The sequence below is a fragment of the Quercus robur genome, chromosome 8, assembly GCF_932294415.1.
Source record: "Quercus robur chromosome 8, dhQueRobu3.1, whole genome shotgun sequence".
NCBI lineage: Eukaryota > Viridiplantae > Streptophyta > Magnoliopsida > Fagales > Fagaceae > Quercus > Quercus robur.
The window spans coordinates 40,919,475-41,063,186 of record NC_065541.1 but is presented as its reverse complement, the minus strand read 5'-3'; the positions used below and the strand labels follow the sequence as shown (position 1 = coordinate 41,063,186).

General features: G+C 35.3%; 10 protein-coding genes and 1 long non-coding RNA gene across 34 annotated transcripts; 4 read left to right on the top strand and 7 right to left on the bottom strand.

The window, feature by feature from the left end:
* Positions 1-4,312: 4,312 nt before the first annotated feature.
* On the bottom strand, positions 4,313-7,586 carry LOC126695526 (pentatricopeptide repeat-containing protein At2g20710, mitochondrial-like). The gene is made up of 2 exons (XM_050392304.1): positions 7,221-7,586; positions 4,313-5,707 (listed from the first exon to the last, which is right to left on the bottom strand). The coding sequence occupies exons 1-2, from the start codon at positions 7,485-7,487 to the stop codon at positions 4,463-4,465; spliced, it is 1,512 nt and encodes a 503-aa protein (XP_050248261.1). The 5' UTR covers positions 7,488-7,586; the 3' UTR covers positions 4,313-4,462.
* Positions 7,587-8,627: 1,041 nt separating this feature from the next.
* On the bottom strand, positions 8,628-12,003 carry LOC126695525 (pentatricopeptide repeat-containing protein At2g20710, mitochondrial-like). Its single transcript, XM_050392303.1, has 3 exons — positions 11,594-12,003; positions 9,483-10,870; positions 8,628-9,075 (listed from the first exon to the last, which is right to left on the bottom strand). The coding sequence occupies exons 1-2, from the start codon at positions 11,888-11,890 to the stop codon at positions 9,638-9,640; spliced, it is 1,530 nt and encodes a 509-aa protein (XP_050248260.1). The 5' UTR covers positions 11,891-12,003; the 3' UTR covers positions 8,628-9,075; positions 9,483-9,637.
* Positions 12,004-16,771: 4,768 nt separating this feature from the next.
* On the top strand, positions 16,772-27,941 carry LOC126695528 (basic leucine zipper 10-like). 15 transcript variants are annotated; one of them, XM_050392310.1, is made up of 11 exons: positions 16,804-16,903; positions 19,139-19,190; positions 19,410-20,187; positions 21,913-22,221; positions 22,299-22,394; positions 23,234-23,265; positions 26,379-26,443; positions 26,902-26,959; positions 27,094-27,169; positions 27,261-27,386; positions 27,519-27,941. In XM_050392310.1, exons 5-11 carry the CDS (start codon positions 22,326-22,328, stop codon positions 27,729-27,731), a joined length of 639 nt encoding a protein of 212 aa, XP_050248267.1. In that variant the 5' UTR covers positions 16,804-16,903; positions 19,139-19,190; positions 19,410-20,187; positions 21,913-22,221; positions 22,299-22,325; the 3' UTR covers positions 27,732-27,941. The 15 variants fall into 15 exon arrangements, with proteins under 15 accessions (XP_050248266.1, XP_050248265.1, XP_050248267.1 ...); XM_050392309.1 differs by lacking the exon at positions 19,139-19,190 and having other exon boundaries at positions 16,772-16,903; XM_050392308.1 differs by having other exon boundaries at positions 16,798-16,903; positions 19,139-20,187.
* A 14,087-nt stretch (positions 27,942-42,028) lies between these two features.
* Positions 42,029-45,306, bottom strand: LOC126695523 (uncharacterized). The gene is made up of 4 exons (XM_050392300.1): positions 43,367-45,306; positions 42,973-43,212; positions 42,420-42,539; positions 42,029-42,326 (listed from the first exon to the last, which is right to left on the bottom strand). Exons 1-4 carry the CDS (start codon positions 44,504-44,506, stop codon positions 42,276-42,278), a joined length of 1,551 nt encoding a protein of 516 aa, XP_050248257.1. The 5' UTR covers positions 44,507-45,306; the 3' UTR covers positions 42,029-42,275.
* Positions 45,307-64,784: 19,478 nt separating this feature from the next.
* On the bottom strand, positions 64,785-70,505 carry LOC126695521 (uncharacterized). 5 transcript variants are annotated; one of them, XM_050392296.1, is made up of 5 exons: positions 70,169-70,500; positions 69,586-69,744; positions 68,543-68,761; positions 65,533-65,737; positions 64,785-64,976 (listed from the first exon to the last, which is right to left on the bottom strand). In XM_050392296.1, exons 1-5 carry the CDS (start codon positions 70,367-70,369, stop codon positions 64,912-64,914), a joined length of 849 nt encoding a protein of 282 aa, XP_050248253.1. In that variant the 5' UTR covers positions 70,370-70,500; the 3' UTR covers positions 64,785-64,911. The 5 variants fall into 5 exon arrangements, with proteins under 5 accessions (XP_050248253.1, XP_050248255.1, XP_050248254.1 ...); XM_050392298.1 differs by having other exon boundaries at positions 64,785-64,911; positions 70,169-70,498; XM_050392297.1 differs by lacking the exon at positions 64,785-64,976 and adding an exon at positions 65,174-65,279 and having other exon boundaries at positions 70,169-70,498.
* Positions 70,506-76,711: 6,206 nt separating this feature from the next.
* Positions 76,712-77,687, bottom strand: LOC126695522 (uncharacterized). Its single transcript, XR_007646038.1, has 2 exons — positions 77,071-77,687; positions 76,712-76,817 (listed from the first exon to the last, which is right to left on the bottom strand). It is a non-coding gene; the product is annotated as an uncharacterized LOC126695522 (long non-coding RNA).
* Positions 77,688-94,799: 17,112 nt separating this feature from the next.
* Positions 94,800-95,231, top strand: LOC126696294 (uncharacterized mitochondrial protein AtMg00860-like). The gene has a single exon (XM_050393059.1). The coding sequence runs from the start codon at positions 94,800-94,802 to the stop codon at positions 95,229-95,231; it is 432 nt and encodes a 143-aa protein (XP_050249016.1).
* A 12,981-nt stretch (positions 95,232-108,212) lies between these two features.
* On the top strand, positions 108,213-111,803 carry LOC126695520 (uncharacterized). Of its 3 annotated transcripts, XM_050392293.1 has the most exons (4): positions 108,234-108,595; positions 109,021-109,179; positions 110,005-110,223; positions 111,047-111,803. In XM_050392293.1, the coding sequence occupies exons 1-4, from the start codon at positions 108,395-108,397 to the stop codon at positions 111,059-111,061; spliced, it is 594 nt and encodes a 197-aa protein (XP_050248250.1). In that variant the 5' UTR covers positions 108,234-108,394; the 3' UTR covers positions 111,062-111,803. The 3 variants fall into 3 exon arrangements, with proteins under 3 accessions (XP_050248251.1, XP_050248249.1, XP_050248250.1); XM_050392292.1 differs by lacking the exon at positions 111,047-111,803 and having other exon boundaries at positions 108,231-108,595; positions 110,005-110,555; XM_050392294.1 differs by lacking the exons at positions 109,021-109,179; positions 111,047-111,803 and having other exon boundaries at positions 108,213-108,595; positions 110,005-110,555.
* Positions 111,804-121,287: 9,484 nt separating this feature from the next.
* On the bottom strand, positions 121,288-122,713 carry LOC126695519 (uncharacterized). Its single transcript, XM_050392291.1, has 2 exons — positions 121,853-122,713; positions 121,288-121,574 (listed from the first exon to the last, which is right to left on the bottom strand). The coding sequence occupies exons 1-2, from the start codon at positions 122,478-122,480 to the stop codon at positions 121,537-121,539; spliced, it is 666 nt and encodes a 221-aa protein (XP_050248248.1). The 5' UTR covers positions 122,481-122,713; the 3' UTR covers positions 121,288-121,536.
* A 3,745-nt stretch (positions 122,714-126,458) lies between these two features.
* Positions 126,459-135,073, top strand: LOC126695518 (probable anion transporter 5). Of its 4 annotated transcripts, none has more exons than XM_050392289.1 (2): positions 126,459-126,797; positions 133,342-135,073. In XM_050392289.1, the coding sequence occupies exon 2, from the start codon at positions 133,461-133,463 to the stop codon at positions 134,787-134,789; it is 1,329 nt and encodes a 442-aa protein (XP_050248246.1). In that variant the 5' UTR covers positions 126,459-126,797; positions 133,342-133,460; the 3' UTR covers positions 134,790-135,073. The 4 variants fall into 4 exon arrangements, 3 of the variants coding, with proteins under 3 accessions (XP_050248246.1, XP_050248247.1, XP_050248245.1); XM_050392290.1 differs by lacking the exon at positions 126,459-126,797 and adding an exon at positions 127,418-127,567; XR_007646037.1 differs by lacking the exons at positions 126,459-126,797; positions 133,342-135,073 and adding exons at positions 131,037-131,343; positions 131,643-131,897.
* A 3,984-nt stretch (positions 135,074-139,057) lies between these two features.
* On the bottom strand, positions 139,058-140,523 carry LOC126695514 (cationic peroxidase 2-like). The gene is made up of 3 exons (XM_050392284.1): positions 139,996-140,523; positions 139,729-139,891; positions 139,058-139,620 (listed from the first exon to the last, which is right to left on the bottom strand). Exons 1-3 carry the CDS (start codon positions 140,395-140,397, stop codon positions 139,199-139,201), a joined length of 987 nt encoding a protein of 328 aa, XP_050248241.1. The 5' UTR covers positions 140,398-140,523; the 3' UTR covers positions 139,058-139,198.
* Between the last annotated feature and the right edge of the window lie 3,189 nt (positions 140,524-143,712).

Sequence of the window (143,712 nt, the reverse complement as noted above, 5' to 3'; positions counted from 1 at the left end):
AGAATATGCAATTCAGTTGTTAGATTTTAAAAACATTAGCAATATTAATTTTTTAAAAGGAAGTTGTAGCATTAGGATAAAACCAAATTTGTAATCAAACTGTCATTTTAAAAATAAAAAAAAACTTGACAAGTGTTGAGAGGGAAATTGATGCCTCTAAATAATATTGGGAAGCCAAGCCGAAACTCAACTATGGGCTCTTGTGATGGTGTCCAAAGGCTTTCAGTGTAGTGATGAGCTTATCCAAGCAAGAAATAAAGGCTGCACTTAACAAAACAGCAACAAAAGCCCAATAAAAATACTTTACAATACTTAATTAGTATGTCAGTGGTCCCGTTCTAATAGTGCAAGGAAAATAAATTCTCCAACGGTAGGGATGAAATTTCACGGTCCAGAAAAATAAATTCTTCAGCGGTAAGGGTGAAATTACACTTAGAGTCCAGTAGTCAATGATTAAATAAATTTAGGAAAGTGTTCACTCTTGGAGGTCCTTGTGTGCCTCGGTCAGGAGAATTTATTGTACTTTTAGCCATCATTACATCAATGTGAGGGAAAAATTCTATTGTTACAAATACATTATATCCTTCAACAGTAAAACAAAAGATAAAAACTAAAGATTCCATGGGAAGAATAAATGGATTAATTGGCATGGTGTGAAGGGAGAGAGAGATCCCAACTTAGCGCAGCAAGTATTAAACTAAGATTTTGGAGAATATATGTACATAAGGCATGAATGGGGTAATGTGGGTTGTTTTGAGTGAGTGGGATGGAATTAATGCTGAGGTTAAGGCTTTAGTGAGTAGTGGACTATTTGTGACTGATTAGGGAGCATTTATGAGCTGTGGATGTGCAAAAGAGGAAAGGAATGTCTAAGCCTAGGTGAGTATGGGTTAAAGCGAATGAGTTCTGAGCTTAAGGAGAGATAAAACACAAGCAAAATGGCAAACAAATCAGAAGTTTTCAGAGGGAGTAGTTGTGTGTTTGTGGGTTGGGGTGCTTATGTTTTTATAGTGGAGTTTAGGGAAGCATTAATTAACAAGAATCCAAAAAACATAGGACTAATCAGAGGCAGGGAATTAGGTTTAATCATCCTAGGATTTGGCCAGAAGTAGGAGATTTACTTTTGGAGCTGCCTTGCTTCTTTGGGTAATATACCACATGGTGGGTTTCTGGCGTGTTTTGCATTAAATGTCAAGATCTCTGGAGCTGAGTTTAACCAATGGGATTAAGGAAAGTATCAAGAACGAATACTAGTACTATAACTAAGATTTGGACCCCAAAAAGTAGGATTCAACACCCCAAGCCAGGTGTCAAAGTCTTAGTCCACTTCAAGGAGTTCTGCTAGAGATCTCTTTATGCATTTCAAACCACATGTTCCTAATTTTTCCCTTTTAGGATTCATGGGTTTGGCACATGAACCATATCTTGAATGCTTTTGACATTTATAGCATCAATTTGTCGAGATTTGGATAACTTGGTTTCGGCCCCCCTTTCGCTGGAGGTATAGTCTTGAGGAAGATGATGGAGTTCCATCACCCATTAGATTTCAGCTAATATCACAACCTTTGGGCATTGTTCATGTCAGGTGGAGGGTGACAGAAAGCTGATGGGACAGCCCTTAGTTCATCCTCAAAGACTTGGTTCCCTTGTAAAGGCCTCCAGTTGTACCTTGGTCAAGGATGAACAATGGTTGGTTGTCCACTCTCAATCCTCTGCCTCTTGCTGGGGTTCTTTAGATTGGGCTTGCTTATGTGGGTTGGTCCCCTTGGGCTAGGTTGTGTGCATCCTACAAAATGGACATCAACAACACATGTTGCCATGGGGTTACATCCCTCATGGACTTTTATCATTAGTAAATATTTTTAGGTTTTCATAGATATTTGTAATAGGTCTTTGGGCAATGAGTTATAATATTTGAAATAATATGATAAGTTTCAAAATGCCTTTGTAAATAACATTTACTATGATGAATTCCATATCATAAGTAATGCTCAAGATTTCTAATAATCACATCATATTTTAAATGGTAAACTTGTGGGATTGAATATTTACCATGAGCTTTGAAGAGAGAGAGAGAGAGAGAGAGATATATATATATATATATATATATATATATTATGGATGTTGTGATGTAAATGATGACCATGTGTTTCATGGGTTTATACTATGAGAACATAATCTTCAAGATAACTTCCTATGAGCTTTTATAAAACAATTGCCATGGTTTTTGCCATAGTAATGTTTAAGAAATAATGTTCATCTTTTAAATGAAATAAACATGATATTTTTTGCCAAGCGTTAATAATCTTAGGCTTTTGATAAAATAGTGCCAACGTAAATTGGGCTTTCAATATTGCCAATGAGAACTGGGTTTTTGATATTGCCAATGGAAATTGAGCTTTTTGATAAATAATTTGCCATGGGTTTAAATCATGGGCTTTGATTATGGGATTGAATCTCATTGATTTAAATCATGAGCTTTGATTATGGGGTTGAATCCTATTGATAAGATAATATTGCCATGAATTTGAATCATGGGCTTTGATTATGGGGTTGAATCCCATTGATAACATAATATTGCCATGAATTTGAATCATGGGCTTTTTCCAAATATTACTAAGCATAAAAAATTATTGGGCTTTATAAAGAATGAGATTTCACCTTACTCTATAAATAATTTGGGCTTTACAAAAAATATTGGGTCTTATAGTGTTTTGCATTTGTAGCCCAATTTTGGGATGGAAAGGAGAACGGTTGTGAGCTAGCATAGCAATAGTAAAAAATATTTAGGTATGCCCAATAATTTGTTTGTGATGTTTGAAGAGAAATAAATAAGTGTTATTTAAATAATATTAGGTGTAAAAAAAAATTGTACCCCAACCCCAACAACAAATATGCTAATAAATTATAATATAATAAAAGAAATAACTTCTATTTTCGCATGCAGTCATTCTTTTAGTCCCGATCTTTTTGTTCAAATTCGTAAGAGCAAAGTTTTTATGCAATATGGATTGCAAGAATTTTTATGCAATCCACTACGTGCTAGTTAAAAAAACCGTCTACAAGTATTATTGAAGGGACAAAGTGTGTGTGTATATATAGATAAAATAATAAAGATTATAATAAAAAAGAAATATTTATGTTTAATATGGATAGCAAATGGAACTAACAATATTGATTTTTATAATTTGATTTTTGTACATAATGACAGACCTTAACAAAGTAAACAATGATACTCTTAGTAAAAGTATTGATCTTAAGTTAAGTTACAGTATTTGTGTTATAAGTATAATATAGAAAACGTTCAATATATGTTTTATACATTTAATTATTTTTTTTTTAAAAAGCATGTATTTTTTTGAATATTTTTGTTTCTTATGATAAATGGAATTTTTCTTTTTATTTATTTATTTTTAAATCATACATACATACAATATACGGTATAATAAATTTATTATACTATGTAAAATCCATGTGCCATACCTATACATAAACTGACTAATTTTATCAAGTTGCCAAATTATGACTGAATTTGCCAATTGGGGCATTCTAAATAAAATTAGCATAATAATAATTCTTCAACCAGTATTTCAAATATAAAGCCAAATATATATTTTTTAAAAAATATTATGCCGCAGAAGATGTTTATCGTTGTAGGCTTGTAGCTGAAATGCCACCAGTCCTGGTAGTCAGCTCGTATATAGGGTGCATCCCACCCAAGAATCATTATAGAAGGAAGGTGATGCAGCAAAATGTGCTCAATCCACTGCTATGTAGCCCTTAGTGTTGAAGACTTACAAGTTATAACTTCCTTTGAACAATTCCTTTTTGTGATAATGGAACATTTCTGTTGTCCTTGGAAATGCCCATTTTTTGTAGCGCTCAAAGTTTTCCCAATGAGACTTTCTTCTGCCCTTCTCTTTTATTTGTGCTTTTTATGATATTAACTGCTTTTTTTTTAATAAATTAGTATTTAATAAGACAATGAAAAAACCAAAAACAAAAAGAAGGATAGCTTTATAGTCAACCCATATAGAAGAAAAGTGGGGGGGAAAAAAGAGACTACACCAAGTAGCATTTAGCAATTAGCATTTAGAACTCGAATCTTGAAGATTAGGGCCATCTTCTTGACTGCTCATTAAATGAGAGCAATAAACCTTGTGGTGTTGCAGAAAGTGTTGGTTCTTATCCTGCTTGTAGTAATGAAATGACCAACAATCGAATTAGGATGATTTTTAGGTTAAGCGGGAACAATCCTAACTAGCATTGATCACTGTGACAACTACGAGAAGAAATATGAGGGGGAAGACTGTTTGCAAAACGCATAATTAGTAAAACTAACTAGAACCTAACGGATGTATTTGTTTGCTAAGTAAAGTGCTATAGATTAGACAATTAATAATTTGTGTTGGCAATCATTTGAATACTTCGCATAGCTTTACATATAACTCAGCTGCTGCCATCAGGCTTGGGATCCATTAGCCCCTTGAATCTCACCCTCCTGATCTTGATCATCCCCTTCCATCCGAACATCTGCTTTCATACTATCAAAGGCTCTGGAATCCGTATTTTCACTGTGAATATAATTTAGTAATCTTTCATAAATTCCAGTTGAGAAATGAACATGTTCTCTAAGTAACCTCAAGATCTCCTCTGCCACTTCCACCTCCCCATTCCCTTTCAAGTAGTCAAGACATGCAGCCAAAGTAAAACGGTTGGGCATCCATCCTGGCTGACTTGCCAAGATTGCTTTCTTCATTGTTTCCACTGCCTTTTCCATCTGACCATGTACATGATATCCAGTTGCAAGTCGACCCCATTTGGTTGATTCTGTCTCCTTCCCACACTCTATAAGCCTGTTCATATATGCTTCAGCCTTTTCAAGAAGACCCTTCTTGCAATAAGCAGAGATCAGCAGATGTGGAATCCGAGAGTCAAAGAATGTATTCTCAGATTCCCACTCTTCCAAGATCTTCTCAGCACCATCAATGTCATCTAGCTTCAGTAATGAGCTTATCATACAAAGATAGCCAGAGTTGTAGAATCTCCCCATATTTTTGTACAAATTCCAAATATGGTAAAGCCCGTCTTTATTTTGAATAGCAGTGTATTGAGTAAGGAAGATTTCATAAGCAATCTTCCTTGTTTTATTGCTAACGAGTTGCTCCGCTTTCTTCAGCATCTCCAGAGTCTTTTCATGTAGGCCAGCTTTCAAGTAGCCATTTGCTGCAACAACATAAGAATTCCAATCGATGGTGATTAGAGGATCAGCTTCCATCTTTGTAAGAAGCCTCTCCATTTCCTTGATGTCAGACATGGCTACATAAGCATTTAACCTGATATTAAATGTAAACATATCCCAATCAATGCCCTTCTCTTCCATCTCTTGCGTTAGAACGTGTAGTTTCTCAGTTTTACCCATCCGAGAATAGAGGTTTAACATAACGTTAAAAGACAGAGATGTGTTCAGAAAACCTAGCTCCCTCATTTTCTGCATGGTGGCCTCTGCTTTATCCAAAGATTTATTTTCTGCATAGCAATTTAAAAGAGCACCATATACCTGATAGACTCTTAAAGTGTTTGGGATGCTATCAAAATACTTCTCTGCTTCTTCTAGGCCATGAACTTTTGAGATCAAATCTAGTCGAATTGCAATTTCTCCAGGAGACAGATCATGGTGCCTTTGGTCACTGACCCATTCAAATATCTGACACAAAACAAGATTTGGGAGCATCAATATGAAGACTATGATCATATTATACCAAACTAAGATAATTTGAGTAGAAAATCACTTTCCTATACATTTTTTCTGCCAACTAACTTGTTCAACCATGGAAAAAAATAGCACACACAAAGGGGTGGCAAATGTTCATAATGGAAACCAATTTCCAATTAGCAATACTCAACTTATGAAATTTTTGTAAAATGACATTAACTTTGTGAAACTTTATTACTTATAAAAAAAAAAAAAAAAAAATGTCAGACTCACAGTGCCAAGTAGCAGAAATATGAGAGTAAATAATTGGAGAAGGAAAAACAGAGATCATGTCAGCAATCATTAAGTCAATGGTGGAAGTTAATAATGCGTCAGTATTTTAGTATAGGCATGTCTGGACATATAAAATAAGTTAGAGTTTAAGTCGTATAAGACCTGATAGATGTTATAAACCACAGTTTTTCCATCTGACTTTCTTTGTTCAGTTTTCTATAAGATGTTGCTTTTACATCAATGCATTATTTTCCAAGGTTAAGCGTTTTGCCAAATATCGCAATAAAGTCTACAATATGGCAATATCATCCAAACTTAACCCAACTATTTTAGGTTTTGTTACACTAATCCTTCTCTTAAATTAATTTAAGAGTTCTATATTTAGGGCCTGTTGAAATCAGGAAACCAACAAATGGCTCTCGTTTTATCTTCAACTTTTTAGATCATTAAACAGCTTTATATTAAAAAAAAATGCATAAAAAAAATATTGAAAATCTATTTCCAGTTAAATATATAAGTTTTTCATAATTAATGTAGGTGGTTACATAAAGCTTGGTAAAAATTTGCAATGGCAACAATGTGGTTATAGTAATAATGCTGCCGCTAGTGATGGTGCAAGTGATAGCAATTAGTGAAGATTGGCAGTAGTAGTAACTGAAAGCTAATGATAGTAACCACTTTTGAATTCCTTAAACCCATCAGTGTATTTGTGATTTTAACATAAACTCCTTCTGCATGCCACTTTGTTATCCCTTCTATCCAATATTCAAAAGACATAATTTCATGTTTCTTGATTTTCCCAGAATCTGGAAATTGTTTCACAAATCAACAGACCAAAAACATACCTATAAAACACATCCACCCGCATTATACAAACAATTCTAAAAGCCCAATAAATCTTTACTCAGTGAGCCTTAAAAATAAGTTTCATTTTCTTCATCCCATAAGTTATTTTTGATAAGTAAAAAACATGATGGAAACGCAGGTATTGAACCCCATACCTCTAGCTTATACTACACATACACAAATATAAAATACAAGTCAAAATTTTGGCTAATGGCTCCACTATCAAACATTCATTACTTCATTTACAACCCATCACCTATACATTTTGAACCAAATTCACATACCCATTTACAAAATACATAGTTATATACATATAGACAATCATACATACATTCACATGTATGTATTTATATAGAAAGAAATTTAGATTTGAGGGAAATGAAACCTGAAGAGCTTGTGAGTAGCGACGGAATTTGCGAAGTTGTTTGATCATCATTAAAATATCAGATTGTTGGACTTGTCGTCCTTCTTCGAGCCATTGGTCGATGACTCGAATGATCGAAACCTTAGGGTCTCCGGCCCGCGATACCCGACTGTACAGAGAGTCGATTGGGGGTGAAGGTCTTGCTAGGGTTCTTGTGGAGTAGAAGAACACACCCAAAACCCTTGAAATGCCATAGACACGCCATGGATTTGAGCTAAGAAGCTTCATTATTAGGACTTAGGAGTGAGTCCTTGAAACCTTTTACTGGGTTTGAGTCTTTGAGACAAGATGAAATTGAAAAACCCTTTTAACGTTTTAGTCAGGGTTTAAGGGATTTTTTTTTTTTTTTTTTTTGAGAGGTTAGGGTTTAAGGCTTTTTTAATGGGCTATTTTGGTGCAGCATGTGGATTTTTTTTTTACAAGGTAGAAATTCTACCTTAATGTAATCTAAATGTATATATGTATGTAACTCTCTTCTGGAGACTTGAATCCCGTCATTTATCTCTCCATACTCCACAAGTACTAATACTTGTGAAGTAATCATTGCACTAAGGGTCTGCAGTAGTGAAGCACATGGATTTTTAATTGGTTGGCATTTTGAAAATTTTTAATGAAATATCAAATGTTTCCCAATTGTTGACAAAATGAAAAAGTTTTGTCTAAGTTTAGCACATAATTCAAGAATTTTTTTGTAGAGCTTGATTTGGAACATATAAATGTTAATTTGTATATTTCTAAAATTTATGGACTTTAATGTGAGTTCCAGTTAGCTCAACTGGTAAATCTCTGTTGGTTAGATAAGAGATCTAGGGTTCAATCCCAAAAAAAAACAATTGGTTCACATAAAAGTAATTGTTTATCGCTTACCATTGACCACTTCAACAAGTTGTAACAAAAAATAGTGTAAAACTGAGATATAAAGTGAAGAAGTGGAAGCTTATCTTGTTTGCCTGATACTTTTGTGTGACTTGAATTGACTCATAAACCCAACCCTCTAATAAAGGATGTTATAGATGGACTATCACTCGAGCCCTCAATCCATATGCCTCTATATATGAGAAATAAGATTATTAAAATAGGGGATTTTTTTTTTTTTTTGGTCTTAAAAATGACATCTGTTTGATCTTGGTCCCATATTTTAAAAACTTTAAAATTTTAAAATGTAGCAAATTTCAATTTTGTCCCTCTTTTGATTTCTTGATCATAATAGAATGTTTAGACATCTTGTATGAAGGAATCAACTTTCATATTTTAAGGGGCAAAAAATGAAAGCAAAAGAGGTTTGAAAATTAAACAAAGGGATAAAATTGCTCCCTTTTTTTCAATTTAAAGGACTGAATCAGAACCTTTTAAATTAAGTAGCCAAGATTAAACAAGATCCCATATTTTAGGGGCCGATTTTTTATTTTTATAAATACATACACGTATATATGGTCTAACCAAACAAACAAGTTCAGGGAAGAAAAGCAAACAACCGCTTTAATTAGAATATCCAACTGAAATTCTGAAACTTTTGGTGTTTTCGTAAGAGAGCAGAGATCAGATAATTTTAAAGAGCATCTGCAAATCTAAATAAAAGTACTACTACTAGAAGATATACAATAGTATCAAGAATAATTGAGCAACATCAGCCTTGGCACTTGGCAGAGGTTTAATCTAAAGATAAAATATGGTCTTCATGGCTAGGGTTCAAGATTTTTCCTTCAATTTCAGCATCCTCTTTGTAAATGTTCTGTTCAGTCCTGTCCTAAACGAGCTCCCAGTTTGAATTTAGAGAGTAGAGACACCATCATCCAGTTCTCTATGGGAAAAACTCCTGTAGCATAAAAGCATAGGATGAGAACTCATCTATAAGCAGAGACCATGCTACAATACAGAACAAAGTTTTATGGTTTTATCATACATTGATGAAAGTTCAAGATACTAGGACTTGTCATGGATAATAAAGATCAGAGTAAATTACATTTTAAACCCTATAGTCTCAAAAGTAATAAATTAAATCCCGAGATTTGGCAAGGTGACAAATTAAACTTCAAGCACAACGAGATTCCACTTAAATGGGTAGAGGTTTTATTGTTACTTTTTGAAACCTCAGGGTTTAACATGTTACTTTTGAATCTATAGGATTTAATTTGTTACATCCCTGAACTATAGGGTTTAAAATGTAATTTTTCCCAAAGAGATTCAAAATCTATGAGATCAATTCCTCATCTCCCACCATACCTTTATGATTTCTTAGTGCAAATGAAAGATCCAGCCAACAAAAGGTCAAATGTAAAATGGCATCCAGAGTTGAATATTGATGGATCACAGTAAGTTCAAGGTCCCTTGAACCAGCTATAACCTTTTAGAGCTCACATTTATAGAGTTCCTCTAAGCTATAAACTTGGTTTTATTTCAAGGATCTTCTGTGTTTCATCATCAGTAGTAAAACCATCCAATTTCATCTGACTAAGAACCTCGGAAACTGATTTCCCACTTCCAACACAAGTCCTCAGCAATCTGTGATTTATCTCCCTGCTCAAAGGAACAAAGTTCTTTAATAATCTCAAGAATTCCTCCATTCCTTCAACATCACCTTGCTCTTCTAAGTAATTGAGACAGGCAGACAAAATGATGGGATTTGGTCTCCAACCTTGTCTTCCAACCAATAGTGCCTTCTTCAACATCTCAATTGCCTTAGGCATATTCTCATGTTCCATGTACCCCAAAGCTAACACATTCCAGGTACTAGCATAAGGTGTTCTTGCTTCCATATTCTTTTTTAAAACTGATTCTGCCTTATTGAAGAGACCCTTTCTGCAGTAAGCTGAAAGAAGGCTATTCAACACCCGAAAGTCATACACAGTGCATTGGGCTTCCCACTCCTCAAAAATCCTCTCAGCCCCCTCCAAATCATCCAGCTTTGCAAGAGATGAAATCATGCAGGCATATGATCCATCTATTTGTTTGGTTGATGGCTTGTACGTATTCCACACTCTGTAAAGCTCCTCCTTACGGCCAGTGTTTGTATAGAGCGTAAGAAGAAAGTCAAAGGCTGATTTCCTTCCCTGAAGGGGAATATTTCCCTCCATTTTCTTCAGCATTGCAAGAGCCTTTTCAATCATCCCAACTTTCAGATATCCACTTGCTGCCATGGAACACACTTTCCAGTTAACAGAAAAGTGCCTATCCTCCTCTATCCTCTTCAAAATCCTTTCCATTCCAGAAATGTCAGATGCTGCAATGTAAGCAGCCATTCGGTTTAGCATGGTATACTTATCTTGAGGTATTCCCTTCCTTTCCATCTCTTGCATCAACATGTCAATTTTATCATATTCTCCAGTTTGAGTGTAAAGGTTAATCATCATGTTGTAAGGAAAGGATGAGACTGCCATCTCCATCTCTTTCATTTTTTGCATAATGGATTCGGCTTTCTCAACAGATTTCTCTCGAACATAGCCACTGAGAAGAGCACCATACGCATTGACCGATTTTAGATTACTTGAAATATTATTAAAGTAATTTTCTGCATGCTCTAGTCCACGAACTCTGTGAATTAATTCCAACCTAACAGCAACATCTATTGGTGATAATGTGAAATATCTACGATCAGTCATCCACTGAGATATCTGGATTACAAAAAAAGAGAGAGAGAGAGAGAGAGAGAGAGGGAGAAATTAATTACTTCACATGTAGTCAACAATTAATTGAAACGTCATACAAATAATCAGAATTTTTTGGCAATACTTTAGTCTTCTCATATTGTTATGGTGCTGCATGAACCATTATATGACAGTAAATGGATCAAACAACAAAGGGGTAACAAAGAATTGAAATCAGATTATTCATTATTGTTAAAATAAATAAATAAATCCAGATTAGAATTGGGCAAAATTTGCAATCTTAAAGCCAGAAGTAGACCCTGAAGAATACCTAAGTTTCTCCATAGAATCAAATAGCAAGAATAACTCACATACCCAAAATGTTACAAATAATAAGATTGTATCGAATTTGAATAGACAATCATGGGGCAATGGAATACTTTGGAAATTACAAGTAACTCAAGGGGAAAAACAATTTTGAAAATGATTTCAGCCATATATACACAAGTTACATTATCAAATGGCAAAGTCCATCTAAAAACAAACAAAATTATTTGCAGAAACCAACTTAAGTACATACTGCTTTCATGAATAAATCAAGCACAAAAAAGAGTTAAAAGAACACAAAATTGAATAAATCGAACTGGGTATGAATAGATACTATGACATAACATTCAATGAAATAAAATCCAATATCCACATATAAGAAAAGGGAAAAAAAAGGAAGAAGAAATGGGTTTAGAGAGAGACCTCGAGAGCGTGATTGAAGCGCTTAAAGTCTTTCATGAGTCGCACCAGTGATCGGAGGTGTTGTTTTTGAACGGGTCGTCCCTCATTGACCCATTGTTCCAGCACTGGAACTACCGAGACTTTGGGATCTCGAATGACTTCAATGCGATCGTAGAGAGAACTGGAAGAAGAAGAAGAGGAGGAGGAGGAGGAAGGTGGGGCTAAGGTTTTAGTGGAGAAAAATGAAGCTAAAGTTAAAGGACTTGGAGGGTTCTGAGGCAGAGTGGGAATGATATTGTTCAGGCAGCGAAGCCTCATTTTCTCTGTGTGTGTGAGAGAGAGAGAGAGAGAATTATAGTCAGGGTTTAAGCGGAGGTCGGAGAGGTAAACAGAAACCCCTCACAACGAGGGTATATATTTTCATATTTGGAAAGTTCAAGCACGCTAGAGTATTCAAGTCAAAAAAATAAAAAAAAAAATAAAAAAAAAAAATAAAATGCTAAGCAGAATTTCTAAATTTTTGTACTATTTAAAGAATGAACAGTAACTTTTATCTTCTAACTACTCACTTTTTCAAATATACTTTTAACAGATTTTCTATCTCATTTAAATATTATTTCTTCATTCATTATTTATTATTTTTTTAGCAACTACATATCTTTCAACATTTTTTTATTCAACACCTAATTATTATAATAGGAAAAAAGCATTTGAAGAGTGAACAGTAGCTCATCAGCCTAATTATTATAATAGGAAAAAAGCATTTGAAGAGTGAATAGTAGCTCATCAGCTTAATTATTATAATAGGAAAAAAGCATTTGAAGAGTGAACAGTGGCTCATCAGACTTGATGAGCTACTGTTCATGAGCCAAAAAAAAAATTCTAGGAATAGAGAGCCCATTGGAGAGCTTTTTTTGGGTTTCACTCTCTATTATAGAGAGAATTTTGGATTTACATAGGTTATTGGAGATGCTCTTAGACTTTTTATAGTTTTTAGCACCTTAAACACAAAAAAAGCACCTACATCAAAGGTATGAGAGTTATTTATTTTTAGAGCATTCGCATCAGAAAATGTTATCCCATCTTATTTTACCATCTTAAAAAGTTACTTTATCAATTATACTATACCATTGTACAATACACTCGATATCCCAAAACTCTATTATTTTACCATTTTATTAAAATATTCTATTTTATTCTTCTTTTTTTTTTTTTTTACTATTTCTCTTTTCCTTTTCCTTTTCCTCTTTTTTCCCCTCAATCTCTAGCACTAGTTCAACACACAGAGCCACACACACACATAGACCCATGATACATCGATCAACCTATCCAAATCCATCACCACACACACGGAGCCACACACACACACACAAACACAAACCATCAACAGAGCCACATATACACAAACCATCAAACCAATCAAAGCTAACAATGACCACCACACCCACCACCTGAACCATGCCGCCAAAATAACCCACACCTCCAAAGAAACCCACCACCGATCCGCCACGATCTCCATCACAAACCCACTAGATCGAAGAGAGAGGCTAAGAGTTTGGGGTTGGAAAGACCCATCAGACCATGCCATGCCATGAAAGACCCATCAAACCATGCCGGGTGAGACAGTGGCCAACAACGGTTGAGGCTTGGGCGTCGCTGGGTGAGACGCGGCCTGGGCTTGGCATTACTGGGTGATGGTGGCCAACTGTGGCCTGAGGGAAAGCAAAGGGAGAGGGAGAAATCACTAAGAGAGAGCAAAGGGAGATGAAGAAATCTGAGAGAGAGAGAGAGAGAGAGAGAGCTGAGAGAGTGGGAGAGTCAGGGAGACAGAGTGGAGATAGAAAAAGAATAAAATAATATTTTTGGTTTTACAATAGTGCTACAGTGCGGTTTTACTTTTAGAATTGCACTGTAGCATTATTGTAATTTTTTTTTGCAATAGTTGGCTTTTACAAGTCCGGATGGAGGGGGTTTTTTGTGCTTAAATGGTAAAATAGACTAACATATGGCATATGGCATGCCGGGTGCAAATGCTCTTAACACCTCGCTATAGTAAACTATAGCCGCAGGTATGGGCTCATGTGAGTGAGATGTCTGGGTTTGCTAGGTTGTGTGGTTATGGGTTTGTTAGAGTTGTAGTAGTGGTTATGCATTGTGGGTTACAATGGTTGTGTGGATTTTAATGGGTTTGTAGTGGATTGTTGATTTCAACGATGACTAGTTTTTTTTTTTTCTTCTCCCAACTAGTGGTGGTAATGCAGTTGTGAGTTTGGGTTTGTGATTTGGTTGTGGTTTGGTTTTGAGTTTGTGATTTGGTTGTGATTTTGGTGGTTGGGGGTTACGATTGTAGGTGGTGATGACGATAGCAATGGTGGTTATGGCGATGGTTGAGTGGCTGGTTGTTAAGTGGGTTTCTTGGCTAGTGGGTTGTGATTGGTGGTAGTTGGTGTTTTTTTTTTTAGTGGTGGTGGTTGGTGGTGTGGGTTTGCTGGGTTGAGAAGAAAAAGGGTTGGGTTTATTGGTTGGCTTGTTTCAGAGAGAGAGAGAGAGAAAGAGATAGAGATGGAGATGGAGATGAAGAGAGAGGAAGAATAAAGAAAGAATATTTTAAATGAAGTGGTAAAAAATATGGAACATTTGATATTGGTATATTGTAAAGTAATGTGTTAAAATAAACAAAATAGCTTTTTAAGTTGCTAAAAGCTAAATTTTTTAGCACCACTATTGTAAATACTCTTATTCACTTAAAAACATTGTCGGGTGGTAGATTTGAATCAAATGCAGATCTTCTCCATTTCTACAAAATGGAGTGTAGATTGGTTTAAAAAACCAATACATGTCTTAAAATTTGTCGTGTCCTTTATAAGGCACTAACAAGAGACTTAATAGAGCAATGAGTTAAACCAAGGGATGGCAATTTTGCCCTGCCTCACCTTAATTTGCCTTCCCCACTTCGCCTTAAGTGGATTTTACATGCCCGACATAGGTGGTGGGGTGGGATTCTAGATGAGGGAATGGATTTAGACATTTTAGCCCCTTTTGGCTCTACCGTGCCTTAATAAGGATTATAATTATAAAATTTTCATACCCTAAATACCTACTATTTAAACAAACAAACTAATACTAGCTTATTTACATGCATGTATATTAATATTTTTGTTTTTTTAAACACCGATAAATATTTATTTAGTTTTTGCTTAAAATTAGTTTTGATTTGATGGGATAAATTTAGTTGAATTTCAAGTATATTTATATTAATGAAACAGATTTTATTGAAAAAATTGTAATAGTTGTGGGGCAAATTACTAAGAAGAATTTTATGGGGCAAGAAAATTTTCTCAGTCATACGAGGCAGGGTGGGGATGGGGTACGACAAAACCATGCGGGGTGGGAGTGAAAACCTCATTTTCTGGTCTCACCCCTCCCCATTGTCATCCCTATACGGGAGGTCTTGAAAAAATAGTGGAAAAACCACATTTGAAAATAAAATTTCCACTTTAATATTTTTGTAAATCCTTTTTATTTGGGGGGGGGGGGGGGGTGTTGGCCATTGAAGCATATCAAATCGAAAATTCATCCTATAAACTTTCTAATAACTCCTTACTCGAACCAATTGGTGGTAATTTGATTATAATTTAATTGAAATTAAATTATAATCACATGTCGCAAAACGGTTAAGGCTTTGATGTTTTTATGATATCTCATCCGTTTCAACTTTGATCTAGGCATGTGAACTGTTGTTTTGATTGGAAAATCATGATCTTTAATGAGCAAAATTCATCACGATCAAGCTGTCGAATTTTTGGACAAACTTTGACTAATCTTGTTTAGGGTTGGTCAAACTTAGCCAAAATAACAAATTTGGGATTTTAAACTCTTGAACCATCAAAATGATTTATCCAACATCCAACTAGGAAAATAAAATTATTTCATGAAATTTCTCATTTTTTTATGTCAGATCTTCTAGATTTCCTAGGGTATTCTATCAATAGATTTCCTTAAATCCTAACCACATTTTAATGATTTAATAGTTTAGATTCTACCATATCAGTATTTTACTAACAATATTCTTAAAATAATAAAATAATATTGTAAACAAAATAATTAAGGGTATGTTTGGTACACTATATGTAGATTACATTAGGAATAGTAATCTCTATTACTGTGAATAAAAAACATTGTAATGGAATAACTATTACTATTCATAAGTTTGGTTGTTACATATGGAAAACTTGTAAAAGATGATGTATAAGGAAACTTTATATTTTTGGAAATATATTAATTTTAAAACCTATTATATATACTAAAGAATAGCTATTACATCCATTTTAAAGAGGAATAGCTATTCTTTAATTTAAAGAATAATTATTCCAATGTAATAACTAATCTATGTAATAAAGATGTAACTAAATGACCGAATTGCTATTACACATGAATAACTATTCCATTACATGAGTTATTACAGCATACCAAACGTACCCTAAGATTATTGTTAGTAGAATGCTAATATATCAAAATTTAGACCATTAGATCATTAAAGAATGGTTAAGATTTAAGGAAATCTATTTGGTAGAATATCTTAAAAAATCTAGAAGATCTGAATCTAAAAAAAAAATAATAATTTTTGGCATTTTTGGGCTTAAAATTGGTATTTGGCATAGATTAGGCAAAATTTGGTACCAAGAGAAAGGCCATTACAATGTAGTATTTTATTCGATGAGAAATGATATGTTTACAACATTTTTACAACAAATTTTAAATAGTAGGTTGTTAATGGTTGTTATTGTTAGGGTAAAAAAGTAATCTTAGTGTTAGTTTCAAATTTGAACCAATAACAACTAACCACTTGTGATTTAATAAATAGTGTTCTCTCCTCTTACATTTATGATGGATTCTATCATGATTTTAATGAGTGAACCCTACTATATAAATACGAGATGAGAGAATACTATTTTTCGTGCTCCAGAGTAAATAAGATTTCAAATCTAATAAATAATATCAATAATTTATTGCAAAATTGTGGTAAAAATGTTGTGTAACTATTACCGTTGGTTTCTTTACATAGCTGTAACTTTTTTTTCTTCTTTACTTTAACAAAATGCGTGAATGTTGTTAAACATAAAAATTGCATCTTTTGTGCTTGACTCAATTAGGGTTGCTCATGTCCTTGACCTTGGGTACATGACACCCAGTCTCCGCCGCTCAAAAGCACCTCTTATTCATCGCTCCGCCGCTCAAAAGCACCTCTTATTCATCGCTCCGCCGCTCCACCGATCAAAACTATAACCCTTTCGCGGATGAACACAGAAAGATCTGCATTTTTTTTTGAGGGTTGGTCTTCCTTTTATTCCCTCACTTTGTTTTGTAAAAATTTGGAGTGTGTGTTGTAGATTAATGAGGTGGAACTCTTATATTTCAAATGGTTACTTTTGTTTTTTTGGTTTCCCTGAATGAATTTGATTATTAATGGGTGTTTTTGATTTTCTGGTTTTGTTTGATTATTACTGAGCTTGTTTTAGTTTAAAGATTATTTTGAAGTGATTTGGATATGATGGCAATAAAAGTAAAAGGTATGAGCAAGAAGATTATGTTGGTAGTAGTGGCAATGTGCAAAAAAACGAAGAGGGCCCTAGTCCTTGTTAAAGTTATAGCATTGTGACATTCGCAACCTCTTCTACAACAAAAAAAATGTTATGCTTTTGCTTATTTTATTATTTGCTTAATTAAGCGTAGCAACGGGTTGTATGAAAAAGGCGTGGGTTACATTCTAGTATGGAATGCTAATCTAGACTTCTCCCGACATTCTTATTTCAACATTTTGTCCGCTACCAATGTGCTTCCTGCATTGATCAAACCTACATGCTGATCCTTTCACTCTACTATGTTTGATAACTCTGTTTTGTTTTATAAATGTGGTGCTTGAGAACATTAAGGTGGTAATATTAGTTGGATTAGCTAATGGCCCAAGTGGGTAGCTGCACGTGCTGTTTTTTTTTGGCAAATTGCTACATTTCACATTTCCATGCATCTTATTTGCACATTTTTCTTGCGCTGATCAAGGAACTTTCCTGCATTGATCAAAGCCTTCATGCTGATCCAGTATTGCTTCTTCGTGCTCGACTCAATTAGGATTGCTTATGTCCTTGACCGTGGCTCTTCATAAGCAATTCAGCTAAGAAAAATCCTACATAAAAAGAAACATCTAGTTGACTCTTTTCTATCATAATAGCTTGTGAGTTGTGATGCATGCGTGCTCACATGTGTATGATATAACAGTCTTCAATAAAATAGAATCCAATATCACCCGTCACTGCCGGCACACCCAATCTCTGCCACTCAAAACCACCTCTTGACCATCGCTCCACCGGTCAAAACTACAACCCTTTCACAGACGAACACAGAAAGATCTGCATTTTTTGAGGGTTGGTCTTCCTTGTATTCCTTCAATTTGTTTTGTAAAAATTTGTAGTGTTGTAGATTAATGTGGTGGAATTCTTATATTTCAAATAGTTACTTTTTTTTTTTTTTTCCATGAATGAATTGTGTTTGATTATTAATGAGAGTATTGGATTTTCTGGTTTTGTTTGATTATTACTGTGCGTGTTTTAGTTTGAAGTGATTTGGATATGATGGCAATAAAGTAAAAGGTATGAGCAAGAAGATTATGTTGGTGGTAGTGACAATTTGCAAAAAAAGAAGAGGGCCCTAGTCCTTGTTAAAGTTATAGCATTGTGACATTCGCAACCTCTTCTACAACAAAAAAAATATTATGCTTTTGCTTAATTAAGCATAGCAACGGGTTGTAAGAAAAGGCGTGGGTTACATTCTAGTATGGAATGCTAATCTAGACTTCTCCCGACATTCTAATTTCAACATTTTGTCCGCTACCAATGTGCTTCCTGCATTGATCAAACCTTCATGCTGATCCTTTCACTGTACTATGTTTGTTAGCTCTGTTTTGTTTTTGTTTGTGTCTTAACAATTGCACATTTTTCTTGTGCTGATCAAGGAATTTTCCTGCATTGATCAAAACCTTCTTGCTGATCCTCTCACTGTATTATGTTTGTTAGCTCTGTTGCTTTTTGTTTCTCTGTAAGAACAATTTGTCCATTGTCAATGAAATTTTTGAGTTTTATGAATGGGGTGTGTGGAAACCTATTTGTTCTCCACTTTGATCAAATTACTAGATGAGATTTTGAAGTTCTTGTATGCAGCAACAATAAGGGGTAAAGATTTCTGAGGGCTTGGGTGCGTTTGTTTCCCTTCAGTTGATTAAGCTAATGGCAAGCCCATTTGGTAACTCTGCTTGAAATAAAACTTTTTCAAATTTCACCTTTTTCTTATTACAGCTTTTTCAAACAACCTTATTTAAAAAAACTGAAAATTAACTGTACCAAACAGGCACAATGTGGGTAGGGGATCAGCAACAGAATCAACCTACTCAACTTGGTTGATGGAATCCATGTGTTGATTTTGTGTGTTTATTTATTTCATTCATACTGGTTATCTTATTTTGGGATATTGGAAATGATGGTAGAAAATTTTCTCTTTTCCTTTTCTTTTCAGATAGAGCAATCTGTCTTGGAGAATGAGTTGGTGGAGGCTTAGGGTTCATTTGGTACATGTGTTTTAACACATGTTTTCAGTTTTTAAACAACATTACACGAATTTCCACACACTTCTTCACTCACACGTATTTCCAAAAAATATAAACAACGTTACTAAAACAATATTACCAAACAACACCTTAGTTTTTGATGTCAACACCATTGTATGAAATTCTAGTCTTGTTTAAGTGTCCTTCTAAATATTGCATCTTATAATACACTGATTGCAGGATATTGCAATAAGGCTCTTTTGACCTTTGCGATAAAGCTTAAAAACTCAATGGGGAAGAATGGGGTCCATCCGAATGTGGTTACATTTAACACACTCATCTATGGGTTTTGCAAGGAAGAAGAATTACATGAAGCTGGTAAGGTTTTCAATGAGATGAAAGCAGTGAATGTTTCTCCTAATACTGTGACCTACAATTCCTTGATAAATGGGTATAGCCAAGTGGGTAGCAGGGAGATGGGAGTAGGCTTGATGATGAGATGTTGAGGAGTCAAGTTAAGGCTGATATCTTGACTTATAATATATGCCTTGATTTTGGGACCATGCAAGGAGGGTAAGACATAGAAAGCAGTATATCTGGTTAAAGAACTTAATAAGGAGAACTTAGTACCAAATGCCTCGACCTTTTCTGCCCTTATTAGAAGTCAGTGTGTGAGGAAGAGCTCTGAGTGTGCCTTTCAGCTATATAAAAGCATGGTAAGGAGTGGTTGTCATCTGAATGAACAAACTTTCAAGATGTTGATATCAACCTTCTGCAAGAATGAGGATTTTGATGGAGCAGTTCAAGTCTTGAGGGAAATGATTGAGAGATCTATGACTCCTGATTCAGGCATCTTATCTGAAGTTTTTGTTGGACTTTGTCAGTGTGGAAAAAGTCAATTGGCAAAGATGTTATGCAATGAGATGGAAGCTAGACATCTTATTCCAGCAGGTTTTGAAAAATCTAAAACCATCAACTTTGGGGCTGAGAATGAGAACAAAGCATCTGGGGATAACTGGTAAGGCTGTATGTACTATATACCTGAACTTTACTTGTAATGTATGGGGTTGTGCGGTTTTCATTGCCTGACCTCTCCTTGTAACTTTTAATAATTAGCCTTTAGTTGTAAGTCTATTTTTACTATGACAGCAAAACTAAAGAAAGTTTTGCTTGTAAAAAGAAGTAACATACTTAAAAGTGTTTTGAGTCTTTTGAGTTTTGAAAAACCACTGTTTTGTTGGTAATCTCACCGTTTCAGGCATAATAAGGTGCAATTGTATACAGATTTCTTACTTTGAGCATGTAGCAGATTTTGTGCTCTGCTTCAAAGGTTATCGTTTCTTATTAACATTTTACTGAAGACTCTTAAGAGCCATTTTTTTCGACTGAATGGCACTTTAGTTGTATTTTGATATCAACCTGTTTGTTGATATGGATTTATCACATGTTTGCATTTAAACTTCGTGTTATCTGCTTGATCTTCTCTTCTTCTTTTTCATTTTCCTTTTATTTATTTATTTTCAATGAATTTGTAGTCTTCATACAACCAAATGGAAAGATGCAAAGCTGCCAAGCAGTTAACTTACACAAGTAGGATAGGCTGTAGGCACTCTACACTTTCTTCTAAACCAGCATACTGATGAGACAAGTGAGACAACCGCTCTCACTTGTTGATATTAACCACCAAAATTTGTTGGCATAACAACTCTCTGAACCATCAATGAAGTGAAGCGAAAAATATTAATAGTCATGTAAGCACATTCCATCCAAAGAAAATTTTAAATGTGTCTATATATATATATATATATTATTTTTTCATTTTTTGAGTTGTGAAATCTAATACAATTATAAGTAAAAGATGTATGATATTTCTTTTACTTGCTAAAAGGAAACAAAGTTGGCCTTGTACTTTATTAATTTAAGAAGTAACCATTACTCTCTAATAAAACTTATTTCACTGATCTCTATGTTGCTATTGTTAACAAATCAATAAGGGAGTGAAGTAAATCTAAGGAATGGTGAATTTTGAAATTGGGAGAGTTAAATGATAGAGCAAGCAAGACTTGTTGATTTGATTATGGGGGGTTTGGGAAAGAGCACTAAAAGATACACAAGAATAAATAAAAATGAAACCTGGAAAGAAACTAGAAACAAACAAAAACAAATCAAAGCAAAAGCCAAGGCTCAATAGTATGTATACTGACTGTTGAGCAATCATAAATAAATAATTAAAGAAATTGAAAGAATCAAATGAAGAAGGAGAAGCTGGGCATGGGGGATAAGAGTCAGAGCCTCCCCATGGATCCGAATCTGCCCCGATGGGACTGCCAGAACTGCCGCCACTCCCTCTGTGTTGTCGGCATTGATTCTTACGACAACAAGTTCTTTAACAACTACTTCTCTTGCTCCAGTAACCTATCAAATTTGATTTAAAAAAAAAAAATTAATTATAAATTTTCTTGCGGATTTTGATATGAGACCCTTTTGAGTAACTCAACTCAGTAGTCCCTTTTTTTCTTCTTCTTTAGTTTCTGTATTTTGAGTAATTATAGCATCTGGGTTTTGTAAAAAAATCAGCCTTATTCAAGCTACAATTTTTTTTTTGATTGATTATAGTATTTGTGTTACACATTATGGGAGATTAATATTATAGGATTTGCTTGCTTAATTTAATGATAAAAAGTGATATGATATGTTTGGTTGATAAGTATGGTATGTGGTTTTTTGCAATGAGGATGTGCAGGAATGCAGGGGTCTTCAATTCATGGGGTCAATTGTGTGATAGGTTCGACGCGTATGGACAACTCTTTTGTTGTGTTACCAAAGCAAAAACCCCAGCAGCAGCCACAAGCGATTCCTCCTCGTCCTCATGCTGGGGCTGGAGCTGTCCAGTCAGATATTAGCCAGCCTGGGAGACAATGTAAGAATCATTTCTGGGTTACCATCTCCTGAAGGATGATCCAATGTTCCTTTGCAGCCTCACAACTTGGAGTTCTACTTGACTATAACTGTGCTCAAACTTGCATTTGAGATTGCCCCAATTCAGACCCAGGTATACTAATTGCAGAGGAACTCGGATATAAAGTTTAATGTTGGTTTGAAAATCTGATTCCATGTTCATATTTACAGGTTGAGCAACCTTTATGTCTTGAATGCATGAGAGCGTTGTCTGACAGACTTGACAAGGAGGTTGAAGATGTGAATGGGGACATTGGAGCATATGAGGCATGTCTCACTACAACAAACTTGAGTTTTTTCAACATTTTTTTATCTACGGTTACTAAAAAATGTTAATAAAACCCCTAAGTTTCTACAGTTGTACTCAACTGTTGATCAAAATAAGGAAATTAACCTACTTATTTCCACAGTTGGCACAACTGTTGAAACAAGTGTCAAAAAAAATTAAATAAAAGTTTTATCCACAGGCTTGATGAATGTAGAAGATAAACTACATCTTTTATCTACGGTTGTCAGTGTTGAAAATTAGAAACACGGAACTTATATAAAGCTACAGAACAAATCAAAGTTTTATAGATAACTCTCACATTTTCTCATTTTCTCTCTAGTAGCTCAAATCTCTCTCACACAAAACTTAGAAATTTCAAACCCAATTTCATAGCTCTCAATCATGGAAATTTCGAAGCTCTAGGTCATGGCAATTGCATAGCTATTGGTTTCTCAATGCGGTGGCTGTGTCTCATCGTCACTCACAAAATCGAAGTCGAAGTCTTCTGTCAACTCCTCTACTCTTCGCCAACCTCATCTAATCTCCCCCAATTTTCTAGGGTTTCAAGCTTAATTGCCACTGCGAAACGAAGATCATTTTGCCTGATTTGTCTCGATTCTTCAATGGAGGAAAATTCGGTGTGTTTTCATGTTTTTTTTATAAATTGTAATGTTTGGTTCCTGGGAAAATTTTAGGGTGAATATTTAAATTTTCCCTCACTTCCTCTCTCTCCCCAAACCCCCAAGGTTCCCTCTCTCTCCCTCTCTACCTCTTCCTGTGTATATGCCTATATATAGGTTTTTGTATCTTTCTTAGATGGCTTTGTGTTTTGTTTCAGAGTCTACTACAAAGGATGATCAAGCTAATAAAGTAAGTTTCTTCTAATTTTTGTTCTTTGTTCCATAACTAATCCTAAGTTTCAATTATTCTTATTATTATTAATTGGAATTCTATAGCGTTCACTTATTTTCTGCCAAATTAATGATCATAGTAGTTTTTGTTGTTGTTAATTTATAGTGATTGGTTGATATTGGGGTGTGCTTTACGGCTTGTTTTTGTTCCCATCAAATGTGCTTTAATAATGAATTTTGTTAATTTTTATGAAATAATTCTTGAGATTGAATATGTAGATTAATTTTTATGAAATAATTCTTGAGATTGAATATGTAGAAGGACACGATGTTCTTAGTGAGGCTGATTTTCTTAAGGAGAAATTATAGGTGCTTACTCAGCAACTGGATCTAGTCCATTAATCACTTTGTTGGACATGCTTTTGCCTTTGATTTATGTGAAGTTAGTCAGCATCTTTTTAAAAGAATTTACCATAATTTGGTGGTAGACATGGTTGACCAGTTCTTCACTTCTGAGTGAGTATTGAATTTAGTGATGAAATTTATTGATCCACGCTGGTATCTAAAGACATTTGAGTGCTAATGCTATCATAAGTGCTACAACAATGTGATATGATGCTATGTTTGGAAGTAAAGGGGAGAAGAGTAGAGCGAAATGGTTACCCTCCATCTTGTTTAGATGTTTTTAAAATTAAGTAGGAGAAAAGGAATAATTAGTCATTCCTTTTGTTTTGATGTATTAAAAATTAGGATGGGAAAAAAAGGAAATGATTAAATATATTTAAATAGACAATTTTATCCCTATTTGAAAATGGACTTGTAAAGTTGGTATGATTAATATAATTAATTTGTTAGATTAAATAATTACATGCATCAGTACACTTTTATTAATATTTTTCATTACTGCTCCTATTTGCCATTAGCTCATTAACTTGTTTGCTTATGTACAACTTCTTACATTCAACATTTTTTAAGGTATAAATGTGCTTTTGCCGACTTTTATTAAAATGCTAATCTAACTCACATTCCAAAAAAAAAAAAAAAGGTTAAAAAAGAAGCCCTACAAAGGAATGCTTCCTTGTTACTGTAAGTTCATCTTGTTTCATTTAGTAGTTTTTAATCTGCAAAATTAGCTGCCTGTAGATGTTATTCTTGTACTTAAATTGGCATCCCTAAAATAGTAACATTAAGATGCAATTTCATGCTTACGGAATTACAATCTAAGGTTTCTTGTTGTTACATTGGATGAGCAGAAGTTATAATAACCTTAGCTTGCGATGGGCCGGCCAAACCACTTGTAGCTAGTGAAGACTGCCAATCTTATATTATTCCAACTAAAAAAAAGTTCCTTCCAACAATTAATTATTCAAATTAACAACTTCAAGATCAGAATGAAAGGAATATATTTTTTGATGGATTGATCCTCACAGTGCACACGTTCTAATTATAGCTTCTAAAGTTGTAGTACTTGGTGTTGTAACCGCTCTTCATCAACAAGACATCAGAACCATGCAAAGTGACCAAACCAATACAATATTCCGTAAGTTCAATACTTCGATTCTCACTGTTTGTCTCCTACTCCACATGGAATAATCTTCCATCACCCCATACGTACTTCTATAATACCCTTTCTCTCATAAAGCATTGCCCTTGATTGATATTCCACAAGTATCATGAAATTAAAATAATCTTTCTTACACAGTCAGTGGCGGAGCAGGAAGTTTTTTTCAGGAGCCAAATTATGTATAACAAAATTTTAAGTTAAAAAAATATATATATTTCATTACTTAAATTTGGCTCAATACAGTTGTGACACACTAACATACATTATTTTATGGTACAAAAATTGATCATCAATTAAATTTTATAGAAGTTTTTTTTTCTATATACACTGTTAGACAAGAACTTAATCATTTTTCATTTTGTCACTAAGTTTTGTATTGACAAGTTTTGTAGTTAAACATGCATATTTTGTAGTTATTGAAACAAAAAGAGTAAACTAATGCATTTTTTGGCCTCTTTAGAGGATTCAATGTCTTAAGTTTCAGTATTTAAGACAAATGATTAAGTAGTAGCTTCTCAATCTTAAACACTTTTATTAAAGCAATGCCTCCTGAAATTAAGAAAATAACTCAAACATCGCAAACCATTGTCAACCGACTATATTATATTCTTGTTTCTCAAAAAAAAAAAAAAAAAAACTATATTATATTCTTAAGACAGATTGATGGCGCCATGGAGTTACCGTAAGACAGATTTGGGTTTTTTATTTTTATTTTTTATACTGGGTATTAGGGATTTATTGAGGAAGATGGATTTGGGTTATATATATATTGTAAATAGGGATTTGTTTGGAGGAAAGGAATTTTGTATTTTTTTGGGTTTGTTGTACCAACTTTATTTTTTATTTTTTGAATTTTTCTGTACTAATTTATTAGTAATTGGAAGAGGAATAGGATAGATCTATTGTGTTGGGTATTATGCAATTATATTATCTAAAAAAAAAAATTCTTTTAAAATTTTATTTGTCTAATCTAATGTCGGTAAACTTGGCTAAATAATAATTTATTTTGTAAAACCAATATAAATATCAAATTAATTTTAGATAAAATATTCTTTTGTATGACACGTACGCCGGTGATTGCTATTTCCTTTTTCAATCAGTATTTGTGGGTGTGTTATTACGAATTGGAAGAGGAATCGGATAGATGTATTATTGTGTTGGGTATTACGCAATTATATTATCTTACAAATTAAGTTCTTTTTAAATTTTATTTGTCTAATTTAATGTTGGTAAACTTGGCTTAATAATAATATTTTTAAATTAAAAAAAAAACCAATATAAAATATTCTTTTGTATGACCCGTAAGGCAAGGCGGTGATTGGTCTTTCATTTTGCGAAGAGTATTTGGACATCCCCCGCCCTCTCCGACCTATAAAAATTGGCCTATTCCTATTCCTCGTAAAAAAAAGCAAAGTTAAGTAGTTCAGTGTGTTTATTTCTTTCTTTGGTTTGTTGATGGTCTCCCACTCCCAGCAGCAAATTAAACGCAAGTACTAGACTACTACCATGTCAAACTACTTCGACTTCTTTCCTCTGCCATTGAATAATGCTGCTGTTCATTCTGATAGTGAGTGTGCTTGCGCTGCTGCACTCAACAATACTCAATCGCAACCTCCAATTCCTAATACTAATGGTATTTTACTTCTTATCATAATTTTTTCCTTTTAAGAGTTTATATTTTATTTGTATGTACTGCATGCTTACAGAATTTCAACAATGCTCGTTTTTCTTTTTGCTTTGTAGATTGGTCAGTTGTGTACTAGCTTGAGAGTTTTATTGCTCTTTGTTTTGTGTTGTTTAGGTCTCTGTTTTATTTTATTGTAACTTGGAACTAGCCTTGTTTCTTCTAGTAAATAAATCTTTTTGATTTATCAAATTAATAAAACAATCCTATTATATGTTTATTTGCATTGAGAATAGAGGCTTTTTTTATTTATTTATTTATTTTTTTTTTAGTTTTTCCGATTTAGCATGATGTGTTAAATAGTTATTTGATTATTGAATAGTTACAACAGAAATTTGTGTTGTGGTTGTCTGCAATTCACTTGTCTCTGCATCACTTGCTGAATTTGCTCTCTTGACTTTGTACAGTTTTTCAATTTATGGCAAAGATCACTGACAATTCTGATGAGGCAAAGTGTCAAAGGAGGTTGGTAACAAGAAATTTTTTGTTTTTTCAAATATTGTTCAATGCTTCTCAATTTTTTTTTTATTTTTTTATTTTTTTTTATTATATATTTAAAATGGACTGCATCCCAATTTGAATTTTTTTTTCCATATTAGGAAGCAAGCAAATATAGAATCAGCTAAACGGTCTAGAAAAAGAAAACAAGACTTGATGAAAAACCTTGAGAAAGAGGTAATGCTTTATGTTTTTTGTTAACGCTAAATACTCTCACCAATAATATCCATATATGAATGATAATTTAAGTTTTCATGGTTTTACATAGGTTGAAGTTCTTAAGAATACAGCCTTAGAATCATCACAGGTTCGCCGGGAGCTTAAAGAAAAGTGTGACAAAGCTCATTTTGAGAATAGAATTGTAGTAATTGATTATGTGACAATACCTTTACTGGTAAGTCTAAGAAACAAATCATGGAAGTGCCAGGGTGTAAAATTACTTTCACTTTCTTTCTTGCTTTCTTTTCTTTGTAGTTTTTGCATTCATATAGAATATGCTGTTTATATATCATATGGATTTTTTCAGTTCTATAAGACTGAGATGCAACTTATGAGAGTGACAGGGTGCCACCCGCTTAATGACCCAGTTTTTATTTCTATGGCTAACAAGGTGGGTTTGAATTTGTCGGATGTTAGAAGAAGCTTGCTACGTGCACCTGCATATCCGGGCAAAGTTGGCATGCAGCAAGTGCAAAATCAAAATTTTCCACATACTAGTTTGCATGGGGCCATGCAATAACCAATAGAATAAGTATTAGTTCAGATTTATTGTATTGATTTGTAAAACATCTTTCTAAATTTTATTATGATTTAGTTAAATCACCACTGGTTGATTTGGATGGAAGTACTTATAACGTAGGATTTGGGTTTCAATTTCTAGTTCAAATGACTTGAATGATATGTTTGCCTTTTCTATTGATGAAATTTATGGATGGTTGAGCTTTATTAATTTTTTGAGTTGAAATTATTATGCAGGATCTTACTAATGTTTTTGTTGGAGCAACATACCTAAAGTTCAAATCTTTTGTTATTAAATTCATATTAACCAATTTATAGTAGCAATTGTTCCTTAGATCACTTGATCTTAGATTTTGAAGTCCAAATGAAACCTTGGTGAATATATTTTGTCTGTTCTAAAACCTAATGGTTTATTTGGGATCTGTTTATTTTGTTAAAATTGAAATTTTTTTATTGAAAGTACTATATATAAAGGTAAAAGTTAGCTGAAATAGTACAGTGAGACCCATGAATAGTACCAAAATGAGCAATGGGGCACATGAATAATAGTAAAAATAATCTGAATAGTAAAATAAACTGGCAAAAATAAGTGTTGCCAAATGCACATTAAGTGTTGAAGTTTATTGCCCCATATCTTTGCTGTTCTTCCATTCCTTATTCTCTTCCCTGTACCTCCTTGGTGCACTTAACTAGCTTCTTTATACTTCTCCATGAAAATAATGCATTTTGACCAATATTTGCTTCTATTTGCTTTTATGGTTCTTGAGTAAGTACTAGTGTAATTCATCTTTATGATTTAAGAAACCACAAACAATGAATATCATAGTAATTGGATTGGAATCAACTATATGTCTCTAAATGGTATCTATATTTAGGAAGAGTCTAAAATCTAATTGTGGTTGTGCTATGTGTGTAGATAGTCGACCATTTCAATAAGTTTATTTTAAATACCGGTGAGTTCATTATGTGAGTATCGTCAAACTATTAAGATGTTTGGAATGTAGCAAATACCCTTGCCTAGCATAATATAAAGCATGCTTAAATTTCTTATTTTGACGAGTGGTATGAGAATTTGAGATTAATCTACAATTAGCATGAAAAGTGGTCATTTAACAAAAGCTTTATGTAATGTAATTGTGAAGAAGAATAGTATTAATCCTACAAAAATAGAGAACTAATTACACAGTAACCATGTTAATTCAATTTTAGTGACGAAACAAATTAGGGTGCAACAAATTTAGGAAAATACACATATCATCTCTAAGGTTGATTTTGTTTCAATTTTAAATCTTTTTTGGAAGATATTTTCTCCATTTTTGGGTTTTTGGTTTGAGGTGGTTAACTTGAAAAATATTTTCAGATTGTCGATAAATAATCCCCTCAGAGGCATAAAAAAATTTATGCCTCACAAGAGTCGCAACAAACTCCTTACCACTACAACCCAGTCAACTCATTGAGACGCATTGCATATTGCAACCCACCTTTGACAAGATTGGGACCTGGGACTCTCTCTCTCTCTCATTTTGGGACTAACGATGATGACGAACCTATGGCCACTGTGACATGGTTGACAAAAGTCACAAAACCATGACCCTCCATTGACCATCTTTTGATCTATAGTGACCCACTAGAACTCATTTTTGTCTCTCGTTTTATTTTATTTATAAAAAAATTTAGGATTTTGATTATGCTTAATTTGTAAATCACAATGAATTTTGGTGTTGGGGATTTGTTAGTATTGCTATACTGAATTTTGTGTGTTTGTAAGGAATTGGAGGAGTGGTTAGTTTCTTCTCTTCGTAATGTTTGGGAAAGTCATTTTTCTCATATGTTCCATGATAAAATAAAATCGAACATCAGAGTTAGTTCAATAATTTTCAGTTTCGGTTAATCTCACATCAGGTGTGTTCCCGAACCTTCTAAGTTTTGGTTATCTACACTTGGTTTTTATCGAGTGAATTTATTTTAAATGGTCTTTGAAGTAGGCAAAAGAAAAATTCATGTATACTTTGTAAAGTCGTTAACTACCACCATGATAAGTCTTCAACATGAAAAATTGGATAATCTAACGTCCAATTCAGTTAAATTTTGACCTTTTAAACATTTCCATGATCCATGATCAAAATGATCATTTTTGTGCACAAATTGGTAACTTGACAAGTAAAATGAGGGCAGACTCGATGATACGGTTACATTAGAGAAAACTTCTATAGGATAAAACCCACCAAGTGATTATATAGGTCACTACTCTTAAAGATTCTACTAACAAAAAATCGAGGTTACAAGTACGAGAGACTATACACAATCCCAGATACCTACATACAGTTGGACTTAGTGATCTTAGCTTAGCTTAAACCAAGTTGGACTTTTGATTGATTGTAAACTTCTTCAGTTAGCACAGATCTCCTATCAATGTAGCTAACGATTGCACAAATATCTTATTGATGTGACTGACTCCTTACAACAATTTTGGATTGTTGTAGTTGATTGGTGCAAAATTCTTTGTAGCAACACGCTTCAACAATGAATTGGAAATTGCTTGGTACAAAACCCTAATCACACAAAAGTCGATGCAACTCCTCTATGATGTGTGCGATGATAGCTTTGAAAAATACTATATAACTCATCTTGTAACTCTAGTGCTCGAATTCCAAAGTTACCACGTAATAAAAAAACAAAACTAGATTTATATTTTCATAAAACTCAATGGATTGTTTGTTGTCGAGCTTGCTAATGAGGTATAAATGACGTCGATGGATTGGCTGCTGTCAAGCTATCTGTTGAGGCAGTAGTTGCAGCATTGTATTGAGTAGAGTCGTGATATATTATATTCTAAACACACATTTATATATTAGAGTCATGCTTATGTTTAACTCATATTTATTATGGATGGAAATGAGAAGAGGAAATTGGATCATGGGTGTTTTACCCTTTCCCACGTGGCAAAGGTCATTATCTTATCTTGTACTTGTCCTATTATGTAAGGCCCTACCCTATCTTGTTTTTTCCCCACGAGATCCGGAAACATATATATATATATTTATATATATTGGTTTTCATGGTGTTTCCTTAAGACTACCGAGAGCCCAACCAACTCGGCCAACTCTTGGATTACCACTAAGATATATATATATATATATATATATATATATTTTTTTTTTCCTCCTAGATATTTAGTTCTAGTGGACCTATCAAATCAATATGTTTATTTTCATGAAAACTTTAAAGATGCCATTATATTGGTTTAATGGAATCTCTTCCCTTACATTATAAGCTACTAGAATTAATTTGATACTGTGTCTATTTTTGAGTTTTAAGCCCAAGTTTTTCCAGAAATTATTGGTGTAAGATTAGATTAAAGGAAAATAGGCCGAATATCAAATTAATCCTAGTAGCTCCTAATACAAGGGAAAAGATGCCATTAAACCCAAACCCTAAACTTTGGAGTAAAATTTTCCACTTACCATGCACTAAACATGTTAATATACATATAAGTAACAATATTTGTTTAAAGTAAACACTATTTCCATACTAGATTTTGATTCTTAAACTTCCCCATATCTCATATTATAGATCAGAAATTATAATAATTAGGATTGAGAAATTTGGAGTTGAACCAATGTTTACACCTAAACATAAATACAACAATAAAATTACCAACATAACTATAAGAACCAGAATGCTCAATCTTAAGATGGTCCTCGGGGATGGATGAGGACCATCTTGATGTGTATATTTCCTTCATGTAGAACATCATCAGAGCCCCACACATCTTTTGGTGTGGTGTGGAAATTTCTTGACTAAGTTGGAGCCAAAGGTATGATCTTGAACTAGATTTCAATGAAGATAATGTGTGAGTGAATTAGTTCATCTCCAATTACACAATATAAATGAAAAAGCATACGAACTGGAGTAGCCTGCCATTTGTCCTTATCACAATAGTAAGACACCCCTATAAGACATGGAAACGCCAAAAATTCACTATTTAATGCAAATTCCTGATAGTAAAGCTATGACGTGAATAGCTATAGCTAGGCCATGAGAAAATTGGAATATGAAGTTTGTCATTGGTGTGCTGAACTTGGCAATCTAGGAACAAAATTTTGTTGCATTACGGTGGTAGTTGATGGTCTATTTATTGCTGAGTTATTCCTCAGGAATTATGCTGCAGTTCACTGCTAACAGTGCATTGCTGAGTTGTTCCTCAAGAATGATGGTGATATGTGCATGAGTTACTAATACACGTCACAATCCTACTTGCTATTCATGTGAGTGGTATGAGTGAGTTAGTTAATCAATATGCAAAGCCTAGTACCCAATGATTGGTTGGTTAGTTAGTTTCGATTACTCTCTCTTACTTATATATAAAATGGAGCATTTTAATTAATTATAATTAATGAAAATTTAAGATTTTTTTCTCGTCAATTCTCTTATCTTTGAAACTTTGTTAAATATTTCTTTTTTTTTTGGTGGAAAAGCGGGAGATTTTATTTAAACAAACACAGAGTTCATACAACATTTACAACTGTGCTGGGGTTACATAGCCGAATTTCCCCCAAGCCAGACAAGTCCCTCACATATGGAACATAGACAAAATTGGGACATTCACTATAAACAGTCATCCTACTACGGAGATGGGTCCCCCGCTTAGCTAGCGCATCTGCACAACCATTTGCTTCACGGAACTCATGATGCATGTGCACCTCCCAATCCTGCTCCAAAAGGTTCCTGCAATCACAGATCAAGGGCAATATATTAGTGGGATAATTTAAATTTGAACTTGTTAGCCAGTCTAGGACCACTTTGGAGTCGAATTCCAGATGAAGGCGCTTTACTCCCATATTCCATGCCATTACCAGTCCTTGTCTCACTGCCTCCAACTCAGCTATATTGTTTGTCGCAATGCCCACATGCATAGAAAATCCTGCAATCCATTGGCCCTGGTGGTCTCGAAGAACACCCCCTGCGCCAGCTAGACCTGGGTTGTCTAGGGCACTGCCATCAGTGTTGAGTTTAAGAAAGGGGTAGGGAGGGGTCTGCCAGTTGATGCTCTAAGGTATCAAATCCAAGGGTCGCTTGGTGGTACCGGCAAGGAAATAAAATTCGATCGCCGCTTGAACAGCGGAATAGACTAGGCTATGTTGGGATCGGGATTTGTTTGAAAATATTCTTTCATTCCTTGCTAACCAAAGTTTCCAACATGTGAAGGGAAAGTAGACCTGCCAAGGGGGGTGGTGGGGTAAGGCGGTTCTATTTACCGTAGCATTATTTCGCAACCAGTCTTGAAGCGGCCACTGGAAGAAAGACAAGGGCAGAATACCTGGGGATTGGTGCCAAACCTCTTTTGCCCAAGGGCAGTCCCAGAGAATGTGAATAGTCGTTTCAGGAGAGTGGCATCTGGGACAGCGGGTATCCGTATTTTTTGTTAAATATTTCTAAACATATATGGGTTAACAAATGTTTGGAGATATGTGATTCTTATTAGAAAGTCAATTTCATATTGGATGACTAAATATTTCGATATTGGTTAATAATAATGTGTTGTTTTAGGGTACCGTTATTTATATACTTACACAAAAATAAATGCACATATACATTAATGTACACATATATATATATATATATATATACAACCATATACATACATTTATTTATTTATTGTTATGTTTGTAAACATATGATTACAAACACATAATAATAATATATGATTTCTTTATAGAGAAAATGAAATATTATTTAAAACATAGATTAATTGTTAAATTGCATTTTTTTTTTACTATCATAATATATATATATATATATATGCATAGTAAATCATTGAATTATTTATAGATATTTTATGAAAAGCGTGGCTTATATTATTATTTACAATACATAAAAGTTATGCAAAATTTAAAATATAAGCATAAATTTATAGAAATTGCTAACATGGATGGATTTGATTTTTTTTCCGTACGTAGCTTTTTAAAGTTGAATATAAAATTTCTAAATATATTAGATATATAGAGGGGAAATATAAATTAATATAAAAGTTGTTAATAATGGTCTAAACTTAAATTTGGTAATCAATATACAGTGAATACTTAAATCAATTGCTATTCAGCCAAGTATGCGTGGACGTACTTCTTTTTTTCTTTTATTTTTATTTATTTTTATATTTTTTTTTACATTAAAAAAAATGCTATTCGGCCAAGTAATAATGAGTGAACGTATTTTTATATTCCTTAAAATTTGGTAGGGATCAGGTTGGTTGGGATCATATTTGGGATTTGTCGTTTCTATGTTTTGTAAAAATTTTGTCTTCTATCTTATACCAAAAAATTAAATTGGCAAAAATGCAAAAAGACTCCTTGAGGTTTGAGTCAGTTAAAACTAAATCTTTTTGACTCCTGAGATTCAAGTATTGTTCAAATTGATCAATCCATTTTAAATTATACTAGTTTATAATCCATGCACATACAAGTGCTCAACTAAATTGTATATTTTTATGTCATGAGTACAAAAATGTAACAATTATAGCTATAGGGTTATCAAAACAAAAATGGAAAAGAAAAAAGTGACTCTTGGTGAGAGAAAGACTTAAGAAGGCATCAGCGGATTGATGATCCAAGTATCCAACTACCATTAGCTACTTTCAGTCATGGCCATTGTCTATGGAATGATTTTATTTTAGGTTCAGTCTTGATTGTACTTTTCGTGGTTTGAAAATGAAATTGGGTTAGATTTTGTGGTGATGAAAGAGAGAGAGGGCAAAAAAACTTATAATATCTTTTGAATTTGATTGCAATTCAATTTTTTTGCAAAGTATTTTTTTTTTTTTTTGTTATTTTAGAATCAATTTAATTTTTATGTAAAAATAATTGAGGTTTTTTTTTTTTTTTTTTTTTTTTGGCTTTCTATTTGTTTTCTAATATGAAAATTCTTTTTCTTTTTCTGCTATTGTGCATTGTACACTGTTGCATTGAACCTTTTTTGGTTATTCATTTTTATAAATTATAGCATCATATCAAACAATAGCAAACGAAAAGACATTTCATGAATAAATAAAATTAAGTGAGAAGGAAAACAATGACGCTATCCTGGCCTTTCAACATTGGTGATTTTTCTTGCAGAAAGTCGAAAGATTTGCTTCCTCAATAATTTTTCTTACAGAAAAGCCAAACCTTGTTTTGGGAATTTTTTTTTCACAATTCTTATAGAAAAGAAGGTAGAATAGGAAGGGAAAATGAAGTGAGGTTTAAAGGAAAAAAAGAGATAATTGAAGCAAGTAACATAACTACCAACATGTATGTGGTGAAACGATGCTATTGAAGTTTGGATAACTGAATTTATTTTTTCGAATTAATTTTAGAAGAACAATATTTATTTTTTGGTTGTAGTTAGTGTTTTGTTCGGCTACTTGTCATTGTAAGAAGAGGTCTACACAGCACAATATAAAAAGGTCAACATAAATTCAAAATCCTTATATTATATATATGTTTTTACGTACGTATGTATTTATTTACTTATATGTTTATAAATATATGTTGAGTCCAGCTTATGATAGAAGGAGTTTATAAATTCTTTATTGGTTTTGGAATCCTACATCAACTTGAAAAATAATAAGGATGTGCGTTAATTATATTAAAATTTAAAAGGGATAATCCCACATTAAAATGAAACGAAGTGGAGATGACAATTTTGCCCGCCTGCGTGGGTTTTTCCTAGCCTGCAAAGGTAGTGGGGCAAGGATGGGATGAGATTTTTGCCCTACAACTCGAGGTGCAACGGGGATGGGTTTAGGCTTTTTAGCCTTGCCCTGTCCCACACTATATTAAAAACTTGGTTTGTATTACTAAGTATTTAAATGTATGGTGTGAATATTAGGACTTTTGGTTTTTGTTGTGATATCATCTTGTTATATATTTTTAATAATATTATTAAGTTCTTACAAAAAATTAGTTGGATTTGATGAGATAAATTTAATTATAATTTCAAGCATATTAATTTTAATGAGTAACAAGTGTGGGGTGGGGGTGAGATCGATTAACATGAAGTAGGGTTTTGTGGGGTAGGGTGGGGCCTCGCGAAGAACCAAGGGGTGGGGCAGGGTCAAGGATGGACTATGGAGCCAGGTTCAAACCTAGGTGGGCAAAGTTTAATGTCAGCTTATGAAATTTCATCACATTCATTAATAATCTTATATTTGTCGATGCAATCTGAGATCTGCAATAAACTAATACCAATATCGTCAATGGTGATTTTTCAAATTTTAATTTAAGATTTTCATAAATTAGGAGATCAACGTTAGAGATTAGAAAAAATAAATTATTAATATTAGCTTATGAATATTGAATAATACTAGGGATACATCAACTACACGCCTAAATCCACAATATGCCCCACAAACATTAGTCTCAAACAAAAAGCCAAATAAACCTATCTTACAAACCACAACAAACTTTTTTTTTTTCTTTCTTTATACTAGGTTTGGTTGGAGTGAAAATAGGGAATATGGAAAATGGAGGAAAGAAAATAGGAGAGATTTTAGGTGGGAAGGGTGTTTGGTTGGAGTAATTTTGGAGGAAAGAAAATGGTGGGACCCACCTATTTTCTCCCATGGCCCACCATTTTTCAGCTCCCCCAAATTGGAGAGAAAATGGGGAAGGGAAGTGATTTGATTAAAATGACATTTCTACCCCTTCTACTTTCGTAAAGTAAATTCAACATTAACACTTTTTTCCCCTTTTTATGGGTTCTTTGTCTGACGTTGAACCTTGTTTCTTTTTTCTTTTTCTTTTTCTTAATTTTTTTTTTGGCTCTGTCTCTGGTTTTGTTGAACCTTTTTTTTCCTGGGTTCTTTGCTACTCACATTTCAACTTTTTTTTCTTGAATTTCTTTTCCTTTGAACCATTTTACATAAAACGAGTTTTTTCTTTTTCTTTTTCCTTTATAAAATATTTATATAAAATAAGTTATGTAAAAGGGGCATGAGAGTAAATTTATACAAACTCTATTTTTTATCTCTCTACTTTTCCACCTTCAACTAAACACAAATGAGGCAAATTAAAATCTCTTCTATCTCTCTACTTTTCCTTCCCTTTTTTATTTTCTATCATTTCACTTTTCATTATCCCAACCAAACGGACTCTTAAAGATAATTTTCAAACTAAGGTATCCAAGAGACTCTACCAGTACTGGTTAAACTAATGGAACCCACAACCAAAGTACAAACAAAGAGATAATTTTTCTACTGAGTAGGACCGCTAAAGTCAAACAAAGTACAAACCATCAATTTCAATTTTTCTCTTTTGCCATTAGTTTGCACTGCCCACTAACTCCTCTAATGATAACCACACATTAAATTTCTAAAACATAAGAAAATATTAAAAACAAAAACTCAACTTTAATTTATTTTTGGGTTTTACTAACGTATGCCTTTAGGGCATATATTAGTAAATCATTTTAAAAACAAAAACTCAGTTTTAATTTGCTTTTTGGGTTTTACTAATGTATGCTTTTAGGACATATATTAATAAATCATTTTAAGAAACTTTTTATGGAAAATTTAAAAAGTTATAAAAAAAAGTAGGTAACTTTTTCAAATTTCCATGAAAAGTTTCATAAACTCAATGATTAATGTATATATTAACCAAGCCTTTTTTTTTTTAATCTTTCTTGTTTCATCTGTTTTATCTGTCTATTTCTCTTTCTTGAAATCTCAGTGAATCTGATCTCTATTTTTTACTTACATTTTCTATTGACACTTATTTTTGGGTTTTACTAACATATGCCTTTAGGGCATATATTAGTAAATTATTTTAAAAACAAAAACTCAATTTTAATTTACTTTTTGGGTTTTACTAACGTATGCTTTTAGGGCATATATTAATAAATCATTTTAAGAAACTTTTTATGTGAAATTAAAAAAGTTATAAAAAAAGTAGGTAACTTTTTCAAATTTCCATGAAAAGTTTCATAAACTCAATGATTAATGTATGTATTAACTGATGGTGTCACAGAAATCATCCAACTCCATAACTCGTCCATATGTCTCGTCCAACGAAAGACAAGCTACGATAAATCAAATAGGCAAAGTGAATGTTTCAAGCGTTCTGGCTAACCTCGTCCGTCTATGGACGGACAATACCTAATGGAATCTTACCCATCATTTAAGCAGGGTAAGCCGTCCAAGATGGTCTCGTCCATCTTTAGTCTCGTCCATCTTTTACTAAAGATGGACGAGTTCATCGTGGAGGTCTCGTCCATCTTTTACTAAGGATGGACGAGTTCACCATAGAACGGCCCGTCCAACCTAGGTAACTTCCATAGCGGTTATGGAAGTTACCCCAATTCTTCGGACTCCTCGACATTGGGAACGGTTACTAAACAGATAACCGTTCCACGCATACTATATAAGGCTTCTTCGATGAAAGGTAAAGGAATTCAGACAATTTCACTTTGAGAAAATACTTCTTCCTTACAGAGAGTTCAAAAGTAACTAACTTCATCATCGGAGGACTTTTGACCGGTCCCCACCGGTCTCCTCTGATTCAGTGTTCTTTGTATTACAGGATATAGCCCAAAGATCATCGCTCGAGTCTTGTCAACCCACTGATATCCAAGGAATCATCATTAACCAAGCCTTTTTTTTTTTAATCTTTCTTGTTTCATCTGTTTTATCTTTCTATTTCTCTTTCTTGAAATCTCAGTGAATCTGATCTCTATTTTTTATGTACATTTTCTATTGACACTTACCTCTTCTCTCTAAAAGTCTCTCTCTCTCTCTCTCTCTCTCTCTCTCTCTCTCTCTCTCTCTCTCTCTCTCTCTGTGTTCTTGCTAATGTTATGGCTTGAACTATGAAGCAAAAGATGAAGACACACTTAACCTAGCGTTAGCAGTAGTGTCAACAACACGTTTTGTTCAAATCCACCATTTATTCTTGTTTCAAACCTTGATTAGATTATATCAAATCATTTACAAGAGATCTCAGCAATCCAATTCTGTCTTGAACTTGTCTTTCATAGGTCAAATTTTAAAAATCTCATATATATATATATATATATATATAGAAGTCCAATTCCTACCTATACCAAAAGCCAATTGGTGTCTTAGTCTAATGATAAAAGAAAACTATCATCAGGAGCGAATGTCATAAGTTGAAACTCTCTCTCAAAAAAAAAAAAAATATATATATATATATATGTATATATGGAGGTCAATTTTTTTTAAAAGTTGAGGTGGCCATTGCCCCCCAAGTCAAAGCATAACTCTATCCCTAGGCAGGCTAGTGTGGCCCATCATGCAGAGTGGGGCGAGGACAGGGCAAGACATATTTCATCCTTTGACCTCGCTCAAGTGCTCAACTCCATTGCCATCCCTAAAATGAAGTAAGACGAAGTGTCACTCCTTATAAAAGAGAGTGATGGTATAGATTTGTGTGTGTATTCGTGTGTCAGAGTTAGGAGCAAAGCTTTGTCTTGTGAGAGAGGTGAAGATTAAGTTTTGCCTAATGAGTTAGTTTGAGTGCACCTTTGAGTGTATTGGGGGTGCTATCTTTTAGTTTATGTTTGAGAGTTTTGTTTTGTTTGAGTCTTTTTTTTTTTTTTTGGAGAGTTTCTATGGTTGTAATTCCTATTATTAATAGTGAATTGTGTTTGGCAATGCCTAAAGAGGAAGGCTTGGAGTTAGCCTAACCATGCCAATTTTTGTGCGTTGTTGTGCGTATTATTTTATTGTTTTGCTTGTATTTCACAACAATATATAATTTAAAATTCACATATTTTATGAGCTCAAATATTAGTCTAATTACATAACCCAATGTACTAGCATAATAACATATTTATAACCTTTTTGCAAAAAAAAAAAAAAAAAAAAATTTATTAATTTTTATTGTGCCGGTTGAAGCACACAAAAAATTCTGGCACAGTGGGTACAGGCTAGTACAATGTAGTATTTCATTCAATACATTTTAGAATAGTACCGGTATCAATTTATTGGCCAGTACGAAAGATACTACCGGCTTGAATGGTTATGGTACCAATATGATATTACTACCTTGGTTTCTTTACGTAAAAGCTATAGCTGGTTGGTTGATTTACTAAACAAAATTTGTGGATGTTAATGGATCTCGTTCTTGAAACAAAAGAAGCTTAAACATAAAAATTGCAGCTTCGTGCTCGACTCAATTAGGGTTGTTTATGTCCTTGATCGTAGCTCTTAATAAGCTATTCAGCAAAAAGTATTTTTTAAATGTTTCGGAGTGTTGTGGGACTAGTTGGATGCTTGGATCAATCATATCGCAAGCGAGTCTTTTGCTTTTGTTTGGACAATCGTTAGTAGAAAATGACAACCAATTGATGGAACCATAGCTAGAAGTTTGAGACCTTGTCCAAGTATTTCTTAACATATATAGTATATCCCAAACAGCCACGTGACACCAATCCCACTATAAAAATTATAATGTATGATAGCTGATACAAGAATAAAATCTTGTAGAGGAACAAAAATGAAAAAAAATTCAAACATACATATGCGATTCTTTCAATAGTACATGAGTGATCTACCGACTGCCATAACTATCCAAAGCTAGTAGTACCTTAACAGCTTAACTTGTGTATCACAAGAACTACATTGGCATTTTAGTTCTTTTTTCACCATACAAAGAAAGCTTGAATCAGTTTATGTCTGGGTTCGGACCTGATGGTGGAACAGGACCTTTGGGGAGCATCGTGGCAAGTGCCCCAAGGTTAATTTCATATGTATTTTCAACTCCGGCTCCTGAAACTTCTACCCCAGAGCCAGATAGTGGCCGAGCCTGAGAGCCTGATCCCACCATTAGAGAAAGAACCGTGGCTAGAACTATTAGCAGGGACATCATGCTTTTAAGGTGAAAATACATCATTCTTTGATTACCTTTTGATTCATGCGAAAATGGTTTGGTTTATATAGTGTGATTTCTGAAAATGACAGTCTTTCATGGAAGATAGGTGGGCCGGCTTGTGATCTGAGATTTTTTTACAGGTCATCTTTTGTTGGACGTAAGAGCCGGCAGATTGTGACGAAAATGTATTTCATATATAAACGAAGGATCTTTCAATTCATACCAATTCTCAAACTCAAAATGAAATATTTATGCAGGATTTTTCTTAGGTAGGTAAAGAAACATCTGTTTTGACTTTTTTCTATCACGAGCTGCTTGTGATGTGCACGGCTTGCATGCGTGACTTTCTTCTTAACGTTGGAAATTTCCAGTTCATTTCTATTTGATCATATGATCATGGTCTAAACTCTAGAGCCACTCAAAATTCCAACTCATCATTTATGAAAAGTGCTATGATCACAACATTTTTACAATAAATCACAGGTGGTAAGCTGTCATTAATCCTGATTTAAACCTACCAATGAAATTACTTTTTTTGCCTACCAATAACAACCCAACCCCAACTTGTCACTTATGAAATGTTATGAAAATGTTGTGATCATAGCATTTCTCATTCTTTACAGAAAAATTGGTTTTTTCACAAGTTTCAGATTGTTTCTTAGGAAACCTTTTTTCTAAATTAGTGTTGCCTAAATTAGAATGCCATGTGTATGATAAAAGTGTAATCCCCCAACCTCCTCTAGCAAAAAATATTTGCTAATCCTTTCCATAATTTGAGAAGAAAGTACGAGAGTAGATGGAGGCTCCCCCCTCTCACACATATTAGATAATTACAAGAAAGAATCCCTTAATATCACCCCAAGATACTGGTTAAGAATTTTAAACATGGAGGACTTTCGAATATAGTCATGCTGCCTATGAAATAGCAGGCAAGTATATCTTCCCAAATTTCTCATAATTACATTATATATCAAACAAAAATAATATACTGATTATACTCTTTATTTCAATCAAAGTCACAAAGAAGTCTGTCACGATGCCAAAGAAAGATCTCAAGTTACTCCCTTGATAACATGCAGCTTTCCAGCTTGCCCTGTAAGACTGTCACCTATGCATCCTTGAAAAGTGCAAGTTCATGGCTTCAAAAGTCATGCTTGTGCACAGCTAGCCATCTTATTCTCACATCTATTCACTTTGTTAACAATAACAAAACAAAAACATGTTTCCTGTACTTAATACAAATAAAATGTACAAGTTTCTTGGAAGCCTTAAAGTGGAAAGGAATACCAAAATTCATCTGACAAGCCCATTGACTTCAGTCTTCAGCATTAAATTAAAAAATAAAAATAAATCCTTTATCATAGAGTAAACATGGATTGACAAAATGCACAAATTTTGTTATGAATGACAATATGCAGGTTACCACTTACATCCATTAAGAGCAAATCCAATTCATTTACCATGCAGATATATCTCAGCAATGTATACTGAATGTATGCTCCTCTGTCCAACAACAGGTATATACAATGTTTACGAAATCCTGGTTATATTTAAAATCCTACCCATGGTTTGTACTAGAATCATGATACTTACTTGAACAACAACTTACATGTTAAAAGCAAAATCTACATGCTACTGTGAGACTAAAATCGGTACAAGGTTCAGAGGATCTTCTGGCTGATCTATACATCACATCCATAGAAACGCAGCAATTTCAGGGGTTTTGCCTTTTCCTATGATCAAGAAATAACATCCTAGAATTAACAACAGCAATTAATATTTACTTTAGAAAAAAAATATAAATTTTGCACAAATCTGTAACATACCTGATTTGTTTCTTCTGACTGACAAGGGAAATGAAAACCTGTTGAGCAGTTCTCCAACACTTCAGGATTTTTCATCCATGCTCTACGTCCATCACTTGCCTTTATTTTACACTTGAACATCTGATGGTAAAAAGAAAATAACCAAAATCAATTAGAATATGCAAATTTCTCAGTAATCTATAAGAGACAAAAGTAACTGGGTATTTTAGTTAGAACTTATAACAACAAATTGACTCACAAACTTTTGAGGTGATATCTTGTGTAACGGTTGCATACAACATCCCTCTCATATGGGGTGAACCCCACAAGTGTGGGACCCACACCCATGTGAGAGAGATGTTGTATACAACTGTTACACAAAATAGTAACCGAAAAGGCGAAAAATTCCCAGTGAGTAATACTTTTCATCATAGCTTTGTTCATCTTGAATAATATTTAAGCCTATTCTGTAATAGACTCTGTTAAGTGTACATAAGCAAAGGGAAAAATGGAATGACACGTCCAACAAGATGAAGTCTTGAATGAATTTAAAATTATCCCATAGTGAACAAACCTCAGAAGGAAGGATATTTGGTGTCTCCAGCTCATTTCCTTCAATTATGATTCCAGTGCCCTCGCACTCTGGGCAGAAAACAGAATCATCTTGTGTTCTTGTGGCTTTTGCCTCACCATCTTTTCCTATTTCATCGTATTTAGCTGCATTTCTTTTGTTATGTAACTCCTTTGTAATTATTTGAAACTCACAAAAAAGTATCCAATGTACGACGCAGGAAGTATGAAAAACATGAAATGCCTGCAAAATGTAAACAATTTCCAAGTTGTAACTTTAAACAGAGCAATAATAGACCATAATGAGTACATCATACTTCAAAATTTATTAAGACATATAAAGTTCCAAAGAAACACAGCCAAAAGAAAAAAGAGACAAGTTGCGAAGAGAATTTTACCCCATTCACGTTTCGACTGCTGCATGCAAGCCTTCCAGTCTTCATATTCATAAGTGCTGATACATCTTTCCCAGGAAGCATCCTTTGTTGGCAGATGTCACACATCCTTTCTGCCGCTACACGCTGTTGCCGTCTCAATTCCCGCCTTATAGACTTATTTGAAATAAACCTCGTATGCAGAAGTTGATCATCAAAGTGAGTCAAAAGCAATCTTGAAGAGGAATCATTTGATGCTGAAGTATCTTCCACAGATGAATCATATTGATTACTCAAGGACTCACTAACATCCTCAGGGTCAGAAAATGATGTCTTTCTTTTCCTACTAGTGCCATTCCCAATCTCTGATTTTGTTGTCGGACTAGATGAGGGCAATGACTTCACATTGTCAAACAGCTCCTTGTGGCCCATATCTAAATTGTAATTGAAAGTAATAACAGCAAAATCATGCTCTGGAACCTTGAACTTATTGTTATTTCCACCAGGATTCTTTTTCCCTAACCACTCGCACCATATTCTATTAATTCCAATTGAAATGTCACCCTTCTCACAGAACCTGGCACCAATTAGTCCAAAACCAACCTCCTGCCCCTTTATATCAGAAATTTCATGCCCAATCCGCACACCAGGAATTACCAAACTGCCATTCTCCCCATTAGCATCCAAAGTCAAATCATCAGAACTAATTTCAGTATCTGAATGATCAACAACATACCCATTACCACTAGATTTCGAATTTCCATCATAGTTGACAATAGAAAGATTGTTATCATCGTTGTGCCACTCCAACAACCTACTTTTACTAGTATTTGAAACCCCAGAATTTTTATCATTTTCCACTGAATTATCAAAGAAAAGAACACCATCATTAAAGGGCCAGGGATTCGGTCCCATAAGTGTAACCTTGGCAGTAGATAACCTCTCAGTGTGAAGATTCCCCTTCAAGTGATCAAATAACACAGTATCGCTATAACATGGTGCAAGACACAAAGTACAGAAGAAAATAAACTTTTTCCCATCTTCCCGAATCTCAACGTATGGATGCCCTTGCGCCCTCACATTCCGGAGAATGGTTCTTGCTACTTGTTCTTTAAGACTAGAAGCATTAGACTTCGGAAACCCTAATTCCCACCTTTTAGCCATTCAAATTTTCCCGCCAAAAAAACCCAAATTCAAATTCAAATACCCATCCAACTCCTTCAAAGACTACACAGAATTATGTCCTTAATTCCTGATAAATTCTTGGAAATTCAGAAGCAGAGCACTTACAAGAACCACATGAAACCCTAAAGAACTCAATGTTTGACAAAAAATTCTTTTCAAACCCTAGAAATTGAACTCAAACTTCCCCCACAAATCCCAAGCTACAAACATTTCACGAACTATGTGAAACCCTAAGGACCTCAAATTTCACAAGAACAATTCCAGAAGCCCTGGAACTCCAAATCTTCAAGAAAATCACTAATATTCAGAAATGAAATTCACAAACTGAGTGAAATTCACCATACCCCTAGAGTTCTTGAACTCAATTCCACGAATTTCAGGTCCAAAACAGAGAAACACACAAAACCAAAAGAAAAACACACTTTCAAAGTTGTAAAAAAAAAACACAGAGAGGTTTAACAAACCCTAAGCAGCTTTACTTATTCGTTGCGTATTCTGTATAGGATTCGTCGGAAACAGAGGGCTCCGTCCATTGACAATCACCGCCGCGCGAGCCATGGAGAGAAGGAGAAGATCGTGCGAGCAGTGCGAATCTTCCATAGCCATCTCCATTTCTCGCAAGCGAAAAGAGTAAAAAATAAATAATAATAAAAAAAAAGCTTTCGAAACCTGTTTGGAGGGAGAGAAAGTGAGGGAAAATAAAAAAAATATCTCAGAGAGTGATGAGCAAACAAAAAAAATCTTAAAAATCTTTTAACTGAATTTCAAGAGGTGCTCTTTCGTGTTAGTTATGAACGTTTTTTAACTTTATAGAGCGATTTAAGTGTTGTGTAAGTGTGAGAGTATGGTAATGATTTCAGATGTTGATTGTGGAGCGTTGGATGAGATGGACGGTTGAGATGGGAAATGGGGATCGAGTTTAAGAGGATAAGATAGATAGTTGGGCATGAGAGAGAGAGGTAGATTCGGATTTTGGTGAGAGGTTGCTTTTAGGTGGAGAAAGGGGAGATAATTGATTATTTATTTATTACGTAAGCTAGTTGTCAACAGCATCTGCAAGTTTATTTAAGATTTAAGAATTGAGGCTGGATATTTTGTGGGCGTCCTCATTTGCTTAACTATGTGCTAGTTTTGTTTTTATTATTATTATTATTATTATTTTGTTCTTTGATAATGTTTTCTAATATAAAGCAGTAGATTTTTATAATAATAGAAGAAGATACACCAAATGGTGACGGAAGTGGGAATCATATAATGTTCCCCCATGTGTGAAACGTCTCATGTGGTTATACTCTTTCCTACACCCAAATTCACGTTAGGTTTATGTGCTGATTTCAACACTTTTTATGTGAGTCCACCGTAAGTACTCAACGATGTTGTGTCAACTTATACTCCGTTTCTTTAAAAAAAAAAAAAAAACTTAATACTCCGTTGCACAAAGTCCCATGTGTTTAAGTAAGAAGATACTCCCATCAGTTATTGATAGAGAATTAGGGACCCAAGTTTTAATCATTAATTGTTCCTCCGTTTAGCTGATTTAAGGGTATCATTTTCTGCAATGAAGATTTGGTTATAACCTGAGAATGCCCATTACTGCAATCCTCCTCATATTCTGGTAACTTCTCCCATACATTGCTCAAGTGAAAATTGTAATTGTCTACACACAGGTTGACCTTATGAATCCTGCCTACAATAATCTTTCGATCCACTTCCATCAAATAAAACCCTTCCTTATTTTAAATATTCTTCTATATACATTCATTGCACCGTGATCCATTATTTTAATCACTAATGCCATTGATTATTATTTAATCCTGGACCTATTCCACTAACAAAATCATTAGTTGTTCCTATGTTTGGCTAATTTAAGGGTCTATCTGTTGAAGAGGTTCATCTTGATACCCAAGTTAATGATTGGAGAAACCCAATCATTGGCCAATTGCGCATGAGTTAATACAAGAAAACAAAAGGGTGCAAAGAAGATGAGGATATATTTGCTAAAGCTTGAGCCATACTTGATGGTTAAGTCTTGAGATTTAACCCCCACATCTTCTATATAAACTTCCATAAACTTTCCAATCAGATTGGCATGTACTCCCATTGTGGTTGCCAATTTGTTTGTGAGAATACAGACTATCAACTAATGATTTTGTTAGTGGAATGGGTCCAGGAGTGAATAATAATCCTTTATTTGAGAATGTCCAAAATATGGAAGTTCTTTTAGGATTAAGAAATGTCCAATCACCAACAAGTTGTGTAATTACTAATTGTGAATCACCATAAACCTCCACACTTTTTATTCCCATTTGTCCTTTGTGATAATATCTTAATCTTTATTTATAGTAGACCAAATGCAGTTACCTTTTATTGTTTTCTATGATAACAGAAACTAAGTGAAATTCATCAAAAGCTAAACTCCATTTACCCATTCACCTTCACACAAGAATATGGTATTCGAATTTTGAATTCAACACCATATTATGCACAGGCAAATGGTCAAGCAAAGGCCACTAATAAGATTATCAAGAATAATTTGAGGAAAGTAGTGGCAACTAAGAAAAATAAGGGAACAAGCAATGTAATCACAATATGTTGATATCTTAATTCAAAATTCAAGATCGACTATTTTTTTATTTAAGTAGATTATTAAATAAAGCAGAATTAAATTATTCAATGATAGAAAAACGCCCTTATCATTGTCTTGAGCCAGCAAACTTCCAATAGAATCTTGGATACTTTCCATTCTTGGGGGATTCTTAATAGAAGAGACGTTTGTTTGGAATTCCTCAATCTATAACAATGGACAATGGAACCATCTTTAATGGAGCGAACTACTTGCGAGACAAGATTTTGCACCAAATTTTTTGGCTATGCCATTGCCAAATGGTTGATAAATAGATATGGTTACTATTGGCCAAGTGTATTGAAATATGAATTATTCTAATTGCTATTATTCCTCATTTTTCTTGTAAGGACTGGCATGTACTCCCACTAAGAGGATTCATTTTCAATTGATGTTTTCTCATCCTCAAAAAGGCTTTCTTTAAGTTTTTTAGATGGGTATTAAAGTCTTAAGATGATAAGAGTGTACTAGAACATATGTCTAGATTCACAATACAATGCAAGGAGGTCTCAAACAATGAAAATTGTAACATGAAGCTATTTCCAAGCTCTTTGACTGGACAGGCATTTGCCTAGTATGCATCTTTACCTCCTAATTCTCTAAATTCATGGGCTGAATTAGAGGACAAATTCCAAACACATTTCTCTCACACATATTTGGGAGTGTCAATTGCTAATTTGGCCAGATTAAGACAAAGGCCAGATGAAACTGTAGAACAATTTATCATGCGGTTTAAAAGAGCCCACATGCATTGTCAAATTATTCTCCTAGTGAGAGAATATGTCAAGTTTGCAGTAGATGGTTTAGATTTTGAATTTAAAAAAAAATTCGAAGGGGTGACATTCTTTGATCTATATGAATTGTCTGATAGGGATTTCTAGGTATGAGAGTCTCATTAAAGAAGAAAGAAACATGAATAATCTTACATATGGGACTTCTTTTCATGACCCTAATTACAAAGTAGACATTGCAAAGTTAATAGGTCATAATCCCCAAGTATGTGATGCACTAGATAAGAAAAAAATTAAGGCTAAGTCAGCAAATAAATTCTCGGCACCTATAAGGGATTACTCATTCAACATAGAGAAGTCTAATGAAATCTATGATTGGTTGTTAGAGGCCAAGTTGATAGAGTTGGTAGGCAGACACAAAATCCCAATAAAGGCAAAAACACGTGGTAGGAATTATTGTAAATGGCATAATGCTTTTACACATCAAACAAAAGATTGTGTAACTTTTAGGAATATTATTCAAGATAAATTTGAAAGAGGAATCTTGAAATTCCCTAAAAATTTTAAAGAGTAGATGAAAGTGGATATTGATCCCTTTCCACCTTTGCAAGATTTAAATATGATTTCAGCTTATTTTGAATCTTTGATTAATAGCTTCAAAAATGATGAGAACTCAAAGTTTAATGTATATTAATGTGTTAACGTGTAGGGTAAACAATCATTGCACCTCACCCAAGGGATGAAGAGATTGAAAATCAATGAAGGATCTTCTATGCGAGTAAATAAATATGGCTTGCATTGTAAAGAAAACTTCTTTCAGGGCAAGAATGTCCAAACAAACAAGGGAAAGGCTAAAATGGTAGAACAACCAAGGCCTACAACTTATAAAATATAAAGAAGCCTTAAAAAGGCATAATTCTTTTTCAAATGATCAAGTTTTTAATTTTGATGAAGATGATTGCCTATGTGAGCGTTGTATTTGCATAATGGTATGCGTTTTTGGAAAAGTGGCTGTTGGGATATACCCTCCTCTAAGTGATATTGATTCTAGGCCAATTGTTGAACTTGAAAAAGTTGAATTAGTGTTTTCAAGGTAGAGAGGCCAAAACAACTTCGCACCTTCAAACCTCTAGTAGGGGAGCCAAATAAATGGTACTCCATGGAATCCGTTAGTGATAAACCACCAAAAAAGCTTCATTTTAAATATGGATATAGCCCATATTTTCCACAAATGACAAGAACCCAAAGGAGACACTAGCTTAGACAACGAATGTATAAGTCACAAGACCCAAGACAAACTCCTGAAAGTTCTGATGATGCACCACTTAACCTTAACAAGGCGAAAGAGATTAAAGTTGAAATACAGCAAAAAGGAGGCACATGAACTTCTAAATATGTGAAGACGTCATTGAGTGCTATTCGGTTGATAGAAAATGAAATGAGTATGTGAAGAGCCAAAAGTGACAATAATATCCAGCAAAGAAATGTTTGAGCCAAAGCAACTTGCACAAAGTGAAATAGTTCAGGATTTACCTAAAAAAGGGAACCAAGAACTAGTGCGACAAGATCACAAGAAATTAGAGAGATGTACAAATGATTTGGGGTTTGATTGAATGGATGATAACACAGTCACTGTATACATTGCAAGAAGGCCAAAAAATGAAATAAAAGGAAAAGAAATATCTAAAGAAAAAGAGACGCAAGAGGAGTAATTGGCTGAATTAGATACTGAAGAAAAAAGTAAAGGTAGAATGAATTTGATCATTCCAGTTAAGGAGATAAAAGGAAACAAGTTTTTGAAGGAATTTGGAGATGTAGATATGATGGAAGGCCTTGAGGATATTGAAGACTTGGATGATTTGGAAGCATTCAATGAGTTTGGAGACGAACTCAAATTGGAACAAAGAAAAGAAAATTCTAGCAATGTGGAATGTAATGTGGTCACATTGCCAATAGAGTTTATGGAAAAACAGAACATTACCTTAGATGAAGACTTTAATTCTGAAGGCTCAAATGCTTGAGGGGCATGTCATATCCTACTAACAGATGAATAATGGAGAATTTGGAACCAAAAGCAAATGTGGAGCTAGAATTCCCACTAGGTAAAATTATTTTTGAGAAACCATCTAAAAGAATGTCACAACATGTGAAGTCTTTATTCATTAAAGTTTACATGGATGGAATATAGGAAGGGCAACGGGTCGGGTTTGGGGCGGGTTTCTTTATGCCCAACCCTGACCCGCCACCCACCCCCCAAAACTCGAACCCGCCCTATTAACTAAATGGTTTTTTTTTTTAATAAACCCCCCCCCCCAACCTGCCCCGTTGGGCCCTTGTGAGCCTCGCAGGCCCTACCCTACCATGCCACTTTAGGGCCTAATCTAAAGGCCCTTAATTTGTGGCCCAATCTTAAATAATAATAAAAAAAAAGAAAAAAGAAAAGAGTTTTGCCTCAATGTTTAGCAATTGAAGTTTTTTGGTTGGATTTCATATATCCGTCTTTAAAAAATAGACATGTTAATCGTAAAACAATATGCTAACACTAAAATTAACATAAACTTGCATTAAAACGATAATCTATTAATTGGACAATCACAATTCACAAAAATACATGTAGGAAATGAAGTAACAAACCCAAAGTTATCAAAAAAAAAAAAAAGTGGAGAATGAAGAACCCAAATTACGGTGATTGAGCCATAGAGGGGGAGCTAGCCTTGACGTTAAGGTGGAGACACAGGGAGGAGGAGGGCTTGAAGGTGTGGAAGGCGGCGGACTGAGAGAGTGAAAGTGAGGGTGGGTTGGTGAGGCGTGGGGAATGAGAGTGAGTGTAAGGGTAATGGGCGACTAACCCTGAGAGAAGAATTGAAAAGGGTAGGTAAGGGTTGGTATAAGTGGTATATATATATATATATGTGGGGGGGGGGGGGGGTTTGTAATTTTGTCTACACGGGTCGGGTTTGAGGCGGGTATTCCTAATAACCACACCTCAGGTTTCATAATTAAAACCCAAACCAGACCCTAGTGTTTCACGGGTCAAGGAAAACCTAACCCATTAGGGTTGGGTCGTGTCGGGTACCCGCGGGTCGGGGGAATTTCGCCATCCCTAATGGAATACCTATTAATAGAGTTTTAGTAGATAATGGTGCTATAGTTAATATTTTGTTTTAGGGAATGTTGAAAAAAATCAATAAAACAAAGGCAGATTTAATTCATTCAAATGTTTTAGTCATTGGTTTTGCTGGCAAATCTACTAAAACTAAAGGTATTATACCTATAGAATTAAAGGTGGGGCATAAGATTACAAATGTTGCCTTCTTTGTTGTTCATACTAAGGCAGCTTATAATGCCTTACTAGGAAAGGAATGGATACATTCAAATTGGATGATCCCTTCCTCCCTACTGTTAGGGTTTGTGCCCTAAAATCCAATTTATTGGCATGTTATAAATAATTAAATTGTTTAATTATATGAGACTATTTGTAGATGAACTAATTAGACATTATCATAGTCCTTGAGATGTATTGTATGTGATTTATGTAATTTAGTTACAAAATATATAAATCACAAGTTCCTTGTAAACTCAAAATATAATTCATAGTCGGTGATGAAATTGGGCATTTCATTTGCGAAAACTATAACGCATCTACTAAGATGGTTTGTCTTGATCATGGAAATAGAGACTTCTAGTTGATGTATTGATATGTCTTAAGTGTGTAAAACATATTGAGCTAGATCGCTGTGAGATTATGTAATTCAATTAACAATTGTCACCTGAATAATTAATCTCATGACTTTTAATTTCATAGACTCTCAATCCTAAGAGGATAGTGAACCCGATCATGAAATGTAGGTTACTTTGATATATCAGGAGTAAGATCTAATTTAATGGTCAAAACCTCAATATGTTGGGTAATCACACGTAGTTTTGAGGGAACACATATTCTCAATATGAAATCCATAATCTCTTTCTATAAAGACATAAAATATCCCCTTAAGATAAGTTTATTGGGAATTGGTTATTTAGGGCCGACCACTTTAGTAAAGAGTTACTAAGTTCATATTTTATGAAATTATATTTCATAAATATGAATAACTAAAAGATTAAATTGGGTACTTAATGAATAAAATAGTTGTTTACAAAGTAACAGCTTATTATGACTTTGTTCACTATAGAGATTTCATGGAGGGGTCAAATGATATCATATTAGAGTCTTGGGATATAATTTATTAATAAGGCCTAGAGTGCAATTATATTTCCATAGTGGTACTTGTTCTATAGTTAATGGTAACTTTGGACTTGTTAAGAATTGACAGATAAGTCTGAGGCCCATTGGAGATAGAGCCTTATTAGTCCCTTAGGTCTCATCCCAAGCCACACACTTAAACCCAATTGGGCTGGCCCAAAAGGCTAACCCAATTAAATAATCAGTTATTTATTTAATAAGAATTATTATATAAAGTAATTGCCAAGGTAGTTAAAATGTATGTATGATTAAAAGAAGAGAAAATAGTTTTTCTTTACAAAATCTTGGAAATAAACTTTTCCAAAGGAAAATCAACGTACATAATAACTAATTGAGAGATCACTAATCTTGGGCACATGTGGAATTGGGATGAAGATTGAAGGTATTCTTAAGTCTTGTTTTTGAATTTCACTACACCAAAGTATGCTTTCTTTTCTTTGTTCTAGAATTCAAGGTTACATGTTATCTCTCATGAATGAAGTAGATCCTTGTGTTACTTCTGTTGTGGGTTTTGTATGAGATGCAAAACCAGTTTTTCCAACACCTACATCAATCCCTAATGTTTTGGAATGATGATAATTCTATTGAGATGGTGAAGAATGATAATAGGCCATTCGAAGCATGTAATAATACAATTGATGCTCAATTATATAACAAAAATGTTGGAATTTTGAAATTGACAAGGTTTGATTACAATGGCAAGCCAACAAGGGTGGAAATGGTTGGAGAACAACCGTGTTATGTTGGAGAAGATGTTATTAACCAAGAAATTGGCAAGGAATGGTTTGATGATAACATCGTAGAGCCACAAGTGCCATATATAGTTGAGGAACCCGTTAGTGATGAGTAGTTCACTTACTCTAGGGAAATTAAGGGCCATTAAACTAGCTGAAGACAAAGTAATAAGTTATACTATTGAGAATAAAATAGAACAAATTATTTTCTTCGCAGATTGCGTATTGGAAGAAGAAAGAGAGATAGGAAACTAGGTTAAAATTGGTTTAAATTCTCTCAGTAAATCCCAGACCTTTTGATAGAAGTGAATCTTGGAATTGAAGAAGAAAAGAAAGTGACGTATATTAGTAGTCACCTTACACCAGAACAATTCGATGAAGTGTTGGTTGTTGTGAAGAAGTTTAAGGATTGCTTTGCATGGGATTACACTGAATTACTAGGTTTAGACAGAACACTAGTAGAGCATAGACTTCCAATCAAGAAAGAGCACCTTCCACACCAACAATCTCCTCGCAGGATGGCGAATGAGGTTATTTTGAAAGTGAAAGAAGAGATCGAAAGATTATTGCAAGCAGGATTCATAAGGTCAGCCAGTTACTTAGAATGGTTTTCTAATATAGTTCTAGTTTCTTAAGAAAAATGGCAAATTACGAGTATAAATAGATTTTAGGAACTTAAATACAACAACACCCAAAGATGAGTATCCTATGCCAATTGCAGATGTATTGGTAGATGGAGTGGCAGGACACAAACTATTGTCTTTTATGGATGAGCATTCAGGTTATAACCAAATCTTCATTACAGAAGAGGATGTCCACAAAACTACCATCAGATGTCCAGGTTCTATTGGAACATTTGAATGGGTAGTAATGCCATTTGGCTTAAAAAGTGTTGGTACGACTTATCAGCAAGCCATGAATTTAATTTTTCATAACATGATTGGGAAGTTTATGGAAGTTTATATAGATGATGTGGTGGTTAAATCTCAAGACTTTAATACCCATCTAAAAAACTTAGAGAAAGCCTTTTTAAGAATGAGAAAACATTAATTGAAAATGAATCCTCTTAAATGTGCCTTTGGAGTGCAAGCAGGAAATTTTCTAGGTTTTCTTGTGCATAATAGAGGAATTGAGATAGACCAAAACAAAGTCAAGGCAATCATGCAGGCTAAACCTCCTTCCAATAAAAAATAATTACAAAGGTTCTTGAAACAAGTTAATTTTTTAAGAAGTTTTATTTCTAATGTTGTAGGTAAAACCAAGGTGTTTTCTCCTTTATTAAGGTTGAAAGACCATGAAGATTTTATTTGGAATGAAGAGCATCAATTGGCCTTTGATACAATTAAGAGATATTTGTCCACACCACTAGTGTTAATTCCTCCAAGAAGTGGGAAACCTTTAAAGTTACATATATCTGCGACTCAAGATTCTATTGGAACTTTGCTGGCTCAAGACAATGATAAGGGCCTTGAATAGGCTGTTTTATTTATTTATTTAAGTAGATTATTAAATAAAGCATAATTAAATTATTCAATGATAGAAAAACTATGTTTGGTTTTGTATTTTATAGCTACTAAGTTAAGACATTATATGCTTTCTTATATAACTTATATTATCACACAAACTGATGTAGTAAAATATACGTTATCTAGACCTATTTTGCATGGTAGAATGGGTAAATGGAGTTTAGCTTTAGTTGAATTTCACTTAGTTTATGTATCACAAAAAGCAATAAAAGGTCAAGCATTAGCTGATTTTTTCACAGATCATCCATGCGATGAATTTACAGATATAAACGAAACCATGTTTGTTGCTTTAGCCCCTTGGAAATTAAATTTTGGTGGTTCACGTACCACATATAGGGCAGATTTTGGTGTGATTTTAGAATCTCTGATGTGGATTAAAACTCAAATGGCCTTTAAGTTTAAAAGGAAATTATTCTAACAGTCAAGTTGAGTATAAGGCTTTGATCATTAAATTAGAGATATTATTGGAAACGGGAATAAGAAGCGTGAAGGATACTCCCATCAGTTATTGATAGGGAATTAAGGACCCAGGTTTTTCATCTTTATACCTAAGTTAATAATTGGAGAAACTCAACCATTGATTATTTAAAAAACCCAAGTGGTTGTACAAATAATGCTTTAAAACTTAAAGCTAGGAAATTTGTTTTAATGGGAGACCAAGATGAAACTTTATTCAAAAGAGGAGTTGACAGTATCCTATTGAAATGCATAAGTGATGATGAATCAAAGCAAATCTTAGCAGAAGTCCATGAAGGCATATGTGATTCACACTAATCAAATATAAAAATGAAATGGTTGATACACTGATATGGTTACTATTCGCCAAGTGTATTGAAAGATTGCATTAAATATGCACAAGGTTGTGTAGAACGCCAAAAACATAGACCAATTCCTAAGATTCTTGCTTCAGATTTTCATGTGATAATAAAACCATGGCCCTTTAGAGGACGGGCAATGGATTTAATTGGAAAAATCAGACCAATCTCAAGAAAGAAAAATTGCTTCATAATCGCTGCAATTGATTACTTTACAAAATGGGTTGAAGTAAAACCTTATAAGGAAGTGGGTGAGTTTGATGTTATTTAGTTTATAAAAGAAATGATAGTCCATAGGTTTGGAATTCCTCAATCTATAACAGTGGACAATGGAACCAGAATAAAAGGCTTCACACAAGAATATGGTATTCGAATTTTGAATTCCACACCATATTATGCACAGGCAAATAGTCAAGCAGAGGCCACTAATAAGATTATCAAGAATAATTTGAGGAAAGTAGTGGCTAGAAATCCTACAAGTTGGGACGACTTATTGTTTGAAGTATTATGGGCATATAGAACTTCCAAAAGAATTGAGCATAAACACTACCCCATATTCTTTAGTTTTTGGCCATGATGCATCAATGAGGGTTACATTGCAAAATGAATTGACTCATTTAGATTATTAGGATGCAATGTTTTTGCTATTGGGGATTTAGTTTGGAAAGTTATTTTGCCTGTAGGGGTTAAAGATCCATATCTTGGTAAATGGTCTCCTAATTGGGATGGACCTTTCTTAATCAACGAGGTCTTTGATGGAAATGCTTATAAGTTAATGGATATTGGTGGCAATGAGCATGCGAGATCCAATATCCATTAACGGCAAGTTTTTAAAATTATATAAGCCAAGCATGAATGAATTGGCTTACTAACATAAAAAATTTTGAGATATGCATGTATGCATATTTCCAGGGGCCAAATGAATGGTTAAAATGGGCATTAGTGATTAAAATAATGGATCACAGTGCAATGAATGTATATAGAAGAAAATTTAAAATAAGGAAGGGTTGTATATGAAGGAAGTGTAGATATAATTTCGGAATTGAAATTGGTCTAATACATTGGGAATGAATTTCCAAATACTTCTAATTTCTACGCAATGTAGGCCACTGAGAAAGTCAAATTCTGCAGATTTAGAAAGAGCCTTGATATTTCTCCTTTCTTTTGGAGCGATTGATATGTCTTGGCTTTATTTTTTCAGAAGGCATTTGTTAACTTCGGTTTGTGCTTTTCAACGTTCTTGTTCAGCTTGCATTAATTCTTGAGAAGCATTAGTTAAATCTTTTAAAGCAGCAGCCACCTAAGCCTTGAAGCACTCTTTTGGATCAGGGGTTTGCGAATTGACCTGACTTAAAGCCCCAATTTTATCTCCTTTGTACTTGAGTTGAGAAAGTTCTCTAATAGAATTCCCATATTGGTCCATGATGAGCATGGAGAGAATGGAACCTGTGTCATCATATTTTTTAGGAACATATGAAAGTATGGATTGACAGATTTTTTTTTGAAAAAAAGAAGAAAAAATAGCAACTTTGAGAAAAGTCATCTAGGAGAACCTCTTCAACAGAATTGGCCAAATAAAGATCGAATTTGCAACAAGATGTTTTTTATTGGGTAATCCAAATGTGTAGAAGCTGAAGATACTATATTCAGGGGCAACAAGTATGGCTCGAGCTTTAGCAAATATATCCTCATCTTCTTTTTTTTTTTTGGTAAACAGAGGGATAACATTAAAACTAAGAAACAGAGTTCACAGTACAAGGCCTGGAACGATACATCCCACTAGCATCTTCCTCAAGGAAGTTTACAATGTCCACAGGCGGACTTTGGAAAACAGTGAAATCTAAAGACTGATTTGCTCCAAGCCCAGCCAGCTTGTCAGCACAAACATTCGCCTCACGATAGCAGTGCTTGAAACAGATTCGGCGAAACCGATTGGCCAAAGTCCTGCAATCATCCAGCAAGGGCGACACAATGTGATTTACATAGTCCGGATTAAGGAGAGCATCAAGAATAATCTTCTTTAAACCCTTTTGTTTTCAAAAAAAAACTCATGCGCAATTGGCCTAAATTTATGCCCATCATGCATGGGGCATGTGTTAGATTACCCCAAATTTCACATTGAGTTAGATTACCTTTCCTAAAACTTTCTAAAATTTATAAAATTCCTAAAAATCTCTCTCTCTCTCTCTCTCTCTCTCTCTCTCTCGTTATTACACATCTCCTCATCTCTTCTCCCTCATCCTCATGCTCATAAACCTGAATATTTGTAAACAACGAGGATGCTGGTGCATTCTCTCTTCCAGCAACTTTGAATAAAGAAAACCTTAATTAAATCGAAGGTGAAAAATATTGGGAAATAATTAACTGTCTTTCTGAATCAAAGGTGATAATATTTTATGAATGGTGGGGATAGTGGACCCTTTTTTAAGTACCAAACTCAGAAGTAATAACTAGGATCTCTACAAAAGGTAGCAGATAAGTTCTTTCTCTTGATCATAATGAAAGAGAGAGGAATTCTTTTAGGAGTATTTTGAGATTGGAATTTGCTTCTGTGGTGGCTGAAAATCTGGGTGTGAATTTATTTTTTGGGCCTAAAGGATGGAGATTGATTTTTCTGAGTCTTATAAGCCAAAAGGTTGAAAATTGTTCTTTTTGGATGCTTACTCTTTGCATAATTTAAGCCATACAGTTCTTTGACATTGTTTTCTAAAAGACCATTTGGGTTTGCTATCTGTGATATACCAATCATCAGAAGCAAAGAAGAAAGCTGGGAAGACATTGCATAGTCTTGATAGATTTTTGCTCTTTTAAATATATGGTGCATCGATTTCTTTCTGTAGAATTTGAACAAATCCAATTTAATTATTTGAGTAATGTTTGGAGGATGCAATGACCAATTACTTGTGCATCTTCTGGATTTTCCCTGTTGCTGATGGAGTGGAATGAGAAATCCTCCTCACAGTGGGAGAGGGAGAATCTGTTCATGGTCAATGCTAAAGCAACTGAAAATTCCAAGTTGCAAGAAAGATAATGGGGGTATGAACGTGAGGACGAGGGAGAAGAGATTAGAGATGGAGATGTGGACTATAGACAAAGAAAGATTTAGGGATTTATAAATTTTAGAAATTTTTAGGGAAGGGTAATCTGATCATGTGTGAATACAAAAATAGGGTTTTTATTTTTTTATTTTTATTTTTTTTTTCATACATACAACAAATAAGATGTGGCGGTACAGTTGGCAATGTTGTGGCATGAAAAATCACTTTTTATTACACATCAGATTTTTTTTATCTAAAAGATAACGGTAAGGACCAAATTAACATAACACTAAAAAGGTTATGGACCAAATTGACACAATTGAAAGGTTAGGGACCAAATTAACAAATGATGTAAAGTATAAGGACTAACTTTGTAATTTACCCAAAGAAAATTTATGTCTTGAGACTTGAGTGTGCTATGTATATGTGTGCTTCCATTAGGTCTTGGTGTTACAAGATCTTCATGAGTACACGAATATTAAGATCTTGGGCATAAATATTTGTTAATAGTGAATTGGGCAAAGCAATTGTGGGCGGGAATAGATCAAGGTTCGAGGGCATTGGGGTTTGAGGTTTTGGAACCATTGGGGCTCAAATTTTAAAAATTGTCTTATAATTATTAGAAATTGTACGTAATTAGTGATGTGTGAAACCATAAACTTGAGCACTTGGGAGTTGAGAAGAAGTATTAACTTTGTTATAGAAAGAATTAACCCCAGACTTGTCGTCCTTCCTCTTCTGCTACATTAATAGCATGCCAAGGGTCTTGAGCAATAAGATGCTTTGTAAATCTAATTACTATTATAAGTTGATAAAAAAAATTATTTTACCTATGGACTCAAATAAATTTTAACTAAAATTTAATTATTAATTAGTACTGATATAAATCGTGAAGGGGTAACAAATTTCAACCATATGGCGTGAACTTGCTAAAATTTTAACAAAGTTCTTTGTTTTCTTGTTTCATTCGCATTGTTCAGCACTCTTTTTTCCTAGAAAAACTAACAATCCATTGACATTTTGTTTTTCTCACTTGAACAAAAATAAGAAAGAGAAAAAAAAATTATAAAAAAATATAGATCCATTAGACCTCTCACTTTATAGCATGCTAAACTTCAACAAAGGTATCAGCGAAATTGATTTAAGACTTATTCCAAAGAAAAAATTATTATTATCATCATTTTGATAGATATGATAGAATTTCAACCAATAACGTCAACTTCTTGATAATATCATTAAGTTAAGATACCAATCAATTTTTGGTATAGATGAGATTCGAATTTCTCAACAATAAACTTAATTAATTGAGCAAAGTAGAACCAATCACTAAATAAAAAAAATATTAAAAATGAGTAGTGCTTCCGGCACACAATTGACAATAATTGAGTTAAGAAGTTTTTATTGGATTTTAGCTAGACCAGTATCGAATCACTTATATCTACTATCAACATATATTTTGTGACTATAGAGTTACAATAAAAATAATCTCAGAAAATTTGAACCTAAAACAAATCCCATGGTTGACAATTGACAGTATTCAAACTGAGATAAGTTAAGTTATAGAATAGTAGTTGGTTGGACACAATGGCCCCCAAAAAGAAAAAAGAAAAGGTAGGCTGGAGTCGGATGTAGTTTGGACCAGTGTTTGGTGGTAGTTCGGATTCAGAGCCCCAATTTGGGTTGCTTCTGCCCAGATCTAGATCCCTATCATCAGTTGAAGCATCATACTCCACTGATGTGACGTGGTGTCACCACAGGATAAGATCTCATAGAGATTCCCAATTGAAAATACTAGTCCACTGCTTTCCAAAAACAAATAATTTATAAATAAAGCCAACAGAAACCAATCATCCACAAAATTAAAGATCAACCCAACAAATATAATATATCAAAAAGAAAAATAATACAAACCCCAACACTTGAGTGTTCGAAATTAACCCATAATTAAAAACAGAAAAGATAGATAGACAAACAATCAAATAGTTGCAAAAAAGAAAGAAAAACAAAGATGGACTCAGATCTTTACATTAAAAAACCTAGCTATGATAGTAGGAATAACGATACCAAAGAAAACTAGGCATGCATGAAAACGAGGTGGTTGAAAAAACATCAGCGTCTGATATGCTTGACTTTATTCCAGCCTTTCTTGCATGAATCTCCCACAATCTTCACACCTTTCTTGAAAAAGATCTTGAGCTCCCTGGCCCTTTCCTTCACCTGATACTCAAACCCAGCCATTTTTTTTTTTTTTGAAATAGAGAGAGACAGATATGAATTCTGAATATATGTATAAAAATAGAGAGAGAGAGAGAGAGAGAGAGAGAGAGAGGGGTTAAGGCTCTTCGTTTAGGTTTTTTTGTTATTTCTAGTTTTTAGGCAGTGCGTGAGCTGCTAAAAAAAAACTAGGAAGTAGTTTCTTGCCTTGGGGTAGTCTAGGTTGTTTTTAAAAACGATGACCTCGTGGGATCCAGCGATTTAGGGACACGTGTCGTAGATCTAGTAGCTGTCTTGGTTTTCGGAGTTTTTTTTTGATGTTTTCTTGCTGAATTTTCACGCAAATTGCGGAATAAGCATATGGGGATGTGGGGTATCTATTTGGGCCCACATGACCGATGTAGCCTTTTTATTTCTCGGCCCAACTCAGCATACCTAATAGGTTACTGTCTGTGGGGCCCACTCTACTTGGGCCCAGAACAGGGCAAGAATAAAAAAAACAACTTGCTATTTGAAAATTATTTGTTTGGGAGAGTTTCAAACGTCTATCTTAAATGTCTTATTTAATTATTAAAGATTTTATCAAGATGTCGATTGATTTTTACTATTTGAATTTGATGGTTGATATTTTGTTATATATATATATATATATATGAGAGTTAGGTTCAAGTTATATATATATATATATATATATATATATATATATATATATATATATATTTTTTTTTTTAATGAGAGAGTTCAAGTTATACTTGGTATAAATCTAAATAATATTATATTACCCAATAACTTGTTATGAATTCATATTTTGAAAATCTTACCGTTAAATTACATATTCTAAATGTTATTAACATTTATGCCAATTTTCATGTCAATTGGATTTATTTATCATTCGATCCGTAAACTTATCTTTTATATATTATTATAAACTACAAAAAATTTGAATTTTAAATAATTGATTGATGACATAGCTATTAATCTTTGATTATTTTGAAATTTTGCAAGTATGGAGAATATACAAATATAATGTAATCTAACAGTGGATTTGTCAAAATTCTCATAAAATTATAAAAAATTAAGTAGTGTAATATTGCTTAAAGTTATCTAAGGGTATCTTGAACCCAATCTCTCTCTCTCTCTCTCATAGAAATTTGTAAAAACTGATTGATGTATTTTAAAACTTTTGTATCTTTATTAGGTATGTCATACGGTCACTTTCTAGCATTTTTAAAGTTACCCTAGGTGCATTTTGAATCCAAACCTTATATATATAATAGAAATTTGTAAAAATTGATTGATGCATTTTAAAACCTTTGTATCTTTATTAGGTATGTCATACGGTCACTTTCTAGCATTTTTAAAATGGTGAATTCATGGACAATCAATAATGACTTATAAAAGCGAGTTCTTAAAATGAAATTCAATAGTTCTTTTATATATATATATATATATATATATATATATATATATATATATATATATATATATATGTGGTTCGTGAATTTCATTCAACACCAAATTGTCCGATATTTTGAAATTATCATAAATGAACTAGAATTTTGAGATTTTCAAACTTTTTTCTTATGACAATTATACAATAAATTTTTTAAAACTTATCATTTGGAGAATAAATTGGATTTTTGTATATCATCCTCAATAATTCAAATAAATAACAAACTATTTCTAAAAATAAAACACAAAATATGATTAGTATTGTTTAAATATCGATGAGTATATAGAATGTTATCCACTCCTTTCAAAATGGAGGGATAAGATTTTACAAAATTTTTGGTGAACTTATCAATTTAAGAACACTAGATATCCTATAAACTTATCATTTTGTAAATGCATATCCATCTGCCACACAATTCAAAGATGAAACGCGCCACAACGGTCAAATATAAAAGCTTTACACCATGGATTAATGATTAATGATTAATCAACTATAAATATTATGCCTACGTTTTTAGTCTAAAATAATTGCAACTTTAATGCCAACACAGACACAGCTATAGTATGTTAGATTACAAAAAAGAAAAAAAAAGGGGGTACCGAAATTGATTTCACCAGCTGGAAAATGAGCTTAAGGAGTCAGAGATGAGCCTTTTGATACTTTAAGGTCATTAAAAAAGTACATCAATGACTTCTAAAGTAAAGTTAAAGTTTGTAAATTACCAAGTACCTGTGCGTTATTAGATTTAGTAGTTCAATTTTGAAAATGCATAAAAAAACATAAGGTAAAAACTTGGAAATCATGACTTGATTTCAGTTTTTTTTTGGGGGGGCCTTGTATATTAAGGTGTGCATAATAAACATGGCTCAAAACTTAGTGTTAATTTTGGTTTGATGTAGTCCAGCTAAATGATAATGTTTAAGACATTGGGACCACAATCATTTTAGGAATTCTTCTTAAGAGTGGGCCCTATTGGCCTTCCTGTCAAATTAGTAAAGCATCACAATAAGTTGGTGGCACAGAGAAAATAAGTGGGTGACAAAAGAAAAGACGAAGAAAGAATTCTCTAGAAATTTATTTATTTATTTATTTTTGGATAACCAAGAAAGATCCGTCTAGAAGAATGAGGAGACTCTGTCTCCTTTTAATGTCACCATGGGCCCATGGGCACATGAAAAAGCTTCTTGATTCAAGAATACCACCTTGTCCAAGAAATAAGTCACCTCAAAAAAGTAGTGGGCTTTTAATTTCGAAGCCAATCTAGTATAAAACGTGGGATCAAAGTTGGTGGGATAAGTCAGTTCATGCTCAATTAATATTATCAAGCAACCACCTTGAAGTGGATAAGTGCATATTAATTCCAACTCGTTGATAATTCCCACCATCTATTTAGATAGCCTCAAAATTGGCAATAATAACGAGGGAAAAGTTAAGGAGGTATTGATTTGAATAATATTTTTTGAAATTTTTTATTGCAAAGTTTTTTATATTTTTCAAAAAAGTAATATTATAAAAAATGGTCTATAGTAATAATAAGCGACGCTACCTTTACAGGACCCATGATAGTAGTTACAAGTAATGCTATATTAACAATATTTTTATAATAAATTTTAAGTGATAAGTTATTATTGATTATAATCTTAACTCACCATTGACATCACTTTTTTGATACTAGCCACATAAAATTTGTCATGGAAATATTGTGAACATAGCATTATTAGCATTGACGACAAAAATTAAATAATATTAACTTGGGGCCGTCATCGCAAAACTAAAAAGGTGGTTGAAAGAAAAAAAAAAGTAAAAAAAGGAAAGGAAAAAAAAAAGAATAATGTTAGAGATACAATTTTTTTTTTAAAAAAGCTGAAGTGGTAAGTAGTTATTGGTAAATAGAAAAGTGATGTTAGTTGTGGGTCTAGCTGAAAACTAGTAAGAAGTTGTTACAACAACATTTTGTAAAAATATTATAAAATAGTTTGTGACTGTAACATTACTCATCAGAAAAGAAAAGAAAAAAAAAAAAAAAAAAAACCCTACTGTTATTTGTTCACAATTTTGTATACAAATTGTCGCATGCTAGTTATGTAAAAGGAACAAGGACGCTGATTGCAACATTCTATTATCTTCTTTCTCTTTGTGCTTGAGTTGTTGAGCAAGATTTGATCAACTTGAAAGAGTACGCTAAGAGCTTTGTAATTCAGCTAATTGACACCTCGTGGTGTTTCCAATATATCTAGGATTTAAATCCCCACTCTTAAATAATAATAAAAAAAAAACTTGAAAGAGAATGATCTATCATCTATATAATGTAATGTGTGATCACTTTAAATTGCAGTTCCAAGGTTCTAAAATCAACTAAACACCAATGGTTTATGTAGATTAGTTTGGTCCACTTAAGATTGGCTTTAGAGCAAACACAATCTCTTAGACTAAGTTGCTCTTGGTGTTGCTGTAAGGGGTTACAAAGGAAGCCTTGTAAATTGTAATGATCATACACTTGCTACAAATTCAGCTCACAGGAAGTATATGCTTCAGATTACAAAAATTGATTCATGTTGCAGTACTTGGGGGATTCAATAGTGATCTTAGAATTTCACGAGGTGCTAATCAAGGCACTAGGAGGGTCCACAATCCAATTGACTATGATATTGGTAAAGCTCTCCGTCCAAGCTATGGTGGATTCATAGATCCAAAGAATTCTAATCATACAGTAGCATTAGAAGAGCCTTTTCCTGCCCTATCAAAAAGGCTCTCTCTCCTGGGGGAAAAAAAAAAAAGAGGCTCTCTCTGGGCTTTGTTCCTAAGAGAATCTATTAACCGCTGTCTTTTTCTTTTCTTTTCTTGTCTTTCTTGCATGCCGTTATCATGTAGCCAAACAAATAATACTGATAGCTAGATACCTATATTACATACATTACTAGGAAAATAGTAATGCATATGTAGTGTATATTACATACATAACGGTATAGGAGCAATGTAGAAAGCCTCTCTTGTTATCACATTTGATCTATATAAAAGGAATATAAAAAACTAATGAGTAGAAGAAAATCTTGGGTTTGAAGAATCCTTGAGCTATGGAAAACAAAGGAAAGAGTTTGTCAATTGAGTTCAAGCAGCATACATCTTGTCATGCTTTCCAAACGTAGATGATCTTACAACATATCTATCCCAAAATAGCATGTTATATAGTTTGCTACAAGAACAATTAAACATGATATATGAAAAAAAAAGTAAGAAAGAAAATAAGACTTAGGAGATTTTGAAACAAATTACTCAAACATATAGACATATATTGACCTGGCTTAAGAGAGATCCGTTAGGAGAATAAATCATGAAGTTTTCCTCCTGTGGATGCTTACAGGTCCAATTTCATAACTGAATGTAAGTGCACATAGTGTATTATAGTTAGATTTAATATCAATGACCCGAGGAAAAAAGTAGGTCCAACTTCCACAAAATCCCTGGCTATCAAAATGGCTTAGATAAAATTTTTAGGACAAAAATGTTAATAATAGCGTCATGGCATTGTACAGCGAATGTATTAAAATGGAGGAACTTAAATTTCCAGTCCAGCAATAAGAACATCCAAGGACACACCCAATGATGAATAACTGTAAAGAGTTCTCACCGGAAAAGTGAGCTGCACTAAAGATGACTGAGCTTATGAAGATTGCTCGCTGCCATTTCATTGTGGCTGAAATTGATCTCAACAGAAACCCTCTGTAAACAGTTTCTTCCAAAAGGGGAGTTGTAATACAGTAAACAAGGAAACAAGTTGCTTTTGAAATTTTGCTGCTTAGGAGGATCTCCTTCAATACAGGGTTGTTCACAGCCTGCATGCAAATATCATAAGAGAAGTTACTTGAAAGAAAGCTGCATTTCCAAAAATTCAGAGCTCCAAGTCCTGTAAAGCCCCAGCCTCCACTGATTTACGTTATCTCCTTTAATGCAATATTTAGGAACAAATAAATATGGAGGAAATAAAACCCCCTAATTGCCCCTCCCAAAAAATAAAACTAGAAACTCAACAAAACAATGCAAGAGGTGAGAATTTATGAGTTCCTTCTAAAGCAATAAGGTGTTGTATGCATACACCAAAGCCTTGAAGCATGTTACCCAAGCAAATGCCCTAAGATGAAGTTCTATGACAAGAAATCAAGAACTCTTTTAGTGCACTCTATAGATTGAAGTATAGATGCCACCAAACTAATCATTCTTTTTCCTTATTCCATAATATATAATGAGGTAACATTTAAAAAACTGTGGAAATTAAACGACTTCTTTTTGTTCCCCATAGCATTTGGATAGAATATAAAGCCTTAGAAATTAACCCATAACCAGGAATGGTGATCAGTTGATCCTTCACCATCCAGCTTCCAAAATATACTAAATTCCAGATTAAAAAATAATAATTCAGATTTTTTATGAGTGTAAATTCTCCAATCTTTGCAACTCTTGACCAGCATGGCTGAATTCCAAAGATGCAATTACAATGTTCATTTGAAGAGGTTAAAGAAAAAATAAAATTACAGGCATAAGATACCTTAGAAAATACTATCTAAATTTGATGTGAGACCCACTTGGGGAATTTCTAGTTAACAAGTTATGTCTAATAGTCTATCTTTTCTATAAGGTTATATGTTGATGTTTTAGTTAACCCATGTTCTGTAGGTTTCAGGAGTCAAGAATGTCTGTTAACTTCTAGATTTTGAGAATAGATCCAATAATGTGGTCTGGTCTCAGGTCCGATGGACTATAACTTTTATTTCAAGTCCTAGTCTATGTTAGAATCAGAAGTGCCAATTACCTAATTACGTCAATCCAATCTATCAAATCTTCAATTAAAAAAAGTGCAGACAGCAGCTTAGAAGCTCCTTTTGAGGGTGTGGTTGAATTCTTTGACAGAGTATATGAGTGATTGCTTAAGAAACATATGTGAAAGCTCGAAAATGTGTTAAAAACACAAGAGCTATTTAGACCCTCAAATTAAAGATTACGGCTCAATTGATTTTACTCTAACTTATACAAAGTGCAGAAAAGAGTAAATGCGAGTGGATAAACAAACAAACTACTCTAACCCATAATCATTATAACACAGCAATAAAATGAAAGGTAAAAGAGTAAGAAAGAAAAATGCAAACACAAAATAATACGTTAATGTGTTTTCGAAGATGAAACCAAAGTACTCAGCGTAAAACCTCTCCGTCGCCCTCCAAACGGTAATCGATCCACTAGAAAATCAGTTGGGATACATGAATAGCAAAAAACCCTCCAAGCCTACCTAAACCCTCCAAGCTCCTACTCCAACAAGGCTTTTCAGAACCGTGTCTTATCTAGCTCTCCGGATCCCGCAATACACCCGATTGCATCCACCAAAGCTTGGCTTCTTCCAATGCTTCCTAGCAGCACCAAAACCTCACTTGATACTTTGAAAGGGTGTGGTAAGTGTTTGGACTATCAACCTCTCAATGGTATGGAAATGAAGAGGTAGGAGTTAAGGAAAATCCACAAGTAATTGTGTAGAGAATTGTGGGTATAATAACCTCTAACTCTCAAAGTTTGTGGCTAGGGTTTTCTCTTAAAAGCACTCCTCAATATCTGTGGGTAATGTGGGTATATATAGTGTGGGTAAGGATAGAGTGTATCAGAAATGACAATCTGGCAAAACAGAATATTTCGCGGGTGTCTCACGGGAAGGCCTTACCCGCGAAACACTCGCGAAAACCAGCTGTCTCTATCTTGTCCTGACTCTTCGCGTTCTAGTCATGTGCAGGGCACATGCATCACTTAGCGGGAAGCTTACTCGCGAGATACCCGCGAAAACAGCTTTAGTCTTCAAATGCCTTGAGTCTTCACACACTCTCTCTCACACACAACCCTTACAAATAAAACCCACATGAAATACAAGGTACATAAGATTGAGCATAATTACAATCAAATTTAGCACGGAATAAAAGCCAAAATAAACATAGTTGTAAATTACAACTTTACAATATGAATGATTGTTGAGACTTTTATCCTAAATTGCTTCTTCATCTTCTTCTTGAAAGCATTCCTTTTTAACTACTTGCAAAACAGATGTGATTTGCTACTTAATGCATCAGCCTGGAAAATTCTAATTGTTCAATTAAACCTATAAAATTTTCTTTAATTGATCCCCAAGGTGTAGCACAATTGGCTAGGCACCACAGCTCATGAAGCTGAAGTTGCTCTGAAAACCTCTTCTACATGCTTTAGTTGTCTGAAGAACTATGCACATCATAATACAAGTTGTACAACCTATAATTCTCAATGAAATTTTCATCATCTGAAAATTTTTATCAAGCTCTATGCAAAGAATACAACCCCCTCAACTACCAAAACTCATCTTCGATCAATTCCTAAGTATACTAACACTCTAACTGGCTCACTGTATCTTTATCTAGTTTTCCAATAATAAACATGTATGCGTTAGGCAAATGAGAAAGCAATTCCTCAGCTGTTTGACATAAATATCGCAAAAATATTGGGATCATATTAGTCTTTTATTCATTCAAAAGATTAGCTTACTCAACAACTATAGATAATCTCATGAACAAAAAGGAAAAAACTAATCTCAAGATTTGGTGTGGATCAGCAGAAAACTGTAATGCACCAACCTTGGGCCCAATCAATCTGTCGGCAAGGATTGATGTAATGAAAACCAACAGAAACAGAAACCCACATCCTAGTACTGCTGCCAACAACCAGTTCCGCTCTTTCGATAACTTGTTAGTTTTAAAGAAGTTTATAAACTTATATTGTGGCTTAGCAGTCCACTGTAGTAGAAACAGAGTCCCAATGAGCTCTAGAATTTGAACTGCAAGCAGTGATAATATCTGCAAGGGGGTCAAACATCAGTCATCAGTGAGCAAATTCATTATCAGAATCACAGGCAATAGTGAGAGTTTGAACAAACAAGTGCAACAAAAAGCAACTTGGGATTCTTAATTTGAACACAATGTGCAAGAATGTAATCAGAAAAAGAGTCCACAAAAGAGTTAGACTGATGCACTCAGCATCATCATTGAAGAAAAGAGAAAAAAAAAAAAAGTAAAATTAAATGAAGAATTTTCCTTCATGAGATAAAAAAACTAGGTTACACAGTGCCCAGATTACCACACCCTATTGCTTAGATTCTTGTTTTATCTGAGTCTCCACATTATAGAGCGAGAGGCACAAAAACAAGACTCATTGCCTTTAAGTAATCATTGTCCCTTTTACCAAAAAAACAGCAAGGGTTTGGCGAGTACTTGATTACATGGTGTGTCATTAGCCTTAATTGCAGATGCCTATTCAAACTTGTCCAATTTCAAACAATATAAGCCCCCACCTAAAAGCACCTTCCGAGCTAGATAAGTTGCATTTTATGAGAAACAAAGAGAGTTTTATATAATAATAATAACAAATACTAAAAGAAAATAAAATAACAATGATTGGTTTTTTTTTTCTTGACTTTTGCCCCCACAGCACATCCCAATGTACTCGGGTTGGCTAGTTTCTTTTTAAACTTATCAAAAAAAAAAAAAAAAGCCACAATGATGATTGGTTTTTTTTGTAAATCACTTTTCATCATTTTCTTCTCTCCTATTTCATTGTTTCCAGAAACCAAACAGAGTGTAATAAACGGCAAATATTGATCAGAAAGATCAAATGCACTCACTTCAGTCTGTGGATCAAGATGAGGTTCATGCAAAATCTTAGCAACCACAGACAACCCTCCAAAACTCAAAGGAATGTGCAAAATAAACATATAAAAAGCCATGGTGCTCCATATACTCCCACTATCCCATGGAATATCTGTTGACAGTGCCGAGAAGCCCTACAATCAAGGATCACAAAAGACCCCATCCCCGTATTAGTAACAAAATACACATAATTGAAAATGGTAGTTAATGCATTCTAATTATTCAGCATATATGTCGCAATCACATTTTCTGTATTGCTTATGTAATTGCCCCTGAAAAAAGTAATTGAAAACACTTATTAAACCCCCATTTCACATTCACAATATATATAGCCTATAATGTTTTTGTTTCTTCTAATAACAGAAAAACCTTGGCAACCAATGTCTTGCACACCCATTTCTGAAACACCCATGTCTGTATTTTAGTATGTCAGAATTGTTAGAATTACTTATCAATTAATGTAGAAAAAAAAAATCTTTAACAAAATTTCGGATAAACCCAGAATATGATACGAACGGAATTAAATTAAGATAAAGCAAGTAGTAATTTAGAATCAACCTGAGAAGAGGCTTCATGGGTGTTCTCCTTTTCGGTGCAAGAACACTGGAAAGAAGCTTTGGAGCTTAGCTTGAGTTTGCATTCCGAGGAACAGAGAAGAACACTTGAAGATGGATATGAAGTTGGGTTTTTGCTAAGCTCTTGGCTCAATTTAGGTGGTGTAGGATAAGCAGGATAGCATCGTATGTGTAATAATATCATTTCACTCAAAACGCTTTCCTCAGCTACTCACTCTACAGAGTTAGAATGGCCCTTTTTTCTGGTCTTCTGCTTTTATCTCCTTTTACATCTGTCTAGTTTCTCCCCTTCCAAAAACGTAAAAATACAAAATGGGTTTTTTAATAGAACTTGAAAATGGAAAGAAGAAATTACGGGGGACAAAAGAGGAATGGACACACTCCCAAAATTAACGACGGTATTAAATTAAGGCTTATATACAAATTATACTATTTATGTTTGACTAAATTTCATTTCGTGCCTTTAATATTATTTTTGTTTAATTGAGTTCTTTAAATTTTAAATTTATTTCATTCATATCTTTATGAGAGAATTTTTTTTTAAATGTTTTATTAGTTAATTGCAATTGCATAATTAATAGCAATTTTTTTAATAGAATTAGATGAAAATTTTAAATTGAATAATTTTGAAATTTAAAAGCCTCAATTGAATGAAAAAAATTGTTTGAGTACTAAAATGAATTTTAGTTAAGTATAGAATGTGAACTCTGCATTTTAAGCTAAATTTATTTGTGAAATTTTGACCCAGACCATATATAATGACCCACTTTTAGAATTCGTTTGATTGGAAAAGTAAAAAAGTGAGAGGATAGGAAATGGGGAGAGGAAATAAAAGTGAGAGAATAGAAGATATTTAGGATATGTTTGGTAACTGTTTTTTCTCTTATTTTTTGTTTTCAAAAACAATTTTCTATTTTTAAAACTAAAAAATTTGTTTGGCAACCCAAAATGAATAGAGAACAAAAATTGTTTTCAAAACTCAGTTTGTGAAGGAAATTGAAAACATGCAAAAGACTGTTTTTAGTTTTTAATTTTCAAAAGTCAATGAAAACACGTGTCTAATTCATTGACTTTTGAAAATTAGAAACTAAAATCAATCCTTTGCATATTTTCAATTTCCTTCACAAACTGAGTTTTGAGAACAGTTTTTGTTTTTTTATCCATTTTGGGTTGCCAAACAAGTTTTTGAAAATAGAAAACAAAAACTGGTACCAAACATAACCTTAGTTTTCTATTTGTGTTTGGTTAAGAGGATGGAAAAATTGAGAGATGGAAAACTTATTTGTTTGATTGAGAATAAAACGAGAGGAAGGAAAATATTATGTCCCCCATTAAATAAAACTGAAAAGTAACACATTTTTTATATAAAAAAAAAATTGTATGGACATTTCAATTTAAAAAAAAAAAAAAATAGCACAAGCCAAAGAAAGATGAGCACCAAAAAAAAAAAAAAACACTACTAGAAGTACAGCAAAAGCGAAAAAAAGAAAAGAAAAGAAAAAAAAAAAGAAGTAGAAAAAAAGAAAAAAGAAAAAAGAAAAAAGAAAAAAGAAAAAAAGAAAAGCAAATAGCAAGAACGCAGCACCCAAAAAAAAAAAAAAATCTAGTAAGAACAAGTGAACAATGCCCATATGCATAGTGCACATGGGCATTTTGGTTAGCTTAAATTGAGCTTTTCTCCCTTGTAGTTTTCTCTTCATTTTAGAAAGAAAACTTTTTGGTAGACCCGAAGAGAAAACACTCAAGCCCCACCACTTATTTTCCATTCCCCATTCCCAACCAAACAACCACTTAAAATGCTATCTCTCCACTTTTCTCTCCTAAATTTTCTATCCTACCTAAAATCTCTCCAAACAAACACACCCTTATACTTGAGTCAGACTTGAACCTGTTGCTAGGTCTGTAATGTATTCGCGACTTGAATTAGGTTTCACACTATATGTATATGTAAGAAAGAATGCAATTAAACTAAAATAACCCTAATCAAAAGCATTGTTGGCAAATACTGGAGGGTCAAACTTTGTGTTTTTTATGAAAAGATAACAAAAAAGTTTTGAAGAAAACAAAGTTTATATTTAGAAATCATTTGTAAAGAAAATTAAAACAAAGGGAGCAACAATTTATTTGGGAAAAAGGTTATGAAACCCCAATTAATAAAACACAAAGGATTGATTTAGAGAAAATGGTTTTCATGGGTTTTCTTTTGAAAATGAGAGCTTTAAGGTAAAAATCCATGGTTTTTATTCATTTTTGAAGAATGTAAGAAGGTTGTTTTAAGAAAAATCTTTTTAAAAGGAATTTTTCTTAAGCAAGTCATAAACCTTATCACATCCAAGCTTGTGGGTTCTTTTCCATACTGAGAAATAGGAGTCTTGGTCTTGAAGACTTCTACCATATATTACTTAGGAACAAAGATTAGAACCAATTTAAAAGAATCTCAAAAAAGGGGGTTTCCATATTTTTTGAAAGATGATGCCAAAACCTTTTTTTTAAGTTAAAATCATTTTGGAAGAAAGAGAAACAAAAAGGGCTTTAAGAGAAAGACTTCAAAAATGCCCATTTGGAAGGCTTTTATGGATTTAAGAGAAACTTTCTTTTGAAAACATTCATTTTTTAGAAAGGGGTTGGTCATTGGAACCATTTTTATCTTTTGGAAAACACATTTTTTAAAGGTTTGTTTACCCTAACTTTTTACTCTATGGTAATCTGGGATTTATGATGTTAGCTAGAAAGTTAGCACTCTTAAACCCTATTACACATGAGAAAGTGAAAATGGAAAACAAAGCAAGCTCTAAGTGCATAAATTTAAAGACTTGAATGTAAAAGAATTTAAAGACAAGACATAATGTAAAAGCTTGAATTTAAAGGAATTTAAAGACAAGACATAATGTAAATGGGTTATGATGATGCTAAAAATCGTCAGTAAGTCGCACAGTCCTCATGTGCTTAAGACAACGCCTGCACAACACAGAAAAAGAAGACCTTAAAAGACTATCGGTGTGGTACTAGCCAAAGATCCTCCGAAGGTTAAGTTAGAGAACTTTCTTCTAGAGTACCAGAGCTGGGGAAATTATGCGTACCTTGGATTGTGAGAGTTTTGGGGTTTTTATAGTAGGTAGGGTTGACATTTGTTCCTTGGCATAGAGGGCTTTTCCTTGTAGGGAAGATCTTCATTACTACGAGTATCATGTGGGATCCTTTCCTTGTAGGAATTCTCTCGATTAGGGTTAGTCATGGAGCATAAGATGTTTTCTTATATATTCATGCGTGGAGGCCAAGCAAGACCATGTTAGACTCGTCAAAGGTTTATTTATCCCCTTCAGCTTCCTTCCGTCAACTTCATATCCTGTCTATGCATTCTAGTTGTCTTATTCAAGTGTCGCACCCGTCAACCTCATGGTGGAACTGTCGGCTTTATGGTGTTGTCGTTTATAAAGGCTTCAGCAAGGTCGTTGGGTTCGTTAGGATTGTCAGCTTTGCTTCATGTTAATGAGTTTATCAATCTTTCAGAGTTACCCTTATCAGCTGCCCCCTACTTCATATCCTCTTCGGCTCTAGCTGACAGGTTATGAAGTATGATTTGTAGCTTTTTTACTATTATTATTTTTAGTTTATTCAAGAAAAAAGAAAGGGGTATTTATAGATGATCCCTCAAGCAGCCATTATTAAATGCTAGGACACGTGGCATAAGCCAATTGGCTTCATTTCTGAACAAAAGCTTCGCTTTGTCTTCCGTGCACTTTTTGTTCTATATATATCTCACCTCTTCCCCTCATTCCTCTTATTTCATCCTTGTTGATCTTGAGAGAGAGAGCTCATTACTGTCTTTCTTGCTTCCGTTAACTTGCTGATCCCGTTGCCTTTGCTGCTGTCATCCTACTAAGGTCGTCACTTCTTAAGGAAACGTCTACTAACTTGGTAAGTCCTTTCTTTTATTCTATCTTTTATTTTTGTTTTTCTAGTTGGTAGTTAATTCTCTAGAGAGGCCGTCAACTTAGGTTCTTAGAATACCTCCGTTGCTTGTAGGTGTATAGATGTCTAGAGAAGTGACGAGTGAGCAGTCATCAGTCCATGAAAAAGCGGGCTACGACGAAGTCTTCTAGTCAAGTCATGAGCCCGAGGAGGGCTTTCCCTAGTCGTCAGAGAGGGAAACGTCCGCCCATTCTCCTGACAAGGAAGTGAAAAGTTGTGATGGAGAGGAAGAAGAAGAAAAGGTAGATGAAAGCGAGGACAAAGGTGATAAGGGAGGAGAGGAGGGAGAGGATGAAGGGGACGAGGGTGAAGTTGACGAGAAAACCTCTGGAAGAGGAAGTTTAGGAAGCCCCAGGATGGCCACACTCGTCCATTTATCCTTCCCAAAATGTGGACTGTTAATGATTTTAAGCCAACGATGACGGCCAAAATCTTTAAGAATTTAAGGGACCATTACCAAATTCCTAACCATATCCCAATTCGTCTCCTTGGGAAGTTTGAGAAGTGCTACTCGAGGAAGACCACAGATGTTGGTATGTATGATGCCATGTTCACGGCAGGACTAAGGTTGCCACTAACGGCCTTGCACCGTCAGTTGGCCAATTTTCTTGGGCTATCCATCAGCCAATTTACTCCCAATGCTTAGAGGATATTCACCGGAGCTGAGATTATGTGGGGTTGTCTAAGTGGCAGGAACCATCAGCTTTCACTGGACGAGTTCTTTTAGTGCTATAAACCACAGCACATCATCTCGTCCCAAGAGATATACCACTTTGCTGCGCGGAAGAAAGAGCTTAGGCTGGTGTTGGATATGCCTCACTCTAATAGGAACTGGAAGGGTAGATACTTCTTTGTTTAGGGGACGAATTGGGTATGTCGTCTAGAGGAGTGGGTTACAATGCCTCATGGCTTCGACAATACTTAGGGTATTGTCAGAGATTCAGGTTTAGCACTGTTAGTGTTTTCTCTTACTTCTTTTACTGCTTATTTGTTAAGTATCTAATGTCATCACTCCTTTTTTTTAACCAGTGCTCACTTGCGCAAAACTAAAAAGGTGGTTGAAAGAAAAAAAAAAGTAAAAAAAGGAAAGGAAAAAAAAAAGAATAATACTAGAGATACAAATTTTTTTACAAACAGCTGAAGTGGTAAGTAGTTATTGGTAAATAGAAAAGTGATGTTAGTTGTGGGTCTAGCTGAAAACTAATAAGAAGTTGCTACAACAACATTTTGTAAAAATATTATAAAATAGTTTGTAACTGTAACATTACTCATCAGAAAAGAAAAGAAAAAAAAAAAAAAAAAAAACCCTACTGTTATTTGTTCACAATTTTGTATACAAATTGTCGCATGCTAGTTATGTAAAAGGAACAAGGACACTGATTGCAACATTCTATTATCTTCTTTCTCTTTGTGCTTGAGTTGTTGAGCAAGATTTGATCAACTTGAAAGAGTACGCTAAGAGCTTTGTAATTCAGCTAATTGACACCTCGTGGTGTTTCCAATATATCTAGGATTTAAATCCCCACTCTTAAATAATAAAAAAATAAAAAATAAAAAACTTGAAAGAGAATGATCTATCATCTATATAATGTAATGTGTGATCACTTTAAATTGCAGTTCCAAGGTTCTAAAATCAACTAAACACCAATGGTTTATGTAGATTAGTTTGGTCCACTTAAGATTGGCTTTATTAGAGCAAACACAATCTCTTAGACTAAGTTGCTCTTGGTGTTGCTGTAAGGGGTTACAAAGGAAGCCTTGTAAATTGTAATGATCATACACTTGCGACAAATTCAGCTCACAGGAAGTATATGCTTCAGATTACAAAAATTGATTCATGTTGCAATACTTGGGGGATTCAATAGTGATCTTAGAATTTCACGAGGTGCTAATCAAGGCACTAGGAGGGTCCACAATCCAATTGACTATGATATTGGTAAAGCTCTCCGTCCAAGCTATGGTGGATTCATAGATCCAAAGAATTCTAATCATACAGTAGCATTAGAAGAGCCTTTTCCTGCCCTATCAAAAAGGCTCTCTCTCCTGGGGGAAAAAAAAAAAAGAGGCTCTCTCTGGGCTTTGTTCCTAAGAGAATCTATTAACCGCTGTCTTTTTCTTTTCTTTTCTTGTCTTTCTTGCATGCCGTTATCATGTAGCCAAACAAATAATACTGATAGCTAGATACCTATATTACATACATTACTAGGAAAATAGTAATGCATATGTAGTGTATATTACATACATAACGGTATAGGAGCAATGTAGAAAGCCTCTCTTGTTATCACATTTGATCTATATAAAAGGAATATAAAAAACTAATGAGTAGAAGAAAATCTTGGGTTTGAAGAATCCTTGAGCTATGGAAAACAAAGGAAAGAGTTTGTCAATTGAGTTCAAGCAGCATACATCTTGTCATGCTTTCCAAACGTAGATGATCTTACAACATATCTATCCCAAAATAGCATGTTATATAGTTTGCTACAAGAACAATTAAACATGATATATGAAAAAAAAAGTAAGAAAGAAAATAAGACATAGGAGATTTTGAAACAAATTACTCAAACATATAGACATATATTGACCTGGCTTAAGAGAGATCCGTTAGGAGAATAAATCATGAAGTTTTCCTCCTGTGGATGCTTACAGGTCCAATTTCATAACTGAATGTAAGTGCACATAGTGTATTATAGTTAGATTTAATATCAATGACCCGAGGAAAAAAGTAAGTCCAACTTCCACAAAATCCCTGGCTATCAAAATGGCTTAGATAAAATTTTTAGGACAAAAATGTTAATAATAGTGTCATGGCATTGTACAGCGAATGTATTAAAATGGAGGAACTTAAATTTCCAGTCCAGCAATAAGAACATCCAAGGACACACCCAATGATGAATAACTGTAAAGAGTTCTCACCGGAAAAGTGAGCTGCACTAAAGATGACTGAGCTTATGAAGATTGCTCGCTGCCATTTCATTGTGGCTGAAATTGATCTCAACAGAAACCCTCTGTAAACAGTTTCTTCCAAAAGGGGAGTTGTAATACAGTAAACAAGGAAACAAGTTGCTTTTGAAATGTTGCTGCTTAGGAGGATCTCCTTCAATACACGGTTGTTCACAGCCTGCATGCAAATATCATAAGAGAAGTTACTTGAAAGAAAGCTGCATTTCCAAAAATTCAGAGCTCCAAGTCCTGTAAAGCCCCAGCCTCCACTGATTTACGTTATCTCTTTTAATGCAATATTTAGGAACAAATAAATATGGAGGAAATAAAACCCCCTAATTGCCCCTCCCAAAAAATAAAACTAGAAACTCAACAAAACGATGCAAGAGGTGAGAATTTATGAGTTCCTTCTAAAGCAATAAGGTGTTGTATGCATACACCAAAGCCTTGAAGCATATTACCCAAGCAAATGCCCTAAGATGAAGTTCTATGACAAGAAATCAAGAACTCTTTTAGCGCACTCTATAGATTGAAGTATAGATGCCACCAAACTAATCATTCTTTTTCCTTATTCCATAATATATAATGAGGTAACATTTAAAAAACTGTGGATCACAAGAATGATGAACTAGGGCAAAACTTTGTCTTAGGTTACAAATTGCTTGAACAAATTTTGCTCAACACGTGTGCAACTTGTGTACCCTTTTGACGGCCCTTAAAATAATCCTTTTATATGTCTAGGGTTAGAAGAAAAGAAAGTCAAAACACATAATCACGGATTAGAGTCAAAACAGAACTGGAATTCTGTTTTTCATAAAACTCGACAGATACCTGTTTGTCGAAATGCTGTCGAGCAGCTGTCAAGCCACAGGGCTGGAACAGCTTCTTCAGCTCGATGGAGCTCAATGGATAGCTAGCTGTCGAGTTTTAATGAATAGCACTTCTTCAGCTTGAATCTTGGACAGACTTGCATGTCTTCAACACTTGATCTTGAAACACAGATTCTTGAAGTATTAAACACATCTTGGATCTACTCAAATATAAGTAAAGTACGTTTTGTCAAAGGATAAGCCAATTACATAAAATAGTGACATATGTTCCTAACAAGTGAATCACATATGTCCTAACAATCTCCCCCTTTGGCAATCTGTGACAAAACCACAATAAACAAATGAACATATGAGAGAAGTCATAAATCACTCAACTCATATTCACTTGTTAAATACAATAAAATCTATCCTAACACAAACTCTTGAAAAACTTTGCCAAAAGAGAGTTTATGGCAAGAAGACTTTAATAACTTGTATTTCTGAAACACTTTAAACAAAACTCATCAAGGCATCTTTGTGTGAAACAAAAATAATAGATTGCATACATGTAATAAGAAGCATATGCATAAAGAGAGAAAAGAAACAACACATGTAAGGGTAGGTGAAAAAAACATACATCAACATATATGAAAAAGATAAGTACAATGTATGTCAAAAATGGTTACAAGACCCATGTAAAAGAACAAATGTATCTAAAATAGAGAAAAGAAAAAGATACAAGTAATCCTCACTACATCCCTCAAATATTAACACTCCCCTTAACAAAATGTCCTATACTAACTCTCTCCCTAAGAAAGACTACTCTCATATCCAAAACTACTCCCCTTTTTTGTCACTCGTGACAAAGGGTAAGAGTGTCAAGTAGAAATCTCATCAGTAGAGCTAGCATTTCCATCATCATCATCCGAAGCATCATCGTCATCACCATCATCATCATCCTCAACCTCAGAATCAAAAGCCACTAGAGGAGGTGGTGGAGGGAGAAGCCTCAGGAGCATAACCACCCATGGTCGCCTGTCACCGTGCAATACAACCGACATGAACGTTCACCTGATACAACTCTATAGAGAGTTTATCAAGGTGAGCATCCATGCGCTACAGCTGCGCCATGATGTCTCCTAGAGTCACATCGCCCGAAGAAGAGGAGGGAGCGGATGTGGATGGAGCAGAACAAGACGGAGCAGAACGGAAGGGAGGAGTTACTGAATCTGACTGCCGAGATCTAAACTGCGCCTCGCTAAGTTTAACGATAGCGTAGTCTATGGCACACATGACAGAAAAAAGGTTGAAAGAGGGAAAATGACTAGAAAAATGGCATAGAATCCGCGTGATAACCGAAGGAAAAATGAGCTTATCACGAGTAGCCGTATCCCTATACACATCTAAGATAGAAAGAATAAAATGTGAAGGAAAATCTATAATGAGGTACTATAACAAGGAAAGCAAAAATCGAGCACGAGGCTTTGTGATAGAGTTATAGTAAGAGAGTGAGTGCAAAGCAAAAATCATCACCATATTCATGAATCTAAGACCTTTAGCAAAGGGCTTACATGGTGTAAACTGATGATGACCCCAATCAGCGGGACGCTCACAGAAAGCGGAAATCATCTCGTCTTTGGACACAGTCCTCAAACGCTCGCAACGAGGGTAGTCAGGACGCTCTACCCTCGGAACATGAAGCACATCCGCAACAAGCTACAGTGTGACTACAATGCGTGTACCTCTAACGCGAATAGAAAAGAGAGGTACTTAAAAATCGAATCCATGCATGTTGGAGTAAAACTCCTGGATTAGCACGGACGGACAAGTGACCGGGACATCACACAGTGACTTCCATCCCCAACTGTGAATGATAGTGGGAAGGTCAATGTTGGCGAAGTCCGCTAAAATGACTTGGCATTCCAAATGAACATCTCGTCAAGAAAAGTTCTCCGAGAAGTCCTTTCGAGCATCCTCATCACGGAACCGAATATGAGAAGGAGTAGGATCAGAAGAAGACAATGCCCTAGAACGCAAAGGGTTCTAGGACGAAGTTGACTTACGCTTAGGTGCCATAGACACGACTAACATAAACAGAAAGAGAGGAAGAGAAAGAGAGACAATCAGAAAAGTCCCAAAGCAAGTCAAATATAACAAGTATATTGAAAAGAGAGTACATATGCATGGGGAATGCATGAACATGTGATATGCAAAAGAAATTGCATCATGGGCTCAGCCCAATCCAATCCTACCAACACACAACAATTTAACATATATAACACACATCTAAATGCATGAAAATATAGTTATAATGCATGTGTGATGCAATGCATGACTTTTAAGATCATGTAAGCAAAACCTATCCCAAAATTTCAACAATAACTCATCAATTTTAAAAAACCTTAAAATTTTTCAAAAACCCCAAAACCTAGGTTTCAAAACATGAAATACATGTAAATGAAGCTTACCAAGTGAAGGAAAACTTGAAAAAGCTTGAAAAATCACTGGGGAAGAGGTTTGGAGTGAGAGAGATAGTGTTTGGGAGATGAACAGGTGCGGACAGATCGAGAGAGAACGAAGAAATGAGAACTGGATCGCGAAGAACGAATATATAGATCCTCAATAATTCTCGACAGATAAAGGTGTCGAAAGGTGTCAAGCCATCTGTCAAGGAAGGTGTCGAGAAAAACAACGTCGACAGATACAGCTGTCGAGAAGGTGTCGAGAAACAAAGCAAAGACACAAAAAGAGAAGCTTGTTCAATCCACCAACTGTCGAGAAGCTATCGAGGGTCTAGGAACTTTTTCGTTCAATCCACTAGCTGTCGAGGATCTGTCGAGATTGCGATAGGAAAAAACCTTGAGAGCTCGACAAATAGCTAGGTGTCGAGAAGGTATTAAGGAGGTGTCGAGATTGCTTAAAAACCGTTTTTCAAGAAGGGAAAAACACAGATATGAATGCAATCAAGCATGCAACTTAACCAAAGATCAACATTTTAAGCTCTCAAAATCATCTCTCAACAAAAATTTTAAGCACAATGATCCGATAAACACACACACACACATTAAACAAGTCTAACCAATTTTATATTTCAAAAACAAGTTAAGACAGTTTAGTGAGCATACATTAAAACGTGTAAAACCTTGTGATAGCCAAATCACATTGTACCTGCACATGAATCAAAAGTAGCAAAGAATATTGCGTGTTGTGTGTGAAAAATATCGCAAGATTGCATAAGTGTATACATGTTATGACGATTTGAGATATGAGAAAATCATTTTAACTCACACACAATCATAATTGTTTGATGGGGATTATCACCTTCAAGGTACATCCTATAACTCCCATATCTTCTAGAATACACGCTTGCAATCATATTTAAAGCATTTTTTTTTTATCTTTTTGCTTTTCATTTTCTTTGCATATTTTTATTTAAGCAAATCATGCTTGGGCATATAAGAAAGAGAAAAGAAATACCCAATGATGGTAAGCATTTGACATTCCAATTTTACTATGCCGAAGTAAACAAATGTCATTGACACTGCACTTTTGCTATGCCGAAGTATACAGTTGTCATATTATGATTGACGAGTAACAGTGGTGAGATGATTATTTATGCCTTTCTCCTAGGATTTTCTAGTCATTCCCGTCAAAAAGAGTAACACAAGTGTTAAGTACAAGAGATTACTTAATCTTACTTATCACAAACATGAGCCATAAAGGTCACTTGCTTAGTTGTGCATAGAGATGCTCATCTAAGCTACAAGAGATACAAAGTTTAGAAAATTTTGTTTCAATAGCCATCCAAGGTACATAAGTACCAATGTACATAAAACACACACTGTTTTTGTATTTTTCTGATTATTTTCAATTTTTTATTTATTTTTATATTAAAAACAAAATAAACAAAACTGAAAAAAAACAAAAATATGTTAAACAATGCAAAGTATAAAAACTAGACTGACTCAAAACTTGAAAGCAAAACACACAAGTAATGCACCCACAAAAACAAGAAGAGAGAAAGAGAAAAGTGATAGAATCACTTGGAGCCATTTTCCTTTCACACCTGGAAGAACCTTTTCTTTGATTAAACCCTTGAACCGGTGGTGAGGGGGAAGAATTGAAACCATTCAAATTCGAAAGGAACATGAGGGCTTTGATAAGATCTCCAAAGGGAGTAAGAGAGGATTGAAGCTGATTCTGGCTTCCAGATGCTATCATGTCGTTGCTCTGTTGAGTGGCTAGCCACTTATAGCAATTTGGTCGAGTATAACTGGCAACTCCACAATAATTGTCTAAGTTCTCACTAGCTAAATCAGTTTTAACATCATTGTTCTCAATTTCAACATTATTGCTAGGAGGAACAAAAATAGTAGTACTAGTAGAAACAGTATTAGAGGAAGAGAAACCATGTCCTAAACCTGTTCGATCAGAAGCAGATTTCTGAAGATTGAGCATCTTATTAAGCTTTGCACTTGAAGTCCTCTGCAATTGAGCTCTAACTTGAAACAGCTCCACTTCAAGCTTCTTGGACTTCTCAACCAAGAAATTGTTCTCGAACCTTAGTACTCCAATAGTCTAATTAGCCTTATCAAACTTTGTGGAAAGCTCTTCACGATCAAGTTCCACATAACTGAGCTTCTTGGTGGTCAGCCTATAAAGTTTCTCATGTTTCTTAGAAAGCTTGTATAATTTCTCATAGGCTGTATGGATATCATCTTGATCATCCATCTTCTCAAACTTGGACTCCACCAATTCCTCTTCTTCAACCACATCTTCAACAATCCCATCAGTAGGATTAACAGTGGTAGTGAAGGCATTCAAGATTCCTTCATCCTCATTGTTGGAATCATCCTTAGGCTCGGTGTCACTCAAAGTAGCAGCAAGTGCCTTACTCTTCCTAATGCTCTTGAGATATGTAGGACACTCTTGTTTCATGTGACCGAAGCCTTGACACCTAAAGCACTTAGGTCTTGCGGGAACAGTGTACTGACCACCATCCTTTACATCCTTCTTCCCTTTGTCTTGGATCTTAAACTGAGAAGAACTGGATTGCCTACGGTCCTTGTCGTAGCCCTTTCCATTGGCATTCTTCATAAATTTCTTGAACTATCTGGTGATGTAGGACTTCATCTTAGAATCCTCATCATCTGAAGACTCATCTGTCTAACTGCTCTTAGCCTTCAGTGCCATGCTCTTACATTTACCCATCTTGCCAATCCTAGTCAACCCTAGCTCGTAGATCTACAGATTTCCAAACAACTCTGTCAAAGGAATCTTATCAATGTCCTTTAATTCCTCGATTGCTGTAATCTTGGCATAGAATCTCTCAGGTAAAGATCTGAGCACCTTTCTCACAATCTTGGATTCAGGAATGGTTTCCCCAAGATTGAAAGCTGAGTTCACTATGTCCTTGAGCTTGGCATAGAACTCATTGAACGACTCATCCTCCTCCATCTAATCTCTTCAAAACTTGTAGTGAGCCTCTGAAACTTTGAATCCTTAACAGCCTTTGTTCCTTCATAGGTTGTCTGGAGGATGGTCCATGCTTTCTTAGTAGTTTCAGTGGAGGATATCTTCTTGAACTCCTCATTGGTGACCGCATTGAATAAGGCATTCAACGCTCTGCTATTGAAGTTTGCTGCCTTAATCTTGGCATCATCCCAGTCGGCTGGTGCTTCCTTCGGCTTAGTCCAGCCTATCTCAACAATTTGCCACACTTTCTCATCTAAAAACTGCAAGAAAGCTCTTATGCGTACTTTTCAATATGCATAGTTAGTGCCATCAAATAAATGAGGTATGATTAGCGACTGTCCTCTATCCATGACAAACAGTGGCCAATGGATCAACACAGCAAAGATTAAACCCTAATCAGATTGTGCCTGTTCTAATACCACTTGATAGGCCAAAAACAAATTGACCCCTTGTGATAAATTAACCAATTAATTTAACCAAGTGAATTAATTAAGTTAATTAACATGCAAACGCGTGGTAGCATAAACAAATCACTAATAAACTAATTATGTAGCGAAAAATAAATAACACGGTGATTTGTTTACAAATGGGAAAAACCTAACGGCAAAAACTCCACCAGGTGATTTTCAGGTTACCACTCCTGAAATTCCACTATTATCAAAACAAGCGGTTACAAGTAAAAGAATCCCAGTACCTTATACCAACCTACAGTTGAACCCTTACTCCAATACTCAATTGGACTTGTTCTATAGTGACAATTTCCCCTTTTGATGCATGGCTCCCAAGTACGTGACTAACCAATGCGCGGATCCCAGTACGCGACTTCAATCACCAACTAGAAAAGGTTGTTGGTTACAAAGTTCTTCAATTCATCCCAACGATGAAAATCAAGAAGATGCTTGGTCACAAAATCTTATGGTGCACATACATAGCAACTTCTTCACAAGAATGATAAACTAGGGCAAAACTTTGTCTCCGGTTACAAATTGCTTAAACAAACTTTACTCAACACGTGTGCAACTTGTGTACCCTTTGACAGCCTTTAAAATAATCTTTTTATATGTCTAGGGTTAGAAGAAAAGAAAGCCTAAACACATAATCACATATTAGAGTCAAAACAGAACTGAAATTCAGTTTTTCATAAAACTCGACAGATACCTGTCTGTCGAGATGCTGTCGAGCCATGGGGCTAGAACAGCTTCTTAAACTCGATGGATAGCTAGTTGTTGAGTTTTAATGAACAGCACTTCTTCAGCTTGAATCTTAGACAGACTTACATGTTTTCAACACTTGATCTTGAAACACAGTTTCTTGAAGTATTAAACACATCCTAGATCTACCCAAATACAAGTAAAGTGCGTTTTTCAAAAGATAAGGTAATTACATAAAATAGTGACATATGTTCCTAACAAGTGAATCACATATGTCCTAACAAAAAGGTTTTTGATAGAAAATCAAATTCTTAACACTGTGCTTCTAGCTCTCGCAAGAATGTGAAGTGGTGTATCACCTTTTGAGTTTTTCTGGGAAAGAAGCCAGGGTGCGTGGTCAGCTATGAGCCGCACCATTTTTCTATTATTCACTATGCTAGCAGCCGCTATATGCAGCAAAGTGTTCCCGGAGGGGCTTACTTGTTTAAAAATGGCATGTAAAGGTAGTTCCTTGTCCTTTGAAATCCGTTCAAGGGCATCAATGAAACCATCGACATTGCCTTTTGTTGCAGCTCTGTACAAATCAAGATCCATGAATCTATCTGTACTATTCTGCTCTTCCGAGGTTGACTGCAACGAACTTGTCGCCTGATTAATATTGGGATCATTTGTATGATCAGGTAAAGGACTATTTGGGTTGAATGTTGCCCTTAATTGCTTCATCCTGAGTATTCTCTCCTTTCTTATATTCCTTCTGTTTTGTCTCGCTACATCTATCTTAACATCTTCTGACACAAAACTGGTTTGAATGTGAGACACCCCAAACTCCTCGTCGCTGGAAGACATGATGAGAATAGCAAACACAGAAATGATTTTTTTTTTATAAGAAAAAAAAACAAACAAAAAAATTATCAGTTCAAAAATACCAGCCCAAAAGGAAAAGAAATTTTTAGAGCTGGAGACTTGAATAGGGAATTAAATTTTTCCTACCAATATATAATAATGAATAAAGAGAATTGATAGTAACACTACTACTTAATTAAGAGGCCTACTTTTTTGACCAATATATAAGACTTAATTAAGAGGCCTACTTTTTTGGCCAATTCCGCTGTGAGTGCTTGCAGAATTTTGCCAAATCCTGCCAATTTTAAGTCTTCAGTTCCAAATTCAACACTCAATTGCATTTCTTTCTTACATCCTGCGTAACGTCACTTACATGAAACCTAGCCAATTCCAGTCACGAACGAATGTTACCAGACCTGGCGACGGGTTGGGTTCAAGTTCGGATCCAACACAAGTAAACTATGGGTCATCATATCTCATTTGTCTGGATCAAAATTACTCAAATTTCAAGCAATTTCCACTGTTAACTTTGCCAAATATTATTTTATCTTCCAAGTTTAAAATTAGTTATTTTAATCCACTAACCTTACTTCAAAATCATTTTATTCCTTTAAATTTAAAAATTGTCATTTCCATCCGTAAAAGTTTAACTAAAACAAAATTAGCAAACTAAGTCATTAAAGAACTAAAATGACTTTTTTGGCATAGTTACTGAACTAAAACAATCAACTTCAAAGTTCAAACTTAATCTATCTATCTATCTATCTATATATAAATATATATATATATATATATATATATATATATATATATATATATAACCGAAACCTTTGAAACTCTTACAATTTTCCACATCAGCACAATATTTAAAATAAAAAATAAAACAAAAAAATAAAACGAAAACCAAAAAAAAAAAAAAAGTCATAAACCCAACACTCAAAAAAATAAAGTTATATAACCAACTTCAAATTTAAATTAAGGACCTCTTTTTCAAAAATAAATAAATAAATAAAGAACTAAAATGATTTTTTACAAAATTAATAAGTGTGATTTATATTTTTTTTTCTTTTTTTTCCTTCTGTCCTTAATTTCTTCTTTGCATTTTATTCCTTTGCCCTTCAAGTTTCAAAAATGTTAGGTTCTAAATATTTAGATATAAATGTTTAGGTTCTAAATACTTTATGTTTTGGCAAACTGAGAACATAAACTTGTCTAGGAATAGAATTTAGGGTCTATGAAGTGTTTTAGATATTGCTCAAAGTGCTACAAGTCAAGATTTAAGAACGTACAAGTTGCAAAAAGAAGAATTGAAAAGCTGACTAGCTCAATCGATCGAAAAAAAGCTTAATCGATCGAGACATAGATCTGCAGAATTTTCATTCAGCCCAACAACCTGCAAGATGTTTAGGGTTTTAGTCCAAACCTACTAGGTATATAAGGAAAACCCTAAAGCACGTTTTTCAAGTCTTGGAGAGCTACTCTTTTAAGATCTATGAGGTTGTTGTACCTTCTATTCTTTCAAGCACTGACTAGAGATCACACTCATATTGCTAGAACTGGTGGAGTAAAGTTGTAGTCAAGCTTCAGCTATCAAGCATACCGAAGATTAAAGACATAAATTGGAGGTTCATGTTGGAGTAGATCCACATCAAAGAAGTTTGAGAGGTTCAGAGCTCAGTTTGGTAACTATAGTTAGATTTACTATGAATTGATATTTTGTTACTGTAAATCTCAATTTGATATAGTAGATTGTTCTCTTAGGATTGTTCCCCCTAGGTTTTTACCTTGAAACTGGTTTATTTCATTAGTTTTCCTAGGTTATCATATCTTATGTTATTTAGTTTTCTGCTGTGCATGATATGTGTAATGAATGTTTAACCTAGATCTACATAGTGTGCATTTGGCTCCAAATTAAAAAGCTAGCTTATTTTACTATTCAGCTTATTTTTGCTATTATTTATGGGTCTTACTGCACTTTTTGATACTACTATTCATGAGTTCCACTATACTATTTCAGCTAACTTTTACCTTTAACTATAGTACTTTCAGCAAAAAGTTTTCAATTTTAGCAAAATAAGCGGATCCCAAATAGACCCATAATTAACCTAAGTAACAACTTGGCTATTAAATTAGGTTAAACAAACTATGTTTTCAAGGGTCTAAAAACTAACAAAGAAAATTCGTATTTTGAATATTTTGAAATCTTTGGTTGTCGAAAAGCCTAAGTTGGAAGGGGAGAAATTAGAGAGAAGACTCGAGAAGGGCTAGTCAAAAGCTGTAGCGTAGCTAAGGAAAGCAAATAGAGTAAAATGATACCATTCCACTTACAATTCTATCCTGTTTATCCTACACCACCTAAATTGAGCCAAGAGCTTAGTAAAAACCCAACTTAATGTCCATCTCCAATTTGACATTTCTATTAGGAAGCTTTTAATGAGTGATTGAATCTTTTATCAAATAAGTTTTTTTTTTTTTTTTTTTTTGAAAGAGTTCTTGATGGTTTGTAGCTAGAGATCACAGCTATTTATATTTGAAATGAATAATTTTATAACAAATTTAAATTACATTTAATGATGATAATGTACTAGGCTACTAGGTACAAATTGGGGAAACAAATACCACTAAAAGTCAACTTACGACTAAATGGTTGTGCTTAGGTAATTGATTAGCTAATTATCATTATGATGACGAATTTAATACCTTCACTTTTCATGATCCATTAATTTAAAATTTTTTTAGAACACTATGTTAGGATGATAAGCATATAGAGAAGCACTACATCCACAACATCTTCACAACAAATCTTAAGTGAAAAGTTGTTATTGGTTTTAATTTGAACCAACCATTGAAATTAATTTTTTGCCTATTAATAACAAACTAATAACAACTTGCCACTTAAGATTTATTGTGAAAATGTTGTTGACTTAACATTTTTCTAAGTATATAACATCAGATACACCAAATATACACCTAAAAATGAATTTTTTTAGAAGGCTTAAAAAATGAAATTTACACATCATATATCACTGCTTCACATTATTATTTCTCCCTAAAAAAATAAAGATAATAAAATGCTAAACTAGTAGTACTAATGAATAGACACCTTCACAAAATTATTTTTTAAAGGGTATAATTCATATTCTTTTTGCATTTCTATGTATTACTTGTCTAATTGCACACAATAAGTATTTTTCATTAAATTTTGGTAAATTAGGGAAACTAATCCCTTTAAATTTAGTCATACGTGTAAGGAAATCAAATTGGCTTTGATTGGTGGGTTAATTGCATGTTTCCTAATTCAAGTTTAATGCACTAAAATATGATATTTTGACTCAAATAAGTTGGGTCATTGATGCCATGAGATTCCTTTTTAAGGTTTAATTCAAATTTGAATTAGAAATAAAATATGGAAAGTATAAAGATGTTTGAGTCTTAAATGAGGAGATTTGGTCAAGGTTTTAAATTGAAAATACTACATTTAATAGGAAATTTTTTTTTTTTTTAAAACCAAAAAAGAAGAAGAAGAAGAAGAATCCGGTGGGTCAAGTTAAACTCGAACCCAACCTGAAACCCAAAAAACACCCAAGTGCAAGGCTTGAACTCGACCCGAAAGTAGACCAAACCCGCCCAAAGCACTTCAGTTTAGGTCAGATCCGGCAGGTTTTCAGGTTGGGAGGGTTACATGTTCAACCTTACAACCTCCTACCTAGAAGAAAGACTTAGCTAGTTTCCTATAGTGCTCGTGCATGCTAATGCTATTGACAAAGTCTACAAGTCTTTGGCAACAAATCTGAAACACAATTGCATTCTTTCTTTCTTTTTTTATTTTATGCAAAGATTGAACTGATTTCATTCAATAAGTGAAATTGAAGTACAACAGAGGAGAAAAAAGGGCAAAGGAAGGTTTTTGCTATCTATAATCCGCTTGAACAATATTATGCACAAAGGGAGGAGAGACCCCATTCCAAAGTCCAAACCTCTGTGAGTTCACGGTACCCCTTCTTGCGAATTGGGCTAGTTCATGGGTAGCTCTATCGTAGTCCATTTTCAAATGCTTGACTTTTTGGCTTGTGAAGGATCTAAGCATGTTAAGAATACCTTGTTGTAGGTGGTTGAGACTACCCTCTGCAAAATTTTCACTGATACTTATGACAATCGATAAAGCATCAGACTCTATGATGATCTGTGTTATCTTCATGTGTCAGGCAATTAAAATTTCAGCTTCTATAGCTAAAGCTTCAACTTCCATTACATAAAATTGGCCATGGAGGTATTTACAACAGGTTGCAATGATAGTGTCAATATCGTATTTTGTCTAACTCTGATTAACGCGTTAAAACAATGATTCAAATATCAAAAAAGAGTGAAAGTCATAATTTCAAAAGCCAAAAGTTGGAACATTGTGAAAAAAATCCTATTTACCCTAATTAGATGATGGAACAAAAAACTAAAATCAAATTTGCCATTTCTAGCAAAATTTGACCTTATGCTGACCAAAACTCTAACCAGGAATGGTCAAAACGTTGAATTTTTTATCCGATCGAACAACCAAGCTAAAGTTTGGACCATCATGAAGATCATGAAATTCTCTTCAAAACGATAGTTCACAAGCCAAAATCCAAGATAAAACAAATGAAATATCAAGAAAATACCAAATTCTTAATTAAATGTATTATTATTCTCAGGTCAAAAAGAGCTGTTTTTTTTTTTTTTTTTTTTTTTTTTTTTTTGCATTTTTGCATTTTTGTGCAAAAACCTGTATTGATTCAACCACAGTTGGAACGATTTGCCTGAACAAGTTGAATTATGATATGTCATCTACTTTCCATAAAAAGGGCTCAGCGATATCTACCACAAATTGGGAGAATGAAAATTTTCAAAAACAGTACTACTAAATTTCCTATACTACATCATCTCACTTCCAGACGCGGTCTCTCAATGACCGTAACTCCAAATCCAGCAAGGACAAAACCTAGGAAACTAGACATTCAGAACTTTCCAGGGACACCAAGTTTGAAGAAATTTGAGCTCAAGAAGGCCACCAAATAATAGCACAAAAAATTAGACTAGAAAGGGGGAAAAAAGACGAAAAAGAAAAGTTTGGGCATCAAGGCAAAATTTGGTGAGGTGTACACCTCACCCAGCCACATATTGCCATGCGGTTGGGTAAGGGGTGTTGCAACACCCCATCCCAAATTTTCCCCACCTATAAATATACCCCCACCCCCCTCTTGAAAACACAAAAAATATGCATAAAATTCTCTCTTCTATCTCTCTCTCTCTTAGAAATCTCTCTAACCTTAGTTTCCTTCTTTTTCCCTAAGGGAACCCATCTCTAAACAAAAACTCCATTCCCTTTTTTCACCATTTCCATTCCTCTAAAATTCTTAGGTAAGCTTGGTAAGTTATGTAACAAAAATGCGTTAGCTTTATTTAAAGTTATACCCATTTTTTCCTTCTTTCCTTGTAAATACATCATTATATATATGAAATGCTCTTCATTTTTATATTTTTCATCTATTCTCTTGTTCTTTACATTTTGTTCTATATCTCTCTATTTATTGTTTCGATCTTTATTTAAAACTTTCCCTATATTTGTAAAAACTTGTTTTCTACCATTTTTCTTTTGTTGTCTTCTCCCTTGAGAAAACAACTCAACACCTAAGATAAATCTTCATCTTCCTAACTAGAAAGTATGCGGAGGATTTTTCCTCGTGCACAACCAAGCTTCGAGGGAATATGGTGATTTACCACATATAGGTTTCTCTTAAATGGGCTCTCAACCTTGTTCCTAAGCACAATATGAGAATGTTTCCTAAAAAATGGTAGAAGTCTCTAAGACTCCCATCCCTCAACATGGAAAAGAACTCATAAACTTGGATGTGACAAGATTAGAGCTTATTTAGAAGAAATTTCTTAAAAATAATTTCTAATTAACCTGATAAGGGTAACTCTGAAAGATTGATAAACTCATTGACATGAAGCAAAGCTAACGGTCTTGACGAACCCAACAACCTTGCTTGAGCCTTTATAAACGACGACACCATAAAGCCTACAGTTCCAACACGAGGCTGATGGGTGCGACACTTGAATAAGACGACCAGAATGCATAGACAGGATAAGAAGTTGACAGAAGGAAGCTGAAGGGGATAAATAAACCTTTGACAAGTCTGACATAGCCTTACTTGGCCCCCACACATGACTATATAAGGAAACATCTTATGCTCCACGACTAACCCTAATCGAGGGAATTCCTACAAGGAAAGGATCCCACAAGATATGTGTAGTAATGAAAAACTTCCCTACAAGGAAAAGCCCTTTATGCCAAGGAATGAATGTTAACCCTACCTACTATAAAAACCCCAAAACCCTCACAATCCAAGGTGTGCATAATTTCCCCAGCTCTGGCACTCTAGAGTTGTGAAGAAAGTTCTCTAACTTAACCTTCGGAGGGTCTTTGGCCGATACCACACCGGTACTCTCTTAAAGTCTTCTTTTTCTATGTTGTGCAAGTGTTGTCTTGAGCATATAAGGACTATGCAACTTATTGACGATTTTCAGCATCATCAGTTGGCGCCGTCTGTGGGAAACGCTGACTTGTAAGCCATACAATCGCTTCCCAAACAAAGAGTTGCATAGTGCTTACTCGCTCGATGGTGACCACCAACAATGTTCAAGGAGATGAACCACGCACCACCACCTTCGAGAGATAGGTTCAAACTCTCGCCGCTGTCGTAGAATGCCTCACCAAGCAAAACCATGATCTAGAGGAGCAGCTGCGCCAAAAGAACGCGGGGCTTAACACTAAAGAGAAGGACTAAGAAGGCACCAGCGCTAAGAGAAGGGACCAAGAGGGGCCGAAAGGTAGCAACGCTCTAAGCAGACCAGAGCGACAGGACACAAGCCTTCCATCCGCCGTAGATATGGCTCCACCTCAAATGGTCGCGGAGATGCAGATGATGAAGGAACAGATGGACTTCATAATGAACGCCCTTAGAGGACGGGTGTCTAATGACCTCGATGACTTGGTCCATCGAATTGATTCACCATTCACTGCATTCGTCACTTCGTTCCCCCTTTCGTCAAAGTTCCGTATGCCGCAGGTAGAGACCTACGATGGATCTAAGGACCCCCTAGATCACTTGGAGTCTTTCAAGACCCTGATGAACCTGCAAGGAGTGGCAGACGAGATCATGTGCAGGGCTTTCCCCACTACGCTAAAGGACCCTGCACGGGTTTGCTTCAGCAGGTTGACGCCCAACTCCATTAGTACCTTTAAGGAGTTAAGCGCCCAATTTGCCTCACACTTTATCGGGGGACACAAGTATAAGAAGTACACTACATGCCTGATGAGCATTAAGCAATGAAAGGATGAGACGCTGAGGTCCTACATAACCCACTTTAACAAAAAAGGCCTTCTCAATCGGTGAAGCTGACAACAAGATACTCGTGGCCGCATTCACGAATGGGCTACGGAAGGGTAAGTTTCTATTTTTTTTTATATAAGAACAACCCAAAAACCATGTCAGATGTGAATTACAAGGCTATTAAGTACATGAACACTGAATACGCGCTGTTAGCCCGAGAAGAGAAGCCCAAGAAGAGGGAAAGACAAGAGGACATACGATAGGATAGGGGGCAGAAGATGGCTAGGACCAAAGAACGGAGGGAGGACAGGCGCTCTAAGCCCCCTACAGGGAGATTCACGAGCTTCACCCCACTGACTGCCCCGATTGACCAAGTCTTGATGCAAATTAAGGACGAATGAGTCTTGACATTTCTCGGCAAGCTGAAAGGAGACCCCAATAAGAGGTCTAGAGACAAGTACTGTCACTTTCACCGTGACCACGATCATGACACAACTGACTGCTACGATTTGAAGCAAGAAATAGAAGCTCTCATTAGGCAAGGAAAGTTACAAAGGTTCGTCAGCAAGGAAAGAATGGACCCACCACAAAAGCAGGTTCCCCGACGAAAAAATGAATGTCCTAGGCCACCCATAGGAGACATAAGGATGATTGTGGAAGGCATAGCGACCTCTGGTTCGTCAAAAAAGGCCCGTAAGACTTACCTCAGGATGGTCCAGAACGTCCAGCTGACAGGCTTCATACCAAAGATGGCACAAATTGACAACCCCATCATTGAATTTTTAGAGGAAGATGCTCGACATCTCCACCACTCGCATGACGATGCACTTATCGTTAGCATACAGGTAGGAGACTACAACACACATCGGGTCCTAGTTGACAACGGAAGCTCTACTGACATCCCCTACTACTCGGCATTCTAGCAAATGAGGATTGACAAGAAATGGCTGGTCCTAACCAACGCCCTCGCTCGTTGGGTTCAGGGGGACAAAAGTATCCCCCCTTGGCGTAGTCACGTTACCCGTAACGGTTGGTGATTATCATCAGCAAATCACTAAGGATGTTACATTCCTTGTTGTCGACTGCTCGTCCACATACAATGCCATCCTAGGATGACTTACCCTCAACTCGTGGAAGGCGGTAACTTCAACCTACCACTTGATAATCAAAATCCCCACCGAGTACGGAGTGGGAGAAGTATGTGGAAACCAAGTAGCTGCACACGAGTGCTACATAGCAATGTTGGAAATGGATGATCATCTATAGATAATGAACATAGAAGAGCAGGGGACGGTGGCAGAACCTGTTGAAGGACTTGAAGAGATACTTCTCGACAACTCCAAACCAAATCGAACGACTAAGATCGAAACCCTCGTTAGCCCAATGGTCCGCCAAGCACTCAAGAATTTTCTCAAAAAGAACCTGGACATCTTCGCTTGGAGCCATGAAGACATGCCCGGGATTGATCCGGCAATCATGGTCCACAGGTTGAACGTGTCACCCACTTTTCCACTTATCCGTTAGAAGAAGCGAGTGTTCACCCAAGAACGAGACCGAGCTATAGTGGAAAGAAGTCAATAAGTTGCAAGAGGCAGACTTCATCCGAGAAGTTTACTACCCCGACTGGTTGGCCAACGTGGTAATGGTCAAGAAAGCCAATGGAAAGTGGAGAATGTGTGTAGACTTCACAAATTTGAACACGGCATGCCCCAAAGATAGCTACCCTCTCCCACGGATTGACGTCTTAGTAGACTCTACAGCCCGACACCAGTTGCTGAGTTTCATGGATGCTTTTTCTAGTTACAACAAGATAAAACTGGATGAAGCTGACCAAGAGAAGACTTCGTTTGTCACCAGCCAAGGCCTCTTTTGCTACAAAGTAATGTCGTTCGGCCTAAAGAACACAGGCGTGACATACTAGAGGCTCATGAATAAGATGTTTACACATCAGATCGGAAGAAATGTCCAGGTCTACGTTGATGCTAGTAAAAAGCCAAATGGAGGATGACCATTTGGACGATCTCAGGGAAACTTTCGACACCCTCTAATCTTACAACATGAAGCTTAACCCGAGCAAGTGTGCGTTCGGGGTGATGACTGAAAAATTCTTAGGGTTCATAGTGTCTCAAAGAGGTATCAAAGTCGACCCAGATAAGATCCAGGCCATAATAGAAATGACACCACCAAGGAACATGAAAGAAGTCCAGAGCCTCAAAGGCAAGGTAGCCGCGCTTAATAGGTTTGTGTTAAGGGCGACGGACAAGTGTATACCTTTCTTCCACACGCTGAAGAAGTCTTTTGAGTGGACGGCTGAGTGTCAACAAGCATTCGAGGATCTGAAGGCCTACTTCTCTTCCCCACCATTGCTAAGTCCCTCTAAACCAGAAGAAGAATTGTTCCTTTACCTAGCCATATCCTCAGCTGTTGTTAGTGCGACCTTGGTTAGAGAAGAAGACAAGGTGCAAAAGCTTGCGTACTACACCAGCTAGCATTCCATGGTGTAAAAGAGAGGTACCCACCGATGGAGAAGCTCGCCTTTGCTTTGGTTACAACGGCCGGCAAACTCAAGCTGTATTTTCAAGCCCACACGGTAATTCTCCTGACTCACAAGCCCCTAGGGCGAGCAATGAGTAATCCTGAAGCCACCAGATGAATGGCACTTTGGGCAATAGAATTGGGAAAATTTGACATACAGTACCGCTTGCATATTGCCATTAAAGGGCAGGTGGTCGCTGACTTTATTGCGGAATATGAAGGGCCAGGGGGCAAAAAAGCATCCTCGTTAGAGTATCCACACAGACAAATCATCGAACAAACAAGCAAGAGGAGCGGGTATTGTACTTTGTTCTCTAGAAGGGGACGAAATTGAATGCATAGTTTATCTCGACTTCCCTACGACCAATAACAAAGCAGAGTACGAAGCTCTAGGAGCAGGATTAGATCTCGCTAAAGTAGTGGGGGCCACAAGTGTGGTTGTTCATTACGACTCCCAGATCGTCACGAACCAAGTGAACAGCGACTACAAATGTAAGGGTGAAAGGATGAAGAAGTACCTGGAGCAAGTAAAGAAAAGGGCAGACGACCTACAGGCCAAGATTATTCAAATCCCAAGATGAGAGAACGAGCGAGCCGACCATCTTGCTAAGGCCGCATCAGCAGAATACATGATCATCCCTAGCAAGGTATTTTCCTTTATTCAGTTTTTGCTGTTGATAGATGCCATTGATGTGCAGGAGATAGGTTCCAAAAGCAACTGGACCACACCTTTAGTCTCCTACTTGAAAGACGGCACACTACCTGACAGTAGGGAGGTTACAAGGAAGCTGAAGGTCCAAGCAGCACGATTTGTCCTGATAAAGGACATCTTATACAAAAGAGGCAAGACGGCACACTACCTGACAGTAGGGAGGCTACAAGGAAGCTGAAAGTCCAAGCAGCACAATTTGTCCTGACAAAGGACATCTTATACAAAAGAGGCTTCTCTTGCCCGCTCCTAAGATGTTTAAGCCCCGAAGAAGCGGACTATGTCATGAGAGAAGTCCATGAAGGGATTTGCGGGAACCATTCATGGTCGCGGTCATTGGTATACAAACTAATTCGAGCGGTATACTATTGGCCTACTATGCAAAAGGATGCCCAGGCATATGTCAAAGGTTCAACAATGTCATCAGACAGCCGACAAAAGAGCTCACCCCAATGATGGCCCCATGGCCTTTCGCTCAATAGGGACTAGACATCATGGGCCCATTCCCCATAGCAATACGACAGCTGAAGTTCCTTATAGTCGACATAGATTATTTCACCAAATGGGTAGAAGCTGAAGCCTTAGCCGCCATAACAGAGAAGAATGTGAGAAGTTTTGTCTAGAGGAATATCGTTTGTAGGTATGGGATCCTAGGGTCTTGGTTTCAGATAACGGGAAACAGTTCGACAACGACTCCTTTAGGGATTTTTGCTCACAATTGGGAATCAAAAACCATTACTCCTCCCCCGCCCACCCACAAGCCAATGGACAGGTTGAGGTTACGAACTGATCCTTGCTTAAAATCATCAAGACTTGGCTCGAGGGGGCAAAGGGTATATGGCCAGAGGAGCTGCTAAGCGTACTATGGGCATATAAAACGACAGCCAGAACACTTATGGGGGAGACACTGTTCCGACTAGCATACGAGAGCGAGGTAGTTATCCTAGTTGAGGTCGGATTCACAAGCTACAGGGTGGACAATCATGATGAAAGGAGAAACGACGAGGCCATGTGTCTACAGCTTGACCTAGTGGATGAAGTCAGGGCGACAGTTGAACAAAAGCTCGCGCGATACCAGGACCTCATGGCCAAGCACTACAACTCCAAAGTCAGACACAAAGAATTCAAGGTTGGAGACCTCATCTTGAGGAAGGTGACGGGTGCCACTAAAGATCCCACCCAAGGAAAGCTCAGTCCTAACTGGGAGGGACCCTATAGAATCACTACATGGCAGAGGAAAGGCACCTACCACCTGGAGACGCTAGATGGACAAAAGTTGCACCATCCATGGAACACCGAGCATCTCAAGAAATATTACCAGTAGATGACAGCAGGAGGAGCGACACTCCTCATTTCCATTTTATTTCTTTTAGTTAAATTTTGCTTACAATACTTTCTAAGCCCAAAGGGCAGGGTTTTTTTTATCCATTTTAAGAATAATTTTTACTTATGCACGCCTTTATCATAATAAGAAGAGTTATTCAGATATGACCTGCGTATATATTTATCTCTACAAAACTACTTTTGTAAGACCACAAAGTGAACAAGTTCATCTCATGAGGATGCCTTGAAATTATAAAGTCCACAAGTGGATGAGTACATTATTAAGTCCACAAGTGGACAAGTTTATTACAAAATCCACAATGTGGACAAATTAAAATTATGGAGTCCACACAAGTGGACGAGTTCATTACTAAGTCTACAAATGGACAAGTTTATTACAAAGTCCAAAAAGTGGACGAATTGAGATTATAAGTCCACAAATGGACGAATTCATTACCAAAGTCCACAGGTGGACCAGTTTATTATCAAAGTCCACAAGGGGACAAGTTTATTACAAAGTCCACAAAGTGGACGAATTAAAATTATGAAGTCCATAAGTGGACAGTTCATTGTTAAGTCCAAAAGTGGACGAGTTCATTCCATTGGGATACTGTAAAATTATTAAGTCCACAGGTGGATGAGTTTATTACAAAGTCCACAAGTGGACAAAGTTCAACCTTGAAAATACTAAGTCCACAAGTGAATGGGTTCATTATTAAGTCCAAAAGAGGACGAATTCACCAAATTAAGGTGCCTTAAAATTATGAAGTCCACAAGTGGACGAGTCCATCCCATTAGGTTGCCTTAAAATTGTTAAGTCCACAAGTGGATGGGTTTGTTACACAGTCCACCAGGGGACGAGTTCATCCTTAAAAGAAGACAAGGGAACGAGTTTATTATTTGGTTCTTAGACCAGACGAGTTCACTATTATGCCTAAAAAAGGACAAGTCCACCAAAGTAGACGGATTCACACATGATACCCACCAGACAGACATACGCATATCAACTAATACTAAAAGCGACGGATATAAAATAAGAAATATATAAATAAATAAAATCATTACAAACAAGGCCCAAAAACACAAAAGGGCACTTAACATTGTCTGGGAACTGGACGAAATACATTACAAATTGTCAATGAAAATAAAAAAACAACTAAACTAAGGGGTCCTGGACGTCCGAAGCTGAAGGGTTCCCGTCATCTTTAAAAGGAGGGTCCTAGACGTCCTGAGTTGGGGGTTTTTCAGCATCTTGAGCTTCAGTAGACGGGATCAACGGAGTGACAGGCTTCTCCATGGCAGGCTGAGCAAGAAAAACACCATTATTTTTTGGATCCCACTCTAACTAGGAGGAGTTGTTGGTCTCCTCAAAAATGGTGTCGCCAGTTGGAGTCAATGATATGGGGTCGTCCATGGAGACCTTAGATAAATCGAAGTGGGGGTAGACAGACTTAACCTGCTTCAGGTAGTCCTAAAACCCGTCACTGTAGTAAACGGCGCAAAAAGTGGACGAGTTCATTACTAAGTCTACAAATGGACAAGTTTATTACAAAGTCCAAAAAGTGGACGAATTGAGATTATAAGTCCACAAGTGGACAAATTCATTACCAAAGTCCACAGGTGGACCAGTTTATTATCAAAGTCCACAAGGGGACAAGTTTATTACAAAGTCCACAAAGTGGATGAATTAAAATTATGAAGTCCATAAGTGGACGAGTTCATTGTTAAGTCCAAAAGTGGACGAGTTCATTCCATTGGGATACTGTAAAATTATTAAGTCCACAGGTGGATGAGTTTATTACAAAGTCCACAAGTGGACAAAGTTCAACCTTGAAAATACTAAGTCCACAAGTGAATGGGTTCATTATTAAGTCCAAAAGAGGACGAATTCACCAAATTAAGGTGCCTTAAAATTATGAAGTCCACAAGTGGACGAGTCCATCCCATTAGGTTGCCTTAAAATTGTTAAGTCCACAAGTGGATGGGTTTGTTACACAGTCCACCAGGGGACGAGTTCATCCTTAAAAGAAGACAAGGGAACGAGTTTATTATTTGGTTCTTAGACCAGACGAGTTCACTATTATGCCTAAAAAAAGGACAAGTCCACCAAAGTAGACGGATTCACACATGATACCCACCAGACAGACATACGCATATCAACTAATACTAAAAGCGACGGATAAAAAATAAGAAATATATAAATAAATAAAATCATTACAAACAAGGCCCAAAAACACAAAAGGGCACTTAACATTGTCTGGGAACTGGACGAAATACATTACAAATTGTCAATGAAAATAAAAAAACAACTAAACTAAGGGGTCCTGGACGTCCGAAGCTGAAGGGTTCCCGTCATCTTTAAAAGGAGGGTCCTGGACGTCCTGAGTTGGGGGTTTTTCAGCATCTTGAGCTTCAGTAGACGGGATCAACGGAGTGACAGGCTTCTCCATGGCAGGTTGAGCAAGAAAAACACCATTATTTTTTGGATCCCACTCTAACTAGATGGAGTTGTTGGTCTCCTCAAAAATGGTGTCGCCAGTTGGAGTCAATGATATGGGGTCGTCCATGGAGACCTTAGATAAATCGAAGTGGGGGTAGACAGACTTAACCTGCTTCAGGTGGTCTTAAAACCCGTCACTGTAGTAAACGGCACAAAAAGTGGACGAGTTCATTACTAAGTCTACAAATGGACAAGTTTATTACAAAGTCCAAAAAGTGGACGAATTGAGATTATAAGTCCACAAGTGGACGAATTCATTACCAAAGTCCACAGGTGGACCAATTTATTATCAAAGTCCACAAGGGGACAAGTTTATTACAAAGTCCACAAAGTGGACGAATTAACATTATGAAGTCCATAAGTGGACGAGTTCATTGTTAAGTCCAAAAGTGGACGAGTTCATTCCATTAGGATACTGTAAAATTATTAAGCCCACAGGTGGATGAGTTTATTACAAAGTCCACAAGTGGACAAAGTTCAACCTTGAAAATACTAAGTCCACAAGTGAATGGGTTCATTATTAAGTTCAAAAGAGGACGAATTCACCAAATTAAGGTGCCTTAAAATTATGAAGTCCACAAGTGGACGAGTCCATCCCATTAGGTTGCCTTAAAATTGTTAAGTCCATAAGTGGATGGGTTTGTTACACAATCCACCAGGGGACGAGTTCATCCTTAAAAGAAGACAAGGAACGAGTTTATTATTTGGTTCTTAGACCAGACAAGTTCACTATTATGCCTAAAAAAGGACGAGTCCACCAAAGTAGATGATGTGCATGAAATATATACAATAAAGTACTCACATATCTACATATTTAGCCTTACTTTTATGTTATTTTGTGACTAATTATATAATATCTTTGTGTTGTAGGTAACAAGGGTTTTACATGCAAAGTGGGGCTAGGCCAATTGAATCAAGCCAACTTACAGCCAGCCAGGCATGAATTCAAGAAAATACCAATCCAATTAAATTTAAGTCCAATTGGAGCAAGGAATCAAAGGAAATATGCGCCAAATCCAAGTCCAATTCGGATTAGGATTCCAGACTGCACATCAGTTAGTATTTTTGGCATAACTTTCGGCTCAGATGTCCAATAGAGATGATTCAAGTTGGGCTGAAAAGTTAACTTAAAGGGCTACAACTTTGTAGTTTAGAAAAGTCCGAATTCTGAAGTTAAGTGGGCCAAAATGGTCGGTTAAGTGAAGCCTAAAAATCTGGGATTTTCTCCAAACGGGAATTCAACTTGTAATAGGATTCCTTGACCTATTTAAGGGCTCTTTAGGGCAAAATTCAAGAGGCAGAGGCTAGTGCTAGGGCTGAGGGCTGAATGTATAGAGAGTGCGGCTACTTCTTTGGTTTTCTTCCATGACAATTAGTTTTATTTTATTTGTCTAGTTTAATGTTTAGTATTTTATTTTTGTGTTTTCTTTCAATTACTATGAGTAGCTAAATTTATAATTAGGGTTGAGGATGAAACCTTATTAAGGATTATCAATAATATTTATGTGATTTGATTTTTCCCACAATAGTTGTTCTTTAATGATTTAAATTGTTCTTGCTTCATATCAATTGACTAAAATGAGATTCTAGATATGAGTTCAATCATGTTTTTCTCATGATTTAGGATTTGTCTTAATTAATTGAATGCTTGGTTTATTAATTCTTGATTATAAAATTGGATATCACTTGTGATTTGTCTATCAATCGATACAATTTATGATTTGATTTTTAGAATTGGATATATCTTGTGATTTGTTTGGCTACGGATACAATTGATGATTTGATTTTATACTTAAGAAGCGAAGAAGAACATGCTTTTGATTTTTAAAATAAGGATTTTAATGATGATATTTTCCATGTTAGCAAGATTGATTTCTAGATTATCATGCAGTGGTTGGGAAAAATTAATGATCATAAATATATGCTGATATGACTTACAAGGCGGATTCCAAAACCTTAATTCCTTTCTCTTGATTGTTTACATCTTTTCATTGCTTTATATCTTTTGCTTAGTTTAACTATTTGCTTAATTTTATTATTTGTTTAGTTTATGTAATTGCAAACAACCAATTTTTATTAAACTAGATTAGGATTAATTTGGTTAAGGTTTAATTAATTTTCCTACGTTCATACAAGTCCCTGTGGATTCGACCTCGTTCTTGTCCAACTATACTTCGGTACGGTTCGTACACTTGCGAATATTTTAAAATTTCACAACAGTAGACGGATTCACACATGATACCCACCAGACAAACATACGCATATCAACTAATGCTAAAAGCGACGGATATAAAATAAGAAATATATAAATAAAGTAAAATCATTACAAACAAGGCCCAAAAACACAAAAGGGCACTTAACATTGTCTGGGAACTGGACGAAATACATTACAAATTGTCAATGAAAATAAAAAACAACTAAACTAAGGGGTCCTGGACGTCTGGAGCTGAAGGGTTCCCGTCATCTTTAAAAGGAGGGTCCAGGACGTCCTGAGTTGGGGGGTTTTCAGCATCTTGAGCTTCAGTAGACGGGATCAACGGAGTGACAGGCTTCTCCATGGCAGGCCGAGCAAGAAAAACACCATTATTTTTTGGATCCCACTCTAACTAGGTGGAGTCGTTGGTCTCCTTAAAAATGGTGTCGCCAGTTGGAGTCAATGATATGGGGTCGTCCATGGAGACCTTAGATAAATCCAAGTGGGGGTAGACAGACTTAACCTGCTTCAGGTAGTCCTAAAACCGGTCACTGTAGTAAACGGCGCAAAAGTCGATGAAAGGCTGTGAAGCCTTAAACTCTGTCACATCGTCAGCCCTGGCTGTCTCCACCTACCCAAGGAGTGCCACCAATTCCTTTTCCAAGGACGTCTTCACCTCTTACTCCTTCTCCCGCTAACGGGTCTCCTCCTTCAGCTTCCTATTTAACTCAGTCACCTCCTTGTTGAGAGTACAAAAGGAGTCCTTGTATTGATCCTGTTCATTGGTCAACGTTTCATTTCGCTTCCTAAGACGACTAATTACCCCCTTCTCAGCAATGCACTTGTCTTGGAGCGCCTTCATGCGCACCAATGCCTGAAAATGGAACGTAATCGTCAGTTGACAAATAAAAAATAAAGAAAAAATTGATTAGGAGAAGAACTTACCTTGGAGAGATAAAAAAGACTTGACACCCCCAGGTCCTCCATCTCCTGCTCAGCATAAGGATCCACGTCCGTCTCCTTGATGATTGATTCAATCATCTTAACGGTGTATCCTTTGTGTGTAAGAAGGCGACGGGTTCCCTAGGTGACGGGGCCCAACGATGTCATCAAGCCTTTGCCAGTTCCATGGCTCGGCTTGAGAGACGATGGCTTCTTAGGCTGCTTCTCCCTAGGGGTGACTAATGGCTTCTTAGAAGGATGGTCATCCTTCCTGTCAGTCTTTCTTTTAGGCACCCTCTTCCCGACGGCCTTGGGGGCTGACGAGGATGCCTTTTCTTCCCCATTCTCCTTATCCTCCTTCTTATGCGCCACATTTGACACTCTTACCAAAGCTCTTTTCCTGGCTGCATCCATTTCTGTTAAGGACAAAGGACGGGAAGATAAACACAAGGACAACAAAGAGGGAACAAAAGGAAATAAGGAAAGGAAAACTTACGACGACAAGAGTATTCGTTCAACCTACGAGCTATAGGTGTCGGCTTTGGACCCCCATAGTATGCATGCAGTGTGTTGAGAGTAATTAGGTCTCTACTCTTCTGCTCCTCGAACGGGATATCAAGAACTCGACGTATAAAAGCCTCTTACTTGTCAGATATGCGCAAGCGAGCACTGGTTAAAAAAAAGGAGTGATGACATTAGATACTTAACAAATAAGCAGTAAAAGAAGTAAGAGAAAACACTGACAGTGCTAAACCTGAATCTCTAACAATACCCCAAGTATTGTCGAAGCCATGAGGCATTGTAACCCACTCCTCTAGACGACATACCCAATTTGTCCCTTGAACAAAGAAGTATCTACCCTTCCAGCTCCTATTAGAGTGAGGCATATCCAACACCAGCCTAAGCTCTTTCTTCCGTGCAGCAAAGTGGTATATCTCTTGGGACGAGATGATGTGCTGTGGTCTATAGCACCAAAAGAACTCGTCCAGTGAAAGCTGATGGTTCCTGCCACTTAGACAACCCCACATAATCTCAGCTCCGGTGAATATCCTCTAAGCATTGGGAGTAAATTGGCTGATGGATAGCCCAAGAAAATTGGCCAACTGACGGTGCAAGGCCGTCAGTGGCAACCTTAGTCCTGCCGTGAACATGGCATCATACATACCAAAATATGTGGTCTTCCTCGAGTAGCACTTCTCAGACTTCCCAAGGAGACGAATTGGGATATGGTTAGGAATTTGGTAATGGTCCCTTAAATTCTTAAAGATTTTGGCCGTCATCGTTGGCTTAAAATCATTAACAGTCCACATTTTGGGAAGGATAAATGGACGAGTGTGGCCATCCTGGGGCTTCCTAAACTTCCTCTTCTAGAGGTTTTCTCGTCAACTTCACCCTCCTCCCTTTCATCCTCTCCCTCCTCTCCTCCCTCATCACCTTTGTCCTCACTTTCATCTACCTTTTCTTCTTCTTCCTCTCCATCACAACTTTTCACTTCCTCGCCAGGAGAATGGGTGGACGTTTCCTTCTCTGACGACTAGGGAAAGCCCTCCTAGGGCTCATGACTTGACTAGAAGACTTCGTCGTAGCCCGCTTCTTCATGGACTGATGACTGCTCACTCGTCGCTTCTCTAGACATCTATACACCTACAAGCAACGAAGGTATTCTAAGAACCTAAGTTGACGGCCTCTCTAGAGAATTAACTACCAACTAGAAAAACAAAAATAAAAGATAGAATAAAAGAAAGGACTTACCAAGTTAGTAGACGTTTCCTTAAGAAGTGACGACCTTAATAGGATGACAGCAGCAAAGGCAACGGGATCAGCAAGTTAACGGAAGCAAGAAAGACAGTAATGAGCTCTCTCTCTCAAGATCAATAAGGATGAAATAAGAGGAATGAGGGGAAGAGGTGAGATATATATAGAACAAAAAGTGCACGGAAGACAAAGCGAAGCTTTTGTTCAAAAATGAAGCCAACTGGCTTATGCCACATGTCCTAGCATTTAATAATGGCTGCTTGAGGGATCATCTATAAATACCCCTTTCTTTTTTCTTGAATAGACTAAAAATAATAATAGTAAAAAAGCTACAAATCATACTTCATAACCTGTCAGCTAGAGCCGAAGAGGATATGGAGTAGGGGGCAGCTGATAAGGGTAACTCTGAAAGATTGATAAACTCATTAACATGAAGCAAAGCTGACAGTCCTAACGAACCCAACGACCTTGCTGAAGCCTTTATAAACGACAACACCATAAAGCCGACAGTTCCACCACGAGGTTGACGGGTGCGACACTTGAATAAGATAACTAGAATGCATAGACAGGATATGAAGTTGACGGAAGGAAGCTGAAGGGGATAAATAAACCTTTGACGAGTCTAACATGGTCTTGCTTGGCCTCCACGCATGAATATATAAGGAAACATCTTATGCTCCATGACTAACCCTAATCGAGAGAATTCCTACAAGGAAAGGATCCCACATGATACGCGTAGTAATGAAGATCTTCCCTACAAGGAAAAGCCCTCTATGCCAAGGAACAAATGTCAACCCTACCTACTATAAAAACTCCAAAACTCTCACAATCCAAGGTACGCATAATTTCCCCAGCTCTGGTACTCTAGAAGAAAGTTCTCTAACTTAACCTTCGGAGGATCTTTGGCTAGTACCACACCGATAGTCTTTTAAGGTCTTCTTTTTCTGTGTTGTGCAGGCGTTGTCTTAAGCACGTGAGGACTGTGCGACTTACTGACGATTTTTAGCATCATCATAACCCATTTACATTATGTCTTGTCTTTAAATTCTTTTACATTCAAGTCTTTAAATTTATGCACTTAGAGCTTGCTTTGTTTTCCATTTTCCCTTTCTCATGTGTAATAGGGTTTAAGAGTGCTAACTTTCTAGCTAACATCATAAATCCCAGATTACCATAGAGTAAAAAGTTAGGGTAAACAAACCTTTAAAAAATGTGTTTTCCAAAAGATAAAAATGGTTCCAATGACCAACCCCTTTCTAAAAAATGAATGTTTTCAAAAGAAAGTTTCTCTTAAATCCATAAAAGCCTTCCAAATGGGCATTTTTGAAGTCTTTCTCTTAAAACCCTTTTTGTTTCTCTTTCTTCCAAAATGATTTTAACTTAAAAAAAAGGTTTTGGCATCATCTTTCAAAAAATATGGAAACCCCCTTTTTTGAGATTCTTTTAAATTGGTTCTAATCTTTGTTCCTAAGTAATATATGGTAGAAGTCTTCAAGACCAAGACTCCTATTTCTCAATATGGAAAAGAACCCACAAGCTTGGATGTGATAAGGTTTATGACTTGCTTAAGAAAAATTCCTTTTAAAAAGATTTTTCTTAAAACAACCTTCTTACATTCTTCAAAAATGAATAAAAACCATGGATTTTTACCTTAAAGCTCTCATTTTCAAAAGAAAACCCATGAAAACCATTTTCTCTAAATCAATCCTTTGTGTTTTAATTGGGGTTTCATAACCTTTTTCCCAAATAAATTGTTGCTCCCTTTGTTTTAATTTTCTTTACAAATGATTTCTAAATATAAACTTTGTTTTCTTCAAAACTTTTTTGTTATCTTTTCATAAAAAACACAAAGTTTAACCCTCCAGTATTTGCCAACAATGCTTTTGATTAGGGTTATTTTAGTTTAATTGCATTCTTTCTTACATATACATATAGTGTGAAACCTAATTCAAGTCGCGAATACATTACAGACCTAGCAACAGGTTCAAGTCTGACTCAAGTATAAGGGTGTGTTTGTTTGGAGAGATTTTAGGTAGGATAGAAAATTTAGGAGAGAAAAGTGGAGAGATAGCATTTTAAGTGGTTGTTTGGTTGGGAATGGGGAGTGGAAAATAAGTGGTGGGGTTTGAGTGTTTTCTCTTTGGGTCTACCTAAAAGTTTTCTTTCTAAAATGAAGAGAAAACTATAAGGGAGAAAAGCTCAATTTAAGCTAACCAAAATGCCCATGTGCACTATGCATATGGGCATTGTTCACTTGTTCTTACTAGATTTTTTTTTTTTTTTTTTTTTTTTCTTTTGGGTGCTGCGTTCTTGCTATTTGCTTTTCTTTTTTTCTTTTTTCTTTTTTCTTTTTTTTTTTCTTTTTTTTCCCTTTTTTTCTTTTCTTTTCTTTTTTTTCGCTTTTGTTGTACTTCTAGTAGTGTTTTTTTTTTTTTTTGGTGCTCATCTTCCTTTGGCTTGTGCTATTTTTTTTTTTTTTTTTTAAATTGAAATGTCCATACAATTTTTTTTTATATAAAAAATGTGTTACTTTTCAATTTTATTTAATGGGGGACATAATATTTTCCTTCCTCTCATTTTCTTCTCAATCAAACAAATAAGTTTTCCATCTCTTAATTTTTCCATCCTCTCAACCAAACACAAATAGAAAACTAAGGTTATGTTTGGTACCAGTTTTTGTTTTCTATTTTCAAAAACTTGTTTGGCAACCCAAAATGGATAAAAAAACAAAAACTGTTCTCAAAACTCAGTTTATGAAGGAAATTGAAAATATGCAAAGGATTGATTTTAGTTTCTAATTTTCAAAAGTCAATGAATTAGACACGTGTTTTCATTGACTTTTGAAAATTAAAAACTAAAAACAGTCTTTTACATGTTTTCAATTTCCTTCACAAACTGAGTTTTGAGAACAGTTTTTGTTCTCTATTCATTTTGGGTTGCCAAACAAATTTTTTAGTTTTAAAAATAGAAAATTGTTTTTGAAAACAAAAAATAAGAGAAAAAACAGTTACCAAACATATCCTAAATATCTTCTATTCTCTCACTTTTATTTTCTCTCCCCATTTCCTATCCTCTCACTTTTTTACTTTTCCAATCAAACGAATCCTAAAAGTGGGTCATTATATATGGTTTGGGTCAAAATTTCACAAATAAATTTAGCTTAAAATGCAGAGTTCACATTCTATACTTAACTAAAATTCATTTTAGTTCTCAAACAATTTTTTTCATTCAATTGAGGCTTTTAAATTTCAAAATTATTCAATTTAAAATTTTCATCTAATTCTATTAAAAAAATTGCTATTAATTATGCAATTGCAATTAACTAATAAAACATTTAAAAAAAAAATCTCTCATAGAGATATGAACGAAATAAATTTAAAATTTAAAGAACTCAATTAAACAAAAATAATATTAAAGGCACGAAATGAAATTTAGTCAAACATAAATAGTATAATTTGTATATAAGCCTTAATTTAATATCGTCGTTAATTTTGGGAGTGTGTCCATTCCTCTTTGGTCCTCCGTAATTTCTTCTTTCCATTTTCAAGTTCTATAAAAAAACCTATTTTGTATTTTTACGTTTTTGGAAGGGGAGAAACTAGACAGATGTAAAAGGAGATAAAAGCAGAAGACCAGAAAAAAGGGCCATTCTAACTCTGTAGAGTGAGTAGCTGAGGAAAGCGTTTTGAGTGAAATGATATTATTACACTTACGATGCTATCCTGCTTATCCTACACCACCTAAATTGAGCCAAGAGCTTAGCAAAAACCCAACTACATATCCATCTTCAAGTGTTCTTCTCTGTTCCTCGGAATGCAAACTCAAGCTAAGCTCCAAAGCTTCTTTCCAGTGTTCTTGCACCGAAAAGGAGAACACCCATGAAGCCTCTTCTCAGGTTGATTCTAAATTACTACTTGCTTTATCTTAAATTAATTCCGTTCGTATCATATTTTTGGTTTATCCGAAATTTTGTTAAAGATTATTTTTTTTCTACATTAATTGATAAGTAATTCTAACAATTCTGACATACTAAAATACAGACATGGGTGTTTCAGAAATGGGTGTGCAAGACATTGGTTGCCAAGTTTTTTCTGTTATTAGAAGAAAAAAAAACATTATAGGCGATATATATTGTGAATGTGAAATGGGGGTTTAATAAGTGTTTTCAATTACTTTTTTCAGGGGCAATTACATAAGCAATACAGAAAATGTGATTGCGACATATATGCTGAATAATTAGCATGCATTAACTACCATTTTCAATTATGTGTATTTTGTTACTAATACGGGGATGGGGTCTTTTGTGATCCTTGATTGTAGGGCTTCTCGGCACTGTCAACAGATATTCCATGGGATAGTGGGAGTATATGGAGCACCATGGCTTTTTATATGTTTATTTTGCACATTCCTTTGAGTTTTGGAGGGTTGTCTGTGGTTGCTAAGATTTTGCATGAACCTCATCTTGATCCACAGACTGAAGTGAGTGCATTTGATCTTTCTGATCAATATTTGCCGTTTATTACACTCTGTTTGGTTTCTGGAAACAATGAAATAGGAGAGAAGAAAATGATGAAAAGTGATTTACAAAGGAAACCAATCATCATTGTGGCTTTTTTTTTTTTTTTTTTGATAAGTTTAAAAAGAAACTAGCCAACCCAAGTACATTGGGATGTGCTGTGGGGGCAAAAGTCAAGAAAAAAAATAACCAATCATTGTTATTTTATTTTCTTTTAGTATTTGTTATTATTATTATATAAAACTCTCTTTGTTTCTCATAAAATGCAACTTATCTAGCTCGGAAGGTGCTTTTAGGTGGGGGCTTATATTGTTTGAAATTGGACAAGTTTGAATAGGCATCTGCAATTAAGGCTAATGACACACCATGTAATCAAGTACTCGCCAAACCCTTGCTGTTTTTTTGGTTAAAGGGACAATGATTACTTAAAGGCAATGAGTCTTGTTTTCGTGCCTCTCGCTCTATAATGTGGAGACTCAGATAAAACAAGAAGCTAAGCAATAGGGTGTGGTAATCTGGGCACTGTGTAACCTAGTTTTTTTATCTCATGAAGGAAAATTCTTCATTTAATTTTACTTTTTTTTTTCCTCTTTTCTTCAATGATGATGCTGAGTGCATCAGTCTAACTCTTTTGTGGACTCTTTTTCTGATTACATTCTTGCACATTGTGTTCAAATTAAGAATCCCAAGTTGCTTTTTGTTGCACTTGTTTGTTCAAACTCTCACTATTGCCTGTGATTCTGATAATGAATTTGCTCACTGATGACTGATGTTTGACCCCCTTGCAGATATTATCACTGCTTGCAGTTCAAATTCTAGAGCTCATTGGGACTCTGTTTCTACTACAGTGGACTGCTAAGCCACAATATAAGTTTATAAACTTCTTTAAAACTAACAAGTTATCAAAAGAGCGGAACTGGTTGTTGGCAGCAGTACTAGGATGTGGGTTTCTGTTTCTGTTGGTTTTCATTACATCAATCCTTGCCGACAGATTGATTGGGCCCAAGGTTGGTGCATTACAGTTTTCTGCTGATCCACACCAAATCTTGAGATTAGTTTTTTCCTTTTTGTTCATGAGATTATCTATAGTTGTTGAGTAAGCTAATCTTTTGAATGAATAAAAGACTAATATGATCCCAATATTTTTGCGATATTTATGTCAAACAGCTGAGGAATTGCTTTCCCATTTGCCTAATGCATACATGTTTATTATTGGAAAACTAGATAAAGATACAGTGAGCCAGTTAGAGTGTTAGTATACTTAGGAATTGATCGAAGATGAGTTTTGGTAGTTGAGGGGGTTGTATTCTTTGCATAGAGCTTGATAAAATTTTTCAGATGATGAAAATTTCATTGAGAATTATAGGTTGCACAACTTGTATTATGATGTGCATAGTTCTTCAGACAACTAAAGCATGTAGAAGAGGTTTTCAGAGCAACTTCAGCTTCATGAGCTGTGGTGCCTAGCCAATTGTGCTACACCTTGGGGATCAATTAAAGAAAATTTTATAGGTTTAATTGAACAATTAGAATTTTCCAGGCTGATGCATTAAGTAGCAATCACATCTGTTTTGCAAGTAGTTAAAAAGGAATGCTTTCAAGAAGAAGATGAAGAAGCAATTTAGGATAAAAGTCTCAACAATCATTCATATTGTAAAGTTGTAATTTACAACTATGTTTATGTTGGCTTTTATTCCGTGCTAAATTTGATTGTAATTATGCTCAATCTTATGTACCTTGTATTTCATGTGGGTTTTATTTATAAGGGTTGTGTGTGAGAGAGAGTGTGTGAAGACTCAAGGCATTTGAAGACTAAAGCTGTTTTCGCAGGTATCTCGCGAGTAAGCTTCCCTCGAAGTGATGCATGTGCCCTGCACATGACTAGAACATGAAGAGTCAGGACAAGATAGAGACAGCTGGTTTTCGCGAGTGTTTCGCAGGTAAGGCCTTCCCGTGAGACACCCGCGAAACATTCTGTTTTGCCAGATTGTCATTTCTGATACACTTTATCCTTACCCACACTATATATACCCACATTACCCACAAATATTGAGGAGTGCTTTTAAGAGAAAACCCTAACCACAAACCTTGAGAGTTAGAGGTTATTATACCCACAATTCTCTACACAATTACTTGTGGATTTTCCTTAACTCCTACCTCTTCATTTCCATACCATTGAGAGGTTGATAGTCCAAACACTTACCACACCCTTTCAGAGTATCAAGTGAGGTTTTGGTGCTGCTAGGAAGCATTGGAAGAAGCCAAGCTTTGGTGGATGCAATCGGGTGTATTGCGGGATCCGGAGAGCTAGATAAGACACGGTTCTGAAAAGCCTTGTTGGAGTAGGAGCTTGAAGGGTTTAGGTAGGCTTGGAGGGTCTTTTGCTATTCATGTATCCCAACTGATTTTCTAGTGGATCGATTACCGCTTGGAGGGCGACGGAGAGGTTTTACGCTGAGTACTTTGGTTTCATCTTCGAAAACACATTAACGTGTTATTTTGTGTTTGCATTTTCTTTCTTACTCTTTTACCTTTCATTTTATTGCTGTGTTATAATGATTATGAGTTAGAGTAGTTTGTTTGTTTATCCACTCGCATTTACTCTTTTCTGTACTTTGTATAAGTTAGAGTAAAATCAATCGAGCCGTAATCTTTAATTTGGGAGTCTAAATAGCTCTTGTGTTTTTAACACATTTTCGAGCTTTCACATATGTTTCTTAAGCAATCACTCATATACTCTGTCAAAGAATTCAACCACACCCTCAAAAGGAGCTTCTAAGCTGCTGTCTGCACTTTTTTTAATTGAAGATTTGATAGATTGGATTGACGTAATTAGGTAATTGGCACTTCTGATTCTAACATAGACTAGGACTTGAAATAAAAGTTATAGTCCATCCGACCTGAGACCAGACCACATTATTGCATCTATTCTCAAAATCTAGAAGTTAACAGACATTCTTGACTCCTGAAACCTACAGAACATGGGTTAACTAAAACATCAACATATAACCTTATAGAAAAGATAGACTATTAGACATAACTTGTTAACTAGAAATTCCCCAAGTGGGTCTCACATCAAATTTAGATAGTATTTTCTAAGGTATCTTATGCCTGTAATTTTATTTTTTCTTTAACCTCTTCAAATGAACATTGTAATTGCATCTTTGGAATTCAGCCATGCTGGTCAAGAGTTGCAAAGATTGGAGAATTTACACTCATAAAAAATCTGAATTATTATTTTTTAATCTGGAATTTAGTATATTTTGGAAGCTGGATGGTGAAGGATCACCTGATCACCATTCCTGGTTATGGGTTAATTTCTAAGGCTTTATATTCTATCCAAATGCTATGGGGAACAAAAAGAAGTATGGTCCTCGGACTTAAGCCTATGGGGAAACCAACTACTTAAAGGAAAAACTACAAGTTTTGGACAGAGTCAAGGCCTTGTATGGTCCTCGGACTCAAGCCTATGGGGAAACCAACTACTTAAAAGAAGAACTACAAGTTTTGGACAGAACCAATGCCTTGTATGGTTCTCGGACTCAAGCCTATGAGGAAACCAACTACTTAAAGGAAGAACTACAAGTTTTGGATAGAACCAAGGCCTTGTATGGTCCTCGGACTCAAGCTTATGGGAAAACCAACTACTTAAAAGAAAAACTACAAGTTTTGGACAGAACCAAGGCCTTGTATGGTCCTCGAACTCAAGCCTATGGGGAAATCAACTACTTAAAAGAAAAACTACAAGTTTTGGATAGAACCAAGACCTTGTATGGTCCTCGGACTCAAGCCTATGGGGAAACCAACTACTTAAAGGAAAAACTATAAGTTTTGGACAGAACCAAGGCCTTGTATGGTCCTCGGACTCAAGCCTATGGGGAAACCAACTACTTAAAGGAAAAACTACAAGTTTTGGACAGAACCAAGGTCTTGTATGGTCCTCGAACTCAAGCCTATGGGGAAACCAACTACTTAAAAGAAAAACTACAAGTTTTGGACAGAACCAAGGCCTTGTATGGTCCTCGGACTCAAGCCTATGGGGAAACCAACTACTTAAAAGAAAAACTACAAGTTTTGGACAAAACTAAGACCTTGTATGGTCCTCGGACTCAAGCCTATGGGGAAACCAACTACCTAGAAGAGACAATACGGGGTTTGGACGCAACCTGAAAGTTATATGGCCCTTAGAATTTACCTCGGAGAAGAGTTCCCCATTGATAGTTGGGCTAACCCCCAAATTGCATGAATTCCCCAGTCTACCCTCGGATCCTTAATACCAAGAGGATTGATGCAATATAGGGCCTTATGTTGTCAAAAGCACAGTCAAAGTCCCTCACTGGTCGGCTATCCTCTCGGATAAATTATTTAGAGTTTATCGTCCTCGGACGATCGCCTCGCATGCATTACGAAGCGCTCAGCCGTTATCTCGGTTAGTTCCATGAGTTTAATCTATTGGGAATTATCATTATTATACTCGATAATGTCGATAAGTTCAAATTAGTAGGATTTTGTTTCAAGGTTTTTCCTGCTCTAAGCATCGTTAAAGGAAAATACACATGTAATGTTCATACACAAAGTAGTTGTTGCAAAAAAAAAAAAGCATTTGAGAATAAGCAAATCCATTTCTTATTAAGACAAAGAAACAGTACAGCGTACAATGAAAGAGCTTAAATAAGCTCATACTGAAACTAACTACATAAGCAAAAAGAAAAGATACAGGGGAATGAAGAAAAAGCCGAAAAAGAGGTGCAGAGAAGAGACGTGCTGCCGCTCCAAAATTTTATCTAAGGAAGTCATTCCTCAATACTTTTACATGCCTATAACTCAGGCAGCAAAAGAGCCCAACTTCGGGTTAGCACCGTTGAAGAAAAGGTGCAGGGAACCGGAAGTTGATGAGCCTCCACGTAACCATGCCTGCGAAAGAGCAGACGGTGCTGATGGCGGAAAACCTTACTTTTGATGTATCAAGAATCTGATGCGACCAGTACCTGCTTCGGATTTTGACTAAAAGAGGGAGGAATACCATTTTCCCCTTGTCAAAACGGAAGGCTATCTTGAATCTGTGCCTCCCCTGTCCAGGCCACACCACCTTGAGTCTTGGAAGGACTCGGCGCCTCTGTGGCGGATGCACTTCCTTTACCCCTACCCGTGTCTCAAACATATTGCAATAAGGGTGGATAGCACTGGATATGGAGACTGTGATTATAGCTGAAGGGTTATGATTTTGAAGAGAGCCGAAGGGTTTGTATGTAAGGAGAGTAACCTCCTATCCTACTTATACAAAGGGTAAGGTGGTGGCAGTTAATTTGTGCAACTTTCCAAGGAATGCTACGGACAAGGCAGACTTGGCTCAATTTCCAACATCATTCGCAACCGTAGGATCTGAAGATCCTCGTGAAGGCGCGCCTCGAGTACCGAAATATCAAAGGACTCCGCGTGAGTGAAAAATAAAGGAATGCCTCTTAATTTGGCACGTTTCCCATGTAAATGGAAAAACACAAATACTAGTAGAGTACAGAATTCGAGCGAGCCATAATGTGGACCCAACATCATCAAAACCCTCCTCCCCAACTAAAAAGTCGGGCAGCAGGATTTTGAGGGGCTATTGTGGGGCCCGAAATCTGAGGTCCCAGCCCACTTTGTGTTATGGGCCCAAAGCCCAAGCCGAGGAGCCCTACTGCTGAGGACGCGCAATGAAAGCTCCTTGAAGGCCCAAGGATGTGGCCGAGGACGATCTCACGCTCAACACCTCATAAAAACGTATGAAGAAAAGGACAAACTCAAGACAAGAGCAGTACACGGGAGAAAGCTGCCAACACCGTAATGTGGAGCCCAACACCTGACAAGCCCATACTCCAGACCATGCTATCCAACTTTTCCCAACCACCCCTAACTACTCTGACGTATGGATTGATAGGACGAGTAATTACCCCAAAAAAAGGAAAAACTGACACGTAGACGAAGAACGGGAAGTAAATACTAGTATAAAAGGGAAAGAGAGCTAAGGGGGGGGGGGGAGGGCCAAAAAAGGAGGAAGAATGGTGAGAATGTGATGCTCCTCGGACTAAGTCCGAGGAGCCAAACCTTTCAAACTACATCGATGTAAGGCTTAGCTATACAGGCCAAACCTACCTTTGTATGAGCTCTCATGAAATCAGGACCGGACCGTTACCCGGCGATCAAAGCCAAACCTTTCAAACCCACTCTTTACAAATCATATTGTTCGGGCCCATTACATACGAACCAAATGTCATCCTTGGGTCGTTAAAAATCGTGTCCCTACAATATATATATATATATATATATATATATATATATATATATATTTTTTTTTTTTTTAATTGGTTTCTCCCTCTTCTTTTATTAAATTAATATTTTCTCTTTCTCTTTCTCTCTTTTATCTTTCTTCTTCACATTCCTTCTTTCTTCTTCACCGAATCCAAACCTAGCACTTCTCCTCTCTTTCATTTTTTTTTCTTCCTCCAGTCATTTTTTCTCTATTTTTTCTTTCTACTTCACCTTTCTTCTCCACCGAACCCAGCCCTTCTCTTCTCCCCTTCATTTTTTATGTCTTTCTTCCTCCAACTCCTTGCCACACATTGGTCCCTACTTGCCAAGCTGCCGCTGACCCAAGCCTAGTGGTGGCTTTTTTATTTTTTATTTTTTTAAATTAGAGTTGTGGGTAGTGGTTGTTGAGTTGGGTTTGTGGTAGTGGTGGTGATTGTTGTTGTTGTTGTTGTTGTTTTTTTTTTTTTTTTTTTTTTTTAAATCAAAGTTGTGGGTGGTGGTGTTTGTGGTTGTTGCTTATTGTAATGAATATATTATTTTATTATGTTGAATGCTAAAATAAAACCACTGATGTTGGGTATTTTGTAAAATGAAGTGGTAAATTAGATAAAGTAGCTTTTTGTGATGCGCCAAGTTGCTAAATTTTTGGCACCGCCAATGCTGATGCTTTTAGAAGTCAAATCTTGCCACGAGGGAATCTTTTCTATTTGTGGCCTTACTAATTTATGGTGTATTAAGTATGTTCTATGCAACTGTTTAACTTTTGTAATGCAATGTTTTCTCTATTTGATGCTTCCATTTCCATTCCTTCCTACTTCATAGTTAGGATAGTTGCTTTTTAGCTACCTTTGTATTTTTCAACTTTCATAATATAGTGATAGTGTGACACTTCAAATTATTCATATTTAGGGACTCGAGTCATGTAATCTAATTTTCATTTTCCCAGTTTTGTTCTTTAATATGGTCGATTACTGTTTGATTAGTGTAGCAATTGATATGCATCTATATGGACCCAATAATTATATATCATATTGTTTTTTTCTCACTACAAATGCTTTGTTGTAGAGCCAAAAACAATTGAAATTTCTTAAATAAAAAAAGGAAAAATTAAGATAAACATCTAAAGTACCGTGAATAGTGACATGCTAAATCCTAGGAGAAGATAAAAGTTTTTTAAAACAATAGTGATGTCGGTTTTGGTTCAAAAGTGGAATAAAGTGTCTTGAATGCCTCTATGCTGTGGAAATTTTCCACTTTCTTTGGTGTCAAGAGTTATTTTCTTGTTTAAGTAGAAATTGCTTTTTTGTTTTTGCTTTTTTGTTTTTTGTTTTTTTTTTCTTTAGGTAAGAGGGGGTAAAGCATTTATGGATTTCTATATACTAGTACTCATGAGCTTTTTTAGGAGTAGTCAGGGGTAGTTGCCCCCTCTCAGCCCCCATAGCTTCGCCCCTGTAACTGATGCAGACCGTTTCTGACTTGTTTCTCCCATGACACAAAATGCTTGTTATTGTTGTATTTTTTAGATTGTTATAACGATGTAACTTGTAATGGGTTTGAATGAGTCTATTTATAGGGTCAATGGGCCTCATAAAATTGATTACCCAATTTAATTTGATTATTTAGGTCTATAATTTTGATGTGGTGGGTGTTATAAGATTAATTACTAGATATAATGCTGATAGGCTGGAGTTGCACAATTAAATTGATCAAATAAGGAGTTTCTGAAAATAAATAGGTCCAACGGCTAGTCCATTAAATGGGTGAATGGCTATTCATTTTCCATGATAAAAAAAGGTTATTTACTTACCAATGGATATGGAAATAATTCTTAATGTATCTAGCCCAAGATCCGCTTCAATAAATATTAGCTCATTAATCACCACAATTAAAACGAATAAAAGAGTTTCTCTCCTTTTCAATATGGGATTAAACATTTCACCAACTCCTTATCTTCCATATTAACTTTTATATCTTTATATTTATGTTGTAATATTAATCTATTTTAATTAGATAATATTAAAATGCTACAACATTCCCCCACTCATTTTAATATTAAATTTTAGTTAAAGAGAGATTACTATGCAAAGATGGGTCACTATGTGTTATGAAGGTGCGCTCTGTATTGAACCTTCATTTAGTAAAACAACAAACTCAAATAGAAAGTAATGGGAGATGAAAATGTAAAAGAATGGGGGACAGGTTGGAGAAAGTTGGTAATGAGAAAACTAGATGTTCATCTAACCTTAAAGTTTCTTCAATAAAAGAAGTGACTGTTTGTAAGATTATGGGAGCCAGGGTTTCTAATCAAAAGAAATCTAAAGAACTTCTTGTCTTCCAAAATTCGAAAATTTGGGGGTGTGACGGAGATGATAGTCAATTTTGCAATTATTGATCCAATATCCTTTTTTTTTTTTTTTACAACTTACAAAACAACATATCTGTGACTTTGGATCAAATTGTAACGTAGGGTTTAGTACAAAAGTAGAAAAATGAGAACCATAGTTGAAATATATACAATCTTTGAATTATATTCTTGATAGAGCCCAATGTTATGTTCAACTTGGATTTCACGTCCTCTACTTCTTCCTCTCTTACCTAATTTGGTGAAATAGATATTAGAAAGTGGTTGAGTGTGCTTTAAGTGGTTTTCTTCGAGGGAAACCGGGCCTCCTTTAGAATTTAATTAGAATAATCTGATATGCCCTTCTATTTCATACTTCTGAATATAAATACACCTTACAAGATAATGATAAACTTACTACCAACCTATATCGGATAGCTATCATAGCTCATCCTTTATTTGAAACTCTTGCTAAGATAATGCTTAGCTTATTGGAACTTGAAATCAAACTAATCTAAACAACCCAAACTAATCAATACCTATCTAAACAAGAAGTGATATCAGGAAACGTCATCTATATCTCTTTAGCAACGTGGCTGGCTACGGAAATCTTCTTGTGAACGTGGTCATGGAAATCTTCATCCTTAACAACGTGGCCATGCAAATCTTCATCCTTAGCAACATGGTTATCTGAGGATGCTTGTAACTGTTAAGAATATAAAGTGTGAGAAAGACTGAATAGTCTGTATATTAATGTGTATGAAATAATATACAATAGAGAGCCTTATATAGGCTAGGTATGTGTGCAGTACAAGTAAAAGGAGTAAACTACAAGTAAAAGGAGTAAACTACAAGTACAGTATACTGGGCTAAGCCCAATGGGCTAAACTAGTCTAAGCTATACACTAACATCCCCCCTCAAACTCGAGGTGGCAAGGAGGAAGCCAACTGGAGTTTGGATATAAGATCTCGAAGACGACCAGGCGGGTGAGTCTTGGTAAAGATATCAGCAGGCTGGTCAGCAGAGGAGATGGAGAATAACTGGAGATTTCCTTTCTTAAGATGCTGGCGAGTGATGTGGCAATCGATCTCAATATGCTTAGTGCGTTCATGGAAGACATCATTATGAGTAATGTAGATAGCACTACGATTGTCACAATAAAGAGGAGTGGCAGTGGGCTGTGGAGCATCCATGTCAACCAAGAGCCAGCGAAGCCAAACAAGTTCACAAGTGGTGTCGGCAAGGGCACGATACTCAGCCTCAGTACTAGAACGGGAAACCACATCCTGTTTCTTGCTGCGCCACGAGACCAGAGAAGTACCTAACAGGAAACAGAAACCTGTGATAGAGCATCGATCAGTCGGATCACCTGCCCAGTCAGCATCTGAATAAGCATGAAGCTCGAGAGAAGATCGAGAGGAGTAATGCAGACCATGATAAAGTGTGCCTTTGACATATCGGAGAATCCGAAGAACAGCAGCATAGTGGACAGAACGAGGTGCATCCATGAACTTACTAACCATACCCACGGCATGTGAAATATCCAGACGAGTAACAGTGAGATAGATCAAACTGCCAACCAACTGACGATAGCGAGTAGCATCGGATATAGGTTCACCGTCCAAGGGTGTGAGCTTTGCATTGTATTCCAAAGGAGTGGAAACAGTCTTGTTATCAGTGACACTGGCTTTGGAGAGAAGATCAGAAGCATATTTAGCCTGGGAAAGATAGTATCCATCAGAGGATGAGGTAACCTCAAGCCCAAGAAAATAGCTGAGAGTGCCCAAATCTTTCATCTCAAAATGCTGACTAAGGAAGCTCTGAAGAGAGCGGATACCTGCAGAATCATCTCCAGTAATAATCATATCATCAACATAAAGAAGAATAAGAGTGATACCAGCAGAGGATCTCCGAACAAAGAGAGCAGTGTCATGAGGACTCGAAGTGAAACCCTGCTGAGCAACAACTGAGCTAAACTTTTCAAACCAAGCTCGAGGAGCCTGCTTGAGGCCATAAAGAGCACGGCGAAGGCGGCAAACTTGATTGCCTGAGTGTGGATAGCCAGGGGGTGGTTGCATGTACACTTCTTCATGGAGGTCGCCATTGAGGAAAGCATTCTTCACATCCATTTGATAAAGAGGCCAATGGCGAACAGCAGCCACAGCAATGAGACATCTAACAGATGTAAGACGAGTAACAGGAGCAAATGTTTCCTCATAATCAATACCATACTCCTGAGTAAAGCCCTTGGCAACTAGGCGAGCCTTGTATCGTTCAACAGATCCATCAGCCTTGGTCTTGATCTTGTAAACCCACCTACAACCTACTACAGACTGACCAGGAGGCAAATCAACCATATCCCACGTGTGATTCTTATGAAGGGCATCTAGTTCTTCATTCATAGCTTGCTGCCAAAGAGGGTCAGTATGAGCCTCACGATAGGTGTGAGGTTCATAGAGAGTGGCAAGAGTAAAAGAGCAATGATAATTAGTGAGATAAGGGGAAGGAATGCTTACCCGAGTGGAACGACGAAGTTCAGGACCAATAGGAGACTCAGGAGAGGGTGGTGCCACAAGATCCAAGACAAGCGGGTCATATGCCGGAGACAGAACCGGAGATGAGTCGTCTGAAGAGGTAGTCGATGCTGAAGAATCCTCCACAAGTTCAGGATAGAGAGGGAGAAAAAGATCAGTAAAAATGGGAGACTCTGAGGAAGAAGATGTAGGAAACTGCTGAAGACTCGTGAAAGGACGATGTTCCCAAAACTCAACATGACGGGAGACACGAAGGCGATGAGAAATGGGATCATAGCAGCGAAACCCTTTTTGAGACACACCATAACCAAGGAAACAACAGAGACGAGTACGAGGTTGGAGCTTTGTTCGTTCATGAGGAGGAAGAGAGACAAAGCAAGCACAACCAAAAACCCGAAGAGAGGAGTAGTCAGGAGTTTGACCATAGAGAAGCTCAAATGGTGATTTGTTGTGTGTAGTTGGTGAAGGAATACGATTAATAGTGTGCACAGCAGTGAGTGCGACCTCACCCCAAAATCGCTCAGGAAGAGAGGCAGAAATGAGAAGGGTGCGGACAACATCAAGAATGTGACAATGTTTTCGTTCTGCACGACCATTTTGTTGAGAGGTGTAAGGACAAGACCGCTGAGGAAGAGTACCATGTCTGTCTAAAAAGGATAGGAAAGATTTATCATTATATTCTTGAGCATTATCTGATCGAAAGACTTTAACGGTGCAATTGAACTGTGTTTCAATCATTTTATGAAATGTTTGGTAAATAGACACAAGTTCAGACCTATGGTGAAGCAGATAAATCCAAGTATACCGAGAAAAATCATCCACAAATATGACAAAATATTTAGATCCCCCCTCAGTGGGAACAGGTGCAGGACCCCAAATATCAGAATGTATAAGATCAAAAGGAGCAGAAGAAAATGAGTCACTTTTATTAAATGGCAATTTTGTTTGTTTGCCAAAATGACAGGAAGTACAATCAAATTTTGAAAACTGAACTGAACCTAAATGACCTTGAGAAGCTAACAATTGAAGACGAGATAAGGATGGATGACCAAGACGAGCATGCCATAGATCAGGTGAGGAGGTGGCAGTTGTAGCAGCTGCAAAAACAACTTGTGAAGGAATCTTCAAGTCATGAACCTCAAACATGCGACCAACCTTACGGCCTGTCCCAAGCACTTGACCCGTCCGGGGATCCTGCACATCCACACCATGATTAGTAAATAGAAGATCTACGCCTAATTCGCAAAGTTGACCAACAGAAAGCAAATTGAGGGATAACTTTGGAATATGAAAAGTGTCACTAAGGGATAAACAAGAAGAAGAGATTGTTCCTTTATGACTAACAGGCATAGGAGTTCCATCAGCAGTGTAAATGGTGATTGGATATTCTAAGGGTGCCTTATCAGAAAATTGGGATTCATCAGGAGTCATATGGTTACAACATGCAGTATCAAAAAACCAAGGTTGTTTACCTGAGGTGACAGAAAGGGCAGTGGAAGTGCGGGATAAAACCTGTTGAACAACTGCCTCAATATCAGCCGTAGTAAGTGAGGAAGCCAAAGATGGACCTGTAGGAACCGATGGATCTGAAGGACATACAGCAGTTGCCTGAGGAAGAGAAGTTTTATTCTGCTCTTGCACAAATTTCTGTAGCTTACGACAAACAGAGATGTCATGGCCTTTGGCACGGCAAAACTTGCAGTGAGCACCTTTGGAAGACTGAGAGGTGGGACGCCCGGAGTTTATTCGCGGAGGAGCAGTGAATGCAACAATGGGAGGCTGTGGTGAGGGTGTAGCCAAGACATGATCAGATGATGTCATGTGATAAGTGGGCCGACGATTCTCCTCAGAAATAAGCTCCTTTACTGCAGCATCAAGAGAAGGAGTAGGAGATCGGCTAAGTAGAGAAGCCCTAGTAGGCTCAAAATCCTCACGTAAACCCATCATGAAGTGCATAAATCTACGGCGATCCCGATATTTGACAAAGAGCTCAATGTCCTTAGAACACACCAGTGGAGGATCTGCAGCAGAGAGTTGTTCCCACATAGTAGAAGTCTGAGAATAAAAATCAGAAATAGACTGACCTGTCTCTTGGCGCATTTGATAAAGCTTGGATTCAATGTGAAACTCCAAGCTTGAATCATTAGTGCAGTTATAACGATCGGCCAAAAATTTCCAAGCAGCCTCAGCAGTTTCAAGACGAGGAAGAAGATTATGAATAGAGGGAATAGAGGTATTGATAAACCAAGATAAGATCTTACTCTGAATACTCTCCCATTCTTCTAGACGTTCTTCATAATCATCTGTTGTAACAGCAGTCTTGGAAGACTCTTCAGCAGTTGTGGCTTTGGACTTAGGGTTTGGTACTGGCTTAGGAATTGAACTAGTCACATATCTCTACAGTTTACGACCCTTGAGAAAGACGGTCATATTCTGAGACCATGCATGATAGCTAGTAGGACCATCCAACATGATGGTGATAGGACGTATGATATCTCGTTCACTTTGTTGAGCCATAATGAAGAAAATGACCAAAAAGTGATATTTAGATACCTCAAATGCAGAAAAGGAGCCCAAAATCATAATCTACGCGAAAAACTGAGCAAGACAGGTCTTGTTGAAAAATTTTGACTTGGTCAACGGTCAAAGTCAACGGTCAAGGTAAAAGTCAACGGTCAAGTTTGGTCCAGTCAACGGCTGACGTGTGCTGACGTGGCAGGGTGACGTCACACTAGGGCTGACGTGGCAGATCGCGAAACAGAGCTGGTGCGTGGGGCGCGTGTAAGCGCGTGAGGGCGCGTGGAGGAAGTCCGGTCTGGCGCGTGGGGCGCGTGAGTGAGACTGGCGGCGCGTGGCGGCGCGTGGAGCGTGTGCTCGTGAGGCAGAAACTTCAGGCGGCGCGTGGGGGCGTGTGTGCAGTGTTTTCTGGCCGTTCTTGGTTGGGTTTTGCTCGGGATTGTGTGTTCTGTCACTCAATGCCTTTGTTTTGACAGTTGGATGAGCAGAACATTGAAATCCGAGATTTGCTGGGACTGTGGGCGTGACGGCGGTGACTCGCTTCTGACAGTGGCTACTGGATGAAGGCGAGGGCAGCGGAAGAACGCCGGAGATGTCCACAGGAACCAGAAAGTCAGAGGATTGGCTCTGATACCATGTTAAGAATATAAAGTGTGAGAAAGACTGAATAGTCTGTATATTAATGTGTATGAAATAATATACAATAGAGAGCCTTATATAGGCTAGGTATGTGTGCAGTACAAGTAAAAGGAGTAAACTACAAGTACAGTATACTGGGCTAAGCCCAATGGGCTAAACTAGTCTAAGCTATACACTAATAGTAACACCCAACAACTCTTTTAACATTTCTTTCGAAGAATATGCTTGAGAACACTTGCGTGGTTTTTTCTTCGTTTTAAACTTGCCATTCATAACCTTGATTTTGGCCTCAGATAGCACATACCAATCATAACAAAGAGCTCCAAAATGAAGTAAAAAAGGAAATCTAAATTTCCCTTGCTTTGTTTTTGTGTGTGTGTGTGTGTTAGGACTTGCTTTGTTAAAACTTAAAAGGAACTAAGATATTGCAGTATTACATTTTAAAGTAGCATTGCGCTTTTTAATACAACTTGGGTTCAAAAATCACTGTAGGTGCAGAGTCCGTTCAATGAGCCTTTTTATCTTCAGCTTTAAAACTTTAATCAATGTCCAAGTGCATATTACATACATGATGCGCCAATAAAACAAAATTGGAGCCAACAGCAACAAAACGTGCACTTATGTGTTGAGATAATAGACATCATAAAGGGGGTAAAACAGTTGCCATGGAAATTGAGAATTTCTGTGATGTCAATAATAACAAAAAAAAAAAAAAAAAAAAAAAACTAATAATAAAGAAAATTACAAGAAAAATAATAGGGTTATTTTGGTCATTTTTTAGTACTTTCCTTGTTTAGGGGTATTTTGGTCATTTTATATGCTTTGGGGGATATTTCGATAAATTTGGAGGTTTCGATGGTATTTTGGTCATTTTGAAAGTTCAAGGGTATTTTGGTCATCTTTAAGGTTTAGGAGATATTTTGGTCAATTTTCAAGTTAGGAGGTATTCGGTTGTTTTAGTAGGTATTTTGGTCATTTTCTAGATTTTGGAGTTAGTAATTTTCTAGGTTTTAAAGTATTTTGGTCATTTTGAGGTTTTGAGAGTATTTTGGTTATTTTAGAGGTTTTAAGAGCATTTTGATAATTTTTGTAATTCAAGGGATTTTAGTCATTTTAGAAATTTTAGGAGTATTTTTGTTATATATATATATATATATATATATATATATATAAATTAGACATGGCAAAAGGGGTTGAAATTCACTAACCTAACCCGACCACGAATTTTTTGACATGAATAAAATGGGTCCACTTGTGACACGACCTATTTTTATGGGTCCACTCGACCCAATTAACCTATTACCCGACTTGTTTTTTTTTTGGGTAAAAAAATAAAATAAAATAAAGAAATAGTTTATTTACTTGTTTGTTGTGGGACTGCACAACCTAAACTTAATTAACAAATACACATGTTTTTTTTTTTTCCCCAAAAAAATCCATTTTTAAAAAAAAATTTTTTTGGATGACTCCATTGAATAAAAAAACATGTATTTATATTTAACTCCATTCAAATACAATGACATCAAGAAAATAATGGAGACTTTTATCTAGTTACATGCAAACGAATTGGTGATTGTATGCAATAAGTAAAGATTGAGACATTTTTCTTGCTTGAATAACATGATAAGTAAAGATTTTTAAATATCAAATGACAAAGTACATACCAAGAAAATCTGGTTGCAGTAAACTTAAAACATATATCTGAAATTATAGACATGTATGAAAAGTATTCATAAATGTGAAAAGAGTAAAACTTTTTTTTTTCTTGAGTAGAGTAAAGTTGAAGTATAACAATGAAATTGATATAAATTATGGATGCTTAGACTTATTTTTTAATAGTCCATAACCAAAATAAAAGATAATATTTTCTAGAGTATATATTACTTAACAATAACATGATATTTATAAAAAAGACCATGTATAAATAAGTAAACAATAAAACTTTGATGTATATTTCCAAATCGAAATAGAGTGCCAACCACAGTGCATTTAAAATTAAACACAACTATTAGATTATTTTTCAGGATTTTAATTTTTTTATATATTTTTATTCTTTGTCAAATTAGCTATCCAATTAGGCATTTGTAATTTTATTATATATTTTGGGATGTTGATATTGTGTAGTAATGAAACTTGTGTGTTTGTTTTAGTTAGATTTTCAAATGATAGACTAGACTCCTTTATGTTTGTGTTATTTATTTTGATTAACTGTGTTGAGATTTGTATACTTTTATAATTATTGAATAAATATTAATTTGTTGAGTTAAACTCTTTCTTGATATGAATGTTGAATTCAAATTAATGCATTTTACACAAAGTAATTTGCTACATGACTTACTAAGTGGCAAACACATATTTTAAAAAGTGGAAATACGAGTCGACCTGGTGAATCTGACTCAACTTTTTTCTAACTCGTTTAAAATTATGGGTTTTTATTATTATTATTATTTGAACTTATTTTCAACCCGAACTCAATTTACTTAACCTGAACCCAACCCAACCTAACTCACTTGGTTTGCCATCTATCTCTCTCTCTCTCTCTCTCTCTCTATATATATATATATATATATACACATATATTAGTACTATTATTATTAAGTACCCAACCCATTTATGACCCACTCAATTCAATTGAGTCAATTGTCAACCCTAGACTTTAAAATTAACAAGTGACTAGCCTCCCCCTTTAATTTTACAAGTGACAAGTTGAACATAGGGCTTAATTTATTACATTCAAAAAAGTGGAGGTATAATTTATTATTTTATTAAAGTTTAGATCTTGATTTCTTCACCACCCAAAAATATAGGGTTAAAATGAAAATTTTCCCAAATGGTAGAATAGCTATGAAACTCCGTTAAACATAGAAATCCAAAGAAAGTCAACCAGAGATTCAGAAAGGTAGTCTCATAAATAAAAAAGGAAAGAAAGAGAGAGAGAGAGAGAGAGAGAGAGAGAGAGAGAGGTAGGTAGATTGAGAAGAGCAGAGCAGGTAACATCCATCGTCCATGTTCCTCTATCTCTCCTCTCCATTGAGAAGAATCCTAGTAAAGCACGTGAAACTATTCGTTAACACTTATAATTCAGCAACTACTGTTACAAAACTACTTTACGAACCCCTCAATTAAGCTGACTTCACTCTCTGCCTCTGTCTCTCTCGTCTTTTTTGTGGGGGAGGCCAATCTGTTTCTGCTGCTGCATCATATCCATCTGCATAGGAAATGTGTCTCCATTCAGATCTTCTCTCACAAATCACAGCAATGGTGAGCCCATTTTCATTCATTGTATAAGATTTTGTTTTTTCTGAATTGTTTTTGAATCTGATTAGTTTTCGCTTTCTGGGTATGTTAAATCTCTAAGAGTTTTCTGGTTTTGAAGAGAGTTTGGAGTTCTTCACTACATGTTTGATGAAATGGTTGGTACAAATACAATACAAGTCAAGTATGTTTAGGGGCGGCCCTAGACATTTTGGGGCCTAAGGCGAGAATTAGAAATATATGTGTATGTGTATGTGTATGTGTATTTATGTATGTGTATGTGTATGTGTATGAGTGTGTATGTGTGTGTGTATGTGTATGTTTATGTGTGTGTATGTGTATGTTTATGTTTATGTTTATGTGTATGTGTGTTTATGTTTATATTCATTTATATTTATGTATGTTTATATATGTGTGTATATTTATGTATGTGTATGTGTATGAGTGTGTATGTATGTGTGTATGTTTATGTATGTGTGTATGTTTATATATATTTATATTTATAAACATAAATATAAACATAAACACATATTTACATAAACATACATGAACACAAACAAACATACACAAAAACAAACAAATATAAACACACATACACAAAAACTACTGTTACAAAACTACTTTACGAACCCCTCAATTACGCTGACTTCACTCTCTGCCTCTGTCTCTCTCGTCTTTTTTGTGGGGGAGGCCAATCTGTTTCTGCTGCTGCATCATATCCATCTGCATAGAAAATGTGTCTCCATTCAGATCTTCTCTCACAAATCACAGCAATGGTGAGCCCATTTTCATTCATTGTATAAGATTTTGTTTTTTCTGAATTGTTTTTGAATCTGATTAGTTTTCGCTTTCTGGGTATGTTAAATCTCTAAGAGTTTTCTGGTTTTGAAGAGAGTTTGGAGTTCTTCACTACATGTTTGATGAAATGGTTGGTACAAATACAATACAAGTCAAGTATGTTCAGGGGCGGCCCTAGACATTTTGGGGCCTAAGGCGAGAATTAGAAATATATGTGTATGTGTATGTGTATGTGTATTTATGTATGTGTATGTGTATGTGTATGAGTGTGTATGTGTGTGTGTATGTGTATGTTTATGTGTGTGTATGTGTATGTTTATGTGTATGTGTGTTTATGTTTATATTCATTTATATTTATGTATGTTTATATATGTGTGTATGTTTATGTATGTGTATGTGTATGAGTGTGTATGTACGTGTGTATGTTTATGTATGTGTGTATGTTTATATATATTTATATTTATAAACATAAATATAAACATAAACACATATTTACATAAACATACATGAACACAAACAAACATACACAAAAACAAACAAATATAAACACACATACACAAAAACTACTGTTACAAAACTACTTTACGAACCCCTCAATTACGCTGACTTCACTCTCTGCCTCTGTCTCTCTCGTCTTTTTTGTGGGGGAGGCCAATCTGTTTCTGCTGCTGCATCATATCCATCTGCATAGAAAATGTGTCTCCATTCAGATCTTCTCTCACAAATTACAGCAATGGTGAGCCCATTTTCATTCATTGTATAAGATTTTGTTTTTTCTGAATTGTTTTTGAATCTGATTAGTTTTTGCTTTCTGGGTATGTTAAATCTCTAAGAGTTTTCTGGTTTTGAAGAGAGTTTGGAGTTCTTCACTACATGTTTGATGAAATGGTTGGTACAAATACAATACAAGTCAAGTATGTTCAGGGGCAGCCCTAGACATTTTGGGGCCTAAGGCGAGAATTAGAAATATATGTGTATGTGTATGTGTATTTATGTATGTGTATGTGTATGTGTATGAGTGTGTATGTGTGTGTGTATGTATATGTTTATGTGTGTGTATGTTTATGTTTATGTTTATGTGTATGTGTGTTTATGTTTATATTCATTTATATTTATGTATGTTTATATATGTGTGTATGTTTATGTATGTGTATGTGTATGAGTGTGTATGTACGTGTGTATGTTTATGTATGTGTGTATGTTTATATATATTTATATTTATAAACATAAATATAAACATAAACACATATTTACATAAACATACATGAATACAAACAAACATACACAAAAACAAACAAATATAAACACACATACACATAAACACGCATAAACAAACATAAACAAAAACAAACAAATATAAACACACATACACATAAACACACACACATAAACATAAACATACATAGACATAAACACACATACAGACTGAAAAAAATTAAACCTTCATATAGACTAGAAAAAATTGCAAACTAACACCAATCCTCAAACAATTCATTAGTTACTTTAGTGTGCTAAATCGAGCCTTTATGTGTGTTTATGTTTATATTTAAGTTTATGTGTGTGTATGTTTACGTTTATTTGAGTTTATACGTGTTTTTGTGTATATGTGTTTATGTTTATGTATATGTATATTTATGTGTATGTGTGTATATGTTTATGTGTATTTGTATGTGTATGTATATGTGTATGTGTATGTTTATGTATGTGTGTGTATGTGTGCTTATGTATGTGTATGTGTATGTGTTTATGCGTGCTTATATTTATGTATGTTTATGTGTATGTGTATGTGTTTATGCGTGCTTATGTATGTGTATGTGTATGTGTATTTGTATGTGTATGTGTATTTGTAGATCTCTTTGTCTTTTTCAGATTCAGGTACAATACCCTGATGCAATTATAATTAATGGCTGAGATTAAAAGTTGAAAAAACAACTTTCAATCTCAACCATTAAATAAAATATATTAAAGGAGAGTTAAAAAGTTTTTAAAAAAAAAAGAGTAAAAAATGTATAAAAAAATACCTGCGATACACCTGATCTCAGTTCGTCTTTCTTCTCTCACTATTTTTCTTTTCTTCTTTTTTATGTGGTGCTTTGTTCTTCTTCCTTTTATTTCTCTTTATACGTCGCCTAGGCTGACAGGAGAGAAGCGAGCGAAAGCCACGTCAAGAAAGGAAATCGAAGATTGTGCTGCCGAGCCAAAAACTATGAAAATCTCTTCCTCTCAACTCAGACGATTCATTTAGGTGAAATTGTGGCTCACGACACTTCACCAGATTATGGTGTGTGATTTTTGTTTATTTATTTATTTGTTTGATTAATTTGGATTTAAAATTAGTTCAACAAGATGATTCTTCTTCTAAAATATAATAACAAAACCAATATATGTTTTTTTAATAGTGGGTTCACTTTCAGTGTTTTCATTTTGTGATTTTGGTTGTTTTGTGGGTTTTGTGTTTTGATTTCGGTGGGTGTGATTTGATTTGTGATTTGGTGGGCTTCTGGGTTTTTGTTGCGATTTGATTTTGGCTGGGTTTTGGCCGTGGTGGTGGTCGTGATTTGATTTTGGTTAGGTTTCAGTAGTGATGCATGATTAGAGGTGATGAGCTTAAAAAGCTCTGGCCATGGAGGTTTAGAAGGAGAGCTTGGTGATCAGCCATGGAGCACGGTGTGACGTGGGTTGAGGCAGAGAGAGGATGAGAGGGAAATAGGGGTGGCCCTAGACATTTTGGGTCCTAAGGTGAGAACTAAAAATTGGGCATTTTTTTATACTTATATGTTAATTAAATTAATGTTTATTTAATATTTTTATATTATATTTTTCATAATTATTTTCATTTTCTTCTAAATTATTTTGAAGTTCATTATCAAGATTTGTTGTATTGCAAAATTGAACATCATCTTCTTCTAAATTATTTTGGTGAATTTTTTGCTCATTTGTGATATTTTCATCTAAATTTTGTGTTATATTTTATTTATTATTAATAACAAATTTATCCATTGATCCTTTTTGAGACTCAATTAATTTTTCTTCTTTTTTTAAGTTTTTCATATCCAAATATATATTTTCTAGTAGACATTTCTAATCAAACAATATATTTATAAAGACTAAAATAAAAAATAACTTTCAAGTGTAGAGCAAATGAGAAATAGAACTTGATTTATATAAAAAGTATTGTTGTAGTTTCACTGAACAATAACAAGTTTTTAGCAATCTCAAGCTACATAAATTGAAAAAAAAAAAAAGCACAAGCATAACAAAAATTTAAGCACAGCCATAACACTGACACAAGACTTATTAATAAGGCCCACCCACCAAAAAAATAAAAAATAAAAAATAAACAAACAAACAAAAAACAAATCCTATCTATAACTAAAAAAAAAAAAAAATGCAGACTTTAAAAAATAATAATAATATAAAAAAATAACCAAAAAAAAAAAAAAAAAACCTTGAAGGCCCAAACTTAACGCCCAGTCCAGGGAGGGTCCAGGCAGCCATAATGATAAACTGATAAGTGACAAACAAAGTTACAAAACCAGCCAGGGAGGGCCCAAACAAACAAAGTTATCTTAAGTTCTTAACAAATAAAATGGCCCAAATATTTATAACCTGATTCCTGAGGTGAGGTGAGCAGTTGAGACTTGAGAGAGGCGGAGAGCAGAGAATCAGAGAGAGGCTGAGGCGGTTCAGCTGGAGACTGAACAGTGGAGACTGGAGACTAGAGAGAGGCGGAGAGCAGAGACTAGAGAGAAAGGTAAAATTTTTAGGGTTTTGAGTGGATTTATTTGTTTTGATTTGTGATTGTTTTGTGGTTAATCTCTTAGATCGGATTTGTAGTTTATCTGGTTGATTTTTGGTCAATGATTTTGTTTAGAACCAATGTTTAATAGGATTTACCAAAATTTTTGTTTTTTTTGGTTAAAAGGATGTGCCAGATTATTTTTGTAATTCATTTGAAACTAAATATATATATATATATATTTTTTTTTTCCTCTACTACCCGGTTGGTTCTTTTCTAAAATTTTGGGGCCCCCTTCCACTTGGGGGCCTTAGGCAATTGCCTAACTCGCCTAAGGGAAGGGCCGGCCCTGAGTATGTTTGCAGGCCGATTAGAGATGGCATGCACATTTGGGCAAATAACTAAGATTTAGTATGGAGATTGATAAATTAGGAAAAACCCCATTAATAATAGACAGAGAGAGAGAGAAAAAAAAAGAGATGTGATACTAGATGCTGACAATTTGATCTTAGGTTGAGATGGGATTTGTAGCAATATGCAAGATTTTTTATTTATTCATATATATATATATATATATATATATATATATATATATTATAATTTGATAGTTGGGGTTTGGGGGGTGGGTGGTGATTTGAACCTGAACGTCTCTATTGGAAACACTAGGAGGTGTCAATTGGGCTACAAGGCTGTTGGCATATATGCAAGAGATACTTGATAGTTGTATATTGAATCTTAATAAATGTAATTGCAGGAGGCACTCAAGCAAGGGCATGTAGTGAATCTAACTAAATTTGCTAGCATAGCATGTTTAATGATTGCCAAATTTTGTGAGTCTAGTGCTTCAACCAAAATTAGAACATTGATTTATTGTGCATTGAGTGTGCCTTTGCCAAGTAAGGAAATGTTAAAAGACTCTTGTCTCATGAGAAAAGGCAGAGGGAGCTAGTTTCAGAATGTGATAAGCTGCTGCCAGCCTGCCACTGCCACAGTCTTGGATAGATGCATTTCCCTTCATGTTTTAAAAAAATTCCTGGTTCTGTTTAATTACTATGCTTTTTTATATTTTTGTTTTTTTTTTTGGGGGGGGGGGGGGGGGGGGGCGGCCGCTGGGGTGAGGTGGTGAGGGTTGTATATATTCCTTGGAATGGGAAGTCCTTGGCCAGGGTTGTGTATTTGTTGATTTTGAAGCTTTTTAATGTTGATCAACATATATCCTATAAATATAACTTTTCAATGTTTAATTTCTTATGTGATGGCTTCTTCACCATACAACCAATCCGAATTCATGTCCAATGTTATAGTATGGGTGAAACTAGATCTCAGGGCCTTTTACTTTGTCTGCATAACCTTTTTAATTTTTTGACAAGTTTCTGCATAACATTTTTCTTGTTTATTATCACTTTACCATTTCTAGGCTTTGACATTGTTGTCCATTTACTGAGCTTATATTTTGCTTTCATATCTCAAGGTTGAACAAATTTCTTTGTTGAATAGCTTATCAAATATTCTTCTGGCATTTTTTTTCAATCCTGTTGCTCTCCTCCCTAGTATTTCTGGTGGAACCCATGTTTATGATTGAATGCCTTTATGTCTGTCTCCAATTTAGCAGATCTCTTGCACACACACTGATTGATGACTCTTGACTGAGAAACACTAGATCCTTTACTCATCTATTGGTGATGGCACTTATCATCATCTGATTCTTGAGATCTTGTTCTACATATTTATGGCCATCTGTTAGAATGAGATAAATGGGATTGTTACAATCAAAAGCTTTTCTTTGGATTTTCGTTAAGAGATCACCTACTAGTACAAGTAGTGGGTTTCTCTAATCCATATTTTCCATTTCATGGTATCTTGTAAAAAAATTTTATGTAGAGTTTTGGCTATTTGTGAATAGATTACAGTTTATATTGCCTTGCAAGTTAGTCATGTTTTTCTCTTTTGTTAATGTACTCCTGTTGACAAGTATGAGCTATATTTATTAAGTTTTCTTCTAATATGTGATAGGCATGAAGCTGTTGCTGTCTAGATCTTTAGACTGGGTAGTAGATACAGAGCTGTTTTTAGACTGGCTCATTTGAAGACAATTGACTGAGTAAAGATCTAGACAAAACTAAAGGTGAAGTATGAGGATGATGACGTTTCCAAACCGTTACTTGATTGTCATTTTAACCTTCATCAGCACATCTGTTTGCTATATAGAACGTGTGGGCTTCTCTATTGCATATACAATTGCTGCTGATGCTGCTGGGGTAAACCAATCAACTAAAGGAACTGTACTGGCTTCATTCTATTGTGGATATGCATGTTCTCAGGTGCCTGGTGGATGGGCAGCTCAGAAAATTGGGGGAAGGAAGGTCCTCCTCATTTCTTTTGTGTTATGGTCATTGACTTGTGCATTAGTCCCACTAGACCCTGATCGAGTTACAGTTTTAGTGATTGCTCGCTTGCTTGTTGGTGTGGCACAAGGCTTCATCTTCCCCTCCATCCACACAGTGCTAGCACAGTGGGTTCCACCCCATGAAAGATCTAGATCTGTTTCTCTAACTATGTCTGGTATGTACCTTGGTGCAGCTACTGGAATGCTTTTCCTTCCAAGCTTGGTAAAGTATAGGGGACCCCAATCTGTATTTCTTGTTGAGGCAGCATTAGGTGCCATGTGGTGCATGCTTTGGTTCAAGTATGCTAGTGACCCTCCTCGTTCTGAACATCCAAAAGCCACTGCCTCTGGTTTTGGTGAATCTTTGTTGCCAGTTAAAGGAAGCCAGAAAATGAAAGTGGAGAATGGAGGAATTTCTGCCAAAACTGCCAACATACCATGGAAAAAAATTTTACTCAGCTTGCCAGTTTGGGCAATTGTGGTAAATAATTTCACCTTCCATTATGGTTTGTACGTGTTGATGAACTGGCTACCAACATACTTTGAGAAAGGGCTGCAGCTTAGTCTTCAGGAGATGGGGTCATCTAAAATGATGCCTTATTTTAACATGTTTATATTTTCAAATATTGGCGGGGTAGTTGCTGACCACTTAATCACCAAGAGAATCTTGTCTGTGACGAGAATCAGGAAGTTGTTGAACACTGTAGGGTTCCTCGTTGCATCTCTTGCATTCATATTACTTCCTCTCTTCAGAACTTCCAGTGGGGCTGTGTTTTGTTCTTCTGTAGCTCTTGGTTTCTTGGCACTAGGAAGAGCTGGGTTTGCAGTGAACCACATGGATATTGCTCCGAGATATGCAGGGATTGTTATGGGAGTTTCTAATACTGCTGGTACCTTTGCTGGCATTATTGGAGTTCGTTTCACTGGCTGGCTTCTTGAATGTGCGAAAACTGCCAATCCAGATCTTTCAAGTCCAGAGAGCTGGAAATTAGTGTTTTACATACCAGGGTTTCAATGCATCTTTAGTTGTCTGGTGTTTCTATTGTTTTCCACTGCGGAGAGAATTTTTGACTGAGTTAATCTTGTTCCATGTCAAGATCACTCTGTCACGGTTGAGATTCAATTTACAATTATCTGCTGATTAGCCTTTTGAGGGTTGTCAAGCGTATCATTCTTTTGCAGGAAGGGTGTGTAAGATTACCAACAGTCTAAAAGAATTTAAATGGTAGTGTAGCCACAGGATAGATAGATATTGAAAAATATTCTTTAATTTTCATTGTGAAGAATCTGTAACTTATTCGCTTGTTTTTTCAATCATTATGCAATAATCCAGCAAATTTTCATTTGGCTCATGAAACATTGCATCTTTGTGACATGTTCAGCTGTAATTTTATTGACTCCGCAGAAAATAAGGTATTAGATCTCTCTGACCGTATCTAGAGGGCTTGTTGCTTGTATATTTCCATATACCTTTTATCTTGCTAATTTCTGAGAGAGTTTCTAGACGTTGCCCAAGAGCATCCTACAGCATTTTGAGCAGTGTTTTTTTTTTTTTTTTTTTTGAAGCAACAAACTATAGAATGATCCAAACTAATGTGATCAGGAGGTTTTTTGAAATTTGTGGCTGCTATGTTACTGATTGAGAAGGCACAGGAAAATTTCCAAGAACCATGCTGGACGAATTGAGAATTCCAATTTGTTTTTCTGCTGCAACTTCTTTAGCCTGTGAGATCATTTACTAATAATCAATTTTAGTTGGCCGCGTCAACATCTTAAAAGTCTAGATTTGCAGTCATCATAAGGGAATAAAAAAAGAAATACATAATTATATATATATATATATATATGTATGTATTTGGTCTATAGAATTAGAGAGTGAAATCTGATGCATTGGCAAAGTTGTGAACGGACTTTGAAAGTTCAAATTCAACCTTACAGACTTCTTTTCTTCTTTTGAGCTTTTTGATAACCCACTGCCTGTGTTGAAGAACATGCTCGCCCTTGATACGGCAACCAACACATATAATAGACTTATTTCTATTTTTATTAATTCATATATTTAACCCTTTCTATAAAAGAGAAAAAAAAAATCAAACATGTATATTTATAACTTTATATCGAAATAGAAAGGAAAATGACACAAATAGGTAACTCTCTTTTGGATACTTAGGGTATGTTTGGTAACTATTTTTTCCTCTTATTTTTTGTTTTTAAAAATAATTTTCTATTTTTGAGACTAAAAAACTTGTTTGGCAACCCAAAATAGACAGAAAACAAAAACTGTGTTATCAAAACTCAATTTGTGAAGGAAACTAAAACATATAAAAGACTATTTTCAGTTTTTAATTTTCTAAAGTCAATGAAAATACATATTTAATTAATAAATTTATCTCATTTAATGAGTTAGTATTAGAGTTCAAATCTTAGTAACAACATATTTTAGTATTTTTTATTTTTTTTCTTCAAAAAATTATCTTTTCAATTTCAACTAACCAAACATGTTTTTGATTTCAAAAATACAAAAAAATTGTTTTTTCTTTATATTGCCAAAAACAAGTTTTTGAAAATAGAAAACAAAAACTATTAAAGCTTTTTTTATTAAAAAAATTGTGATAATTGTTAATATAAATTTAACAAGACAAAGAATTTGAGTTTTAGAAATTTTATTTAAATAAAAACACTTTGGATATTTTGAATTTGAAATAACATTGTTGTTGCACATAGTAGTCAGGGTGGTCATAGAACTACCTAACTTGCCAAAAAAAAAAATCATATACATAATTATATTTAAATTAACAAGTTTTGTCAAATCTTAAAAAATAGTGACCACCCGACTTGATAATCTAAAGAATTTAGGTTTAATAATAATAAGAGTTGAAGCTAATGGATCTCATTGTTTACGGGCTTGGGTCGTGAGCTAGACCACATTGAAGCTAATGGATCTCATTGTTTCCGGTGCAATTGGATTTGCTAATTCGGAATTTTGGGCCTTTGTGATTTACGTTCTTGAAGCCCGCAGAAAAGATGGTCATGAACATTGACCAAGTTCAATTATGCTATGTAAACTTTGTTTTTTTTTTTTTTTTTTTTTTTTTTTTGAGAAACTATGCTATGTAAACTTTTAAAAGCTTGAATTTTCTACATTAGCACCATAAATTTGTAATATATAGTTTTATTTTTATTTTTTTGGTTGGTAAAAGGGGAAATATATTAAAGAAAAACATTAAGTGGCCAAGGCCATCGAATTACAGAAACAATCTTGGGTCATGCCCAAAATATCAGAAAGCAAAAAGGGAACAACATTTAGGGGAGGGGAGTTAAAAACAACAAAATTACAATTCATATTGGCTCCCATTCTAGCTAGAGAATCAGCACACTTATTTGCCTTCCAGAAATAGTTCAAAACAAATTAGGGCATCAGCTTCATAAGTTCCCTGCAACTATTAGCAAGGAGAGATCCCTATTAGAATCAGAATTTTTCGATAGTAATGCAATAACAGACATGGCATCTACTTCAATTTCAACAGCAGGGATGGAAATCACGACAAAACATAAGCCTATCATTTGGAGACAAATAGTCATTTTACCTAATTCATTAAATCTAACTTCTGCATTTCTGCATTAATTTTGAATTGAAGTTAATCTTATGCAAAAAATTGATTTTTTTTTTCTTAATTCCCACCATGACTTTTTAGATCTATTTGTATTTATCCAAAGCATTTAAAATAATAAATGTATACAAATTCTTTGACCTTTATTAATACATTGAAATAAATGCATTTGCCATTAGTTAATAGTTTGATATAAATTCTAAACTTTGATGAGATGTAAGCTTAAATGAAAAGAATGTCATAGAGGAAGAACCATATGCTCCTTCACATGAGGTTTCTGCTTTTATATACAAAATAAAATAAAATAAAATAATATATATATTGATTGATTTGGAACCCTATTCCCTCTCCCTTATGCATGTGTGTGTTTGTTTCTAAGAAAAAAAAAAGGATTATGATTGTGTTTCAACTTTAATATAATATATATAATTCTATAAGTTCATTATCAAAATCATGCAAGGCACAAATTAGCATCTAATTTATTTTAAAATTTAGGGGCCACAAACTAATAGTATCAATTTAATACATATATAAATAAAGTCAAGTGACACAAAAATTTTCACTAATGATTTACATAATAGTTAAAGTAAAGTATTTAAATTGATGCATAAAAACTGTATTTTGTAGTAGGATCACGTGGAAATAATGTTGCATCACTTATAATTTAACAACTAAAGTTGTGAAGAAATGTTTGTGCCCCAAACATGATTGTTGTTCTTTTTACAAACAATTTTTGTAAATACACCTTGCAAGTTCCAATAATTTCTCAATTATCCTTTTTTTTTTTTCATGTAAATAGCGTTTCATCTCTTTCCCATCTTCTTCACTCATACCCGAGAGAGTGAGAGATGAGGATTGAACTTCACCAATTATACAGGATAGTTACATCAGCCTTCACCTAAACCATTTGATTAATCTTGCTCTGCTCTCATTCCAAAACTCGATCCACCCGACTTGACCATGTATATAACCTAGTTCTTAGTCATTTTATATTCTCCACTCCAGTTTAGACCCTCACCAGCTCATTCACCCTTAGTTTCTCTGTCCACTGGCTCTCTTAATCTCACCTCAGAGTCTCATGCTTTCGATCTCTCTCACACTCAACAACCAACACCATCGCCAACCAACACCATTGTCGATCTGAATCTTTAGATCTTCGAACCTCCACCATCGCTGAGCTACGATTCTCCTTCATTGCACCATGCAAGTAACACTATTTATTTCTTCATTTTAGTCTCATGCAAGTTTAGATTTGCTATTATTTCTCTTAACTTTTGTCTAGGTTCTTCAGATTTGTGGTTACTGGTATTTGGGTTTGTAGATTTGTTCTTAAGATTTGTGAAATTTGTACCAAGTTTCGTCTTTGCGTTTTGTCTTTCGGTCAAGACGGGTCCAATCGCTGTCCACTTGAGCCTGATTTGACTTGACCTGTAGTTTTTCGTGGTTGGCGGCGTGTCTACCGTCTTTCAACTCGACAGAGTGGGGTCAGTTCCGGATTGAGCCTAAACCTACCGTCTTTCAACTCGACAGAGTGGGGTCAGTTCCAGATTGAGCCTAAACCTAAGTCGACCCGACATGTGGATACCCCTAGCCATTAGCTAGTGTGCTTGATATTTATTTCATTGTACAATCAATATATTTTGTAAATTAACATGCAAATCACTTTGAAGATTGACCCCTCCATCAATTAGCTTAGGCAAATCACTTTGAAGATTGAGTACATACAGTTTTTATTTTTTTATCTCCTTATAATTAGCTTACACCAATAAGGAAATTAAATCAAAGAACAAACTAAACACAATACTTTTTTTTTTTTTTTTTGGTTTAATTTTTATCATCTTTGTGTTGTGGCTGAGCTTTGGAGCCCCTATAATTAGTTGATCGCAGAACACACTTTGCGAATTTCACCTTCATTACTGGACTTCACGCCAATGTTGCTCATCTTCACCATGGACCTTCCAAACTCCACATTGAAGCTTAACCCTAGCAAGCCTCTGACGCCTAAGAAGCGCTGAACTAAAGTTTTGGTGGAGGAATCGGTCCATAACATCTTATCTGACTCCAGTACTCCTCGGCCTTTCCTCAAGTTTGAGAAGAAAGATGCATCAAATCGGTTTTGGCTACCTGTGTCTAATTCAACACGCCTTGTGGTATCACTATTTTGTGGGCAGAGTGCTTGTAATTGAGGGAGGAAACTTGGGTTGATGCTAGGATCGGCACCATTTCCAGTTGTAGTGAAGTTATACAGTCTGTACCTGAAGAACTGGCAAGCTGAAGTACCAATGGTGTGGCCACCTAGTCATGACATAAATGAATAATAGACTTAGTTGAAATGTAAAATTAACCAAGTTAAACACATTCTTGAAAATGACTTATTGAATGATTTTATGCATTGTTGCTTACCAACAAGGGTAACAAGATCTTGAGCGTTTAGACCCTTAGCTGAAAACTTTTGCTTTTGCACATCAATGGAGTCTGTAAAGCCAGGCAAATTGGTAGTATCAGAGGCCAATGATACCCGGCCATCTCTGCGTCTGGTTGGCACCTGCCAATTTGGTCCATTGATCTACAAGAAAAATGCATAATATGATTAATTACACGTAAAAGCATGTAAAATATATATGGTAAACTAGTAATATGATTCATAAAATCCTGAGGTAGATCAAGTACCAAAACAACTGAATCACGGGCAGCAAGGGCAAGAATATCAGCACAAGAAACAACGCCAGGACAAGCAGCTTCAAGCTGAGTCTTGGCATCATCAATAACTTCATACCCTCTCAAACCAAGGTTAGGTAGGGCTGTTTTCTCAGTGTTAGGCCCACCAATAAGTACAGAAGCATCGCAACCCTGCACAAAATAGTCATGAAAGTGCATCCTTAACAATCCAGGAGCCACAGTGGGATTAGATCGGAAATGAGTTTGCACGGTTGAGCGAACAATAGATTCAGCTCGAGGGCATGTTTTGGAGTAGAACCCAACACGTGTGGCTTGGCAATGCACATAAGAAACACTCAATGCGAGTAAGAGAAACACCAAATGGGATGTTTGGATCAAACGCGAGCTCTCCATTAATGCACTAACAGGATGAAGAAGAGGGTGTGTTAAAGCTTAGCTAGCTCTTGCTAAAATTGGAGTTGTGTAATTTCAAGTATGTAGTACAAGTTTACAAATTGAAGTAACTCTAAGCTTTTGATTTGGCTTGTGCTTTTGTGGGAAGGGAATGAGACCAATTAATATATTTATAGGATCATCTGAGGTCAAAACTAGGAGAAAGAGTAAGAAAAGTCTGCTGGTCATAGCTAGAACAGTAGAACTTCGAAAGAGGGAAAGCAAAGTGAATTCGGAGAATATATAATTAGTCGGTGGCATGCAATAATAGCTGGGCTCACCTCTGTTTTGTAGTGACTCGTACAAATTGCATGGGACTATTCCGCGTGAGAAATTGCCCTCGTGAAGGAATTGTCAAAAGTGAAACCAACAAAATAAAAAAGGGAATTGTCAAAGCATTATTTCTTTTTTGGTTTTGCACCGCCAATAGAATTTGCATAAACTGGATTGTCAAATGTCAACCAATGATAAAAGAAAAAGACAACAAGATTCCGATAATAGTGATACGCCAAAGTCGTAGCCCCAAACTGCTTATTACAGAATAATGATTTTCATCTCAGGAATCAGGATGATTGTTGCACCAAACTGGTACTTATTTCTTACCTACAACACAAATCACAATAACAAAAATCAGTAATGTCATTTACAAAATTTATAATTGCTACATCACAACAAATCCAACATAAATCATGAAACATAGGGAGAGAAAAGGTGACAGACACAAAATTCCCCAATTATTCATAAATAAATAAATAAAATTACCCCATTCAACAAAACTACAATCACAAAAAATAGTGAGAGAGAGGGTGATTGATCATCATAGTACTAGTTGCGGTCTCTCTTATACAATAATTTATATATATATATATATATATATATATATCTCTCTGAACTTGGGAGTGTTTTTCGGTTTTGGGGATTGGAAAATTTTGGTGGGAGTTTTTTTAACGTTTTGGAATTTTGGCACCTAAAAAAAATTCTTATTGTAGCATTTTAGTAGAAGTGCTTCAAAATTCAAATAAACTAGTCGGAAACCCATGCAACGCACGGGAACTTACCTATTTATAATAGACTAAAATAATTTTATAAAATTTTAAATTGATTATGAAACTATACTATTGCGTAAATTGCTCCTATCTTTTTGAGTTACAATTTGATGAATAAGCCATTGCTTGAACATGCAATGGGTTGCAAAAAATCTAGCTAACAAATTTAGATATTAAAAAAAAATAACTAAAAAATTCTGTTATTAAAACGTCCGAAATGAAAAAAAAAAAATCAGAAAATTTACTGGTCAAACTTTCAAAAGACAATAAAATTAAAAATCAAAAGATTCAGAACCTACAAATTATTAAAAAAAAAAAAGTCATTATTGCGAGACAATTTCAGTAATGATGGAAAGCTTTTCTAAGTTTTTTTAATCCAATTCTTCCTAATTGATGAAAAATTTGGTTCAAACGTTGTCAAACACTTTGAAGGTGCAAATAATATAGGTGTCCAACATAATCTTTAATTAATAAATAAAGAAGCATGACACCATAAGATAAAACATAAGATAACATATAGTGCATATACCTTACTTCACAGCTGTGAAAAAATATCCACACAAAAGGAATTGAAAACTTGTACAACAAATGCAATAAGCTACTTTTGATGTGAGACAACCTAACATTCGTCTCCATAAGGTAAAGCTTAAGGTTATATAATCTAAAATAATATAGAATATAGCATCTTTGAACCACACAAAAAGTTAGCAACTTACTACAATACTTGTAGTTATACTATATATTGTAAAGTACTACTCCATCGCCAATGAAAGTCATGTAAAATCTCATGGGGTCTGGAAGAACAGATAGCCACAAGATCACCTCCACCAGACACAAAATAAAAGCAAAAAAAACTTATTCACAAAAAAGAGAAAAAACAATAGCAAGCGTACCTAAGAAATTGAAGTTTAGAGTTTTCTCTCTTAGTGGAGACGGACAGAGGAGATTGCTTTAGGGTTTTTAAAGATTTTGTCTCTTATATATATATATATATATATATATATATAAGAGACTCCTATTAGGACTCTCACTATTTAGTTTTAAAAATTAAAAATTTTTTAAATTAAAATGATGACATGAAAAATTGTGGGAGTTTCAAAAGCTTCAGTTTTATATAGATATATAGATTAGCAATGTTCACCTTATTTGTTAGGTTCTAAAGACTTAGGATTTTATGTATTTAGAACTCTAATGTGTATTGTTGGCAAACCATGATCAAAACAATATATTTAGTCGTGTTTAGACTTGCTCAAAGTTGGTTCTTTTATGTAAAGTTGGATTAAGCTACTGCAGGATTCATTTATGCTTCTCGGCCTAGTTCAATTGATCAAAGCTTAGACTCGATCAATCGAAAATTGGGTCAGAGGCGTTTTTCTGCAGAATTCCAACTCAGCCCTAGTTTGTTTTAAACATTTAGGGTTTTCTAATTTGCCCTAGGTATAAAAGACAAACCCTATCCACGTTTTATTGTTGCTCATATTGCTGTTTGTGTAAATCTCTTGTGAGATTTGTGAGGAGCTTTCCTTTACACAAGCTTAGGATTATCAAGAAGGAGATTTCTTCAAGAGCTTGATGATCGTTTAGTTGTTGCACTAAAGAGTTTAAAGAAACACAAGCGGGTGTGCTTGTACTTGCTGGAGAATCCAAGAAAGAAGGAGTCCGTGGATTCGGAGCTTGCACGTGGTCGTGTCAGTAAGTTCTACTGGTGGGTAGCAATAAGAAGTCGAGTGTGGGGGCTTGTAAGTCTTATTGTATGAACTTTGATTCTTTCAAGATAGTGGATTCAGGTTTACCTTGAGGATAGTTAGGTTAAATCCTCCCCAAGTTTTTACCAGTTTGGTTTCCGGGATGATCATATCTTTGTGTTATTTATCTTTCCGCTGCTATGCATGATATGATTGTTGGGATTGTGATAACCTAGATTTGTTAAATTGGACTAAGTAACAACTTGGCTAATTACCTAGGTTAATCCAATTGTGTTTTTAAGGGGTCTAAAAACTATCATTATTTACTACTGCAATATCACTCTTTTAGTAGTGTTTTATGAAAATGTTACAATATTGTTAAGGTTCTAAAGATTTAAGAATTAAATATTTAGAATCATTATTGTTTTGTACTGGCAAACCGAGATCAAAACATGTCTAGTTTAGGTGTTTAGACAATGCTTAAATAAAGGTGTTTCAAGTTTTTGAAGTCTAGCTGTTTGCAGAAAAGAAAAGTGAAGTTTTGC

Coding starts and splice junctions, on each gene's coding strand:
- LOC126695523 (XM_050392300.1), bottom strand. CDS start 44,506: ATGGCTAAAAGGTGGGAATTAGGGTTTCCGAAGTCTAATGCTTCTAGT. Junction 43,213..43,366: donor GCAGTCGAAACGTGAATGGG/GTAAAATTCTCT, acceptor TACATTTTGCAG/GCATTTCATGTTTTTCATAC. Junction 42,327..42,419: donor AGTCAGAAGAAACAAATCAG/GTATGTTACAGA, acceptor TCTTGATCATAG/GAAAAGGCAAAACCCCTGAA.
- LOC126695518 (XM_050392289.1), top strand. CDS start 133,461: ATGAGGATGATGACGTTTCCAAACCGTTACTTGATTGTCATTTTAACC.
- LOC126695514 (XM_050392284.1), bottom strand. CDS start 140,397: ATGGAGAGCTCGCGTTTGATCCAAACATCCCATTTGGTGTTTCTCTTA. Junction 139,892..139,995: donor CCCGTGATTCAGTTGTTTTG/GTACTTGATCTA, acceptor TTTTTCTTGTAG/ATCAATGGACCAAATTGGCA. Junction 139,621..139,728: donor AGATCTTGTTACCCTTGTTG/GTAAGCAACAAT, acceptor TGTCATGACTAG/GTGGCCACACCATTGGTACT.
- LOC126695526 (XM_050392304.1), bottom strand. CDS start 7,487: ATGAAGCTTCTTAGCTCAAATCCATGGCGTGTCTATGGCATTTCAAGG. Junction 5,708..7,220: donor GCTACTCACAAGCTCTTCAG/GTTTCATTTCCC, acceptor GTTTTGTGTCAG/ATATTTGAATGGGTCAGTGA.
- LOC126696294 (XM_050393059.1), top strand. CDS start 94,800: ATGAAGCTTAACCCGAGCAAGTGTGCGTTCGGGGTGATGACTGAAAAA.
- LOC126695520 (XM_050392292.1), top strand. CDS start 108,395: ATGATATTATTACACTTACGATGCTATCCTGCTTATCCTACACCACCT. Junction 108,596..109,020: donor CCCATGAAGCCTCTTCTCAG/GTTGATTCTAAA, acceptor CCTTGATTGTAG/GGCTTCTCGGCACTGTCAAC. Junction 109,180..110,004: donor ATCTTGATCCACAGACTGAA/GTGAGTGCATTT, acceptor ACCCCCTTGCAG/ATATTATCACTGCTTGCAGT.
- LOC126695525 (XM_050392303.1), bottom strand. CDS start 11,890: ATGAGGCTTCGCTGCCTGAACAATATCATTCCCACTCTGCCTCAGAAC. Junction 10,871..11,593: donor GCTTCAATCACGCTCTCGAG/GTCTCTCTCTAA, acceptor TTTGTAATCCAG/ATATCTCAGTGGATGACTGA.
- LOC126695521 (XM_050392295.1), bottom strand. CDS start 70,369: ATGATATTATTACACATACGATGCTATCCTGCTTATCCTACACCACCT. Junction 68,762..69,585: donor ATCTTGATCCACAGACTGAA/GTGAGTGCATTT, acceptor ACCCCCTTGCAG/ATATTATCACTGCTTGCAGT. Junction 65,738..68,542: donor ACAGATTGATTGGGCCCAAG/GTTGGTGCATTA, acceptor ATTTGCATGCAG/GCTGTGAACAACCCTGTATT.
- LOC126695519 (XM_050392291.1), bottom strand. CDS start 122,480: ATGCGCCAAGAGACAGGTCAGTCTATTTCTGATTTTTATTCTCAGACT. Junction 121,575..121,852: donor TGCCCTTTCTGTCACCTCAG/GTAAACAACCTT, acceptor GTGGATGTGCAG/GATCCCCGGACGGGTCAAGT.
- LOC126695528 (XM_050392306.1), top strand. CDS start 22,851: ATGCGGTGGCTGTGTCTCATCGTCACTCACAAAATCGAAGTCGAAGTC. Junction 26,960..27,093: donor GAGGCAAAGTGTCAAAGGAG/GTTGGTAACAAG, acceptor TTTCCATATTAG/GAAGCAAGCAAATATAGAAT. Junction 27,387..27,518: donor ATGTGACAATACCTTTACTG/GTAAGTCTAAGA, acceptor GGATTTTTTCAG/TTCTATAAGACTGAGATGCA.